Source organism: Desmodus rotundus, chromosome 11 (genome assembly GCF_022682495.2).
Source record: "Desmodus rotundus isolate HL8 chromosome 11, HLdesRot8A.1, whole genome shotgun sequence".
Classification (NCBI taxonomy): Eukaryota; Metazoa; Chordata; class Mammalia; order Chiroptera; family Phyllostomidae; genus Desmodus; species Desmodus rotundus.
Window position 1 is genome coordinate 13,214,726 of NC_071397.1, and position 144,179 is coordinate 13,358,904.

The 144,179-nt window shown below is 43.3% G+C and overlaps 1 protein-coding gene and 2 pseudogenes across 1 annotated transcript; all 3 read right to left on the bottom strand.

Moving 5' to 3' along the window:
• Positions 1-41,819: 41,819 nt before the first annotated feature.
• On the bottom strand, positions 41,820-41,931 carry LOC112302496 (U2 spliceosomal RNA; annotated as a pseudogene).
• A 13,846-nt stretch (positions 41,932-55,777) lies between these two features.
• Positions 55,778-116,023, bottom strand: TNFRSF21 (TNF receptor superfamily member 21). Its single transcript, XM_024557877.4, has 6 exons — positions 115,475-116,023; positions 96,053-96,701; positions 94,038-94,532; positions 77,319-77,584; positions 58,364-58,592; positions 55,778-57,188 (listed from the first exon to the last, which is right to left on the bottom strand). The coding sequence occupies exons 1-6, from the start codon at positions 115,559-115,561 to the stop codon at positions 56,959-56,961; spliced, it is 1,956 nt and encodes a 651-aa protein (XP_024413645.2). The 5' UTR covers positions 115,562-116,023; the 3' UTR covers positions 55,778-56,958.
• Positions 116,024-137,216: 21,193 nt separating this feature from the next.
• LOC112302408 (large ribosomal subunit protein eL24-like) overlaps positions 137,217-144,179 on the bottom strand; it is a 12,227-nt pseudogene continuing 5,264 nt past the window's right edge.

Here is a 144,179-nt window from a genome sequence, read left to right on the forward strand (position 1 = left end):
CAATATTCCTCTCCCTCTTTATCTCCCTCCCTTCCCCTCTCTCTAAAATCAATAAAATCAATAAAATCAATGTCCTCAGATGAGTGTTAAAAAAAAAAAATCTGAGAAGCAAATAGAGGAGGAAGCCTCCCTTTTTCTTTTCTAAGTTGGATGGGTTCTGCCAAGGTCTCATGATTCTAGGAATGTGGAAGATGGTTCTGTTAAACAAACAAGCAAACAAAACCTTAATGCTGACTCGCTCCAGATCCAGAAATGGAACAAAGAAATCATTTACTCCTTGTGATGAAATTCAAACTAAGAGAGACTAAGAGGGAATTTTGCCACGTATGGGGTCAAAGTTTTCCCCTTTCATCTGTGGCATTTTTCTCCCCCAATGTTTTTCAATACGACAGTTACTCAGTAAATTAAAGCAAAATATGCTTTGCTATTCTGGGAATTTGAGGATATAAACTATACCCACTAACTAGGTTAAAGGTCCGCTGGTCCACATCTTCTATCAGGCATGTCCAACCTGTAGCCCTCCGGCCGCAGCGGCCCACATGCCTATGAATGCAGGCCAACCCGAAATCATAAATTACGCACGGACCTTTTTTTTGCTCATCCATTTTTGTTAGTGTTTGTGTATGTAATGTGTGGTCCAAGACAGCTCTTCTTCCAGTGTGGCCCAGAGATGCTGAAGGTTTGGACACCCCTGTCTCAGTACCATGCCAGGTGCTATGGAAAATTGAGATGTTTTAAAACTGGTCCTTCTGTTGAAAAAGCTTAGATACTGTCATGGAAAAAAGATGATCACAAATTAGAATCAGGCTCATTACATTTCTTTGCTTCAACCTGCTCCTTCCCTAAGGTCAACCACAAGCCTGGAGGCTTCTCTGCCAGGCCAGCTGCCACCAAGCTTTGTATTAACCATAAAGACTTCAGACATTCATACTACTATCTTTCAGTCCAAATAAACAGAAACATATTAATAAACTACCACGTGCAAAGTACCACATTTTTCAGACTATAAGATGCACTCCTCCCCCCAAATTTGGGAGGAAAATGGGGGTGCATCTTATAGTCAGAATGTAGAGTACCTGGCTTGCTGGGGGGTTTGGGGGGGTGGCGGAGCAGGGTTTTTTTTTTCCCCCTATTTTCCTCCTCTAAAACCAAGGTGCGTCTTATGGTCAGGTGCGTCTTATAGTCTGAAAAACACGGTACTTCCTCTGTTTTGAGGACACAGCAATCATTAAGAAACTAGTATTCTTCAAAGACTCTTTTGTGCCCTGGTTGGTGTGGCTCAGTGGATAGAGTGCCAGCCTGCAAACCAAGGAACATGGGGTCACCAGCTCAATTCCCAGTCAGGGCACATGCCTGGGTTGCAGGGCAGGTCCCCAGTGCAGGGTACGTGAGAGGCAACCACACATTGATGTTTCTCTCCCTTTCTTTCTCCTTCCCTTACTCTCTCTTCAAAAATGAATAAATAAAATCTTTTAAAACAAGACACTTTTGCCCAGTCTTGGGATGTGGGCTGCTGGAGACAGGAGGCATGTGGCCTTGGGCGAGGCAAATATTGCAAAGGGCTAACAGCTGAGTGTGTCTGCACACAGCTCTCCCAGCAGGTGGGGGGATAAGCCCTCCAGAACAGAAGAGTGATTTGGGCAGCGCATCACAACACACACTAATTTTCCATCACACCGCGTGGATCCAATACTTTATGTTCCAGAAGCATCTACTCTAGGATTCCGGGGATGCTTGTGAGGGCTCAGGAGATTCTCTTGAGGGAAACTTAGAAAAGGGAGGTTAGCCTTGGGTTAACCAGGTTAGTGCTGGTTTCAGAGTCACATCTGACTCATTATTTTCTTCCTTTTCAGCCATCATAGATTTTTACTTCCTCCTGGCTAGCATTCCTGGGGTCTTGGTAGCTTACTCAGCAGCATTACCCGTATCTTCATCCCTGAGGAATCTCACCCCTGGTCACCCTGCCTTTGTCAGGCTATGGCTGCTACACTCTTTTTTCATCAGACAAGGGAGTATCAAGAGGCACCCAAGTGAATTTCTTGGGTCACAAACATAGTTTTTTTCTGCCTCTGTTGGGCAACAGAAGTACTCCTGCTAGGATTGTGACTTGAGTTCGCATATACAGTCACCTTATCCTTGAATCAAAGTCAGGTTTTTGCCTCATCCATCAGGCAGTTGTTAGGGATCCATGGCTACAGGCATGAATTGACAGCTGTTGCAACAGTGATGATGGAACGGGATTCTGGCCTATTTGCTCAGATACCTTGCTTTTGTCCTCTGGCCCTGCTCATGCTCAGTCCTTCCTGTGCTACTTCCATCTTGCAGTAGGTTGTCGCTGGGCCTGTCCAACCTTATGTCTTGGTAGGTCTGACAGAATTCTGTACAGGAGGGACAGCTTTGACTCCATGATCATTTGGTATCCCATAACCAGTCACTCCATCTCTACCATGGTTCAGTAGCATGCCAGAAGCTGTTCTTCAAAAGGTGTATTGTTATTTGTTAGAGTTGGCATGGTCTGGAGAGGGGAACTCAAGAATTAAACATTTTAGCTTCAGTCCTGGTTGAGAGGCTTAAGTGATTAATGGACATGGAAAGCTGTATTCCAGCAACTGGAATGCATGGCCACATGACTCCAGGAGGTCGACGAGCAATTCAACCTTATGCCCCAGGGGGTCTGCAAGCCTTGGAGATAATATGTGAGCCACTGTGTTCTAGGGAGGGAATGTCCGGGACACATACAAAGAATTGTTGATCAGCAAATGAAGTACTAGGAAAATTGCTGCAAGACTGCAACTATTATCCAACTAAACCTTCTTCCAAACCCCTTATATACTCTTTCTTCTCTTTACAAAAATGTTGGCTTGAGATGAATTGTTAAGATGGTTTCTGAGGGTACACAACCTGCCATCTTCTCAGATCGCAGGCATCTGAATGAAGTGTTCACAAAATTCAATCCTTGTCTCTACTTATTGGTTCTGGTAGTGACAGGCAGCATGAACACCAACTCTTTCCAGTTTCATTCTTGCTCCAGAATCCTAGGCCTCGTGTTGTGATTCTTCTTTGGTGCTCAGCACTGCTAACTTGTGCCAGGTGCTATTTGATGGTTGGTGGAGGTCTTCATTCCCAGCTGAGAAGCAAGGATCCAGCTACGAAATCTCATCTTAGAATCTAGTTTCTCAGACTACTCCTGGTAGCAACTGTCATGGCTGAGTTCCCAGGAAGTGGACTCTGAAACACTGTAGCATGCAGGAAATGTATTACAGGTTCCTCTTGAAAGTAATACCTATGGAAGAAAAGAGAAGGCAGCAAGATTGCGCAGTGAAAGAAAAGGCAATCTTGACAAAGCTTCGGTTGACTCCTTGCACAGTTATGAGTCTGGGATAACCTATAGAGCTGTGCAGAGTTGGGGGGAAGGGCCAGGTATTTTTATCTCCACATTAACTAGTTATTGGATGCAGCCTGGCTCAGGAAGCAGTCTTCAGTTTGAGTAAGGTGACCCTTATTAAATCATATTGAAGAGAATTGACAGCTGAAGGTTCTATGGACACTACTCCCTGCAGCTGGTGGAACAGAGTCCTTCGTTGTTGCAAGGGACCTAGGTGACACATTGCAGCATCCACTACAGACGCTCTCTTCGTTGTATGAGGAGGTGGGGTAACTAACACAGGCTAAGAAGCCTGAGAAGACCAGGTCTGGACAGCTCACGCTGGATGGTTATGTTCTCAGAAAAGCACTGTTTTGTTCAGAAAAACTGTGTGGACTAAATCGAAGATAGTCTGCTGAGTTTGGGAGACTTCGAAGTGAGCTGTGTTAAAGGCAGTGCATGGAGACTCAGGACACGAAGACTTGGGCCTTTTCTTCCTCAGCTGTGAAGTGACTGGGGAATCACTTTACTTCTCTGTCCCTCAGTTTCCTCATCTGAAAATAAAAGAGGTGCCTAGAGGATCACATAGGGGAAAATGTGGTAATAGATAACCTTTGGTATGGCGATGACTTTTTAGGTATAACGCCAAAGACATGATCCATGAAAGAAATCATTGATAAGCTGGACTTCTTTAAAATTAAAAACTTCTGCTCTGTGAATAACAATGTCAAGAGAATAAGCAGACAAGTCATAGGCTGGGAGAAACTGTTTCCAAAAGACACATCTGATAAAGGACCATTATCCAAAGTATACAAAAGACTCTTAAAACTCTACAATAAGAAAATAAAAAACCTGCTTTAAAAATAGGCCAAAGATCTTAACAGTCACCTTACCAAAGAAGATACACAGATGGCAAATAAGCACATGAAAAGATGCTCCACATCGAAGGTCACCAAGGAAAAATGCAAATTAAAACAATAGTGAGATAACACTGCACGTCTATTAGAATGGTTTCAATTCAGGACACTGACAGCATCAAATACTGAGCTGGAGGATGTGGAGCAACAAGAACTCTCCTTCATTGCTGGCGGGAATGCAAAATGGTATAGCCACTTTGAAAAACAAAAAACTAAACATACCGTGTGATGCAGCGATCACGCGCCTCGGTAATTACCAAAATGAGACCACATAAGAACAGGGATTACTTATAAGTACAGGAAGTGATAGTTGCAGGAGGAGCCTTTAGAGTGAGGGGTCCAGAGCAGGAGTAGTATAGTACAAGGACCCAAAATGAGGCTGGAGAGGCAGAGAGAAGCTGAATCATGCAGGGTTTCCAAGGCCATGTCAAGGACCTTAGACTTTAGCTCAAGAGCAATGGGAAGACAGGGAAGGGCTTTAGGCAGAGTGAGAGGTGATTGCAGCTGCGTGGGAAATCTAAAGTATTTTAGGAACTTTGTGATTACAATAATAAATCAGCACTGCAACCGATTATCAACAGAGCTTGGAGGAGCATTCTCCAGAGTGAATTCAGTTGGCTGTTAAGGAAGATAAATAACCTCACACGGGAAAGTTGCAGAAGAGAGCTCCAGAGACTTGCAAATTAGGCCAGAGGTGGGGGGTTGGACAAAACAGAGACCTCAGACTCTTGTACCTGAGATAGGAACCTTGGAAGTGAGAAAGGAGAGGTAGGCATTCGGTTCCTTCTGTCACAACCTCGAAGTCTATTTTGAAGGAATATAGGAGCATTTTCCTGTTGCATCTTAGACTTACTATTGATAATTTGCAATATTTCAAAAAGGGAAGGATGATGAGGACAACCAGAAGACCTGCTCCCCACATCAGTGCAAGACTATTTTCCTGGTGCGTCACCTGTCCCCAGTAGGTGGACACCTTGTAAGGAGAGAAATGGGCAAACAGATGGTCTTAGTTTGCAACATCATTAGTTAACCAGACCACTGCCAATTGAACTTAGACAAATAGATCAATGAGGGAGTGAGTACAAGGGAGTCCTTTTAAGTTTAAAAAAGAAAATGTGTACATTTATCAGAAAATAAGTTTGGCTGAAGAAAAAATGAGCAATAATCCTCTAATTACCTATATTGAGAGATCTCTAAATTGGCTTGAAACCCTGCAAAGCTCCAGTAAACCTGGCTTTAGCCAGTTACTAATTGATTCGATGGGATTATGCAAGAGAAGCCAAACAAATCAGCATAGACACCCAAGGACGCTTAGATCTCCTGTCAAAGAACTGTGGATCATTTTGACTGCATTTGATGGGAACCACCAGTTAAGAAGCCTTTTACTGAGTATGACCAGAGCTAGAAATTCTAAATAAACCATGGAAACTAATGCATAGAACAGGGTGTGTGCATTTGTGTATAGCTGTTGGAAATTAAAAAATCCATATCTAGTAACATTCAACATAAGTATTTGACTCTAATGTTTTATTTGGTATTGCATTTGGTATCTCATAACTGCCCCTTCTCAACTCCTTCCCTCTCCCCCCCATTTATTGAATCCAGGGCTAGAACTTAAGGAGAAGCTGAGAATCTTTTGAATGGTAAAGAGATCAAAACATATGATAATCACCAACATTCAGGATGCTGGCTGTTCTATCACCCCAGGTCCCTGAGTGAAGATGTTCTGTTGGCCCACAGGTGAGTGAGAAACAGACCTTTGTGCCCTGGCCAAGTGCTCGGTGGGTTGGAGCATTTTCCTGATGTGGCAGGATTGTGGGTTTGATCCCTGGTTAGGGCACATATAAGAAGCAACCAATGAAGGCAGAAACAAGTGGAACAACAAATTGATGTCTCTGTCTCTCTACAAAAATAAATAAATAAATAAAATAAAAATTTAGAAAAGAAACAGACCTTTGTGACTGTAACTCACTGAGAGCTTACAGTTGCTTGTTATTGCAGAATAAATCTAGAGCACAGGTGTAGTTCCCACTAGGAGCTCAACAATGTTTTATTTTGTCTTCCTGAGTCATGCCACAGAATTGAAGCATTTGTAATTTCTAGTTCATGAAACAGTATCAATAGTCATCCATGCATGTCCCTCTTACGTTTTATTTATTCTCTTGAATTTGATTATTTTTATAATGAACATCCATGAACCTACCACCCAGGCCAAGAAGGAGATTGTCAACAACCCCCTCTAAGTATGCCCTTTTTTTACCCCCTTCTCCTACCTCCTTGCACTGGGATAACCTTTATCTTGAATTTCCTGTTTCTCATTTCCTTGCATTAAAAAAATTAATCTGTTTTATCGTGTGTCTGTAGGCCTAGGCAATATATCGTTTTGGCTTTTGAACTTTATAAAAAATGTAGGTATACATCTCCTGGAACTTGCATTGTTTTTTCAATCTAATTCATCCATATTCCTATTCATAGCAGTAATTCTTTCATTTTTTCTGCTGTATGGTAATATGGCATTGCATGAGTATCCCAATAGTTTATTCATCCTCCTATCAACAGGCATCTGAGTTATCTCATTTTCTTACTATTACAATGTGCTGCTATAACTTTCTCGTACACGTCTAGGAGCAAACATCTGCAAGAACGATGACAGAAATAAAAATGGGGACACGGTAAGATATCCTTAGGTTTAACATTATTTGAAATGTCAAAATTGAAAAGTCTATCAAGATCACATGTTGGAGTGACGAGAATCAGTGGGATCTTGTGTACATTTCTGATGGAGCATTGACACAAACAGCATTTGAAATACCTTGGCATTTTTCTTAAAGCTGAACATTGGCATAACCTACAACGAATCTCAGTAAATGTTGAATGAGTACATGAATAAGTACGACCTCCCAGAATTGGTTAAGATACGTTCTAACTCTTTCTGGTTTTGCCCCTTACAAGGCCCCTAGTGACTTCTCCATCTGCGTGGATTTTGATCCCTGGCTCACCTGTTCCTGTCCACGTTGTGCCCTGACGTCATTCAGGTGACCTTCGATTCCCAGGTGGATGAGTCATTCTATATGTAGTCTTCTCTTTATATGATACCAGTATGAGGACTAAAGAAGCTAATAAATCCAAAGGGCTTAGAACAGTGTCAGTGCTATATAAATTTTATTATTATTATTGTATTTCCTTCAGTGCTCTTATAGAAAAATTGCACTCTGGTCTAGTACATAATTCAAGTGTTCTTGGCTCCTTGGCTAAATATATTTGTACACTCTTTCCATTTCATTTTAATGTGGGGCCCAAATATTTGTTTTTCTAATATATTTTTCCCAATTTCCCCCTGGGAGGTCCCCATAGTGAACAACCAAACTTCAGTCGAGTTCTAGGTATGCCCACAGTGTCCATTACTCAAGGGTCACACTTCCCCTTCCTTCCCTTTGAAAGGATGGTTCCACTCTGACTTCGCCTGCTCATGGTCGTTACGACACCTAATGAGGATTTTGACTCCCCCCGCCACTGGAGCCATGCCTTCCCTTACAGTTCTGACTTGTCCAGGGCATGAGTCATTTCTACTTTTTCCCCCGTCAATCACACTGCCACCTTGGAACTTACTAACCAATGCTCAAAATAGCTTATGCTGATCTTATTGCTTTTCTCCTCAAACTATTCAAAATTTCTCGACCACCTTGTATAGCTGTTCCAGTCATCAAAGTCAGGTTCCCCTATTGAATTTATTATTGATTCCCTTTCGATAGCTTTATGAGAACTGCTGGAATTTCTCTCCTATATCAGGACAAAACATGCATTCAGCATTGCTGTTTGGGGATTTAAAGCATGTGCAACTCGCTCTGCAGTTCACCAAGTAGAATTCGCTCTCAGCCAGGAGGGACTTGAAGAGCACAGCTGAGATTTAGATGAAGCAGGTACAATGTTGATCATGGATCCATCAGGCAGTCCTTCGTTTTTACCTCCGTCAGGCAGAGATCATCTACACAAGTCAACTTCACAGTCTGTGAGAGAATTATGTCCTGGGCATCCCAGATATATTGTTTACAGCCTCTGGGCAAGGGCTTGGAATGAGACATGGGGCCTTGTGGAGTGTCAGGAGAAAACTGCTCCTGGCCCACGCTAATAGCGACTCCTGCCGCCTGCCCACCCTCCCACCGCCAGAGATGAGCGGAGTGCCTGGATGCTTTTTTTTCTTCTTCTTCTTCACAAATCCCCCAAAGGTACTTAGGCTATAAACCATTCCATCAGTTCTACTGGTCCACTTAATTGTACCACCATCTGAGAAACTGCATAGTATTTTAAGGAGTTTTGCTGCTTATACAACCTGAATTCTCAGAGTAAGGAGCATTAGGTGATTACTAACTGCAGTAAGCTTTTAATATCCTACATAATATTTTCTTCCCTAAGGGAATTCCAATAGACTGTTGAGGAAAGTGATTGTGATGTTACCACTTTTAAGGAAATTGGGTCAAGAAGGTCTAGGCCCTCCAAAATGGTATTTACTCTCACATCAATAGGTGTCTTTGATCACAACAATATAACTTGACCCGGAAGAACACAAGTTTTTTCAAAAGTTTAGGGTTATATCCTAGGTAGCTCCCAGGATAAAAATAGTGTTGTATACTCAGAAGGATGGGAAGGAAAGCAGTCTGGGGACCCTGGTAACCAGGACTAACCAACAGGCTGTTCAGGAGACTACCATTGGGATGACATTGTGCTAGGGGCATCATTAGTACCAAACAGACCACAGAGAATGGGGACAGAAAAATCCCCTCCCTGCAAAAGAGGAGCTCTTTCAAAAAGAAAGGAAAGAATCCTGAGTATGCTAGGGCATGTACGTGTACATATGTGTGTGTACATGTGTGTACATGTGTGTGTATGTGTGTGCACATGTGTGTGCACGTGTGTGCGCGCGTATGTGTGTGTTGCAAATGGGGAGAAGAAAAATCTGTTGACAAAACCATCCACGGTGCAGGCCATGAGAAATTACAGGAGCAGTATTTGCATCTAAATAAAGCCAGCAAGGGGACTGTTGACAGGTGTCATTTTCCAGGCTCTACTAGCCAATGGCTTGCACCAACCACCTAAAACACTGCAAATTGGGAAGTTTTGTCCCTGGAGAGTGTTGGACTTCCTGCAGAAAGGGGGATAGGGTTACATAAGTTGCAATATGCTTAGAATACTGACCCTAATATGCTTGAAACTGTCCCGCAAGGAAGCCCGTGAGCTCTTGTAAGTTTCTCTAGATCTGGTACTGACATGCACAATTTGGCCAAGCCCAGTCTTAGAGCTATAAATGTCACCTCAGCACAGACTCGCCAGCTCAGTCAGCTGTGATGATCCTTTCCAGCAGAAATGCGTTTGACTCACTGTCATGCCTTGGGGAGTTCATCCACTATAGGTGCACATTGTCTCTGTGGGAAGGAAGGCCTTGCCACAATATTCACATTACTTAACTTCTTAGTCAGCCCTGGAGAGAAGGGTTTATGTTACAAAGGGTAATGAAATTTAGCCTGAGGGCCTAGAATGAGACAGATACTGTTTTCAGTGGCCAGCTTCTTCAGCTCTGTGCAATCAGCACTTTCCTCATTTCCTCTACATAACTGCTTAAAGCCAAACTCTGAGTCCCTGGCTTCTAAGGTCAGTCATGGGAGAAGAAGATTGGGGGAGTTTGGGGGATATTATCTGGGTTTCTAAGTCACAATAACCATCGCTGTTATTTCTCACTCCAACAGTGTTTCTCCAAAGGACACAACTTTATTTATTCAGCACTGGTCATATAATTTGTGGGGACCAGTGCAAAATGAAAATGTGGGGCCCTATGTTTACAACTTACTAAGAATTTTAAGGCTGCAGCAGCAGAGCATAGACGGAGCGCACACCTTCCCGAGCGCAGGGCCCTCGGGCACGGGTTGCAGGCCCATGAGGCTGATCCCACGTCTGTTTCTTCCAGCCCATTTGTCATTTTACTGCCCATGTTTAACTGGCTTGTTGGTGCTCCTTTCTTCCTGGTCTTTCCCTGGCCTGTCTCTGTTCACAACTGCATACACACGGTCCTGTACCACGTAACGATTCGGATACGAGAAAGGCATCATTAGGCGGTTTTGTCATTGTGCAAACGTCATGGGGTGCACTCACGCAAATATACACGGTATAGAGCCTGCTACACACCTTGGCTATGTGGCGTAACCTGTTGGTCCTGGGCTGTAAGCCTGGGCAGCAAAACTAAATCAAGCACAAGAGAAAATGATGCATTCAAAAGATGCAGTAATTACAGTATTATTGACTATATTTCCTATGCTGAACTTTCCCTCCCTATGACAATTTTGTATGTACCAATTTGTATTTCTTAATCCCTTCACCTTTTCTACACATCCCCCCCAAATCCCCTCCCATCTGGCAGCTTTCAGTTTGTTCTCTGTGTCTATGAGTCTTTTCTGTTTTGTTTGTTCATTTATTTTGCTGGTTATGTGCTAGGTGGGTACTTGAAATATTAGAGGGGATCACTTTCTAAATCATAATTGTCTAACCACTATGCTGTACACCTGAAACTAATATAAAATAATATTAAATGTCAACTGTAATTTTTAAAAACTATGTTTTTAAAGATGTAGAGAATGCATGAGGCTGCTGCCTACATAACACAGTATACTGTTTTACACCAAACTTTGGGGGGTTTTATTAGTAAAAAGACTACACTTTAAAATAAACCTAAGTAGTATAGTAAAGTAAGATGGCGGCGTAGGCAGACATGGCCTACCTCCTCGCATGACAACATCAAAATTTCAAATAAAATATAGAATAACCATTACTCAGAACCATCAGAAATCGAGTTGAATGGAAGTCTGACCACGATGGAATTAAAGAAACCACATCAGTCCAGACTGGTACGAGGGGTGCAGATGCAGATTGGGCTGGTCCCTTACACATGAGTGGTGGGTAAAAATTCGGGAAGGATATCTCGGGAGCGAGGACTACCAGCCCCACATCAGGACCCCTATCCCAGGGTTCCAGTGCCAGAAAGATAAGTCCCTACAACTTCTGGCTGCAAAAACTAGTGGGGATTGTGTTGGTGGAAGAAACTTCTGGAGTCCCAAGCAGTTCCTATTAAACAACTCACACACAGACTCACCTACTCAGACTTACTCCCTCTGAGTTCCAGCACCAGGGTAGCAGCTTGAAAAGCACCAGTGGCATACAGAGAGAAACCAAAGTATCTGGCATCAAGGCAAACAGAGGCCATTGTCCCTTTCCTAAACACTGCGCCCACAGAGTGATCAAGCTGGTGCCACATCTGAGACACCATCAGCCTGACTAACACTATTTGACCTGCCTTGCAGATCCCCAGAGACTCTGCCCCCCCACCAATTTACTGGCCCACCCAAGATGCTTTTCCATATGAATGGCTGGTGTTAGCTCATGCTTCACAACTTCCTAAATCCTATCAAATAAGCAACAGCTGTCCTCAGTGAGCTGCAGGCCCAGCACTAGTAGCAGGCAGCCTAGATTCACAGTTTGACTTTTCCTGGAAATCTCCAAGCCCAGCATAAGTAGCAGCCATCTCAGATTGCTTGATAGCTCATGAACCATGGCCCCAGGCAGAACAAAGGTCGGGGCTGATCTTGGCCTGCACCACCCAGGAAACGCCAGAGCCTGTGCACCCAGTGGACAGCTACAGACCATGTCAGAGCACCACCCACCTGCTCATGCACAGTTGATCTTCCGTGGAGGGTGGAGGTTGGTGGTCAGTGGTCACAGCAAATCCTTGCAGCTCACTGGCCTGGTAAATCCCTCCCACTGACCTGCCAATGGCAACCAACACTGAACTATAAGAGGAGGGTGTACTCAGCCCCAAATGAAGGGTGTACCTCAAGTACCCAGCTTGGGTGATAGGCGAGGCTGTGCCACTGGACCCTACAGAACACCTACTACATTAGGCCACACTACCAAGACAGGGAGTTATAGCAATTCTACCTAATACATAGAAACAAACACAGGGAAGCTGCCAAAATAAGGAGACAAAGAAACACAGCCCAAATGAAAAAATAGATTAAAACTCCAGAAAAAGAGATAAACAAAATGGAGATAAGTTATCTATCAGATCCAGAGTTCAAAACACTGGTTATAAGGATGCTCAAGGAAGTTGGTGAAGACTTCAGCAGCATAAAAAAGATCCAGTCAGAAAGGAAGGATACACTAATTGAAATAAAGAACAATTTACAGGGAAACAACAGGAGGGTGGATGAAGCGGAGAATCAACTCAATGATATGGAACATAAGGGGGAAAAAAACAACCAATCAGAACAACAAGAAGAAAAAGAAACCAAAAACATGAGGATAGGATAAGCAGCCTCTGGGACAACTAAAAATGGTCCAACATTCACTTTATAGGGATGCCAGAAGGAGAAGAGAAAGAGCAAGAAATTGGGAATCTATTTGAAAAAATAATGAAAGAATACTTCCTTAATTTGGTGAAGGAAATGGACATGCAAAAGCAGGAAGCACAAAGAGTCCCAAACAAATTGGATATAAAGAAGCCCACTCTAAGATACATCATAATTAAAAGGCAAAAGGTTAAAGGTAAAGAGAGAATCTTAAAAGCAGCGACAGGAAAGAAGTTAGAAGTTAGTTACCTTCAGGGGAGTTCCCATAAGACCATTAGCTGATTTCTCAAAAGAATCTTTGCAGGCTAGAAGGGATTGGCAAGAAATATTTAAAGTGATGAAAAGCAGGGACCTATAGCCAAGGTTGCTCTACCCAGCAAAGCTAGCATATAGAATCAAAGGGCAGATAAAGACCTTCTAAGGCAAGAAAAAACTAAAGGAGTTCATCATCACCAAGCCATTATTATATGAAATATTAAAGGGACTTATTTAAGAAAAAGAATATCAAAACTATGAACAAAAAATGGCTACAAATACAAATCTATCAACAATTGAATCTAAAAAACAAACTAAGCAAACAAGAACAGAGACAGAATCATGGATACAGAGAATGTTTTGATGGCTGCCAGATGGAAGGAGGATGTAGGGAAATGGATGAAGAGGGGAAGGGATTACAAATCGGTACAAATAGGTAGTTACAGAATAGCCATGGGGATTTAAGGTACAATATTGGAAATGGGGTCACCTAAGAACTTATATGCATGACCCATAGAAATGAACAATGGTGGAGAGATTGCCTGTGGGAATGAGGGGTGCTGTGTGGAAGGGGAAAAGTGGGAAAAATTAGGACAACTGTAACAGCATAATCAATAAAATATAATTTTTTTAAAATTTTTAAAGGAAGTATAGTATAGTTAATACTATCATAAACTATATATAACTACAGTTATGTACAGTAAATACATAAACCAGCAACGCAATCATTTATTATCATCAGGTATTAAGTCCCATACATCATTGCACATGCTATACTTTCCTATGACTGGCAGCGCAGTAATTTTGTTAATACCAGCATCACCACAAACAAGTGAGTAATGCATTATGCTAGGATGTTAGAATGGCTACTGTTGGGGGCTGGGATAAGCCTGAAACAGGCTGATACAATCAGACTTGAAGGTTGCACCGGAATAACAGGATGCTGCGGTCAGGAGCCATGGAATCCCTCCCCCCTGAACATGCAGCTGGCACACCAATCAGTGCCTTGATCACGCGCCCGCCATGCACCCCCTGGCCAATCGCAGGCTAGAGCACGCTTTGAAGCCACCTATCCACTGCACTTCCTCTACTGCCCTCCTCTATATAACTCCCTCCGTTTTGAAATAAATTTGCAGCTTGATCAGAATCCTTTGTCTTGCTGCCGTTCTTTCGCGCCTCCTGTCCCATCCCTTTTCATCCGTTGCAGGTATATCGGCGGACCCCGTTGACTGCCTCGCAGGCCGAGGCAACTGGCGCCCAACGTGGGGCTCGACTGTTCGCCTGTGCGGACTGCTGTCCCCTTCGATCGCAGCGTTTCGCCCGGCTCGCCGCCAGCGTTTCGCCCGGCTCACCGCGACTACCCGACCGCGCGCCGGCATTCCCTGACGACCCCCGTTCCCCGACAGCGGCATTTCAAAGGTAAGACCCAACCATGGGACAGGCATGCTCACAACATGATTTGTTCGTTGCTCAATTAGAAGAATCTCTCAAGGTGCGCAAGATAAGGGTTCGTAAAAAAGATTTGAATTCCTTTTTCACTTTCGTTTTTAAAATCTGCCCATGGTTTCCTCAGGAGGGTAGCATTGACTCCCGCCTCTGGCACCGTGTAGGCGACTGCCTAAATGACTATTATAAGGTTTTTGGCCCCGAGACTGTCCCTATAACTGCCTTTAACTATTATAACCTCATAGCAGACATTCTTAAAAACCACAATAATTCCCCTGACATACAGCGCCTTTGCAAAGAAGGGCAAGAAATTCTCCGTAGTCACTCCCCGGCCCCTTCAAAAGCCCCCTCAGTTCACGGCCTCCCCGACGCTCATGCTGACTCGCTTTCGCGACCCCCCTCACGAGCGCCTTCAAATTGCCCTTCTGTCTCCATCCAAATAGATACAGACCCTCAGGCCCCTTCTCTGCACCCTCCCCTTCAGGAGTTCTATTCCTCTGCTCCACCCCCCGTTTCTCAGGACTCCGGCGACCAGTTAGATCCCTCTGAACAGGCAGAATTAGAGGACGAGGCCGCTCGCTACAATAATCCTGGCTGGCCACCACTCGTGGCGGCAGTCCTTCCGCCATTCAAACCGCCTCCTTATAGTACCTCTCACGCACCCGCCGCCGCCATTTTGCCTTCAGCGCATGGCGCGTCCGCCATTTCACCCGCGGCGTGCAAGGCACCCATTACCTTGCCCCTGGCGGCCACCGCCGCATTCACTCCGCTTCCAAAGCCTTTCCTTCAAGAGACCCTCACTTTCATCCGAGATATTAAAACCATTGCCAAAGAATTCTCCGCTTTTACGATCAGTCCCCCTCCCCACGAGACTTTAGCATTCCCAGTTACTAGATCCCAGACTCGCCCAGATAGGACCGAGAATGTAAATAGTTCAGCTGCGGCTGCAGCTACCCCCCTTCCTGACAGTGACAACCCCGAGGACTCTGACAGCTCCCCTTCTGATAGCCCCAGTAACGTTGCTATAACTCAAATGCTAAACCAAGGATTCTTACCCGGCCAAGGGCTAGAGAAAAACCATCAAGGCATCACTCAACCCATTTCTATTAATCCAAAGTTTAATAAGACAGGTCTAGGATATACCCAAACGACAGACATTTTGACAGCCACCCATCGGGCGCTAAATATTTCCAACCCTACACTAGCCCAAGATTGCTGGTTATGCTTAAGCCAAGGCACCCCCATGCCTCTAGCTGTCCCCACCAACATATCAGCCCTGAATATCACCGAACAAAATTGCACCCTCAGCATACCCTTTAGAGTTCAGCCTATGCTTTTTTACTCCTCCCCCTGCATCTATAAGAAATTACAAAATAATTCTTTTGATATTTCTGTTGGTTTTGCTAGTTTTACCAATTGTAGCCACACGCTTAATTATAGCACATCCCTCTGCCCTGGTCCAGGATGAGCATTCATTTGTGGTAATAATTTAGCTTTCACTGCCTTACCTGCCAACTGGACAGGGCTATGCGTCCTAGCTGCCTTATTACCTGACATAGATAGCATCCCAGGAGATAAGCCTGTCCCTAATTCCTGCTTTTGACCACTTCGCAGGACGACACAAGAGAGCCTTAGCTATTATTCCCCTGCTTGTTGGTCTAGGAGTCTCTGGAGCAGTAGGTACCGGAACTGCAGGATTAGGAGTTGCAGTTCACTCCTATACAAAACTTTCCAAACAACTTGTCGATGATGTCCAAGCCTTATCAAGTACTATTACTGACATTCAAGACCAGTTAGATTCCCTAGCAGAAGTAGTCCTACAGAATAGACGAGGTCTAGACTTACTCACAGCAGAGCAGGGAGGCATTTGTTTAGCTTTACAGGAACGATGCTGCTTTTATGCCAACAAGTCAGGCATCGTCCGGGACAAGATCAAGATCCTTCAAGAAGATCTGGAAAGACGACGGAAAGCTCTGACTGAGAGCCCTTTCCTTACAGCCTTCAACGGACTACTCCCCTTTCTTCTCCCTCTCCTCGGGTCTTTAATAGCTATCATTCTCTTCCTGACCTTTGCTCCCTGGGTTCTCAGGCGCACCACAAACCTCATCCGAGACCAACTTAACTCCCTTCTTGGCAAACCTATCCAGATACATTATCACCAGCTAGAAATGAATGAACCTGGCACTGACTCGCAGCGTCTTCTCCGAGAATGTCCTCGCGCATAAGCTCCTTTTTGCACCCCCACCTCCTACGAGGACAGTATAACTCTTGGCATTATACTTTACATATAAATTGTAATGGATACCGCTAGGTGCAGAGCAAAGCATCGCAAGGAGAAGCTACCCCGAAGGTGGCCCTGCCATGTCTCCTGAGAGGCAAGTCGGCTTGCATAGAGGTCAGCGCCCCAACCCTCTCCTCCGAAAAGGGTGCTTCAGAGCTCGGGACGAGCTCAGGAGGAGCCAGACCACTGCCTCCCCTAGCCGGTTAATGTCCACTCCTCACCTTAAAAATGAAAATAAGGGAGGAGATGTTGGGGGCTGGGATAAGCCTGAAACAGGCTGATACAATCAGACTTGAAGGTTGCACCGGAATAACAGGATGCTGCGGTCAGGAGCCATGGAATCCCTCCCCCCTGAACATGCAGCTGGCACACCAATCAGTGCCTTGATCACGCGCCCGCCATGCACCCCCTGGCCAATCGCAGGCTAGAGCACGCTTTGAAGCCACCTATCCACTGCACTTCCTCTACTGCCCTCCTCTATATAACTCCCTCCGTTTTGAAATAAATTTGCAGCTTGATCAGAATCCTTTGTCTTGCTGCCGTTCTTTCGCGCCTCCTGTCCCATCCCTTTTCATCCGTTGCAGGTATATCGGCGGACCCCGTTGACTGCCTCGCAGGCCGAGGCAGGCTACTGTCACTAGGCAACAGGAATTTTTCAGCCCCATTATAATGTTATGAGACCATCACTTGTGGTCCATCATTGATCAAAATGTCATTATGTACAGCATGTCTGTATAATGTATATAATAAATATATAAACTATAATACCTATAACATAATACATAATGCTTGTATATAATAAAGTGTGTAATAATAACTACATGTATTATATATTTTTTTCCAATGTTATTGAATATAATTGACATGTAACCTTGTATTAGATGAAGATATACAACACAGTGATTTGATACGTAATATACTGCAAAATGATTACCACAATACGTTAATGAACATCCATCACTCCACACAGTTACAACTTTGTTTGTGTGTGATGAGGACTTTTAAGACCCACTGTCTTCAGAACTTTCAAATGTACACTACAGTACTGTCAACTGTAGTTCCGACGCTGTGCATCACAGCCCTGGGATGTATTTATGTTGTAACTGAGAGTCTGCACTTTTTGACCACCTTCACACATTTTGCTCTGCCAGCCACCAACCTGTCCTGTTTCTATACTTTCTATTTTTTTTGGTTTCACGTACAAGCGACATCACGTGGTATTCGTTTTGCTCTGTGGGACTTATTTCACTGATCATGGCCTTCAGGATGTTACCTGTCACAGTGCACTTCCTCTCCCTTCCCTCTGCCCTTCGCTAGAATTCTCACCGTAGTCCTGCGGGCGAAGAAGGAACTTCCCTCTGCCCCTCAATGTTCTTTTTGCTAGCCTAATAATTCAGTTGACATGAGACCAATTCACAACCACATTTAACTACATACCTTTGCACAGGAACCCCACATGCATGAGAGAGTCCTCACATGCATGAAAGGTTCTGGGACAGAATGTTAAGCTGAGGTAGCTGACATTCTGAACTAAAGATGTGGTAAGACATGTTGGGACTTCAGGGCAGAGGGAAAGTCACTGAGGGACAATAAGAAGAGCAGATGTCCATTAGTTAAAAGTTTGCCCTGCCCTATCGATACGTCATAAAGTTATTTCTGGTAATAACTCATTATGGGCAAGGCCCCTAATTTATATTCTTTAAGGGAGAGGTACAAGTTCCTCGTGAGCCTGCAGGGTCTTGATTGCCTTTAGCACAAAGAATTCCCATACCACACGTTGGGGTGACTTGTTCCGAACCCCCACGGTACCCTCCAGTAGAAAGTGTGACCTAGGCCAGGAGTTCAAGATAACCATGAAGCCTGTGAAGGAAGTCCGTCTGCACACAGCAGCCTCCTTACTCAGGAGTGGTCATGTTGATCCACTCTCTCTGCCCTTCTAGAGCCTTCCCCCTACTCTGCGCTGGCCATCAAGCCCTCCAGCAGCAGGGTGGGGCTCTCTGGGCTATCCCAGAGCCTACTTGGTACATCTATCCCTGCAGGAAATCTCGGCAGACCGTTTTTCATCTCTCCACTCCCAACATGTAACTCTTTGCATAGCAACTGCCTGATAACACAACTTTTTTACTTTCTTTTTTGTTTTTTATTTTAGTTTAGTTTTTTCATTTTACCCATTTTTTACCCTGCAGATAGAGTTAATATGTCAGACAAAAAGAGCCCTATAGGTCAAGAAAGATGTTTGAGGCCAATTACTCTATTTAGTAGTGTGACCATGGACGTGAGACAGGGCATGTGGGGATTCAGGACAGCAGGGCTTACCTTCCTGGTTTTTTTCCTATTCTTGCCAGAGGAGTGGGGGTGATCCCTCCATGTGGCTCTTGACTACACTCACTTGGTAAGAAAGAAAGAGCTGAAATTTGGAGTAAGACCTACCTATGGGAGTGAGACCTGAATTCATGGTTAACTCACTTTGTGGCCCTGGACACTGTTCCTAATGCTTCTATCTGGGCCTCAGTTTCCCCAACCACAAAAAGGGGAGGATGATATCTACTTTATGAGATTGGTGCATAAAGCACCAGGCACGTAATAGATGCTCAGAAAATGGTTGTTCTCTGACTGCATCTTGGCCGACTCATTCCGGAGAACAAGGGAGAGACGAACACACGCCCAGGGGCCCTGGGGCAGACTGGGTGTGGTGTGTATTCTCAGAGGAGGTCCCTGGGGCGTGGTGAGCCTCTTGCTTTCCCTTCCCCAAATCGCTTCCCCTACTGGCTTCCTGCAGCCCATACCACCCTCAAATCACCTCAGAACTTCCTACCAGCACCCTTGCCCCTCCCTTAATCCTGCCAGAGCAAATATGTTAGTACCTGCTGTTCAAAAACAGAGTTTAGAGGCCTATTTGGGCATAGCCAATGGCATGAAAAAAGCACTTGGCCTTGATCTGCACTTGGCAATCAGAGAGCACCTGAGGATATGCAGCTGAAGCATGTGATTCAAGCAAAGAAATCCCTTTTTCCCCTTTCCTTCTTAACTTGTTCTATTTGCAGAAGGCCATCCATAATTGCTTAATAATTTCATTCATGGACTAACATCTTTTTGCACCAGCTTCCCCACGCTCATGCATTAAACTCTTCAGGTTCCAAGGTAACTAAGATTTATTTCCCTCACCCCGTACATAAAAGTTAAGAAGGCAAGGCTTCTGGGTTCTAACATTCCCCTGGGGTCATTCAAGGGGTCCACCCAACTATATTTTACTTACGGACACATAACACCAGCCTCCCTCCTGCATCCAACCGAGCCTTGCCTGGCCTTCCTCATTCAACCCCTTCATGCCTCCCACTCCACAGCGTCAGCCCCGCCTGTGTGGCTACTTCCTGCGTCTTCACCTGAGGCTGACCAAGGGTCTCCTGTGTAAGCGAGTGTCTCTATAGTGGAAATCTGTAAGGGTTTCCTATGAAAGGCCAGATAGTGAATAGTTTAGATTTTCTGGGCCAAGAGACAAAATTAAAGATATCCCATAGGTATTTACCTAACCTTTTAAAATGAAATATTTTTTTAATTGTATTAATTTTGATTTTCAATTCTTGTCAAATAGGCCTAGTCATTTTTGATAGTCTTATTTTTTATGCATCCATTTGATAACATTTTTCTTTGTCAAGCATATTAAATACACTTACATTTATTCCATTGTCAATAACTGAATATTTGAAGTGTTGGTCAGCCTGTCTGTTGTCCGTTGTTTTTGTCAGTTCTCTCTCATGATGCCTGTTTCCTCCTGTGGACTGGGATTCTTCTTTTAATTGTGAAATCCAGTTTAACGGAACTTTCTACCTGAGAATCTTTGAGGCTCGTGATAAAGTTGATTCCTTTAGCAAAGACATGATTTATTTCTAGACTAAGAGTGCTACCAACTCCAGCCACATTAAAACAAATTATCCACTGGGGTTTTACAACCCACACTGAGAATGTCAACTTGGCTGCAAGCCTCCATAAAGGTTAACCTGTGGTTATAAATTCTCGGACTTTTCCTCCTGCTATTTAGAGCCAAGGATAAGACAGGCAAGTTTCCTCCTGATCCTCTACAGTGGGGAAGCGAAGTTGCAGAATTTCTAGTTTAAACTGTCACTGGAGAGCTATCCTTTGGGGTCCAAAGTCATTGACAGGAGTGTCTCAGGTCTGACTTTTCACCGTCCCCGAGGCTTTATCTCACATTTGCCGTGCAAATGTTAAAACCAGTTCTCTGAGTCACTTGGAGGTAGACAGATATCCCAGGGGAGCCTTCGGCTTAAACACTCACCTCTCTGAATTTATGCTTCCTTAACTGTTTATTTATTCTGCCTCTTACTTTCCAGTCAGCATAGCGATGTACTTAAAAATATTTTTCAATATATTTAATTCAGGGTTTTTAGGTGTCTTCAAGAAGAAAACTTTTAAGGATATCCAGGGCACATGTTACCTCTGGTATGCGTTTTAAAAGCTCTAGTCTCCTGAAAATAAGAATTCAGTGGTACCAGCATTTGAGATGGGCCGCAGTGTTTGGCGCCTACTGGGATTCTCTTTCACGTTGCATCAAGGAGGGTCTGAGTGACCGATACAATACAGCAGAGAGGTGCTACTTTGTCAGAGACCTCATCGATAAAGGCACTGAGGAGGTTCCTGTGCGCGCTTTCCCTCCTCAATCCTGGGGTACGTTCTGGGGTAAGCCAGCAGCCACGCCGTGAAAACGCTCACTTAGCGGGAGACCCATGAAACTGGGCCTGCTGCCCACAGCCACGCACGTGAGCTTAGAAGCAGATCCTTCGGCCCCAGTCAAGGCTTCAGATGACACAGACATGGCCAATAACTTGATTATAACCTCAGAGACCCCAGGCCGGACCTGCCCAGCCACGCAGCTCCAGAGTTCCTGACCCTGAGAAACTGCTCGATGTTTATTATTTAAAAGCTGCTAAGCTTGGGAGAATTTATTACGTAGTAATAGATACTAAATATAAACTCTTCCTGATCTACCTGTAATTCTAAAAGTATTAGAAATATTTTATGGCGACATGCCCAGAAATTCCCCATCTGTATCTCTGTTATGTTGGTGAGTTAACATTAATACTTAACCCAAGATTCTCTTCTATAACTGGTTACCACCCCTCAGAAAGCAGTGCTGGGGTGCCCAGGATGCAGGATGGGCAAGTTCTATTGTAGAGAGTGCTATGGTCTGCAGCCGAGACAGCTCTGAAGAGGGGCCGTAGTGAATGGCGAGCCCAAGCGGGCGCCTGGGGGCATGAAGTGACTGGGGCCACTGAGCTGAGGCTGTCTCTACACCATTGCTCACACTGTTTTCTCCCCATTGCAGTCCTGCTGGGCCTTCCCTGGTTTTCTAAGACCTACTCACTCCGCATTCAACTCAAGACGTACATTCTCAGTGCAGCCTTCTCTACCCGAACCAGAGTGAGTGATTGTTCATTCCCTCTCATCCGCTATAGTGCTCAGGCAGCGCAGAGAAAGCTCTGCCTACCTCCAAAATTAGATTTGAAACATCTAGGCATCTTTGTCGTCCACACCACACCCTAGAGCCTGCCCTGCACAATGATGCTGACAAAGGCCCACTTTGGGAATACTGCATTTTGCCATGTATAATGCATACTTTTTTGCCCAAATTTTTGAGGGAAAAATAAAGATGCGCATTATACAAGGGTAGTACCTGAAATACTTGGTATCTCTCTGTTCTTGTGTTTTAATTATTCATTCCATAAAATTTCTTGTATCATAATACATTAAAAAATACATGCTAAAATTCCTTTATAATACAAAAAACAAGTATATAAATATAGATAATAAAAAGTTGAATTAAAAAATTAAAATGAATGTGTGGGCCAAAAACATGGGTGCTCATTATACAGAGCAAAATATGGTAGTTTGCCTCCCAAGAAAGGGCTATTTTGATTTAAATAGCCCTTAAATAAGATGTTTTAGTCTTCTAGGACTCAGCTTCCTCTTGGGTGAAAGGGGGGCACCCCTGCAGTGGGAGGTCCCCAGGGCTGCCAGGTGCAGTTACAGTGTGTGCTCTCCACAAAGGGTCCCAGCTGAGGGTGATGGGGGTTGAGATCCCGTCGCCACTCCCCTTCCCAAATCTGGTGCCAGCCCAGAGGAGGGGGCACATTTTTTAATTAACCCACCCAGAGGGGACCTGCACACTTCACAGTGCAAAGTGACAAGGTCCTGCGGGCTGCACCCCGCCCTCAAGTACAGGCCCCTGGGCTCTGCTGCTAGGAGTCCTGAGATCATCAAATAACCCCGGGCGAAAGCGGGTTCTGTTTCTTGAACAAATGGTGAGGAAGGGAGTGTCGTTTGCTCTCTTCCTTCTGCGACGGATGGTATCTGGCTATATAGCCTTGATTCGGATACTTTTTTTCTGGGTAGGATTCCTGCAGGTTGCTGCATAACTCTCTGCCTGACTCCTGGTCCTTCTCTCCTTTTGGTGCGTTTTAATGTCCCTTGTTTCGTGGTTAAACAAGTTTTCAGTGTTGGTATTTAACATCTGCTTTTAATAAACCCTGCAGGGTGTTTCCATTTGTGCAAAGGGAAGCATTAGTCAAATCAATGGGCCTCGACACAGCCACTTGAATGAGCTCCTGATGAGGTCATGGCCCTTTTGTCCAAATGCACAGCAGTGCGGGTGCTCCCTTCCGTCTTCTTTATAAAGCCTACAATACCCCTAGCCGACCTCCTACGACGGAGAGAAGATACTCACGTTTCCTTTGAGTAATTACCAGACCACGTTCTTGATTGTTTATATGTATACCAACCTCAAACCTATGCTTACTTTGTAACCAAATTTCCAAACCATTCTAACTTGCTGGAAATGACACATATTCTCAAACTTATGGATGGTATCATTTCTTACTATGACTTTCCACAACAAGAAAAAAAACTGCCATTCCAAAAACCCAGTTTAAATACCTTTAAGAAGCAATGACTGACCCATAGTTTTGTTCGTAACTCTCTACCAAGTGGTCAGTTATTCACGAGATGTTTCGTCCACATGGCCCATAACAGGTATGATACAAGGTCTAAAAGCCAAGGACCAGAATCTCACGTTGGCCTGGATGCCTGGGGTCCCCAAAGGGCCTAGGGACAGCCTGCTTCTGTCTTCCAGTGTCTGTGTGTTCACTGTCCACCTCAGACCTGGGTTGTTGTTTTTTTTATCTGCATCCACATTCTACAGGGGTAGTGTTGGGGGTTTCCTATGGGCTATGGCTGAAAGGAAATCAGGGAAGTCTTCCAAAACTATAGATACTAACAAGTACCACATGCTTGAAATCCAACATGAATGAGTCCTCCTTGCTTTTAGGTGTTAACTTTCCCTAGGGTCCTCCAATTTCTTTCCCCCCAACATTTTATTATGAAAAATAATTATTATATTATGTTTGGAGACCAAAATAATAATTTCTATATGTCAAACATACAGAAATATTGACAAAACTGCACAGTAAACAACTCTAAACCCTAGATTGTACAATGAGCATTTTTGCTGTATTTGCTTTATCACATATCTAAGCATCTAACCACCCATCAAGGCATCTTCTCTTTTTAAGATTTTATTTATTTACTTTTAGAGAGAGGGGAAGGGAGGGAGAAAGAGAGGGAGAGAAATATCGATGCAAGAGAGAAACATCTATCGGTTACTTCTCACATCCCTCCAGCCAGACACCTGGCCCACAACCCAGGCCTGTGCTCTGACTCGGAGTCCAACTGACGACCTTTCAGTTTACAGGATGACACTCCACCCACTGAACTTCGCCAGCCAGGGCGGCATCGTCTAGCTCCACGTATGTCGGAGTACACTGCAGACATCAGTGCGCTTCACCCCCGAGTTCTGCAGCACGCTCGCCATTAATTAGAGCTCAATATTGGTTTGCAGTTCCTTTTTTGATGGATTACGTACATAAAATGAAATGCACAGATCTTGAATGTGTCAATGAGTCTTACTTTGGACTCTTTTAAAATGCAATTAATTCTCCCCTCCTCCCCATCCCCCGCCTTAGAATAACCCTTCAAGTCACTCACGCCTGCGCATGAATTGAATTAACTTGTTTCTTTTCTTCTTCATAAGGAGAAACCCACAACTGGAAAAAATAAATAGATAGAAACTGAAAATATAGAGAGGTAAAAATCTTCTACTCCATTAATTTGCCTATTTGGAGATAAATAGCTATTATTTTTTGAAGTAGCTTTTTTTAAAAAAAAAAGATCTGAGAACACTTCTTCATTGCTTTTGGAGAGGGGGCAAGGGAGAGAGAGAAACATTGGTGTGAAAGAGGAACACCGATCCGGTGCCTCCCGTAAGGACCCAGACCGGGGATCATACACACCCAGACCAGAGATCGTCTGTGCTGGGACCAGGGATCAAACCCACAGCCCAGCACATGCCCTGAGCGGGAATCCAACCCACAGCACTTTGGTTATGGGCCAATGCTCCAACCAACTGAGCCAAACCAGCCAGGGCTGTAGTAAGTAGCTCTTAATTTTGGAATATATTTTTGATTCCCAACAACATTATTGTGCAAATCAATATTCCTAGGTAACATCACCATCTTTAGTAGCACTTGTGAAAACTTTCCACGTGTCAGACACTGAACTGATTCTTTACATGCACACATTTAATCTTCACAACAATCATATGATGGTCACAATGATTTTTGTTAGTACTATCACTTTACAAATGTAGGAACGAGGGGCCAGAGAAGTTCAAAAACTTGCTCAAGGTCACAAACACAGAGCTTGTAAGTGGTGCACGGGAGCTGAGAACTGGCACGTCTGACTCCCGAACCCACTCAACAGTCAACATTCCAGCAACACATACTTACTAAGCACCCGCTAACTCCCCCCGCAACCCAGGCACCAGACACACAGTAGTAATCAAGACGGACTTGGTGCCCAGAGGAGCTTACAGTTTCACTAGAGGAAGACATGTGAAACACACACACACCAATTTTGTACAGTAAATGAATTTCCATGGAAGTTATGAGTGGCAGATTTTATTATGCCTCATTTAACAATGAAAAAACCTGAAATTCCCTAGAATAAGATTGGTCAGAGATCACAATTCTAGTAAGTAGGTCAGCAGTATTGAAACAAAGCCCAACCGCAAATGTCAATCATTAACAGCATGTGAAAACTTTCTTTGTGGGGACGACTGTCTCAGGTACAGTGAAGACAAAGAAGTGAATACAGTCCTCAAAATTCCTAGACCGAAATGGAAACAAACAACAAAACAAATTCAATTGAGCAAAGACGACAAATTGCTTAGCCTTACCTTGTGTCCATCCTGGCTAGAGAAAGGTGAAGTCATCCACTGAGTAAAGTTTATCAAAGAAGAAACACGTGTCTGAAAACTAGGTAACACGCAGCAAAAAGTTCCCAAAGAAAGCAAACTTGGGGGCAGGGGTTGGGGGAAGGGATCCCTGAGACACTCCCTTTAAAGAACTCGTTTCAGACAGCAGGAGAGCAGGACCTGCTGCTGTCTCTGCTTTGGAACTTCTGAGCAGCTGTACCCACACTTCCGCAGCTGTTCAGAGCCCACCTATACCTAGGACCTATCGCAGCAATTGGGACAAACCCTCCTGGGTAGCACGGTAGGAAAGCGTAGGGCACAAGTTCCGTGAGTAGGGACTATGGGAAATCAAATTAGATTGCGTTGGATTCTTTTGTTTTATGTCCTGGTGAGTGGGAGAGCAACACAACCGCGATGATTGTAAAAAATAATTAAATCAGACTGTCTGGGGATGGGATCCAGACATCAGTACACTGGAAGGGCTCCCTGGGTTGATGCTAATGGGCAGCCAGGGTGAAGAACCACGGGCACCGGAGGAAGAGCCTGGGGACTGACGTCAGGAAACTGGGTTTGGATTGCAGCTGTAAATCACCAGTCTTGTGGCCTTAGAGCAATTTACCAATCTCCTCATTCTGTTCCCTCATCCGCAAAATTGAAATGAGAACATGTACCAGTACTTCACAGAGCTCCTGTGGTTTTCAATGAGGCCATGTAAGCCAGGTATCTAGCACAGTGCCTGATACAGCACTGAGGCCCAATTACAGTGAGTGAGGGCATTCTTTGCATATTGCCTGGTAACGAGAAGTACATGTCTGATTTGGGTGATTTTTCTGATGGCCACCCATCCGACTGTGCCTGCATAATTAGGAGATGCCAAAATGACTTACTTATTCCCCTGTTACACACAGACACACACATAATACAGAGGGCTCAGTTAAATTTGAATTTCAGAAAAATGATAGAAAAAATGTAGTCTAAGTATTTCTTATACAATATTTGGACCATAGTTATACCAAATAAATTTACATACTGGTTATCTGAAATCAAACTTAACTGGGTGTCCTGTATTTTATCTGGCAACCCTATTGCGTAATAGGTTTTATGACAGAGATTCTAGATAGAAATGCAGAAGACAGAGAGTTAGAAATAATTAAAATCAAGATATGAAAAATGGCAGGCAGATGGACTGCTGAGATAACTCATAAGAAAAGATCATACCTAATTGCGTAGTTAGGAAGGGCTGAAAGGTGATGTTTGTACTTGACCTTAGGAGGTACATAGAATTTGCCGACATGTGAAGGAGGCCATGGTAGTGCTGTGAGCAAGGGCGCAGACGCGGGGGAAAGTTAGAGCTAATCTAGCTAAGAATGATTTGAGCTGTACTAGAACCCAGCGTTCTCTGTATCCAGAGTCCATGCCTATCAAACTCTACTAATTGCAGAACAATGAGGTTGACACAGCTCAGCAGCCAGTGGCAACAGTTGTTTGAGAACAAACTCTCCAGAGACCAGAAGGCCAGGCCGTGTCCTATGGGCTTAATTAAGTTAAAAATAATGAGGAAAAGTACAACCTTCTGAGGACACTACATGCCCAAGCCATAACCAACAGAGGGACTCCAGAAACATTTAGGACTGAAGGTAAAGAGAGCGGCAGGGGTCACAAAACTGGTCAGTTGGCCAGATGCTGTCCCCACCAGCCCAAGCCCACACTCTGTGTGGACATCCCCAGCACATGCAACTTAGTGTGACTGGGAACCAAAGAGGCCCAAGGCAGTTCACTGGCCAAAGATGCATTCGGCTTCAGTTAGCTATCAGAGTTCCTGACTCCGCAAATGCTTTCCTGGTGAGTAGCTGGGTCAGGGCAACAGCCATTCTAACCTTATCTTGTTTACAAAAATGTGTCTTCTCGACCAGTTGTTCCTCTTGTGGAGGGCGAGGTCGGTCAAGACTTTGGAGTGGGAACGGGCAGTAAAAGTGGGTAAACACGCATCGTGCACTGTGCGTTACCACTGACTCACTGGAGAGTACCTGGTCTCTCCGGGCTGCGTGTCCCCAAAGGACCTCATCCTGAAGAGCAAACCGCTCCCCACCCAGGCACTCGCCCAGCTTACGCACCCATCTGCAGCTCTGGAGAGAGGTAGGGCCCATTTACGATCACGCCCGTGCTCTCAACATTGAAGAGCTTTGTGAGTGATGCGCACTCAGGGAGCAGAGTCCTGTAGGCAGGGCATAGAGGGAGGCCTTTTCTGGCCAAAGAAAGGGCAGCCCCGGCCGCCAACACAACAAAAGCAACTGCTGTTCTTGTCTGTACCTGTCGTTTGGCAGGTGCTGCATATCTGTAAAAAGTGGGCAAATTTCTTCTGTAATTATGAGTAAGCTCACTTAAAAATGTTTTACTTTGTCTACACTGAATGTGACTCAAAGATACCATAAAACTAATTTATGGGGATCAAAATGAGAATAATAGTTTTCCCCCAGGGTAGAGGAATGGTTGGCTAGAAAGGGGCCCAAAGTAATTACCCAGGGTGATGGGAAGAGTCATGTTTTCATTGGGATGCTGGTTTCAGAGGGAATACATTTGTTACAACTCATCAGTCAGTACGCTTAAGATCTTTGCATTTCATTGTATATTATACCTCAATTTGAAAATTTTTTCAGTGCCTGCTCCCCAGATTCTACAGCCCAGAGTCCTTGGAAATCATCTCTCACTGGAGCCTGAATAAGCCCTAAGAAGGGAGTTCAGCAAATTCTACATCCCCACAAAGCACCCCAGAAAACTGGGGTCATCACAGTCCTGTTTCAAAAGTTCGGTATTTAAATCCTTTATAGATCTGCGTTTGTGTTTTAATGTTTGTTCTACATTGAACATGCATCCCCCAACTGGCCTAATAGGTATGTCATTGTAGACATATTTCTTTTTTTTAAATATATTTTATTGATTATGCTATTACAGTTGTCCCATTTTTTTCTCACCTTTATTCCCCTCCACCCCACAGCCCCCTCCCACCAGTATTCCACCCCTCCCACCTTAGTTCATGTCCATGGGTTGTACATATAAGTTCTTTGGCTTCTCCATTTCCTATACTATTCTTAACTTCCCCCTCTCTTTTTTGTACCTACCATTTATGCTTCTTATTCCCTGTACCTTTTCCCTCATTCTCCCCCCTCCTCCTCACTGCTGATAATCCTTCATGTGATCTCCATTTCTGTGATTCCATTCCTGTTCTAGTTGTTTGCTTAGTTTGTTTTTGGTTTTGCTTTTGTTTTTAGGTTCAGTTGTTGATAGTTGTGAGTGTGTTGTCATTTTACTGTTCATATTTTCCATCATCTTCTTTTTCTTAGATAAGTACCTTTAACATTTCTTATAGTAAGGGCTTAGTGATGATGAACTCCTTTAACTTAACCTTATCTGGGAAGCACTTTATCTGCCCCTCCATTCTAAATGATAGCTTTGCTGGATAGAGTCATCTTGGATGTGGTCCTTGCCTTTCATGACTTTGAATACTTCTTTCCAGCCCCTTCTTGCCTGTAAGGTTTCTTTTGAGAAATCAGCTGATAGTCTTATGGGCACTCCTTGGTAGGTAACTATCTCCTTTTGTCTTGCTGCTTTTAACATTCTCTCCTTATCTTTTTTGCAGATAATTTTTTTTATTTTTTAATATATTTCTCCTTGTCTTTAATTTTGGGTAATGTAATTATGACATGCCTTGGTGTGTGCTTCCTTGGGTCCAACTTCTTTGTGACTCTCTGAGTTTCCTGGACTTTCTGGAGGTCTGTTTCCTTTTCCAGATTAGGGAAGTTCTCCTACATTATTTTTTTCAAATAAGTTTTCTAATTGTAGACATATTTCTTAAGTCAGACTGAGTAGATAGTTGCTGTGATAGATTTTTGCTAGTTGCCTAGATTATCTCATCCTCTTACTTTACTCACAGAATCCAAGTTTTATTCAGGTAGCCCTGTTCCCAGTTAAAAATATTTATCTCCTCTGACTCACAGCTATGGATGGCATGTGGCCAAATTCTGGGCAATGAAATGTAAGTGAAAGAGGATAGAAATTGGAGGGAAACTGTTATCCTGATAAAAAGGGTCAGACTGCTGGGCGGTGTCTTTTTCCCTTCAGTTTTTCTCGATTTCCCCTCTCCACCACCACAGTCCCTCTTCTGCTTGGAAACTAACTGAAATGGCTGGACAAGGGAAAGACACTTTGGGCCATGAAGATGCTAAGGGTGGTAGAGAAGGAAGAGAGAGGCTGTTTTCCTGAGCAGCTGCCCTTGTGCTGCATTTCTTAACTGCAGCCTCTTTATTACGTGAAAAACAATTCCCAGGACTGGTTAGGCCACTGTGTGTGGGCTTCTTGCATAACCAGCCAAATTCAATCCTAGCACTTCATATTTAAAATGTTCAACTTGAGCCCTGGCCAGGTGTCTCAGGTGGTTGGAGCATCATCCTGTACACCAAAAGGTTGTTGGTTCTATCCCCAGTCAGGGCACATACTTGGGTTGCGGGTTCGATCCTCATAGGGGAGCATCCAGGAGGCAACCAGTCCATGTTTCTCTCTCACATTGATGTTTCTCTCTCTCTCTCACCCATAAATATGTCCTGGGGTGAGGACTGGAAAAAAAAAAGAGCATTTAAAATTTTCAAGTTGAAAAGTGGCAGTGAAAGACAAATACCACATGAACTTACCCATAAGTGGAACCTAATCGACAAAACAAACAAGCAAGCAAAACATAATCAGAGGCTTTGAAATAAGAGCAAACTGACAGTAACCAGAAGGGAGGCTGGAGGGGATAATGGGGGGAAAGGGCAAGGATCGTCAAGGAACGTGTATAAGGGACACTTGGACAAAGCCTAAGGGGGGTAGGATTGAGGGTGGGAGGTGGGGTTGGGTGGGGCAGTAGGGAGTGGTGGGGGGGAAATGGAGACAACTGTACTTGAACAACAATAAAAAAAGTATGTTAAGTATAAGTATAGGTGAAATATTACACAGAAGACATGAGTATGAGACACACATCACTGATGTCTAAGAAATACTGGACTATGCCGTCAGCTCTTCGAGGACAGGGACCATGTCTACTTGTTACGACACCTGTTCACGAGCCCGGCACTGGCACACAGCGTGTGTTCGATCCATTCCTGCTGGGTGGGGCCTCCCTGCCTCCCCAAGCAAGGAGCCAGATTTCAAGAGAATCTATTTCCCAGGTCCCCAGATTGGTTTCCGCTGTAGAAACCTGCCCTGAGAGGGACAGTCCTTTTATTTAGGGGACTTTTCTTCAATCACACTTGAATTCTTCCTGCGTCTAGGTGAGGATTCCATTCACTCCTTTTTTCCTTGGATTTTACTGAGATATAACTGACATATAACATCGTATTAGTCCAAAGCATAAAATATAATAATTTGGCAAATGTACATATTGTGAAATGACCACAGTATGTTTGGTTGACATCTGTTACCTCACACGATTACAATTATTTTCTTAGTATGATAATTTTAAAGATCTCCCTTAGTAATTTTTGAATGTGCAATACAGCACCACTAACTATAGTCACCCTGCTGTACCTAACACCCCCAGAACTTACAGCTAGAAGTGCTTACCTTTTGGCCACCTCCTTGACCTGTCTTTATTCAAGGCACGGAATAACTATACCCTCGTTCTGGAAATTACAAACTTCAGTGCAGGTTCTGAAAGAAGACTTCTTTCCCCATATTATTTCTGGGCTTACAGTAGTGTTCTGGCCTTCCTGTGAGGGTTATGTTGAGCGTCGGAATGAACACACTCCACACGTTGTTTGTTTTGCGGTGAGGCTGGGTTTCAGCTTCTTGCAATGGGGTGTTGGAGCTGCCTCACAGTGGAGACCCGATGTGTGTATCTTTTCCCAACTTCTGGTTCCGTGATTTCACATGGTAGCCTGACGTGGGTCATGGGGGCCGTATTTATACCATGGGAATAGGTACATGCTACAAATCAGGGTCCTTCCCACCCCATCTGGTCCCAAGAACAGGTTATTAAATATTTGCCAGCACACCACTGTGCTTATCTGTCCATGCTTCTTGTCTCAGGTGATAATGGTGGCCTTATATTTGGATAGTAGGTTATAACTGGAAGTGGAACCACATGGCCCTGGCTGGTGTGGCTTAGTGGGTTGGGCGCAGGCCTATGAACCAAATGGTCACTGGTTCCATTCCCAGTCAGGGCACATGCCTGGGCTGTAGGCCTGGCCCCTGGGGTTGGGGGTGTGCAAGAGGCAGCCAATTGATGTTTCTCTCCCTCTCCTTCTCCCTCCCACCCCCTCTCTCTAGAAATGAATAAATAAAATCTTAAAAGAAAGAAAGAAAGTGGAACCACATAAATGATCTCACTGGACTCACAGCTGCCCTAAAAGGTAGACAGGGCAGTTATTCTTTGCCTCCTACATTCGTTTCCTACTGCTACTATAACAAGTTATCACACACTTAGTGTCTTAAAACAATACAAATCTATCTTACATTTCTGGCAGTCCAAAATGGTCTTAGGGGCTAAAATCAAGGTGTTGGCTGGGCTATGCTCCTTCTGGGAGCTCTAGGGGAGACTCAGCTCCCTGCCTTCTCCAGTTTATAGATTGCACCTGCATTCCTAGGCTGGCGACCCCATTGCATCTTCAGAGACAGCAATCATGTCACTCTGGCCTCTGCTTCAGTGGTCTTAGCTCCTTCTCTAGCTCTGACTCTCCTGCCTCTTTCACTTACAAGGACTCTTAAGATCACATTAGACCCATCTGATTAATGTAAGATAACCTACCCAACTCCAGACCCTTAATCACATCTGCAAATCCCTTTTGCCATTTTAGGTAACATATTCACAGGTTCTAAGGATCAGGATTATTTGGGGGAGGACATTATCCTGCTTACTACACTCCCTTTTTGTAGATGAGGAAGCCAGCGCTGGAAGATAATAGTTCTGCTCAAGTGCATGAAGCTGTCAGTGCACTTGGGCCAAGAACAGTGTTCTGTCCGTGGCAGTGCACAGCCTCTCCTTGCAAACACTTGCCCAATAGCTGGCTCAGGAGAGGACACGCTCTGGGGCAATGGGTACGGCGCATCTAAGGACAGAGCCTCTGGGAAACTGAATTTTGGATATTATGAGCCCTCCCAGGCCCATTCTTCTGCTAACCAAACATTCTTAATTTCCTTCCCAGCATCCCTGGGAGACTTGGGAGGTCAAGGTCTAATGACCTAAAGTCCCCAAGAACTGGACTTTCTAAGTGTCAATAGAAACCTAACTGAGGACTTGCCAAGACACATGGACACATTCCTTTCCACCCACTCTTTAGCCACCCATCCGCCTGATTAACCCCTTCCTTTGTTTTCTGGGGCTTAGCCTCCAGCCTCGTGGCTCATCCAACACCCCTCCTCTGTCCTCCATGGTAACCACCACCCGCCTTAATCAGATGAAATAGTGGGTAAATAGGGGGACTTAAAATATCAGTGCATGGTGTGGACATCTGCTCCACTCAAACCAATGAGAAGGCGATAGCCTTAGGAGTCCAAACTGGAAGAGGCACTAGAGCACTTGCCCACCCCTAGCGCTCTATGTCCAGAGAAGGCAAACTAAAAGTTGCTTACTTAGGAAGCTTGTGTCCACATCCGCTCCTTCCGATTCACTGCACGGCCTTCAGTGAGTCACTTCTCGTGAACCTTCATTTCCTCACCTGGATTGCTGCAAGGGGCTGTTCACCCCGTGAGGTCCTATAACAGTGAGAGAGTCCTGCATCTAGCGTCAGACTGCCTGAGTTCATAACCCTGCTCCCGCCCGCTGGTAGATAGGGGGAGTGGGGCAAGATACCTAGTTTCTCCATCTCTCAATTTTCTTGTAAATAAAATAGGGATGATAATGTCACCATCCTTAGGCTTATTATAACAATTAAATGACATAATATAAGTAATGCACTTAATACAGTGCCTGGCACATAGTAAGCTGTTAATGTTCATTGTTGTTGCTGTCAATCACTGGTTTTCAGAGTGCAGTCCCTGGATCAGCAACAGGAGCCTCACCTGGGAACTTGTTAGATGTGCAAATGTTCAGGCCCATCCCAGGGCTTGTGAACCAGAAGCTCTGGAAGGCAGGGGCACAGAGGATCCTGATGCTGCAGGTTCAAGTGTGAGAACCGCTGCTGTGGGTGGTTCTAAGATCCCTTCCAGTTCTGGAATTCTATTTCCTGCACATGTTTACACTTGTCCAAGGCCCAAGGAAATCATTATTATTTGTCCATGTTGTTCCACAAATATCTATTAAATCTCTATTCATGTTGGGACTGAGGGGGAAAAAGAAAAATAAGACAGAGCTTAAGGCCTCAACGAGTTTACAGTTCATCTCACCACCCTTAACTTACAATTTTCAAAATACATTGTTTATAAAGTTTTCTGCATTTGTTCATGAACAGGAGAGTTTCATTCTGTGAAAATAATATTTTCAAAGTGTTTTCTTATGGTTACAGTTTGAGTAAGGCATTAGTAAGTGACCTTCAAGTTTCTTCATTTTAGAACAGGATTAAATAATACCAGTCTCACTAATTTGTTATGAAGACGAATATGATTAAATGTGATGACATGTATGAAATGACATCGTTTCTTACAGATATCCAGTAATGGTCACTTAGATCTTGATTTGAATCTACTGTGTAATTAAATATTGTTGATTAGTATTGATTTAACCTTGTGGTGTATGTTATTAACATACAAAATAAGAGGAAAATATGTCAACTCATTATATGTTGAAATCCAGCTCCTGAATTCCAAAAAGAGCCTACACCACATTCTCTTTTATGGAAGTCAGGCAATGGGGACCCTCAGCAGGCGCTTTGGACTTCAGAGATACGTCATGGAAGTAGCTGGAGTTTGTCCTAAAGGCCACGCGGAGGCCAGGAGTCAAAGGAAAGTTCACACTCAAGTACAGGCTTCTCAGCTGTTTAGGGTAAAAACTTCAAAATCTCCTCAGAAAATTCCCTTTTGATTCTTATCTGATTAACCAGGCAGTCCACAGATTCCAGAGAGTTTCACCCCTTTTTCTTTGAAATCCAGGACCTGCCCTGAGCTTGAACTGGAAATGGGGCTCCTTATAATTCACCAAATTCCATTCAACAAACATCAAAGACCTCGATGCACTGCTTTTGCCTCACTCAGAGCTTGAGAACTTTGTAGACATGGGAGAAACTTTCCACACGTGGAGAGAAGGACAGCAACCATCCGATCCACTGATAGGAAGCATTCTGTCTGCTTTTCCTCTACTTACCAGAGCTAAGGAGAGACTGCTTCTCTTGAAACTCTTTGGGCTGAAATTTGAAATGTGAACCAAGATCTTGCTTCCCTGATAAGTCCCAGCCAGGGAAGAAAGGCACCTTGAGTCTGAGCTACAGATAGGGACATTCCTTCTATTTACTGAACCATCGCTCCTTGGGGCACTAGGGGTGTTCCTCACCCTTCTCCAGTCACCACCTACCCAAATCTCAGTGGCTTCTTTCTCGCCAATGAATCCAGGTAAGCTTTGGAGCTTAGGCAAGGCAATAATAGTCCCAGGTCCTATGACGTGAGCTAGCAAATCAAAATAAGGATGCCCTGAGAGTTTCTGTGTTAAGAGTATAGCTCTTGATAATTGCCATTAGGGACACAGTCCAGGATGCCTTTGTCTGTTTGGGCAGATGCTTTGTCCACAAGGATGTTCTTCAGGGATCTGGGACTTAGCACATTCAAACCCCAAACCATCATCATCACCCTGTTTCACTGAGTGCTTGGTCTGTCTGTGTCAGGGGTTGTGTGGGGCCCATTTCTTACTTGACCCCATTTCAACCCTCGACACTCTACAAGGTTGATTTTATCAACCCCATTTCCTAAGGGAAGACATCAAGCCTCAGCCTGGTCAGATAACGCAGCTGAAGTTTCATGATTAACTCAGTAAAAGTGAGATTGGTCCGCAGGTCCACCTGAACGCCAAAACCCATACTTTTCCCTGTTTTGGTTAGTGGCACAAAGAGAAATCCAAGTGTTCACATCAGAACACTGAGCACTGAGTCCTCCTCCTCCTCCACCCCTAAACCTCCCATTAGAAGTCTTACGATGCCTTCTTCCTAATTTACGTATACCTGCCCCTCTTCCATCTACCTCTCCAACACTCTTCGCTCTGCACTGTCAAGTTATTACAGTTTCATCCTATCATTTTCCTGACTCCATGGCTTTCCAATTCATCCTCTATGTTCCTCTCAGTTATCTTTCTTTTTTTTAATTATATTTTATTGATTTGGCTATTACGGTTGTCTCAATTTTTTCCCTTTTGCCCCAACTACCCAGCATGCCTGCCCCCCTCGCCCCCCCACACACACTCCTTCAGGCAATACCCCCACCATTGTTTATGGCTGTGGGTGATGAGTATAAGTTCTTTGGCTACCCCATTTCCTCAACTGTACTTTATACCCCCATGGCTACCCTGTAACTACCTATTTGTACTTCTTAATCCCCTCACCTCTTCATCCATCCTCCCACACCCTGTCCCATCTGGCAACCGTCAAAACAGTCTCCCTATCCATGATTTTGTCTCTGCTCTTGTTTGCTTAGTTTGTTTTTTAGATTCAATGGTTGACAGATATGTATGTATTGACATTTTATTGTTCCTAGTTTTGATTTTCTTTTTCTTAAATAAGTCCCTTTAAAATTTCATATTATAATGGCTTGGTGGTGATGAATTCCTTTAGTTTGTTCTCATCTGGGAAGCTCTTTATCTGCCTTTTGATTCTAAATGATAGCTTTACAGGATAAAGCAATCTGGCTGCAGGTCCCTGCTTCTCATCACTTTGAATATTTCTTGCCAATCCCTTCTAGCCTGCAAAGTTTCTTTTGAGAAATCAGCTGACAGTCTTAGGGGAACATGGGAACTCCACTGTAGGTAACTAATTTCTTTTCTTTTGCTGCTTTTAATATTCTCTCTTTATCTTTACCTTTGGCATTTTAACTATGATGTGTCTTGGACTGGGCCTCTTTGCATCGATCTCATTTGGGACTCTCTCTGCTTCCTGGGTTTGCATGTCTATTTTCTTCACCAAATTAAGGAAGTATTCTTTCATTATTTTTTCAAATAGATTTCCAATTTCTTGCTCTTTCTCTTCTCCTTCTGGTACCCCTATAATGAGAATGTTGGACCTGTTAAAGTTGTCTCAGAGAGTGTTTATCCTATCCTCATTTTTTTGGATTCTTTTTTCTTCTTGTTGTTCTAATTGGTTGTTTTTTTCCCCCTTATGTTCCAAATCATTGATTTGATTCTCAGCTTTATCCACTGTACTGTTGTTTCCCTGTAAATTGTTCTTTATTTCAATTAGTGTATCCTTCATTTCTGACTGGATCTTTTTTATGCTGTTGAAGTGCTCATTAAGTTCCTTGAGCATCCTTATAACCAATGTTTTGAACTCTGGATCTGATAGATTACTTATCTCCATTTCGTTAGCTCTTTTTCTGGAGTTTTGATCTGTTCATTCATTTGGGCCATATTTCTTTGTCTCCTCATTTTGGCAGCCTCCCTGTGTTTGTTTCTGTGTATTAAATAGAACTGCTTTGACTCCATGTCTTGGTGGTGTGGCCTACTGTAGTGGATATCCTGTAGGGTCCAGTGTCACCACCTCCCCTATCACCCAAGCTGGGTACTTGAGGTTCACCCTTTGTGTGGGCTGATTCTACCCTCCTCTTGTAGTTGAGACTTGATTGCTGATGAATAGAGGTATTTACCCAGGTCAGTTAGCTCCAAGGACTGGCTGTGACCACTGACTACAAACCTCCACACTCCTTGGAGGATCAGCTGTGCAGGGGTGCTTGGACTCTGGGATTTCCCAGGCGGTGCAAGCCAAAGTCAGTCCCAACCTGTGTTATGCCGGGAGCCACGCAGCATGAGCTACAAAGCAATCTGAGATGGCTGCTACTTGTGCTGGACTTGGAGACTCCCAGGTGAAGCCAAGCTGTGAACCTAGGCAGGCTGCTAGTGCAGGGCCAGGGCCACTTAGCAAGAGGTACAGGGGCTGCTGTCTCACTGAAGTCAGCTGTTGCTTGTTTAAGAGAATCTAAGAAATTGTGAAGCATGAGCCAAGAGCAGCCATTCATATGGAAAAACCACTGTTAACAGCTTGGGTGGGCCTATAAATTGGGTGAGGCAAAGCCTCAGGGGATCTCCAGGGTGGGGCAAACAGTGTGAGCAAGGTGGATGGAGTCTCAGATGTAGCACCTGCCTGCCAGCTCTGTGGCTGTGTGATGGAATGATTCAGAAAAGGAACAATGGCCTCTGCCTGCCTTTCTGTGTGGGAGAAAGGTGTTCCCCAGCTCTCGCCTTGATGCCAAACACTTCAGTTTCTTCCTGTATGCCACTAATGTCTTTCAAGCTGCTACCCTGGTGCAGAGGGAGTTAATCTGAGTAAGTCCACATGTGGGTTCTTTAAGGGGAACTGCTTGGGACTCCAGGAGTTTCTTCCACTGACTCAATCCCCACTGTTTTTTGCAGACAGAATTTATGGGGACTTTTCTTCCTGACATTGGAACTTTGAGCTAGGGGGCCTGGTGTGGAGCTGGGACTCCTTGCTCCTGAATTATCCCTCTCAAATTTTTATCCACCACTCATGGGTGTGGGACCAGCCTGATCAGCATCTGCACATCTGTACCCCTCCTACCTGTCTGGGTGGATGCAGTTTCTTTAATTCCATAGTTGTCATACTTCCATTCAACTTGTTTTCTGATGGTTCTGAGTGAGGGTTGTTCTGTATTTTAGTTGTAATTTTGATGTGGTTGTGGGAGGAGGCAAGCCATGTTTACCTACACCTCCGTCATTACAGGAAGTGATCTGGTTTCATGTCTCTAAAATGAGAGGAAAAATATCCATGCACTGCAAAAATCACTGGAGAACTAAATAACTGAAAGAATTTTCTGTACTGATTCTGAATTATCCAATTTCTCTACTTGTGCCATAAGCATTTAGGACAGAGCCCTTTCTTTGATTTCCAAAGGAAGAAATAAAAAGAGTTAAGAGAAACCAAGTGATTCAGGAGCAAGGGCATGTCCAATCTCAAGTCAGAGTTAGAATTCCAAATACTGAACATCATAATAGATGTTCAATTGGTATTTATTTGATTAACTGGCCGCTTGTTTAACAGGAGTGAAAGCTCAGCTCCTTGAGGAAGATGGGATGTGTCACCTTCCACTCATCCCTGACCACAGCAGTGCTGGCTCAATCTCAGGAGACCTTTGTGTGACTTTAGTGGTGGTGACAGTTTAATATGGAACCAATCATATTCTCTAGGGTCCCTGCTTATAGGCTGGCAGACCCAGGGTTACAGGTATTTTTTATAGCCTCGGTGTGAAGCAAAGTTAATAAATCCATGACTAGGAAGAAGAGCTGAATCTAAGGACAAGAAAGAGCAGAACTATCCCCAAAGAAATTGTCTTCCAAACTGCTCCCTCTTTTTGCCATCATTTCAGTTGCGCCTTCTCTCTCTCTCTCTCTCTCTCTCTCTCTCTCTCTCTCTCTCTCTCTCTCATGTGCGCACACACAAAACCTGCCCTGCCTTTCCAGGTGCCAGCTCTTCCACTCATTCCCAGTGTCCTTGACTCATGCCTCCTTCTCTCTCTCCAACACCACTGCCCATGAAACCTTGCCTCAAACCAGCAAGTCCAGACTTGGGGACCTCCTCTTTCTTACATGCATATTGGCCGATTTCCTCCTAAGAAATCTCATGTCTACCCCACTCACCCAAATCCTCCCAGTCCTTTATATCTCCACTGAAGACACACCCCCTGGAAACCTTCCCTGAACCTATCAGCCCTTCAGCTCCCTGAAGAGTCTGGGGCACTGAAAACCTCTCTTCTCATGGGTAGTTTCCACATAAACCTCTCTATAGGGTTGGTTACTGAACCCCTTAACCAGACTGAAATCATCCTTCCAGCTGAAACCCTAGCCCATGCTGCTCTGGGACAGCGCCGAGGACCTCAAGCACCCTGCTTGTCCATCTCTGGCGGACTGTTGCTGTTATACGGCAAGCATAGCAGACAAGGGGGTCTGGAAGGTGAAGGAAACGGGGCAGAACAGAGGAAGCAGGACATTGTGTGACTTAAAAAATCACACAAATACATTAAACATGTATAAATTCCTTTAGCTTTTTCCCAACCAAGGGCCTTAACACAGTGCAGGAGCATTTTAGTGACAAGGACACAAGTAATACATTCACTGAAGCTCCTCGGGGGAAATGTAATTCAACTTCATTCTCTCTGGAGAGAGAGGGATGAGAGTCACAGGAAGAGAAGTTGTGTGTGTGTGTATGTGAGTTGTGTGTGTATGTGTGTCTGCCTGTGTGAGCATGTGTATGACTGTTGTTTGCAGGAGTGGTTCCTACTTGGCCATTGCTTTCACATGCCCGCAGTGGGCAGCCACAGTCCCGGTTAGAGCCAGGATTCCACCCCATGCAACATATCGAGAAGGGGGTGGCCCACGGGGACTCCTGAAGGCTGGAGCTGGAGAAAGCAAGAAGCCACTGCCCCCACGGCGCCAGTGGAGAGGTGAGGCCTGGAGGTGGTGCAGAGCTTGGACCAGGCTATGGCTGAGCAGAAACCACAACTCAAGCCCTGCTCCTGACCTGTCATGAGGTGGGGCACCAGTGCCCGCCGGGAGCCTTCTTTGGTGCCTATAAAACAGTGCCAGTGAGAGAGCAGCAGCAACAAGCCTCACCCTCTCATTAAGTTGCCATCCAACGCTTGGCTGTACATACTGTCTTTCCAACTTTTGCCGCTGGGGCTGGCAGTGGAATTTCTCCTCAGAGGCTCCATGTAAAGAAGCCAGAGAGGGATGGAGAAGGTCTAAGTAGTGCAATGAATGAACAGGTGGGAGAAAAGGCCCCACAAGAAGGGCAGATGAGGTGAGCCAAAGAGAAACAAAGGTGAGCCAAAGCGTCAGCCACGGAGTATGACAGCAAAGGCCCCTGGCCAAGTTTAACAAAGCATTTCTCCTCTCGGCAGGAGAGGAAAGCCAGACCAGGCAGGTTCTGGAAGTTACCTCAGAAAACTCCAGCCTCCTGAGTCCTTCAGTTTACATTACTACAGCATAGAAGCAAAGCTGCGTTAGGAAGAGTCCCAGACGCAGACAGGGCCCCTAGACAATTCCAGTTTTCCTAAGAGGCTGCTGTAACTGCAACCTGGAAACAAAGCTGGGCCCAGCCTCATGATGTGAGAGTTCCTTTGAGACTTCTTGTCTATCGTTGGTCCAAACCTGTCTAAAACCAAGGCATCTTGTGCCTCAGCCAGACTAATCCTCCTGAAAAATGCTTTCATCTCACCCCTCCCTGGATCAGATCGCTCTCCTGGCTCCACATGGTCTCCCGCTTCAAGTCTAAACTACTGTTCCCCATTCTAGGCACCCCAGTCCAGTCCTGCCTCACTTCCCATCCTTAGATCCTTTCGCTCGACTACACACCTGATTCAATCAGGTCTGCCTCCTCACTCTTTCCTGTACCCTCTATGCTCATTCCTAACTCTGGCGCCTTTTTTCCCTCCTCTCTTGCCCAAGAAATCCTGTCTTCTTCCTCTGCCTAAAATAATCTGCCTACTCACCAAGGTGTGGCTCAGGTTTACTTCTTCCATGAACTGTTTATCTTTACCAGTCTACACTGATCTCTCAAAATGACATTGTAGCAACCCTATGCACATCAGGGAGCGAAGACTGTGTGTGTTGTAGAAAGCCCAGGCTTACCCCTAGCCACATAGCTCAGCTGGTTAGAGTGTTGGCCCAATACGCCAAGGTTGTGGGTTTGATCCCCAGCAGGGGCGCACACAAGAAGCAACCAATGAACACATAAGTAAGTGGAACAACAAATCCTCTCTCTCTTTCTAAAATCAGTAAGTAAAATTTTTAAAACTGGTAGGAACAGATACTACACTTGATCTTAGCCAAAAGGCCACAAAGCGATCAATAAGTACATTTTTTTTTTAAAAAAAAGAGGAAAGAAAACAAAAGAAAATAGAAAAGAGAAAGCAAGCCCTGGCTTACACCTAGACAGCACTATCCAAGTTCAACGCCCTGACTCTGGAGTCAGCTGGGCCTGGGTTCACACTGGGCCACCGCTAGTCCATACGGCACATTTGTGCCCGTTAGAAAGAGGCGCTGCCAACCTGCACAGCTGTCCACCGCAGCCCTGGTGCAAATGTCTCCTCTGCTGCCCACCAGCTGCATGGCTTGAAGCAAGTCCTTAACCCCATCATCATAGATGCTCATCTGCATAATGGAGATAACGGTGCCACCCCACTGGGTTGTTCTAAAAGTTAACAGAACTAATATGAAGTACTCAGCATTAGAATCCATTGGGTGCTCCCCAAATGTTAGTTATTACCGTCCCTGGCCTTCTCTCCTTCTTTGATGAGCTGTCTCCAGAAAGAGGAAGAGGCATCAGTAATTTCTTAAGAGAGCAACTGACTCGTCCACTTCCTTCTCCTCTTTTCCCTGTGGCATTTTGTCACCACATCTCCTAATGGGCGATTTCAAAGACTCCAAAACCAAAAATAATATAGCTTTATGGGGGGCAAAACATGTATCTGGGGACTAAGGATAATCATATTTAGCCTGAGGCAACTCAGCATCAGGTATACAATAGAGAGAGAAAGAAAAATTAACCTCTAAATGGGAGGAGAGTAAGAAAGTTGTCCCTAAAGCCAGTATTTGAGAGTGGAAAGATAGGAGAACAAATGAGTAGATGCAGAAACCGAGGCAGTATAGGGCTGACTTGGGTGTTCTTAGTAATTCACTGGATTGGCCTTGGGGTCTGACACCCTAAGTTTCTTTTATTTTTTTAAAGATTTTATTTATTTACTTTCAGAGAAAGAGGAAGGGAGGAAGATAAAGAGGGAGAGAAACATCGATGTGAGAGAGAAACATCCATGTGTGAGACAAACATTGTTTGGTTACATCCTGCGTGCCCCCAACCGGGAACCTGGCCTGCAATCCAGGCATGCGCCTTGACCAGGAATCAAACCGGGACCTTTCTGTTTGCAGGAACAACACCCAACCCACTGAGCCACACCAGTCAGGACTGATGCCCTAAGGTTCTATCTTCAGTCTATCCCTAACTTGCTGTGTGAATTGGACAAGTTATTTAACCTCTCTGTGCCCTAATTTACTTATCTAAAGATAATAGACGAGTGTAACCCTATAAGGGATACAGCTTGACAGTGTAAGTGTCCCCATGTCTGGTGGATATTTAACATGTAAATGGCCCTCACTGGCAACCAGTGAGAGAAGAAGCTAAGCCCAGGGAATAATGACAGGATTAATAAAGCAAATTAGTAAATTGAGAGAGTGGCTAGGGAGGAAGGCAGGGCATTAAGAAGGGAGGTAGGAAGGTAAGCCAGATGTTACATGGAGCACTGCAGCATACAGCATTCAATTCAGTTAGATGCCCCTTGCTAGCCAGGTGGGGGGCCATTGGTTATGTTCACCATCTCTCCCCAGATAAATCAGGGTCAGGGTCCAGGACAGCTGATTCAGCCTGAGGAAGAAGCAGAAAATACAGAGAGAGTTGCATTCATCACAGTAAATATCTTATACTTTGTCAAGTATCTGACACATTTCATGTGTGCATTAAATTTTGATGAGGGCATCTACAAGCCTTCAGTTAGTATTTAATCTATCCTGGTAAATTATTTAACCAGAGCAGAACTCATGATTCCAAGAGTATTTATTTTGCATTTTTTATCAGAAATAATTTATACGAAAGTAGAATAGATCAATAAACCCCACTGTTTATTCATCACCCAGAATTCATCACCCAGAATCAACAATAATCAACTCACAGCCAAGCTTATTTCATGTATATTCCACTCACCTCCTGCCCAAACCCAAACTCAAACTATTGTAAAACAAATCCAAAGCACTGTATCATCTCATGATGTGGATACTTCAAAGAGAAAGAAAAGGGAGAAGGGACACACATAGTTTACATAAATTTTACTTTTCCTAAAACAAGGGATGGGGCATGGCAGAAAGGAAAGCAGGAAGCCCAGTTCCCAGGATGAGCAGAGAGTGACCAGTTCGACTCCGTTTTAATTGCTTCTCCACTTTACATTTACACAGTTTATCCGTTATCATTGCTGTTGAATATGTTGCCCTGTAATTTTAGCTTTAATGGTCTCGCGTGGGTTTGCCTCATCACCTCCTATTAAATTGGAAACACCTGGCTAGCAAGAGCCGTTTTACGAATTCAGTGCTGTATGTTGCGGTGTTCCGTGTGACATCTGGCTTACCTTCCTACCTCCCTTTCTTCTTAATGCCCCGGCTTCCTCCCAAGCCAATCTCCTAATAACTTCCTAACTTCCTTTTATTAATCCCATCAACGTTTACTGGGCCCAGCTCCTAGCATATAAATAGATAAGATGAAAATGAGATGAGAACACCTAGCAGACACTGGAGACTGAGAGTTGGCAGAAAGGTGGTGAGTGCAGCTGAGAAGAGTAAGAATGAATTTGCCAACAAAGGAGGAGGGAAGTAGTTAAAGGTGCAACACGGCATTCTAGGTGGAGGAAGCAGCCCTGGCAAGGTCTGGGAAGGAAACTTGGGGGCTATATGGGGAACTCCAAAATGTACTATGTGGCTGGATCAACGCATGTGATGAATGAAGGACGGAGAATAACGAACACTGAAATACACAGAATCAAGCATAGTTCAAGTCTCGGAGAACAGTACTGTTGAACTGAGGGCGTGTGGTGGGAGGAGTCCCAATATGAGAGAGATACATGATGCCCCCTCCGAGCGCCTGGATTCACTGCAACACTCTCAACTTCGACAGCGTCTCCTATGAGAACATATCCTCCGAAAACAAGCTTATCTGTTCGATAGTTTACTAAGAACTGGTGCCTCCACCAAACACTGCTCCATGATATAGATCAGCAACATTATGAAAGGCATGCACATCTATTTAGTTTGCAAACATGGGTTTTTCCAGAAAATGTTTTCAAAACAGATACTAGACCAGACTTCATTATTTTTATATATTTGTTTCTCTTGGTGCAATAAAACAAATGCTAATAGGGGTGGAAGGATGGTAATGCAGAGAAATCATTTTATTCTGGTTATTGTTTTTATTAGGGTGAGTGAGGCTGCAATGCATCCGTGGAAATACATTTGGAAACGTTCATTTCATGGCACAGGAGCTGTTTAATCATGGCTTTGACCTAGATTTGTAGAACTCAAAACGAAACCCAGGATTGCCGGTTGGCTGCTGAGTCGGAGTGCCGCAGACAATCATTGCCATGGAATTATTGAGTATCTGTTCTGGCTATCACCCCTACCCCAATTTGTTTGGCAGTTGAAAATGCTGCTCTTTGCACTTGACTGGGTTCAGAGCTCCAGGGCTGGAGGGATGGATGTTGTTGTAAGTTCCAGGGGTCAAGAATCTGAATTGCGATGAAGTATGCAAAAGTGAGCTCTGGAGTGAGGAGTGTGATTAAGTGACCTCTAATGTTCCTTATATTTACATAATAATACCCTGGTCCTTGGACCACAGATATCTGGAGCTACTACATTTATAACTTTTTTTCTAAAATAGAAGTTAACCAGACTTCAGCAAGATGACTCAGGGATGACGACGTAGGGAACAGTTTGACATTGAGATCAAATTTTATGCTTACGAGATTTGGCTTTAGATTCCACCAAGAACCTTGTTCCAGGACAATGCCAGCTCCCCTGCATCCAGACGCAGCTTCGTTTCCACCCATATGTTCTCCATTTGAGTCAGGGGCTCACTCACCTGTTTTTCACATTTGTAGCCCATGGTTTTCTATGCCCTGATTGTACTGTCTTGCTTGGCTGCTATCCATCCACTCTCACCTTCATCTGCAAGCCCAGTTGTGCCTCCAACTTTGGAGATAGGCCTGCTCTTGGAGAAGACAGGCTGTTTCTTGGACACTTACAGTCTAAAATACCTGTCCTGAATCCCTCCACTCTCAGACCATCACTAGTAGGGTCTAGTTCCAATCTTTCAGAGGCTGCTTGCCCAACATGTGCTGCTAGTTACCTTCATGCTAACATCCAGCTCTGATCTCCTACCCTGGCTGATCTCCTACCCTGCTCCTTCTTGGAGCTACCACTGGATTTTAAACCGTAAGGCCTTGAAAATTATCCTTGTGACCTACAACTTCTAGATCCCTGGGACACATACCCTCTGGGACCAACATATATCTCCCAGCTGGGCTCCCATGTGGATTTTCAGTCTCTGTCTTGACAGCCCAACCTGGGCTCATAATCCCACAGTTCCCTAGTCTGTCCCAGCCCTGCCAGGCCTGAAGCCTCCCTAATGACCCTGGATTTGATTTCTGACCAAGGAGAAAGTGAAGGTGAATGCATGCCTGGCTCTGCCAAAGCCTTGCCTCAGTTATCAGCACCACCTTATCACGTTCTAATTGCTTTTCTCTGGTATCAGTTTTCTTTCTTATATGACCAGATGCTGGACTCTGACCCAGAATTTGACCTGACCATAGTAACAGTGTCCATCTTACACTTCTTCCTTCCCTGGAATTCTCAGGGCCTCTTGAGCCACTGGGATATTAGCGTATTCTGATAGTTGGCTCGAATGTACTCAGACCTTCCTAGCCTTAACCAGCAGTAGCTGTGGTCCCAGCACTTCTGAACCAACCCAGGGTCCTTTCTAGGATGCCGTAATATTATGATTTACCTCAGTGTCCTCTAGACTAACTTCTGTAGAAAATTACTATTCTATGAGACAATAGGAATTTGTAGAAACGAACAAACAAAAGTGCTGTATATACATGTTTATTTCATGATCACGTGAATTTAGGAAATACTTCATTATAGGACTTTCCAACTCCTTTAATATTCTACTGGTGAGCCTTGTAATATTAAAGGGATGGTGGGAGGTGGGCATAGTGTATAGCTTTTTAAAAATGTGGTAGCCTAGCCCTGGTTGGTGTGGCTCAGTGGATTGAGTGCTGGCCTGCAAACGAAAAGGTGGTCTGTTCAATTCCCAGTTAGGGCACGTGCCTGGGTTGTAGCCACATCAATGTTTCTCTCCCTCTCTCCTGCCCCTCTCTCTAAAAGTAAGTAAAATCTTTAAAAATAAAATTAAATTAAAAAGTGTTGGCCTACAGAAGTTTTTTGTGAAATATTCTACATGTCAATAGAAGCTCCCCAGAACACCTCATGGGAAATGCGGAGTGATTTAAGCTCTATTCTTTGATGCGGACTTGAAGACATTTGAACACATTTTTCTCTGACAGAACCAAAACGGAGCAGGGCATCAAGACTTCTCTCAAAATCACAATGAAATTGGACCCTTATCTTACACCATACATAAAAACTAACTCAGAATGGATTAAACATGTAATCATAAGACCTGAAAGTATAAACCCCCTGGAATAAATCATAGGAGGAAATCTTGACATTGGTTTTAGCAATGATCTCATGGATATGCCACCAAAAGCGCAGACAACAGAAGCAAAAACAGGTAAGCGGTGTGCACCAAACTAAAGAGCTTCTGCTCAGCGAGGAAAGCGATCAACAGAGTGAATGGAGTGGGAGAAAATGTTGAAAATCATATATCTGATGAGGGGATAATTTTCAAAATATGTAAGGAACTCCTACAACTCAGTAGTAAAAACCAAACCAAACAAAAAACTAATAACCAATTTAAAAATGAGCTAAAGAGTTGAATAGACATTTCAGAAGATATGCAAATGGCCAACAAGTATATAAAAAGATGTCAAACATCACTAATCATCAGAGAAATGCAAATCAAAGCCACAGTGAGATATTACCACACACCTGTTTATATGGCTAATACCCAAAAGTCAAAACATAACAGTGTTGCTGAGAATGTGGGGAAAAAGAGAACCCTTATATAGCATTGGTGGAAATGGAAATGGGTGTAACCACTATGGAAAACATGGAGGGTCTGCAAAATATTAAAAATCGAACTACCGTATGTCCCAGCAATTCCACTTCTGGGTTTATATTCAAAATAATTAAAATCAGGATTCCCACATTCATTGAAGCATTATCCTCGACAGACAAGATTTAGAAACAACCTAAACGTCAGTTGGCAGATAAGTGGATAAGGAAAATCTGATACCTACATACAAAGGAATACTGTTCACACTTAAGGAAAAAAGAAGGAAATTCTGCAGTGCGGGACAACACGAAGAATCTTCAGGATTATGCTAAGTGAAGCAAGCCAGTCCTTGAAAGATAAATATCGCATAATTCCATTTATGTGAGGTATTTAAAATAGTCAAATTTACAGAATCAAAAAGTAGAATAATGGTTGCTGGAGGTTAGAGAGGGAGAGAAAATGGAGAATTACTAATCAAGGGGCATAAATTTCAGTTATGTAAGGTGAATGAGTTGTAGAAATACGCTGTATAGCATTGTATTTATAGTCACATATAGGAGTGTACACTTAAAAAGTTGTTAGATGGTAGATGTCATGTTAAGTATTCTTACCACCACAAAATAAAATTTAAAAAAAGAAAAAGAATAAAATCATAGTAATTAAATAAAAATATCAGAGATAGGATTTTTAATTTTAAATTCTTACATGCATTTGTTCAAAAGTTTATAAACTCAAGTTTATATTATTACACACATATTAGAATGACTAAAATAAAAATACAAAATACTTTAATAAAATTATAATTAATATATTTTAAATAAAAATATAAAATAGTATACAGCAATACTAGGAACTGGCAACGATGCTCTGGGAACATGGAATGGTACTGCCACTGTGAAAGCAGTTTGATAGATCCCTGAAGTTAAACATATATTCACATACTACCGAGCAATCATACACCTGGGTATTTACCCTAAAGAAGTGAAAACACGCACACACACAAACCAGTACACACGTGGTCATCACAGAAGCTTTACCTAAACCAGTCCAAATGTCCTTCAGCGTGTGAATGGTTGAACTGCGGTACATCCCTATTGTGGAAATACCATTCAGCATTAAAAAAGAACAAACTGTTGATATATACAACAATTTGGTTAGATCTCAAGGTAATTACGCTAAGTGAAAAAAAGCCAATCTGAGCAAGTTACATACTTTACGATTCCATTCATAGAACAGCCTCTAAATGGTGAATGACTAAACTGTCCATCACTGTGGTGATGGAGAACAGTTCCCAGGGTGGAGGGGAAGGCACGCAAAGGGTAGCAGGAGGGAGTTTCTTCGTGGTGCTGAAACAGTTCTGTATTCTGTGATGGTGGTTACGTGAATTTACACGTGATAAAATTTCACAGTGCTATACACCGAAAAATAAAATAAAAGTGCATGTAAAAATTGGTGTAAACTGAGTAGAGTCTGAGGTTGAATTAATCACATTGTCAGTTTCCTGATTTGGGTAATGTTTCTTGGCTACCCAAGAAGTTATCCACGGGACAATCTTGGTGAAGAGTAAACAGAAACTCTGCGCTACTTTGGAAACTTCTTGTGTCTTAATCTATTTCAAAGTAAAGTCGCTTTTTTTGTTTAATAAGGAGAAAGCCAAAACAAAAACAATTCAGCTTTGGTGGAGTCCAGATGAAAGGCTCTGGGAAGGCAGGAATTTAGTCCACCTTAGTTATCATTCAGAACCATGCCTGGCTGACTCAGTTCTACAACGAGATTTCGTGGCTCCACCATTGACTAGCAGTGTGACTTGGGGAAAGTCACCACCTGCCTGTGCCTTAGTTTCTTCACGAGTAGAATGGAAATAGTAATAGTTCCTACATCATAAGATTCAGATTAAGATTAAAGAGTGATTAATGTCAGGTGCTTTGAATACTTTGTAGGAGGAAGAAGAGTTCCATGAAGGGATATACGAGGTCCATCCAGAAAAAGTCCAGCCACTGTTAATTAATATAACAAGAATGGTTTGCAAGACATCAGTGTAACCTGGCAGGCAAAGAGAGTGGACTGGAATGGGCATGCATGAATAATGATGACTCCACTGTATACTAGTCAGTGGGGAGAGTAGACACCAGTGAGTGAGCATGTGTACTGTGTGGCCATCACACTCAAAATGACTGAGCGAGTAGAGCAACAAGTCTGTATCAAATTTTACATTAAGCTTGAACATTCCTCTGCAGAACCTAATTGGATGACTTGGAAGGCCACAGCTAGGGGCAACTGGTGACTGGCAGCTTCATCACAACAACATGCCCCCTCATGCATCACAGTTCATGCAGTTTGGGGGAGAAACATCAAATCACCCAGGTGACTGAGACCCCTAAGCCCAGATTTGGTGCCCTGTGACTTTTGACTTTTCCCAAAACTAAAATCAACTTTAAAAGGGAAGAGATTTCAGACTGTTGATGAGACTCAGGAAAATCCAATGGGGCAGCTGATGGTGATTGGGAGAACTGTGTGAGGTCCCAAGGTGCCTACTTTGAAGGGGACTGAGGCATCATTGTCCTATGTACAGTGTTTCTTGTATCTTCTTCAATAAATGTCTCTATTTTTCATATAACATGGCTGAATACTTTCTGGACAGACCTCAATCTTTTAGAAATATGTTATGTACAAGCAGTCGCATGATTTGCCTAATGTCTGGGCAACATGGTTAACAATACACCTGCGAAACTGTGGAGCAACCAATGTACTCCTCACTTATGAAATGATACGAGCTCCCTGCTTACATAGGACAACTATTTTCCTTCTGTTTCTTTTTACCTTTTTCAACCTATCTCACTTCCCAAAGCTTTGAAATATGTGGAACGTCAACTACCAGCTCTTTGTTTTTGACACAATTTCTTTGAAATTGTGAAAAGGAGGGCTTACGCTACAGAACTTTGAAATATTTTTCCTTGATTCATATTTGGTTTGATTCTCTTAAGACCCTCTTTGTATTTCCATCACTTCAAGTAGACACATTTGAGTACAACACCCGTATGTCTGTTTCTCTTAAGGAGCTGTGAACCCAAGGCCAGGGATCTGCATGCGTTCATTTATTCAACATAGAGGGACTGAGCACCTGTCGTGTTCCAGACCCTACTCCAGACACTGAGGATACAGCAGTGTAAGAAAAATGCCCTGTTCCCATTGGTAGTTACAACTTTGGATGGAATTCTTCATTGTATTTCCAGCTCCTAGCATGGTGCTTAGCCCATGGTAGGTGGTCAAATGTTTCACGGATGGATGGGTGGAGTGATAAAATCAATGTTTCTGTTGCTGGGTACACTATATTTAAACAAAATGGACCAAAACTTGGTATGAAATTGGCTGTTCTAAGCTTCCTGAGAAAAGGAGAAACAATTGTCATGACTACTGCAAATGACCTACCGTTTGCCTCTTCCTCCTTCCCCATGGGACTTTTATTTAGCATTTTGCTGTGTATAAAGCAGTAGGTGAGCAAAACGAGACAATGAAGTGCAGGAGCATCTCTTTTGGAGAGAGGGAGGACTACGAAAAGACTCTTAACCAGGGCTGTCAAACTCATTTTCCCCGGGGGCCACATCAGCCTCACGGTTGCCTTCAAAGGGCCAAATGTAACTTTAGGACTGTATAAATGTACCTACTCCTTAACTAGGGGAAAGGAGCTCAGCGCTGCTTCCAGGTAGAAACAAGGTGCCGGGCCAGATAAAACAAGGTGGAGGGCCCGCGGGCCTTGTTTGCCACCTGTGCTCTTTGAACTTTTTCCTCATGAAGATATTAATTATAAGCAATTTCTCTGTTGAGAAATGTAAAAAGATTGGCCAGAAAATAGCTGGTATGCTCCTCTCTAAACTTCAAAATTTAAATTCTCTTGCAATTTGCATTACACTAATGTTTGTATCGGAGCCAAGTCCAGGGAAAGGATCTAAAATCACAAAGAGGTTGGGAGTGGTGGTGCCACTTCTTCTGGAGAGCCAGATAACAGGCTGATTCTCTTTGCAGATTGTACTAAGATGTTTCTCACAAAGCTATTACTAACATTTACGTCTCGTCCATGTAACTCTTATCTTGGTTTTCTGGGATGTAAAACCATTCACTGGGTGCCATGGAAATACTCTAAAATGATTTTATTTTTCAAATTCAACAGTACGTACACTTGGTGCAAAACTTAGAAGGCTCCAAAGAACAAATCATGACAATAACATGCCCTTCCTCTCCTCTTCCTCTCTCCTGGCCACCCTGTTCCCCTCCACAGAAGTATCCATTGACATGTTTCTTGTATCCTATATATTTTATGAATATCCACATTTTGGAAATAACAAGACTCCAGCATCCAAGTGTGTTTCCCATAAGGAGCTACTTGGAAGTCAAATAGACTATGTAAAAACTTTTTTAGATCTGTAATTCTAATTAATTCCTGCTCAGATGATTAACTTTATTTTCTATTTAGTTTCAAGAAAAGAGCCCAAAACAGATACCCTAGAATTATGAAGGAGCTCTGGCAGGGAATGATGGCAACCAGGCTGTGTGCCACTCACAAGCAGGTATGGTCCGACTTCCCACCTAAAAATGACAGGCTCTCCACATGACGTCCAAGGTGCCTTCCAAAGGTAAGGACCTCAATTCTGCCAAACAAGAGGTCACACTTTCCTCAAGTCAAAGTTCAAGATGGGTACTTTTTGCATCTACAGAACCGTACGATGAGACTGATGTGCCAGTGGCCCAGGAGCTACAAAACTCTGAGATTCTTTGATATAGTCAGTGCAGTTTTATGACTCATTATGTTACTTCACTTCTTTGAAAATCGAGAAAACTTCAATCATATACATATAAATACATATCAGAGTAATATCACTTCCAAATGTTCTTGACCAATCACACCTTATACATTCTGCTCAAAGCCACAAACTGATTAATTGCAGGTGGTTTCAGCAATGCTATTTAAGCTTTAAGATGTTGCCCCATATCGGCTTCATAGTGCATCAACTCCTAACAGTTCTATGAGTCTTACCGTACAATCCTAAAGCAAGTCTGCAGAGTTCAGTGGGACTGGCTATAAGACAATCACAATGGCAGATTTCCAGGTTGACTCCCCGTAAGATTTATTCATCAGATCTGGGACGAGGCTTGGGAAGCACTCCCTTGGCCAGTTCTTTTTCAATCAGTGGTTCTCTAACTGACTCCACTTTGGAACCTCCTGGGGAGCTTTAAAAAAAAAACCCAGAATCACTCTTGCCAGGTGGCTCAGTTGGTTGAAGCATCGTCCCTACACAAAAAAGGTTGCAAGGTCAGCGCGCATACAGGAGAGGCAATTGATCGATGTTTCTCTTACATCGATGATCTCTCTCTCTCTGAAATCAATATATATCCTTGGGTGAGAATTTTTAAAAATGCAGATGCCTAGGTTCCACCCCATGAGATTCGGATGTAATTGGCCTGGAATACAACCTAAACATTGGATTTCCAAAGCTCCCCTGCTCATTCCAGTGTGCAGTCAGGATTGAAAATTACCGCTGTAGATTTTGACCAAGATTGCTTGATTCTGGAAATCTCTTTGGATTATTAGAAATTGTTTATTTCTCTCATGTGGAACTGGTGTAATCTCCATATTAGTGCTACTCTTGGTGTGAAACCGAGGCCTAATCTCAGGCTGCTCAATGGGGAGACCAGCCACATCCCCATCACCCAGGTACCCCCAAGTATAGAAACAGAATCTGCATTTTTACAAGACCCCCAGGTGTTTCACGTGCTCATTAAATTTTAAAGAGCTCAGCAAAGTGGCCTCCTTTATGCATTTCTAACAAGCTCCCTGGTGTGGTTCTACTGGTCTTGAGGCCCCCAGGGGCAAGAATCTAAAGCACTTTTTCTCAAAGTGTGACCCAACAAGGGTTTCCAGAAAAAAGTGTGGAAAGCTCGTTCTGGACTTCACCACAAACCTTCCTGAATCCTCTGGGTATTGTAATAACTATATATGGTGGGTACTTGAAATATTGGGAGAATCAGTCTGTAAAGTATATGATTGTCTAATCACTATGCTGTATACCTGAAACTAAAAATAATATTGAATGTAAACCGTAATTGAAAAATAAAATTTCAAAGAGTAAATAAAAGTGTTTGAAATGGTGGGGGTACAAAACCTCTCCAGGACTCTGCCCTCACAGCTGACTGCTCATTCGCAGGTGGCTCATGTTTCCGGGAAGGGTGGAGAAGCCTGAGGCAAGTCCGCCTAGTCCCCAGCGCAGGAGTCCTTTGAAAAGCAGCCCAGTCTAATTGTCTAAAAGCTCCTCTGCATTTAACCTGCAGTATTACTCTCTAAAGAAAAAGTCTCTCCTCCTTAGCCCTTCAAAAAACTGACGACAGTCTTTCCCTCGCCTATCTGGTCTTCCGCATCAGGCTTAGATTCCCCAACAATTGCTCCTCATTGTGTTTCTTGCTCTTCTGGTTACCCCCCCACATTGGAAACCTTCCAGTTCAGCACACCCCTCAAATTAAGCAGATCAAACTGGAGAAAACCTTCTCAATGAGCAATATAGTATATAAATGAGACTCTCATCAACTCAGATCAGAACATTATATTTTAAATCAAGCAGCAGGAGGTTGCATTTTTTTGTTTTGTTTTTAGAAAAGCTCTGTATCATGTTAATTTAATATTAAGCTTCTATTTAACCACAACCTCTACGTCCCTTCCCCTGGGTCTTGAAGACCACCCCATTCCTGTACTTTCACAATTATGTAATGAATGTAAGTATACGGCTTTACTTATAACCCAGATAAATTTCATCACTGTGATCTTTGCCCACTGTTTCGCACCAAGAAGTTCTGGTTACTAGTCCTGAACAGAGTAAACAGTCTTGGATTCAGGCTCAAGTCTGGCTTCTACAACTCTGCTATAGAGCCTTAAGCAAGTTCCTTAGCCTTTACAAGACTACTTTTCATATTGGTAAGGGCACAACAATAGTACCTATCGTAAGGTAGTTGTAGATGTTCAATAGGATACTGTAAACGCACTTCGTAAAGCGTAAAGCTGTGTAAATGGTTAAGGGCATCCCCAATCTTTGAATAACTTACACTTAATAACCATAACATTTTCGCATCCATCCATCATGTTTTCCACCCCAATAAATGTGGCAGTCCTAAAATCTTCTGAAACACAAAATCTGTCTCCTCCACTACCATATACGACCCATTCTAATTTGCTTTTTTTTCTTGTGTGAAGAATTCCTGACCTCCGTCCACAAAAGGAAGGGAAACCCAACACCATGATGGTTCTCCAGAAACCACCCATGTGGGAGTGGGTGAAATCAAAAAAGCCTGTAATGACCCTGATCTGGGTTTGAAGTGCTCAGACAGGGCACCTACTTCCAGTTTCTTATTGAAAGAAGAACTCGAAATTGCCGAGGTCTGGCCGTTGGAGTTCTGTTGAGCCAGGGTTCCCAAGCTAAGCGATGTGATGAAATAGAAAGTATAATAAATATAATGTAATGTAATATGTCCTATCATCAGATTTCACCTTGCCTTACTGCCAAGAAAGAAGTTACTCAGGGGCAATGAGGTTACATACAGAAGCCCATGAACTTGCATAGACTTTCCCATGAGTGGTAAATTTCCTAGATGGAAATCAGTAAAAGGAATGTACTCCAAGTCCTCACCATGTGCACCTCTGCACCCCCAAAATCTCGTTTCTTAAAATAGAGACAACCTCAAAAACAGGAGACCTAGAAAATTCGTGGCCATTTAGTGTGAGGTCATCCTTTTCTGCTAATCTGCAGGTACTCTTCTCGACGCAAACCTTTGCTAATTTGCTGAGGTGTTGAGAATATACATATTTTCCCAAGAGATGAATCGAAGAGTTACAACCTGAGCACGTGTACAAGGCAAGAATTAAATATACTCAAACTACTCAAGTAACAAACACCTAATATTTATTAATAAATTAGTACACTTGAAGGCATTTTTCCGATGTCAGTCCCTCACCATTATCCACAGACCCCACCCACACAAAAGGAGTCCACACCACCTTTTTGCATTAGGATCTGGCAACTGAGCATTAGAGAGTATGTTTATAAATGGGAGCATAGTTGCAAATATTAGACAAGAGTTCTTACAGCTGCAGCCGTTTGTAATTGAAGTGACTGAATGATGTAGGAAACCCACCAAGACCGAGGCCTTGAGGACAGACTGGACCTATCAACTATGTGTGGATAAAAAACAAGACATCTTTAAAGCAAAGCTGGGGCAATTCCCTATGGAAAAAGTGCCACTGGCACTCCGTTGTGACTTTCCAAAGTGCAGCAATATGTTCGAGAACAGCTCAACCCCGAAAAGGTGAAGTTCAAGTTCTTTGGTGGCCCAGGTGGCAAGCCACTTACATAGCAAGTCCTGGTGGCTTGAGGATTTCTGTCTCCAGCCCAGAGTATATTAGTGTAAGAGGAGCACAAGTAATCAAGCATTCTACATGGTGTCCGGGTGAAAACCATACAATCAGCAACAGTGTGGTCAAGTTTCAGCCATGAATATGAACTACACAACAAGGCATATTAAAAAGGTAACACAAGATCTAACTGAATTACAGTGACTCAATGGGGTCTTACATGTCCTTAACCCTTAAGGAAACTCATAAATGTAAAATAATAATAAGAAGAGACGGTAAGGATAAAAAAGTAGATGTGGATGTTGAGACGGGAAGAGCGCTTACGGAGCTCACAAGATGCCATCACACTCTGAAAGAGGCTCACAGTCCAGTGCGCTGGAGCGGTCACAGCGCATTTGCGGTGCATGAAGTGAGTTGAAAGTGCACAGGACAACTTGGGCGATACGTAAGAAGGCAAAACAGAGAAAATATGGAACCTAAAAAACTTTAGTAGCGGGTATTTTGCCAACAGTTACATCCTGAAAAGGTTTATAAACTAACTTCACAGAAGGGTTTAAAAAAAAAACAGGAAAAAAAAAAAGAACTCCAAACACTGGCCATATACTCTGTTAAACAACCCCCCCTAAAAAAAAAAAACAAAATAAAAAATGAAAAACAAACCACCCTGCAACTAAAATGAGCGATTTTCAGAGCGCAGTGTCCCTTGTGCTCTATAACAGGTCAGGAAGATGGCCATAAACAGAATCAAGGAGGGTCTGGCTGGCCTCCTGGCTCTTGACTCCAATGATCTCAAAAAGCCGGTCCAGCTTGTCCTCAGCCTGAGGAATCTCTTCAATCACCCGCAGCTCCTCAGGATTCAGAATGTGGAGCATGTCATCAAAAATAGGCTGCAAGTCACAGGGGTCCAGGCGTACCTGCCGCAACACCGTGTCCTTCTTTTCTGCACAGGGGAGAGAAGGGAAGGGACAGCTGTAAAGGGATTGTATTGGAGGGACATGTCAGAGAGCTAAGTGACAGCTGCTCTCTCCCCAGGCTGTCCCCACCTCACCACCCCAAGGTGAGTGAGTGAACCTCTGGCACATTTTAATCAACACAGGAATTTTTACTTGCATTGCACATAAGATACCAAACAAGATTTGCCTAATAAAGATTAGAAAAAGATCTGCTTGAATGGGTTGTTGATGCGTCTGCCGTTTAATGTGACATTTGCCTAACCCCAAACGACTTTTTCTAAATTATTCTAAAACTCAGAAGGAGAATGCTGTAATACTTAAAAAAGAAAACCGAAAAAACTACCCCCCAGAAAAAGTTTACTCTTTTCCCCCATCAGTACTTCATTTATTAAACAGAGACCTCAGCCCACCCTTTCCCTTCAAAAATCCCAAGTCAATGTAATCTGCTTATGACTTTCTAATTATGTTGCCCTATTTTAACACTGACCTGCTAAGAGCAAAAACACATAAAGAAAAATATTTTACATAAATAAATGTTAAATATTTAAGATATATGTAAAATAGAACATTATTCTATAGAGAAATAAAATATAAAATATAACCTTTCACTAAAATATAAGTGGAATTAAACAAACTAGAGAAATTTCTAACAAAAATCTGTCATCAATATAGTGCTCATGTTAATTCCCTACCCTGCTATTAAAAACTGAAAGTGGCAAATTATTTACCAAAAGTACCAATCATACTGTTTAAAACACTGCTGTTTACAACCCAGCTTAAGAGTGAATTTTAATTCAAGTCACTAAAACCTATACTTGAGAAACTCAAGACAGGTTAGCGCTTTAAATCCTTGGATTCTACAAGCCTTGTAAATAATTTTCAAAAACCTGCCAGACTGCATTTTATCAGACCTTTCCTGAAACTCCTCTGATAGCATCATGAGGATAAAGGGTGATGGACAAAGGGCTCTCAGCCAGGCAGTCGGAGCTGAAAGATTTTCTAGATGGATCCCCACTGGCTAAAGACATGATTTCTCTGAGGCCATCTTTATCTTGTTGTCTAGGACACGTCATTCGAATGATTCAACTACTTCTGAACTGTGGAAGTGGCAAGACAAAAATCCTGAGGGCTCTTTTGAGAAAGGCTTAAAGAACGTCTGTACCTTTGGTAATAAAGGAGCCCGTCCTGCTCAGCGCAGAGGAGCCGCTGGATGTGGAGTCACAGCGAAGGAGGGGCTCGGACTCATCCACGAAGAAGCCTTTGCTCTTCTCCAGCGGGGAGGGCTCCACGGTCAGGAGAGTGGAATTCTCAAGTTTCGTGTTGGGGCTGGGGATGGGGCTGGGGCTAAGTGGGCTGGGACTCATCGGAAGAGCAAGTTTGTCGGTCTCCAGCTGTGGCAGGGAACAACAACAACAAAATTTTTTTAATTATATACCTAAAAATTATAGAGAAAAAATATAATATTTTCTTAGTGCTTTCTTTCATTCCACCTAATAAAATTTTACAGATAAATTCTCCCATTTTGACAATCCCTATTAACTCACCATATTCCTGTGATACACAAACATACACACAGACACATCACTCCGGGAGTGAGTTCGCATGCTGCTACTTTGGCCAGCGGAGGTATAATCATGGCTGTACCAGGTGCATAGTGGAGACAGGGGGAATGATAGGTGTTATCACCCCTTTTTACAGGTGAAATGACTGAGGCCCAGAGGTTGGCACACAGCTCCTGGGAGAAAGCCAGTGTTCATCAGGTCAGCCTGATATCCCTCCTCAGCCCTGTCATTTGACACTATACTTTAGAACTCTGGCAGGTACTTGTGGCATTTTCAAGTCCATTAACTTTATCTTTTTATTGGCTCTTCTGGCCAATAAAACCTGGGAGCCGGGTCACACAGGGCAGGGTTCAGGAAGTAACGCGCACTCTTCCCAGAGCGGTTCATCACCGTTCACTAGAATCCTCAGGACTTCATTCCCGCAAGCCAAACAAAATTTCAAGTTCCCAACAAGAAGACAGCGACCCTCATTTCAAAGCATTACGTTAATAGTTGTAAAGTTGTAAAACGCACAAGGCAAACACGACTGCCTCTTTTTCAACCTTTAAGGCCCAAGAAATTCTTCCGACTGACGGCAGATTCTGAAGACCACTGATTACTGCATGTCGAATGTTCCAGCGACATTTTTCCTCTGTACAGCCCCCCACACCCCGCCTCTGCTTCCAGTGCAAGAGTAAGACTTGGACAATGCACCCTGCCAGCGGCCCCTTCTGATCCTCAGACAAGTTTTACGTATATGCTTTTAAATGTTTAATTCAATAGGCCCTGGCATGTGCCCTTCCTCCCTGAAAAGGCACATGACCCATTCATGCCAATGCCCAGTTTTTATTCTCTCAGACAAAGAGCGCCTGTCTCCACGCTGGTTCTCAGGGACACTGCATTGGACGACATGGCCCGTCAATATAGTGCACTGTTCTTGTTGAAAAGAGAAATTCCGCCCACAAATCACATGCCAACAGGCTAAGAAGTCCACCCACCTATTTCCTAACTCAGTTCAAAACTTGAAGTTTTTAAGGTTCCCCCCACTTTTGCCGAAGGATCCTATCAGTGGAAATTAAGCACGTGATTTCCAACATGACTTGGAAAGACAGAATGTTGAAGTGATGCTCTCTTGTAATTAATTAAGAAGGAGTCAGGTGAATATGCAAATGGCCCTAGGAATTGTTTTAGCATCACCAGACTGGAGCTAACAACTACCATTAGAGCCAGAGACCGTGACAATCACCTTTCTAGGAAATCTGTTCGGCTACTAAGGATACACAATAGATGAGTGCATTCTGGATTTCTCTACAGTTGTTTGCATTTTTTCCTATAAGAAAAAGTTGATCCCAGACACTTCCTTCCTCCCTTTACCTTAATGTTTACAATATCCATCAGAATTGGTTTGCGACACTGCATGCAACTCAAGCACTGTGTTAACCATGGTATCTCTAATCAGAAACTTGAGTCATCAGGATATTTGGAATAAATAAATTCTGTATTTTGTTTTTTTAACGATTTTATTTATTTACTTTTGGAGAGAAGGGAAGGGAGAGAGAAACAGAGGGAGAGAAATAGCAATGTGCAAGAGATACATGAATCCGTTGTCTCTCGCCTGCTCCCAACCGGGGACCTGACGGGCAACCTGACGGGCATATGCCCTAACCAGGAATCGAACCAGCAACCTTTTGGTTTACTCCACTTATTGAGCCACACCAGCCAGGGCAAATTCTTTACTTTGTTAATTCAGAAAGTTCATGGTTCAGTTATTGAGTTTATAGCAAATGACGAACTCTTTTAATAAGATTCAGGTACTAAAAGAGAAGACATTTGAAACAAGAAAGTCAGATTTTTACAGAAGAGTCTTCTCTTCTTACAAACGCTTTGAGCATAAACTTTTCAAAACATTCACAAAATGAGTGACTTAATTTATTCCTTATACTTCTTTGAACTTTCCAAATTCTCTACAGGGACATATTAAGTTTATAATTAGAAAAACAATAAATGTTATTTTTGAAAGCAGTCACCCCTGGTAAGTATATTTTCCTTCTGTTAACTTGAAAATGTTGTGGCCACAGCCTCTTTTATTTATATTGGCAGCCAAGAAATAGGAGAGCTGGAAGGTCATCTGCTTGGCTGAGCTCCTCTCTATACTGTTGTTAAATGTTCACGGGCACAAACGGGCAACACTCCCCCCAACTTACTGCAATGAGGCAGATATTAACATGTCAAAGAAAGGCCTATGGGAAAACTTGGCCAACGAAAGAAATGTATCCACCAGATATTGGAAGCCCCTTTGGAGAAACTTGAAAAGTACGGTTCTTTTCACTTTATGGCTATGAGGTAATCATGCTAGCTTGGAAGACTCAATTAAGAAATGAGGTAGAGACAGTAAGACAGACCAAAAGGGGAGGCGGCAGGGATAACAAGGAAAAAAAACAGCCAAAACCAGATGGTTGTATTGTGGAAATTTCAAGAGCATGTAATATATTTTGGCCGAATGAGCCCCAAGTGTCTTCCTGATGAGTTTCCATGCAAGTACACGGAGTCCTTGCAGACACCGTCGTTATTAGTCCAAACTGACAGGGGAAGAGGTAGATGGTCCCCCTGACTCAGCAGCTGAGTCACACCTACAGGAGTTCCGCTGCTGACCTGACTATTTCCTTTCTGATTGCCAGAACCACTGAGTATGAAGAACGATCCAAATAGATTTAAACAGGGTACTGACTGAAAGGTGTGAGTTTCTACATCTCTGGGCTACAGAGGTTTGTAACCATGTTTATGAGAGCAAGGATTTAACTTGTATTCCTTGTTAAAGAAATGCAGTTGTACTGGAGTGAGCCATTCCAGCTGTGTCCTTACAATCCTCACTCCTCCCTCAACCAGAGCCCCAAACCTGAGTGCTCACTCTGGGCGCTCCACCAAATCATAACTGTAAGCTGAAGCTCTATAGTAAGTCTCCTCTTTGATATCAAACCACTTCCCTGTTGCCTGGCCCTTCCTAAGATGATATGGTGGGGAAGGTTGAAGTGTCTCTAGGTCCTAGGATCAGGGCGGGGGGGGGGGGGGGGGGGTCGGGGAGGGGGGGTGGGGGGCATGGAACAGCTGTGAACAGTACAGGAAAATCCTTTCAAATTTTATTCAAGACAAGGGTGGTACACACTTGAAACAAGATTTCGAGACCACCTGTCTTGTCTCCTATGATCGGCCGCATTCCTGAATACGCTCTGCACGCAGAGGTGCGCCCCGAACTCTGGCCTCAGAAGCCATCTTTTCAGCACGCATTCTGTGCTTCCCACAGTCAACTCCTAACAATCATGCTCATGGAAACCTTGGAATGTCCTTCTAGGGAAGAAAGGCAACACACCACGGACTAGCTGTGTGGTCTCAGAAAAACCACTTCCCTCCTCAGACCTGTTTCCTTATTTCTAAACGAAAAAGGTTGGACTGGGTCGTCTCTGTTCAAACTATGTCTTATTGTTTCTCTTCCTATTGCTATTTTATTCTCCATCCCCACCCTGGCCCCCACCCCAAATCCCTTTCTCCTTCCAAGTTACCCCCAACTGGTTCACACAGCTACGGTTTACCCCTGAGTTATTTTCAATTACTACCCAATTACAATCTCCCTGTGATTGCAACAATCTGTTTTCATAAAACTAATTAACAACTTTGAAGCCTCAGTGACCCCCTGAAATGAAGCACTAACTACCCAGTCCGGATGCTCCTTACCAATCTGCTAAAATGATTCAACTTAACCCCTTGGCTCCTGGCACTACCCAGTTAGATTCCAAGAGGGCCCCCTTTCTCCCTCTGCAGCCAAATATGCTTGACGGACTCAAGAAGAAATCTTCTTACAGTCAACAGTCACCCTTTCAACTAAACTGTCCCTCCAGATCTCGTCTAACACTTAGAAACAAGAGTTCTATGTTATACTTGTGAAAATTTCCATCACTGTAATAATGGTTTTTAAAAACCTATTTGCTAAATTCAATGAAAACTAATTGCTATTCCATCTGAGTTGACCAGCTCATTACTCAGATCCAGTAAACAAAAAGGAGCTTTTTTAAAAAGCCATTATTATACTGTGCAAAATAATCCAGCATCAAATATATGTGATCCATTAGCTGTTAAGGTAGCTCTTTATTAAGCTCCGTTTTACAGATGAGAAAACTGAGGTTTCAGTAACCTGACCAAGGTCACAAAACCAGGATTCAAGATTGGGTCTGTCTCGTTTCAAATAATCCTCTTTGCTGAGCCCTGTCACTTCCTTGTCTGGACGCAATGCATTTAGAGAAATCAACAAACCCTATAAGCACAATAAGCCATCACAGGAGCATAAGGAGCTGCCCTGGCCCCCAAGCCCGAGTGAAGGCGCCAGAGACAGCGTCTACAAGGACCTGTAACTCAGCGGCAGAGCTCACACTCCACAGGATGACTGTGCTCTGAGGGAGAGATGAGAGATTCTGTAAATAACAGTCACTTCAACTGTAATCAAAACTATGCATTCTATTTGAAAATATTTCAGATCCCAACAGACCAGTGACTGTTCAGAAAAACAAATTCCGCTTCCACTAAAGGTTTGTCTCAAAGGAATTAGAACACAAATAAATACATAACTACAACTATTTAATAATTATGATGCCTCAAGCTTCTTTCCCCTGTTTTCCCAGCTGCTCATGTAATCACCCGAATGAGATTTCATGACCTCCTATAGGCCTATGTGGGCAGGTGCAATTGAGCTGTGATTTAAAAAAAAAAAAGGAGCACAATCCTCCTTGCCTTATAAATAAGCACCTCTGGAAATCTGCATCTATTCAGTCCCTATGTTTACAGGAATCCAGACAATAAGGAATGCTTTGTTACCCAAATCAATGGGGTCCCAGGATTTCAGATAATCAGGGTCACCAGCCCCATCTCAAAAAGTTACTCTGAATCTATTCAAATTCTAAGTTTAGGTATCTATGAAGGAGAATATCTATAAACAATTAGTTCTCCCTTAAAAAAATACATATATATACAGCCCCAATGAAAAAGAAAAAAGTAGTAGGCTTCTTTAAAATCCTAAATAACAGTGTTACCAAGAGGGCTGGCAAAATTGGACCTCAGTCCTTGAGTTCGGCAAAGAAAGACTTCAGAGCCAGCAGAAGGGCCCTTAAGGCTTAGGAGAGAGAAAGGCAGAGGTGACCTGCTTTGGGGGCAGAAGTGGAAGGGAAAAGTCCAGAAGAAGAGTATGCACGAGTCTTCGGGAAGGATCTCATAAGAATGTTCAACAGCTTGATGCTATGGCGCCAAAATGAGATTTATTCCCCTGACTTGATCAATCATTGGGTATGGTTGGCGTAAATGACACTAATTGGATTTCTGCTGTCTGTCTCCCGAAGAGGGTGATTTAGGCTATTTACACTCTAGTTGGGGAGAAGTGTAAAGCTTTACTCTTAAGTGTCCTTGGTTAGGGAAGATAGGATTTTGAGATTTACTACATGGCTATAAACTGCTGTTTAACGTCTCAGTTTCCCTATCCCATTTGTCCTAGCTTACTAGCCTGTCTCAGTAGGAGACAATGATTTAAGATTATTTTTCTGAGTGTGACTTCTTGTTAAATCCAACCCAGAATAGGGGTCTGGGCAAGAGTGATCCAAATTTACTTAGTGAAACTTTTTGCAAGCAAGTAGAAAAAAATCAAGAGGAAAATAAGACAGTTCTGATTCTTAAACTTTTAAAAGAAGGGTTACCAGTTATCAGAAATTTGGAAGTCTTAGAAATGAAAATATGGACTAGAAACACATACACTCACATAAATAAAGCAAAATGATAAAATGTAAATAATTATTGAGTCTAGCTGGTAAGTTTATAGGTGGTGGTTGTACTGTGCTTTCAACTTATTTTTTAAGTCTTTTCTTTTAAACTTAGAAAAATAAATTTAAAAATGGGCTAAGAGCCAAATATTACAACAAAAATTCCCCAAACTTTTCCTAGTTTTCTAATTGTTTAGTCTTTTGTTTTCTTTGCTTCTTTTTGCTTCTGTGCAGCCCAGATCACAGGAAAGGGAGCAAGGAGGTGCTTCCATTGCATAACTCGTCAATTGGCAAGAAGACACTGTCGGCCTTATGGTATCTAGATCTTCCTGGGGTCATCGGAGGTCATGGGATGGAAGCTGGAACAGGAGTGAATGCCAAGACGCCTTGCTCAGCCTCCCTGGGAACCCCTGCGCTAGACCGTAGAGGTTGTAGAACTCACCGAACCCGATGCACTGCCCAGGTGAGTGGGGGCCAGCAGCAGAGCCTGAAGATGAATTCACCACCCTCAGGAGGCTCACAGGATTACCTTGGCTGAAAAATGCCAAAACCACTGGGGAATTACTTTTAAAAAACACCCCTCACCCACCCGACATTTGTCCCAGCATAGGATAATGAAAAGGATTGCATTTAAACTTTAGCCCAGGTTAGCTGGCCATGGTGTCTTTCTCCCTTCAGGAGCCCAAGCCCAAATCAAGGGATATGCTGTAGTTTTGTGTATATATGTCAGCTGCTAATTCTGATCATTTCTAAGAGTTAATTTCAAAACTGAACCCTAAAGGCTATAAAATCCACACACATTTAAGTCAAGGCGTGTGAGGCCACTCCTTGCCCTAAGCAAGACAATTGTTCCTCTTCTGGATGCACAGGGGAAAAACCGCAGGAAGTCACACAAGCAGTGCTGTACAAAGCTGCCAAAGCTGGTAAGAACCAGCTGGCTCTGGAGGGAGGGAGGAGGGAGGAAGGGCGTGTCCGGCCCAGCTGCTGGCACACGTGTCTGCAGGCTGTCCGGACCGCCGACTTCAATGGCAATACTGCAGCCCCGAGCTGACTGACTCACTGGCTTACTCAACCAAGGAAGTGAGGGTTGTTGGTGGGCTCCCTTGGTTCAGAGGTGGAGTCCACTCACATTCAAATATACTGCCGAGCCTTATAAGAGCTCAGCCCATGGACATGTGAGGAGATCACACTGCTGGAAATGACTTGAGTTTCCCTAAACTCTACTGAATGGGACAATAGGAAGCCTTTCCACTAAAAGCCTTTGAACAATTTAACCATGCAAAAAAGCTGCTTGAGTCTTATAAGGATGCCATAAGGCACCGAGGAGGATAGAAGGTTAAGTTCATAGGAAACGCACAACCCTGATTTAAGAAGGATCAAGCTCATCTTTGACTCAAGTTTTTTGAACTTGCTAAATTTGATTAAATTAGCATTACTTAATAAAACCATCAGATGGATTCATGCCATCAGAATTACGATATATGTGGTACACAATTCCAACGGTTTCAAAAGAAGTAACAGAAAAATATACTTTTCCCTCACTAACCTCTGGCTTCCAAGTCCCAGCTCCTCAGTTCCCCTCCCAGGTGATAACCACTGTTATCAATTCCCTGTGTACTTCCAGAAAGAGTCTATGCTTGCACTAATAAATAGGTTCATATATTCTACACCCCACTCCAGCTCTCTTTATTTTTTACATTCTTCTTTGCAAATGGTAGCACCCTGCATGCACTGTTCTACACGTTGCCTTTTTCCACTCAAAAACAGTTCTCGAGGTTAGCACAGAAAGATCTGAGTCCCTCTTTTTGACAAGTTTATATTGTCCCCATGCATGGATATCCCATGGCCAGTTCTCTATTGCGGGGCACTTTGATGCTTCCGCTCTTGTTATTCCAGATGCTACAAGGGATACTTGCACTTTCATTATGCAGCACACAGGTGGGACATATATAGAAATGCATGGAGGACGTACTGATAGAAGTGGAATGTCAGTGGTCAGCTGACAGTTACTCTGGCAGCTAGTGCCCGATGGCCCTCCACGGGCACTGGGCTACCACACACACCCACTAGCAGGGCAGTGTTCTTTCTCTCTGTTCCCTCACGACACAAGAGTCATCAAGGTCACACCTTTCCCTCTGCCAGTCTCAGAGGTTAAAGTTGTGTCTCAGTGCAGGTTTCAACTTGAATTTTTCTGATTCGAATGAGGTTAAAAATCTGTATACCTTTCAGAGCCTTTGGTATTTTCTTTTCTGTGAACTGTCTTGTTCACGGACTGCCCCTTTTTCTTTGGGGTTGTTGGTGTCTTAATTCATTGGTAACAGCTCATTTTTAAAGAAAACTAACCCTATGTTGCAAACAACCTCTCCCAGTTATTTTATCTTCAGATCTGCATATGTTTTCTGTCTTGTATAGTTATTGTTAAGTAGTTAAATTTTCTTGTGTCATTTCTGTGTTTTGTCTCATTCTCAGAAGAGCCTTACCTACTGTTGTAATTATAGAAACAAAACATTTACCCTATTTTTTTTTCTAGAGTTTTTTGGGTGTGAAGCCACTCTAATGATTGGTCATTCCATCCTACCCCTGACTCAGCTCCATTGTGGAGAAATCAAAAATCCCTCTGTGATCATTTTTTTCATGGGAAAATCATGAGCGACACAGCTGTCTCTCTCACGGCAATAGTGAGGAATAAGAAATTTAAATGTTGAGATTAACTGGTACATAATAAAACCTACTGCTAACTGCGATGCAATTCCTCCCCAACAAGTGTACCCATCATTGGGTTATAACAGATCTAGAGACGGTCCCACAAACACAGGGTGAGCAGCTGGGCCAATACTGGAAGCTACTAAGCTTTTTCCAGATATGTGTTTTGGCTTTACAAAAAATGAAAATATGATCTGCATCACTGGTAAATGATGAAGAAAATAAGCTTCTTTTCACACTATTGATTCTGATTTCCTCCCAATGCACTTTCTGAGAAAGCCAGTAAGGGTGTGGGTCAACGGGCTGGATAACATCATCAACTAATAGACTCGGCCTTTTCTGAACATTGAGAAACACGTCTAGGGAAAAAAATAAAAGCCCACCTCAAATCCTCTATACAACAGTTTCACATAACATTCATTCAGGATCTTCAGTACAGAGCTCAAAAACCCAATGGGTGTGCGGCCCTGGCCAGGTACTCCAGTTGGTTAGAGCATCATCCCCACACACAAGGTTGCGGGTTCAATTCCCAGTCAGGTCACATACAAGCAGCAACCAATGAACGCATATAATAAGTGGAACAACAAATCCATGTTTCTCTCTCTCTCTCTAAAAATCAATCAATAAAAATTTTTTCAAAATAGATGTTCCATTAATGTTTACTAAATAGTGTTAAACTGTCTCATCCTTAAAGACTACTTTAAAAAAGACATGTGTATATGTGTGTGTTGGCAGAGTATATTGATATCAATACCCCAAGAATCATTTCCCAAACTTTTTTCTTCTTATAACTTCTATACTTCAAGTTTAAACTACTGTATGTCATTTATTCAATACATATTTTTTCCTCATTTTAGCATCTCTGAAATAGAGATTTATCTTCCAACCACAATTGGCAGTATCTTTATTTATTTTTTAAAATTGTTTTTAAAGAGAAAGGGAGGGAGAAAGAGAAGGAGAGAAACGTCCTTTGGCCTCCTTCCCTAGGGTACGTGCCCTGACCTGGGACCAAACCCACAGCCCAGGCGTGTGCCCTAACCGAGAATCTAACAGACAATCTTGACCACGAGTCACACCATCTAGGGCTTTCTTAGTGGTACATACGATAATGGTACGTTTTACAACTGACATGTCATTCAACACAATACAGAAGTATGTCTTAAATTCTACTGCCTGCCTATACCCCACAGGACCAGGAATCTTGCTAGATAAGCACGGATGTTAAAGCCCCCTGATGGTGTCTGGGACACAATAGGCAACTCAGCAAACTCTGCTTCCCTTTCTCCTTAATGTGTATTAAAAGTAGAGTGGTATTATTTGTTCTTGGGTCTAAAAAAAAGAACGTGAATTCAAATTGTAGCAGAAAACTCACTAGAGTGCAAGATGAGGCATTTACACTCAATAAATCTAGTTTATACACACACTATCTCTGTATATAAACTCACTACCTCTAGTCCTCACCAGATACTTACAAAGCAACTGTGAAAAAACTGAGGCTTGAAGACGTAATGGGACTTCTCAAGGTCACGAGACCGGGTAGTAAGCAGCTATGAAACTCCTTGACAAGTTGAATAGGGAAACTGAGACAGCTGAGCACAGTGGCTGAGCAATTTACAGCCAGGTACAGAAGGTCACCTCCCTAGAGATAACATCTAGGCCTCAGTTGTAGTTCAGCTCCAGGCCCAGAAAAGCAGCAAAAGCAGGATCAGCTGCAATGATTAAGGTCCCCCTGCCTGGGCAATAATCAGTGGAGACCACCACCCTGAGACAGTGCACCTGGAAAAGTGATGAATATTCTGTTGAAACCCTCCCCTGAGGCCTCCCCAAAGATTTCAGCTGCATGAAAGAGATAAAATCTTAAGACAAAGGACCCAGCACTCAGAGCTCTCCCTCTGGGGAGCAGCCCACACCATTTCCTTCCCTCTCCTCTTCCCCCTTAAGCACACATCTCCTAAACTCTAATGGACCCCAAGACTTGCAGTAAGGGAAGAAATGGGCAGCTGCAGCTTGTCCCAGGCTGATCCCCTGAACCAGACCCCAAGGCCCACTTTCTCTGACTTCTCAGGGAGCTAAGGCAGCCCAGCCCAGGCTCTCCTGTCGCTTCTTCTATGCCAATGCCAAGCCCTTCCTTGATTCACTGTCCCCAGCTTTACCAAACGTATCCCCACAATGACCTGCACTCATGTGGTGAAGTCTTTCCTGCACAAAGTCAAGAACCCACACACTGCAGCTGGCTCCAGGCAGGCCCCCTCTGGGCCAGGCGCCCTGTGCACTACCAGCCACTCAGTGAGTGGCAAACGCAAGATTCAAACTGAATCCAGAGGACCAAACCCAAATTGTTTAGTTTGTCAGTCCCTTCTATTAGTTCTTAGAGACCCAGTTCAAATTCCAGCACGTGATATGAAGTGGCACCTTATTTCTACACTTTTAATACTGCAGAACAGTGAAAGATTTCTGAAAAGCTTGCTACTGAGCAAAACAAAACTTGGTTCTAAGTAAATGAGACATTCTTTGCAGAATCCAAGGTTTCAGAAGCCCTTATTGTGAAAAAGTACGTGATACTCCCCAGGCAGAAACCAGATGGGAAAGTCCAGGGGAAGAAGATCAAAATATAGTCTTAATAGAAACGGCAGTTCATTTTTTAAAAATGACTTTCAAGTCAGCAAATACATACCTGCTCTTGTTTTTCTATGTATATTTTGGTGGACAGGGTACCCCTGCCTTCAGAGACTATCTTATGATGTTTCCTCATGCAGACACCCACCGTAACATCTGCTTACGCCCCTGAATTGTAATTATTTGCACACGTGTCTCCATCTCAGCTCGTGAACTATCCAAGTCAGGGGCCACCTTTCTTCTTTACATAGTAGTACCAGGCCTGAGGCTGGTGCTCCGCAAAAGGTTGTTGACTAACTGAATGACCCTTCTAATATGATAATGAGTAGAAGACCCTGAGTGAAAGAAAAACCCCGAAGCCTTATTCAGAGACATCGCTTCTTTATGCAATGACCACCTGACTGACACAGAAGCGCCATGAAATGTGCCTGGGCCTACTGTGGGTGGGCAATCCTTTTACAATGTCTCCTTCCCAGCTCCCCAGAAGTTCCCCAGAGCCTGAAGTCACACTCTACAAACTAAGTAAGCTGACCTTAAACGACCCCATATGCTGTGGTAATGCACCAGGGGGCACGGGGTAAATACCTGCACGTTTAGCCAACATCTTAAGGCCTTAGGACAATAATCTTTATTTTCTAAGAGATGACCAACTAGCAAAGTGAAGACAAGGACAAAATTTGAATAGCCAAAACGCCAACAATAAAATGTACAGCTGGTATTTGCCTCAACTCATCCTCGCTATGTTAAATTTCCGAAAATAGCTGGTCTCAGTCAGACCTTCGATAAGGACAGCTGCATCCTGCAGCTGGTAAGCAAAAAAAGCAGTGACTGTAGTTCCCTCCGTGGCAGAAGCAGTGGCTCTGCGCTCGCCAAGAGAATGCCCAGTGCTCTTCTCACTGTTCAGAAGCTCCCAGTTGATTATATAGCGTGAAGCCACCCAACCTGCAACACAAGAGTCTACTGTAGTGGAGAGAGCGAGAGGAGAGGGAGGGGAGAGAGAGAAAACGAACTGGTCCCCTGGGACGTCGTTCCATGTGGTTTCTGGAAAGGATAAGACGCCCTAACCAAGAATCAAATCATTCTACTACATACAAGTCAGCAACAACAGCACTGGCTTCAGGTGCATTTGCTGTTAACTGCAGTGCGGTTTTAATCCACTCGATCCTACAGAAGGACGAGAGGAGGGAAAAAACAACCAACGCCGTGTCTGAGCACATCAGTTCTTTACACTTGTGAGTTTGTGGTCAAAGCAGACAGCTAAACAACATTTTATATTGTTTTAAACTACTGTGATTTTTAAAAATATTATCATTTTTTAAAATGTACATTAAATTCCTTTTTCTTCCCTTTTTCAAAATGAAATAAAGAAATACTGGCACTGAAATCCCACTAAGCATCACTTTAGCACCTCCCTGTTTTACATCCCAGGTTAACAAGCCATCACCTCATTTACTTCTGATAACCACTTGAACTCCCATTTTAAACAGAAAATCCAAAATCAATAAAAACACAAACAAGTCCACCCCCTTCAAGGGAGTGGGGGGGGGTGGGGGACGACTGTACCAATTAAGCCTATCTAAATACACAAAGTTTCTAAAAGAAAAGAAAAAAAAGCATAAAAGGAACCCTAGAAACGCAGTTGCTCGATTTTGTTGCTCTTTTTCTGACAGCATTGAAAGGACAGACCGTTATCTTTACACATACCACCACCTCTGGTTCTCCACCAGGGAAGACAACCCTTCCGGCTAGGAACATTCCCAGGGCAATAAGGGATAAATATTTACAATTAGCTGGAATTTCCAGTTCTTGGGCACCGAATCCAGAGAGCAACCCTTGGTGCAGAACAGGCCATGCAGCGTTGGAAGTGGGAGTCCCTCCCCGCAACCCACACTAAGTAACCCTTCGTGTTCCGGATTTAAAGGATCTATTACGTGTAGGAGTTGGAGCTAGTCAGAAACATTCTTCCATCTCTCTTACCTCTAGAGCCTGGGAATGACTGCAGCTATTAATAGCACAGAGTCACTAAGTGCTGACTGTGGGTCACACCGACTCTCACCACAGCTCCCAGGACAAGCACTTAATGGGGTTCCCAATTTCTCTGGAAAAAACTGAGGCAGAGAGGCCAAGTAATTTACCTTAGCAGCCCCAGAGTGAGACACTGCCAGGACAGGAATCTCACTTGGCACATACAGCCACACTGATGTTCCATTTGTGGCCTTAATGGCTGGTTGGTTAGTTGTACACCTAGTGCTCCCCTCCTCCCACTCCGGTGCTTTTACCCACCTTAAGTCCGATGTGTGAGTTTCTTCCATTCAGCTGTGAACTACCGTGATGGTAACTCACCTTGTCTTACTCATTCATCTTTGCATCGTCCAAAGTGCCGTTTTAATATGGCACACATCATTTGTCATGTAATATAAATTTAAAAATAAAATCACATCATCTCCTTTGCTGTTCAGCAGGGGGAATGTAAACCCAGGCCTGAAGGAAAATAACCGTCAAGCTTAAATCCTATTTTCCTTCTATCCTTCAAAGTCAAAGGGCAAATGTACTGAAGGAAATAACTGTCATGCTTAAATCCTATTTTCCTTCTATCCTTCAAAGTCAAAGGGCAAATAATGCAATGTATTGATTTAGTGGGCATTTTCCAGACGAAGAAAAACAGTTTATTGCTGGAAACCTACAGGAAATATTCTCTACACCAAAGAAAAATGATCTCAGATAGAAGCTGAAGTTGCAGGAAGAAATGAAGAACACCAGAAAATGTTTATCTACAGGTATATCAACGGGAATCCTGATTATGTGAAACCACAGTAATTACGCCTCTGGGGGGTCAAGAAAAGTGAAGTGTTAAAATTCATGACAACAAAAAACAATGCAAGAGAAGGCTAAACAGGACTAAAGTCTTCTGAGGCTGTTGTGTTGTTTGAAAACAGTAAAAAGTGCAGATTTATAAAATGTCTCTCTTAATTGAAGTGTGTATATTGTAATTTCCATGCTATTCACTAAATGAAGGGTTAAAAACGTGTAACTAACAAGCTAACAGAAGAGAAAAAGTCACATAATAAAAAAATACTTGATTAAGCCAAAACAAGGCAAGAAATGAGATAGCCCTGACCGGTGTAGCTCAGCTCAGTGGGCTGGGTGTCACCCCACAAAGCAAAAGGTCGCGGGTTCGATTCCCAGTCAGAGCATATGCCTGCTTGTGGGTTCAGTCCCAGTGAGGGCACATACAAGAGGTAACCCATAGGTATTTCTCACATCCATGTTTCTCTCTTTCTCCCTGCCTTCCCTTCTCTCTAAAAATAAATACATAAAATCTTTCTTAAAAAGGAAAGAGGGAAAAGGACAAATACAAAACAAATAATAAGAAAGCAGATTTAAACCCAAATATATGAGTAATTACATTAAAAATGTAACCACACTGAAATTCCCTAATTAAATGACAAAAACTGTCAGATTAGATTTTTTTAAACCTTAAATATATGCTACTTACAAAAGGCTTTCTTTAAATAAATCTACAGGAAAAAATCAGAGTAAAAGGATAGAGAAAGAGATAATGTTATATTAGGTTTTTGTTTCATTTTGATTTTTAAGTAGCTTGGGCCAAGTCCCAGTAACCTCCAACTACAGTCCCCTCTGCTTTGCTGCTTTTTCCAAATGCTCATGCCCTGGAAGGAGAGAACAGATATAATTCTGGAAGGCCGGGTTCAGTTTAGATGTCGAAAGAAGAAGAGTACTGAAAAATACAGCCCATACCGAAGATAAAGTGGATGAATGGATAAGCATGGTACATCCAGACAATGAAATAATATTCAGTGCTAAAAACAAATGAGCTATCAAGTCATGAAAAGACAAGGCGGAACCATAAGTACAAGAGGCCAGATTCCAGCTACAGGTCATTCTGAAAAAGGCAAAACTATGGAGACAATAAAATGAGCCGTGGTTGCCAGGGGTGCAGCAGGGGGACTGACATAGACAGAGCATAGAAGGTTTCTAGGGCAGTAAAAATACTCTGTATGATTATAATGATGAATAGCTGTCATTGTACATTTGTCCAAACCCACAGAATATACAACACCAAGAGTAAACCCCGCGGTAAACTATGGACTTTGGATGATTACGATGTGCCACTGTAGTTTCATCCTTGGTAAAAGATATGCCGCTCTGGTGAGTGAAATTGATAATGGAGGAGGGTGTGCATGTGCGGGAGCTGGGGTACATGCGAAATCTCTGCACCTCCTCTTAATTTTCTTTTAAACCTAAAACTGCTCCAAAAAAAAGTCTTTAAAAAGAAGAACTCAAAGAACAGTACACCAAAAAAAGTGAATTTTACTATGTAATGTTTTAAAGTAAAAAAATAATTTTTTTAAAGAAAAGGTAAGACTCTGAATGTGTTTAGTTTAAAAATGGCTAATAGGCTACCATGGTTAATAATGGACCAGCTGTTCCTGACCGAGGTCACTGAAAAGCACACTGGGGCTAATCCTTCGAATGGAACATAACATAGGTACACTCGAGCTCATGAACAGGAGGAAGCATTAACCATTTTTGAACACGCACAGTCATTTTTACACATTAAGAGTCCATTAGCTCCTGGGGCAGTACCACAATACCCAAAGAATACAAATCCATCATAAGATGGGAAAAATCAGTCTCAATTATGCCCCCTGCGTTCTGATTCTCTCGTTTGACTGGACAAATCTCAGGGATAAACTATGAACATACAGTCACATACTGTGAGGTTGGTAAGACCTGGCAGCCAGGAATCCATGCTCGTTGGCTCTTAACATAGAGTTCAAGTTGGGTCCAGAATGTTGCTAGACAATGATGGGCATTATTAAAACATGGAATAGGGATCTTAATATTGCCTTCTCAGCATCCATCATAACATGTAGGCTATACTAGCACCAAAGAGAAAGCTGTAAGATGCTTTCATGCCACTGTTTTGTAGAAAATAAATAGTGAAAAATAGATATTACTTTTTTTTTATTAGAGGAGATACAGCACAGAAAGAACTTCAAAGTACGAGTCTGGCACTTGGAACTAAGTGTGTTTCTTATTCATTGACTCAGTGGTTTTCATTATGAATCAGTCTCCTCCATGGAGACTTTGGGCCCACTGTACTCAGCACCTATGACGAGTTGAAATAAAGTACCGTATTTTTCAGACTATAAGACACACCTAGGTTTTAGAGGAGGATAATAGGGGGGAAAAACCTGCTCCACTGAAACCCCCCAGCCCCCTCAGTAAGCCAGGCATTCTACATTTGGACTATAAGACACACCCCCATTTTCCTCCCAAATTTGGGGGCGGTGCATCTTATAGTCCAAAAAATACAGTAGTTGCTCAATAAACTTTTATGGAATCAATGGAACCATCAGAGAAACATAAAAAGGCATATGTTATAGTCAATACAAAAAAAAAAAAAACCTACCCCAAACACTAGGTCCAAATTCTAAGTGATTCTGAGTGTACACGAAGAAATGAAATGGATTCACAGAAACCAAAAATGAAGTAAGTTTTAGTAAATTTTTGGCAAATCTGACCTCACATAAGTAGTATTTTTATTATAGAAAATGATTTAAAGAAAATCACTTCTACGTCCACAACCTAGATTTAATAACATAACATGTACGCATTTTCATTTTCCTATGCTTATATTTTCCCATGCCTACATTTGCTTTTCTAACAAGAAATACAAACTGCAGTTCAGTAACCCTCTTTTCCCTTAACAATATATCATAGTTGTCTTCCCACGTTTTTAAATATTGCACTTAACCAATCCTAACACGGCATCCATCGTGTTTTATTCATTCCTGCAGGCATCATTAAGGAGGTCTCGTGACTTACTCTCGTGCCTAAAAATTCGTCTTCATGTCTGCTGCTTGCCCTGCCAGTCCTTTCCTTAAAGCCAGCCAGCGCTCCAAGGAAGCACAGGAATATCTGCCTCTGGACTCCCTCCATGTGAGCCTCAGCTATTTAGTTTAATTGCGCATTAAACATCTTCCTCTCCTTTCACCGAATCCAGCTACTACAAGCCTCGGTTTACTTGTGAGCCACACACACTGAGATTGCTCCTCAGAAAGTCACAAGACACCATTGTGTGCCTTTGCATGTTTACTACTACATCTATTAGGAAATGTTTTTCTCTGAAATTCCTTATTTCAGAGAAGTTAAAAATGTGCCAGGTGAGCTTTAAAGACTACCTTAAGAGTCAATTAGCACCTATAAATTTTTATTTAGTCCCTTAGATAAAAGATCCACCTGAACTATTTGCTTTAATAGGTGAAGACACATTACACCGTCGGTATGAAAAGTTAAAGCATTTGGAGTTCTTAAATATTTAACACATAAAATCAAGTCCCTTGAGATACAAAATTTGGTGCAGAAAAATAGTGACCTCGAGTTAATTCACCAGCTCTTTCAGGTAAAGAGTTTGGGCCATGAGAAAATAACACAGGCAGAATGGCTTTTTACATTTTAAGTGGGTTTTATCAAAACTCAGTGGCAGAATCTTTTTTTTTTTTAAACTTTGGGAATATATTCCACAACTGTAATCAAAGTCTTTGAGAAATATAAATCAATATCCAAATTTATACTTAATTCATGGCCTTTCAGGGAAGCACATTATGATTAGGAAAGGCTAAGTAAAATGAGTTACATCATGATTATAACTACCATTTGCAGAACACCTGCAATGCGTTAGGTATTTTATGTGTTTCATTTCTAGTCGTAATTCACTCTACAAAGTCAGCTTACAAATGAGATAACAGAAGCAGAGAAAGCTAAAGTCACTTACCTTTGGTCACCCAGCTAGTAAGTGGCAGAGCCAGGATTCAAATCCAATGCTTTTTGGCTCCAAAGCCAGGGCTCACTGACCACAGACTACATATAAATCACACTCCCAGGACCCCTCCATTCCCATCTGATGTGGGTGTTGGACAAGCCCAAGGCGGAGGCTGCATCCTGTTCTAACTTCTGCCAGAACCACCGGCATGCTCAGGAGGTAAGATGGAGCCCGCCTGAAGCCACATCACAGAAAACAGCCTTTGGAAGGGAGAGGGTCGAGGAAAAAGTCTTCCTTCTTATTCAGGAGGACAGATCAGGCTGCACCATCTGAGGTTAGAATCTCTCCCCAAAACAATGGCTCTTACCACACAGCAGAATCACTTGGAGAGCTTTGAAAAACACTGATTCCTAGTCCCCCAGGAGAGATTCCGACCTGACTGGTCTTCAGTGGGGCCAAGTACCAGAATTTTTAAAAGATATCTAGATGATTCTCATGAACGCCCACTGAGAACGAATGCCTTTGATGGTGTGTGTGCGCGTGTGCACGTACACGTGTGTATACCTAAACACCTAACATCAGTTATGTTTCCTTATTACATATACCCGGCAAAATCTGAAGCACAGGAACCAAAACATCAGTAGGAAAGACAGAAGACCCGGACTACCTTACCTGGGCCGTATCCTCCATCAGTCCACGAATCTTCTCCACTACATCGTTGCGCCGGTGCTGGCGAAGGGCGCTAATTAACTGTGCGAGACTGGCCTCGGGGCCCCGGATGGTCCAGTGCTGCAGAGCTGCGTAGGCCCGCTCGTGGTCCGCGGTGTACCCGTTGGAGAAAGCAGCCACCTCCCTCTCGCTGGCATTGCACAGAAACTGATAGATATCCTTCCACTGGCTTCCCACTTGGGCTGCCACAAGCTTCAGGATGTCAATACCTGTTTGAGAAACAAAATAAAAATAATAATAAATACGGAAGGAAAGAAGGAAGGAAGGAAATACATACATACATGTAGGGAAGGTCTTTATATAAGGCCACTCTGTTATAACAAACTAAAAGACGCATACTAATTATTTCACCTCAAAGGAATGCATTGCCTCCTACAAGCACTTGGCACATCCTGGGGACTAGTTAGGCCCCCTCCTGCAAATTTCAATTCCTGAATGTGAAACCAGAAGTAGGAGCAATCTTGAAAGTGTAAAATAAGTAAGTCATGGGGACGTACCGTATAATGAATCGCCCCTAAAAGATGTTTTGAAAGCCAAACTCAAACAAAGTAATCCAAGTGATTCCTTTGTTGCTGCCAGAAAAGCTAGAGCCAAATAAAATCAGAGGCTCCCAGACTAAGAAAAGTGGTGACTTCAAGAAATGTAGAAAGAGATGTGGCACAGATTTAAACTGCAGTGGAGTTTATCCAAGCACTGTCTGGGGAAAGGGTGTTCAGACTCTGGCAAGGGCATCCGTGCTGTCAGCTGAGATGCACCCAGCTGTTCAGCCCAATGGAGGCTTCCTTAAGAACTTCTGACTTCTTGTGCTCTAATTTATGCTCAAGAAGCAATTTTCTGATCTAAGTTGACTTGCAGTTATAATGAAGACAACAGCCAAAATGACATTATAATAACAACAGCTATTATCTACCAGGCATTAAGGCACTAGCTCACTGAACATCTTGATAAAGCATTAACATTCCATTTGCACAGGTGAGGGAAAAAAAACCTCTTAGAAAAGTTTTACAATTTGCTCAATGTTACAAAAGGTAGGTAGGTTGAGTACTGAGACCAATTTCCAAATAATGTTATATACTGTCATTCTGGTTTCTCAGTCACTTAGAAACTCAGTCAGTGTGAATCTACAGTCCCTAAATTACATGAATACAGGTGAAATGGCAAAATTGAATCTTGGAATCTGCAAACTCAGGGTAGGCATGTGGCACCAACCCTCTGTGAGCTACGGCTTTCCCTCGGTAGCATGCTCTGGTATCTTCATCTTTGCAGAATCTTCTCCCCTCAATTACATTATGGCTTTGCCTAAACTTATACATAGAGTGTGCTGTAACCGCACAATGGGACTCTGGTGGTTTACGTAACAGGTAGGTGAGTTCTCTGAGTCAATACCATGTCTTCCAATGGGGCCATACTTCCATGCCCTGATACGAGAGTTATTGCAGTTAACAATGCCTTAAAAAACCCTTGCTACTCAATAAACAAAATGGGGTCACATTCCCAAATGAAGCTTAGTGAAGAAAGGAAAACAGGAGAATAAGGAGGAGCTTCCTGTTGTGGTTAATTGACTTTTTCAACTAATTAGAGGTTAACCAAGGAAAAAACAACTTTCTGCTCCTATCAGTTTTTTTTTGGGGGGGTGGAATATTTATAAATAGAGCTATCAATTTTTGCTTAAGAGCAATATAAGTTCCAGAAATTTCTTTGAAAACATAGGACTTTGTGATTCGTCAATATAAATCCTTACTCTGCCCATGCAGTGCCATTGAGGCAGATGATTTGAAAGGCTGCATACACACCCTGAAACAACTGTCTGAAAATGGTTTCGAAACAGAAGTTCTTAGTAGAGGCTGCTTGCTTGTCAACTGTAAAAGCAGAATGCCACACATTGAGACATCACTGTCCTCACGCTGTTTTCTTTGGCAGTGTAAAATGTACTCGAACCAGTTGCTTTTCGGTTTTCAGAGCAATCTTTAGCCAGATACAGAGCTTTTCATTTCAAGCAAGCAGACTCCTCCAAAAGCCCCGCAGGTAACTTTAGGAGTAAGGCAGCTCTTGAGGTTGATGTGGTAGATTGTGCCAAGCACCAAAAGGTTTATGACTCCCTGAATCTTAATTTAGGTCAACTTGACTAAGGTCCACAGTGTTTTACATGAAAATATGGCTGTGTTTTCTTGTGTGTGGGTCCACTGCTTAAATCTTCATAATGCCAATGACAGTGTGGCTTTGGGCAAACCACTAACTGTCATGTTCGTTTCCTCATTTGTACAATGGAGATACTCACTATGCTCCCTGGGGACAAGCTGATTAACATTTTCTATAGAGCTGATTTATTTTTGGAAGTACCCCATGACGATAAATGCTCCATATACTGGGCACTATAACTTAAGACTAAATGCATTTCTGATGCAAATACACAGCCTTTATAGAGTAATTACAGAGCTGAAAAGGCTTAAGCTTAATAACAGCTCCTTCTTCCAAAACCCAGTATTTATACTTTTTCTTTCAGCCACAAAATAAAGGAAAAAAAGGAAAAAAGAAACACAGAAAAACACAAAGACTAGATACAATGAGATTTCCCTTCAAACTAAAATTGACTAGAAGCTAAATTTAAGGCCTGCAGATCAGGTTTTATCTTATTCTTTTCCTGTGAAAACATGTGAGCCGACTCTGGCGGGCTGGCCTGGGGCAGCAACGTTCTACACCAGAGCCCCCTCCCATCGAAGGAGCTGATAAAACTAAGGGTGGCAGAGACAATGGCTCCCTCTGGAGATACCAGCCTGTTATCCCAGCACTCAGTCACAGAACCTCAGCTGGAGGAAGGAGACGGGTCTGAGCTAGCCCATGAGTTGGATGCACCCTGTCCTCCCCTTACCACCAAGGGCAAAAGAAAAACCTGCGGAATATTTCAGGAGTATTTATTGAGTGGCCACTGTGTGTTGCTGTGCTTGCTGGACAGATAGTCTGTATGAACTTTTAAGACAAAAAGAGTTTATCACCTAGAAAATGTAGTGAAAACCATGGTAACACCAATGAAGCAAAAGTGGATGGGCTTTGAAAGTGTTCTTTCTTTAGAAAGAGAGTTTTAGGCAAAACTAACTACAAGTAGAGAAGAAAGCACTAGGATGATTAGACCAAATTGAGATAGTTACCTCTGGGGGGAGGGAGAAGGGCTTATCAGGTAGGCGCACAGAAGGAACTTCAAAGCTGTTCACAAGGTTCTCTTCCTAAGCTGGATGGTGACAAAATGGGTCTCCTTTTTATTACTTTATTTGATGTTTATTATTCCTTTTAAAGCTGTATGTAAAACATACATGCATATTTATAGCATATATTTTTATATACTTTACATGTGGACATACTATTATGTGGGATATGTCATTTTTGAGTGTTGAATTTTATATGAGGAACCTCATGGAGAAAGGTTGGCGTCCAGTTCAAAGTCACCCAGCCAGTTAGTGGTACCTCTACTGTGGCTAACAGAGAATGCAGTGTTGCCGAGGAGCACCGCTGTTCACTGTTCCTGGGTTCCTGGGACGTGGCCATTCAGTGTATGTATGAGTGTGTTCAGGGCTGGCCATGGTGGGTGTGGCTGTGTTCTAATTAAAACTTCATTTACAAGGAGGTAGCAGTGGGCTGGAAATGGTAAGTGCTGTAATTCACTAACACCGGAAACTATAGCAATTCAAATGGCCAAGCAGTTTACAGCCATCTAGTAAATCGCAAAATCGCATCTTCTGTAACCCAGACACTTGGGTAAATGGTTTACACTTCTCCCCACCCAGAGGGTAAATAGCTTAAATCGCCCTACTGCGAGATAGATCGCAGAAATCCAATTAGTGCCATTGGGCAACCACACCCAAGGACAGATGAAGTTAAGGGAATGAATCTCATAAAGCTGATGAATATTCTATTGAGATCCACCCCCACAACCTCCCTTAAAGAGATGTAGACTGTCAAATGGCATATGATTTAGAAAAGCAGTTTGTTAAAGGAAAACATACACACAAACAAACACACACCCCATGAAAGTTTCCACCCCAATTATTAACCTCAATTTGAAATGACAGTAAGTGAAATAGACACCATCTCTGCCCCATCAGAGTCCTAAGAGTTTTCCTCTAGACGGGAGACAGGCAGTGTGTTGCATTGACCTGAATTGTTTAGCTGCATGTGATACCAAGTCTTTTTTTTTCTTAGACTGAACAGAAACAACCTTCAACCCACTGAAGTGCTGACAGACAGAGGCGTGGAGCTTAACTTTCCTTTTTCTATGATGTCAGGTCTTAGAGCTCTGGGAATGGCTAAAGTCTCTAAACAAGTTATTGAAGGGGTCTGCACTTGGCCAGGAGTGACGTGCACTCAGGGGGCCCTGGCCCCAGGCTTGTGAAGTTTAAAGTGCAAGTAGTGAAAAAAATCATGACCTTTGCATTCACAAGATATGACTCCATGACCTTTAGGCAAATGACAGACTCTTAAGATTTCAATGTCCACATAAATAACATACCACCTCTTCTATCTCATGGGGTGGGCATTATACCTGAAAGGTAGGAGGAGCCCTACATAGATGAAGGTTTTAACACCAGGATTATAGGTGCTGAACAATGAAGCCAAGCACCAGAATCCTGGCTTCCTGTGCTTTCCACAGCCTCACCAGTATGTGTTAGGAGGGGCACCATCCACAAAAAGGCAAATGTAAAAACAAAAACTCTGCTGCTGCCGTCCCTGCCACGCGCAGGACAACACAACGGCAGGCACCGCTGACACCGCTGCCACCGCCCAGGTCCACCGTGAGGGAGAGGGGCATGAAGTGACCAGCTGGGTGACTGTGGAAGAAACGGCATTTTCCAGTGCATTCTAAAACCCTGAGTTATATACTATCTGGGTGGCATCCCTAATGTGAGGCTCTTTCCTTTTTAAGCTCAACGTGAGCTGCAGTATGCAAAAAAGGGTTTCTCCTCTTCTTACAAAAGCCTGAATTGACCTTTATAATCACAAGGCATTAAGCTCTTTGCTTTTGGCGGTAAACTATCTGAAATGACTGCCATCATTAAGAGCCCATATGAAAGCCTTCCCTGGACGAGGTACGGAGGACAGCGGTGACAGCCAGAGCAAGGAAACAAAGGCCAGCTGCAACCTGCGATGCAGCGCTCGGGGTTTCGTGCTGTACGACCCGGCTCTGCACAGGAAGGGTGCATGGAAAAGAAATTTTTTAATTAAAAAAAAGCTTTTTCGTGGTACCAAATGCTCATCGTTTAAAAGATCAAAACACCCACCGCATCCCCCATACTTGTTCAATGTAATGTCGGTTCTCATTATTCTTCTAGAAAGAGAGGTAGAGAGACAAATGATGAGAAAATTCCCACGGAGATGATTAATGTACAACCTCCGCCCAGGACAGACGACTGCCCAGTTCTCCCTGTGCCGGTTTCTCCACACACACAGCAGTCTTTTGAGACACACGCTGGGGATCAGGAGACATGAGCTCAAGACCACTTCCTTTTTACCACCACCCTGACCCCAGCCACCCGCCACAGGCACGTAAGCATGTGCTGTGACCTCAGGCTTACAAATGACAGATCATGGGTAAAGATGGGCACAATGTATGTACAGAACAATGTAGGTCAAGTTTGGAAATTTGAATTAAAGCCTGGCTTTAGCATGCCTAGAATCGATGTTCTTCCCCCTATACAATGGTAATTTTCTGACCACCTTCTGCCCAAGTCCCTTGTCTGCTTTGATTTACTGTTGTCCCCAGGACCTCCCAGAGCCTAGCACAGGGTAGAAGTAAAATGAGTATTTTTGAATGAATGAATGAATCAATCAATCAATCAATCAATGGAAGCCTTTTTTTGTCATCTCTCCCCTCTTGCTTGAATGCCCCCGCCATTTACCATCTCATTAGCCTCAGTAACAAGTCACTAACTACCTGAGCAGCCACATACTGTCACACCTTTGTGTGGGGCCCTGCCAGATCTCCAGTCTCTATAATAACAACAAGGAAGACCCACAGAGTGGTCACAGGGACCCACTTCCTGTGCAACAACCTCTCTCTCTGCTGGTGCCTTTCCCACTGAGAGTGGTCCACCATGTCCACATTAGGGACCAGAGCTCAGCAGGAGCAAAATTCTCCTAGGTTCTCCCACTGCAGCAAAATCATCCTGCAGAAATGAGCCATCCAGGCAATAGTGTGTCTGGCCTGGTAACAGAGTACGTGCTCCTAAAAGCAACAGTCTCTCATGCAGATGTGGTACTGCAGTAACCTGCATATCATAAGATGGTTAAAAAATGGTTATCAACAGGGACCACTCCCAAGGTATCACACAGGAAACTGCTTTATCAGCACTAGGAACTTGACTTGCCCTGGGTTAAGATACTGCTTCCGCCCTGGCCAGGTGGCTCAGTTAGTTGGAACATCATCCCATACACCAAAAGTTTGCGAGTTCAATTCCCAGTCAGGGCACATACTTAGGTTGCAGGTTTGGTCCCCCAGTTGAGGAGCATACAGGAGGCAACCGATGTGTCTCACTCACATCTGTTTCTTTCCCTCTTTCCCTCTCCCTCTCCTCCAAAATCAGTTTAAGTATATCCTCAGGTGAAGATTAAAAAAAAAAGCAATTGCTATCTTGTTGAAGGTTCAATGGACAATCATTGTAAGCTTAGATGAATCTCAAGAGATACTACAACGCACTATGCAAAGGTTTCATGAGGTTAATGGACAGAATGTTTACCAATGACAAACGCTATCAAAAAGCAGACAATTTTCCAGGTGGAAGGAATAGATATCGCTGAGGCTACGAGAAAAATTAATAATCCTTTCTTTCACTCCACAGAGGAAAACAAAATCCACAAAACTAAAAATGCCTCCCTCTTCCTGTCTTAATTAGTGTTTGAAGCTGTTCATTTATTCATTCAACCAAAGTATAGTGAGCACTTCCTCTCTTCCAAACACCGTTCTAGGCACTGGGGACATGGCAGTGAGCAAAGCAAAACCAAACCCTTTCCTCATGAAACCTGCATTCTCCCGGGGGAAGCAGGCAGAATAATGGAAAGAGTAATAAAATATTCAGTGTGTTAGATAGTGAGGTGTGCTAAGATGAAAATTAGAGTGGGAAAATAGAGAGGAGGGGGCAGGGCTCAGGTTGTTGATACAGGGTCTTCTCCCCCATGTCTAAGAGGCCTCACTGACATTGAGCTTTCCAATCAAGAGCTAAAGGAGGTAAGGGAGGAAGCCCTCCAGATATCCGGGGGAAGGCATACCCAGGAAGAGGGAACAGCTGGCGCAAAGGACAGAACGATGTTGGCACAAACAAGGAGGAACAGGAGGCTGGTGCCAGTGAGCGGGGGGAAAGAAGTGGGAGTCAGGCTGAGAGAACCGTGGAGCGGGGAGTGCGGTCACACTGGGCCGTCAAGGCTGCTACTCTGAGTGTAGAGAAAGTCACTGGAGATTTTGACCAGAGAATGACATAGTCTGACTTACTTTTGTACAGGATCGTTCTGGCTGTTGTGGCTCAGGGGATTGAGTGCCAGTCTGTGAACCAAAGGGTCTGTGGTTTGATTCCCAGACAGGGCCCATGCCTGGGTTGCAGGTCAGGTCCCCAGCTGGGGGCACGCAGGAGGCTGCTGCACATTTCTCTCCTTCTCTTTCTCCCTCCCTGCCCTTTCTCTGAAAGTAAATAAATAAAAATCTTAAAAAAAATAAAAAAGAAAAGAATAAACTAAAGTGGAGCAAGCAGTTGGAGGCCAAGGCCAGGATACAGGAGTGAGGTAACTGTGGCTTGGGCCAGAGTGGTAGAAATGGAAATGATAGGAAATGGCCAACATCTGTATATATTTTGAAGGTAGAGCTGATTAGACTTACTAATGGATCTGACATGAGGTGAGAAAGGAGGAGCTGAGGATAACTCTAAGGGTTTGGCCTGAACAAGCAGACAACTGGAGTAGTGGCCACGTTCTGCAATGGGAAACGGACATGGAGCTATGGTTTAGGATTCAGCATTGGATGTCTTAAGAGTGAGGTGCTTGTTAGACACCTGGGTCTGTCAAGCAGGCAGAAGGATATCTGCATGTTGAGTTCAGGTATAAGACCCAGGCTGAATATATGCATTTGGGACTTACCAACAGGTAGAGGGTATTTTAAAGCCAGGGGCCATCAAGGGAAGAAGAGTGTGCAAGTAGAAAAGAGTTGCATGTCCTGAGCCCAGGACTCTCCACTGCTTAGATGGTGGGTTGAAGAAGAACCAGCCAGGAGCCGAAGAGGGAAGAGGAGGTGAAGAAGGAACAGCCAGAGAGGGGAGAACCAGGAGGATTCAGTGTCCTGGAGGCCAATGGAAGGAAGTGTCTCAAAGAAAAGGGAATGAAGGTACCAAATGCTGCCCATGAGCCAAGGAGAAGAAACCTGAGAACTGAACAACGCAGTTGACATCACAGTTGAAATCTTGTCGTCACACTCTATGGAAAAGAGGCAAGTCTGTAGCTAAGAAAAACGTTGCCGTCTTTCACCGACTCTAAGACGTCCGAACGCGTATTTGAATCAATGCCTTTTCACTCTTGGCGGCAGTGAGGGTCTCCTCAGTGCTGTATCGGTAACAGTGTGCCTCACAATCAATGGCAACTTAGACTTTATGAAATGCAGTAAGAGGTTTTCTTTAATTTATAAACTTGAGCCCACGTATTTTTTAAAAATTCAACATGTCATCAACACACCTAATAAATATGTGGAATTTTGTACATGCACTGCAATGTTTACAACCAATTGGTCGTGACATATGATCACAAGAATTCTAGAAATTCCTCATCCCCTGCAAAATCTACATGCGGAATACCTGACCAGGTTGACTCAAGGACACTAATTTTTAAGGATTTTATTTGCATTGTGGCCCTAGGTGGGGAAAACACTGATTTGTTTTTTAATATCCCAAATAGCTTAAATTCAAAGGCTGCTGGATAAATTATAAAATAAAATATACATCCAAAAAATAAATACCTTCCTTCTAAAGCCTAGAGGAAGGTGTCATTGGTGGGTGGGCCTGGGGAAAAGAGCAGCCTCAACTCCCCAGAGCAAAGGCCACACATCAGCTGCTTTCTCTCTGGCCAGCCACACTGCATGAGAACGCTTTCAAAAAAAAAAAAATTTATCCTCACCCGAGGACATTTTCATTGCTTTTAGAGAGAGAAGAAGGGAGAGAAACATTGATGCGAGAGAGAAGCATTGATTGGTTGCCTCCCATACATGCCTGGGGATTCAACCCACAAGCTAGGTATATACCTTGACTGGGAATCGAACCCACAACCCTTCTTTTAGAGGCGGGTGCTCCAACCAACTGAGCCACACCAGCCAGGGTGAGATAACGCTTCTTAAGCTACAACAATAAGGTTTTTTTCTCCTGCAACAGTTCTGTGTACTTCACAATCCTTAAACATCCGAAGAGGTAAAACAGAGAGGTGCTGTCTGCTGGTAATGGCTTTACTGGAAGCAAAGTTGGAAAAGGCAGAGGTGGGGTGTGGGTAAAAACAGCCCCCTTCTTTCTTCTGCTGTGAAGTGCCTGTGGCTGGGACAGACCCGGGGGCAAGTGCTGGGACACAGCAGCCTCTTAGAGGGAATAATTTGCTCCCTTCAGCCCGGCTTCCTGGTGTTTACACTTCAAGTCTACTTCCCATAGGAAATTTGGGCTGACAGACAGGATGACTGTCTGGAACTTTTAGTCAAGGAGTCTTCTGGCCAAGGGGGATGGCTTCTTTGGTTCTAGCTGCTGCTGCTGCCTGGTGCTGAGAAAACCAAGTTCATCAGACATGAGTTCAGTTAGCAGGGCTCCACCAGCTCCGAGTTATTTGAAAGAGCCCTTATTTAAAAAAAAAATAGCTCTCACAGCCTTCAGCCATTGGATATCTGGCTTTTCCATCTCAAGCAATCCCAGAAAAAGAGTAGGGAATCAGAGCGACCTCTACAGAAGAAAACTTCTTATTGATGACAATTTTGGAGCTGTTTCATTTCAGAACAAGCTGGGTTTTGTTACAGAGGGAAATAATTTTTCCTTGATTGAATGTGGTAAAAAATAATAATAATAAACCACAGAAACCTGGAAATTTCTAACCTGGAAATATAAAAATCCGGATTTTTATAAATCCAGATTCTAAGAATTAAGGGTTAGTGTCCAGAGTCAGACTGGTGCCCAAGTTTAAAGCCTGTACAGCCCCTTTCTAGCTGCATGAACTTGGGCAAATTACTCTCTGTGCCTGTCTCCTCCATTTATAAAATGGGGAAAGTGATGATAGTGGCCTACCTCATAGGTTAAGAAAATTAAGTTAATCTTTAGAAAATGCTTAGAACCAGATATGGCACTTGTTAAGCATGATAAAAAGTCTTTGTTAAAGAAAACTAAACAATGAAAATTTCATGGTAGCAGAAATCTTTCTTATGCGGTTAGAAAAATATATTAATAGTCACGATTTATGTCGGCGTGGCACCCCAGATCACCTTGTGCTCTATGTTGGTAGCAGCAAATACCCCATCACCTCACTTTAGAAAAAATAACGAAGGGGGGAAGTACTTATTATTGAATTGCTAACACACTTCATTTGTTCTTCATTTCTAAACACTGCATATGGCAGTTTTAGTAAGTCAGATGAGATGTTTTTTTTAAGTCATTCCTGAAGCCAGACTGAAGAGTCTGTTCATACTATTCAAATATATTCAGGGCATAGCCTCCAGGGACTCAAAATCTATCACCTAAGCAACCACTGCAACCTCGGGTTGTTTTTTTAAATACAATTTTTTTGTTATTTATACACAAAAAAATCATACTCCACTCCCACAACTGGACTGCATCTTACTGCTTAGTCTGGGAAGAGGACTAAGTCTGCAGAGTTGATAATCTAGAAGATGCATTTCCTTCACAGCCTCCCCAAAAAAACAGTTCTCCCACTCTTGGCCAATCCTAAAGGAGGAACCACAGGTCAAAAGGAAGAGGGAAAGGAAACATGTTTCCTGAGCCTGTTTTGGGGGATCCATAAGGTTGATATGGAATGAGGCTGATACCAGGTAAAACCTAAAGACAACACATGAGAAGCGGCTTGTTTGTTTGTGAGCTAGGTAAGGTGACATGATGTCATATTTTGCTTTGACTGAGCAGGGAGTTGTGGATAGGGGACAGGAGGGAAGAAATAAAACATCTCTCACCAGGATCTAAAATGTCGCTCAGTTCAAGGACAGTGTCTGAACCTTTTAGATAAGTGCTCTAAGCAAACTGTGTCCCGGTTCTTCATCTGTATTGTTTCCCCTAAGAACAGCCCTTACATTCAGATTAGGACATCAAAGTTATGCAAATGAGAGGTTCAACCACCAAACCAACTGCTCTGGACTTTAAATTGGTCTTTGGGTTTCCAGCCTGAGATATGGAAAGCGTTTGGTTGTGAGTTGTTTTTAGCTTCACGTTTCAATTTTTGCATCATGGAAGGATAAGATTTTAGCATGGACTGAGACTTTAGACATACTTGAATCCAAGAGCTTCATCATAGCGGTGAGCAAAAGGAGGCCACCAGGTCCTTCCCTTTGCACACCTTCCCTCTCCCAGCCAATACTGCCCCACTCCACCTGTCTCCTACTGAGGTTTCTATTCCCCGTCCCCCACCCCGTGCTTCCCTCCTCCCCTTTGGCTGCTGCAGGTACAAAGCAGTCTGCTTGAGAAAGTGCACAGGCTGCTTCCACAATCCCTTTTGCAGTCAATTTAAAGGAGATGTTGTCCTTACGTTTTATGTACTTGAAGTAACTACACAAGAAGGGATTACTGTCCCTGTCAAATGCTTACTGTCTCCCTCCTGGTTCAGGACTAAGAATGTGCTAATTAGGAACTAAGCCACTTTAAACAAAATAAACCCAATTCCTTTGTCTCTCAGCCTACTTTTCTTCATAGCCTGAAGTCTGAAAAGAAAAGGAAATATGACTGAGCAGAGATACTGTGCGTTTTTTGCTCCCTTTATCACCTTGCAGAACCTTCTCCACAAGGCACTTTCGACTCCTAATCTGTTTCTCCAGTGTCTCTTCAGACTCCCTGGGGCAACAGGTTGCTGGGGACCCAATTTCATGGTTTTTCCAAATAGTCCCGGGTAAGGGCGAATAGAGGAGGGGGCAGGGGAAGAGAGAGGACTGGGGAAGGAGAGAGGAGGAGAGGAAGAAAGGAAGGAAAGGTCACGAGGAAGGACCCGTATTAGAAAGAGCAATGAGAGAACAGCAGTTGGTTCTGTTCTCAGCTGGGACTGGACCACAGTTCTGTGTCTCCCATAGCTCTAAGAAAGTGACCAAAGTGACAATTTTGAGCTGTATGTGGACTGAGTTTCACTGCCTTTACTTCTGTGCTTTACATGACAAAACAGATCAGATAAAATATACTGTTTTCCATGTAACCTTCAATTAACATGAACTTGCATTAATCTTCATTTTAAGTAAAAGTCAACATGTTGGAACCCCACTTACCCTGTAACGTTGGGGTTATACTGAAAAAAGAAATAGTTTTATTTAAACAACAAAAACATAAATTGAGAATGAGCGTACATCTTAATGACACTTGAATCCAGCAATAAAAATCTCTTAAAAAGATTTGTGTGTGTGAAAATCCCGAAGGGACTTCCAATGCCTTTTGCTGAAACAGACACATTGTGAGAAACCACGCTCCAATCCCAGTCTACTAAACGTAATGTGGTTCTGGTTTCGCAAAGGAAGGAACAGACAGAACAGCACAGCACCCTCAGTCTCCCCTCCTCCTGGACACATAGGGCCTCATCTCAGACTTCCAATACTAGGATTCCGTGACAGTGGGATCGCAGTTTTGTGGAATTCAACTTTAGAAACCATTAAGTCCATGGTAGGCAGAGAGGGGTGAACAGAGCCAAAGAAAGAGGTGTTTGTTGTCCAGAAAGACAGGAATCAATGGCCTGGCTTCAGAGCGCTGAAGGTCTGCGGTGTTCAGGGCCCGGCACGCCCCGCATAAGGTGGGCAGGTGTCAATGCGGTCCTACACCACCTCTTAGAGACAACACCCAGGGCTTGGCAATTTTATCCCCACTCTCATCCTCATAAATGGACAAGGACCAGAAAAAGATCTTATTGTACCGATTATCTGCTGCCCAGAACTCAATGCAGTCAGAGCAAGACATTGTTTCTACAGGCCTCCGTGAGCACCTGGAATGGTTTTTACTAAACAGAACCTCTCTTTGTAATGGGATTTTACTTGGTTGAAACTTTGAGAGCAGAAATTTAGGAGGGGGAAACAGACCTTCTTTAGAAAAATACTTAAAATATAAACATTCCAATGAAAAAACCTGGGAGGAGGGGCTTTAAACTTTTGGAAAAGACAGAGAGACCTGAATGAGACTACATTAGTCCCTCCTTCCCCTCGGAGAATACATTCCAAGACCCCCAGTGGGTGCCTGAAGCTGCAGACAGTACCAAGCCTACATATACTTACTATGTTTTTTCCTATACATACCTACAATAAAGTTTAATTTACAAATTAGGCACAATAAGAGATTACCAACGATAATGATAAAATAGAACAATTGTAACGATATCCTGTAATAAAAGTTATGCGAATGTGGTCTCTCTCTCAGAAAATTAGCACAAACTTCTTTTTTCCTTCTTTACAATTTCACAATAGAAGTTTTACTCTTACCATAGATCTCAGCAACCTCAGCATAGGATTTTTTTGATTTCCTCATTAAGTCGAGGGCTTTCACCTTTTCACTTAAACTAAGCACTTTATAACTACTCTTTGGCATGTCCAAATCGCCAGCATCACTGCTCTTGCTGTTTGGGGACATTCTTGAGAAGAATGAGTGTTACTTGAACCCCAGCCCTGTGGTACCCGACAGTCAATTTGATGACTAAGGTGGCTCCTGCACGGCTACAGAGCGGGTAGATCGACAGTGCAGAGACCTGGGACAAAGGGATGATTCACATCTGGACCAGAGGGAGCAAAACTGCACGAGATTTCACCATGCTACTCAAAATGGCATACAACTTAGAACTTCTGGATTGTTTATTTCTGGAATTCTCCATCTGGTATTTTCAGACCCCGGTTGATCATGGGTAACTGAAACAAATAAGGGGGTACTACTGCATTTGGATTTAGCTAGAAAAGCATTTTGCTGAGATACCGCTTTCACAGAAAGTATGGTCGGGCTTTGTTCAATTTGGCACTTCCATTCTTTTTACAAAACTAGATACTGTTTGAACAACACAAGCATAGTAGCTTACAGCATTACCATGGTCATAAGCATCTGTAAGCATTGTATACTTTGATAACTCACTGGGTCCTCAAAAATTCTGAAAACTACACTGCAAAAGAGAGTTTAGAAATATAGCGGACCATAATCTAATCCATAAATTCAACTACTAAAGGAATAGAGTCATTCGTGTCCTGGCTGGTGTGGCTCAGTGGACTGAGCGCTGGCCTGAGAACCAAAGGGTCACTGGTTCAATTCCCAGGCAGAGCACATGCCTGGGTTGTGGGCCAGATGCCCAGGAGGGGGTACGCGGGAGGCAACCACACATTGATATTTCTCTTCCTCCCTTCCCCTATGTCTATAAATAAACAAAAAATCTTAAAGAAAAAAAAAAGGAATAGAGTAATTTATTTAATAAAGTGAATAATGAGAGAAGAGTTTCAAATATTTACATAATCCAGCAAGATGTTCTCTACTGCTCTTCCACTAATTAGATATATCAGAACAAGAATTCTAACGGTCACTTTAAGGGCAATTTAAAGAAATATTTGACCCTAGACCAGATCTTATACCAGAGATAAAAATAAGGGGTCAGGGAACAGATCAGAAAAATTATTTTATGGATATACATGTGTGTATATAGACAATATATATTGTATACTATACAATAAACTTCTGTATTATACATATTTTATCATTTATAAGATCTATTTTTATATAAAGAGAGCACATAAAGCAAAAGGACAAAATGTTAACCAAAGGCCCATCTGGGCACAGGTATACAGGTATTCTTTGTACTACTCTTGCAATTTTTCCACTAAGTTTGAAATGATGTCCAAATAAAAAAACCCTTTTATTAAAAAGAAGGAGAGGACTGATGCCGTCCTTGCCCAGCTAGGCTGCCACCACGGGGCAGTCCTGTCGAGTCTGGGCACGCTCCATCCCCAGGAGCTCGTCTGTCTCGGTCGAATTTTCACTTGGTTTATCATTACACAATCAGCTAAAGGAAGCTGAATGAGCTGCTGCTGTTGTTTTTTTCACTTTTTCTAAATTTTTGACTATAAAAGTAGCATGTGCGTATTTTAGAAAAGTTGGGGAAAGAAAACTAACAAAGAAGAAAAAAAACGCACACATAAATCTCACCTATTCCCACCAAACCTGAAGAAACAACACTGTCATTTCAGCCTATTTTCTCTCGGTCTTTGTTCCAAAGTTTTAAGAGGACTGGAGTTATATTATATGACTTGTAATCCGGGCTGTTTTTTCTTTTCTCTAACCTAGTGTAAACAATTTCCTATGAGATCAGTCAAAAAAATTCATAGAATCTTCAATGTCAATATAATATTCCATATGATAGACAGGCCATAATTTACTTAGTCATTTCCTTAAAACTATCCTTTTGACTATTTCCAGCATCAATTTATTATACATAATGCTGAGTTAAAAGTTTAAGATCTTTGTGCTTAAATTTTTTTTTTGTATTTCTAGTTTATACCTTTATAATAGATCCCCCCCAAAATTGCTGGGCCAAAGGGTATAAACACTTTTAAAACTTAATACAAAAAGCCAAACCACTTTTTTTCAGAAAGTTAGGCTAACACCTTTACCGTTAAGGGGCAAGAGGGTACCTAACTAGAATTACCAAAATTTCAGGCTCAAATCTCACTCTAGGATTTAAGGAAAGGGAAGTTACTGCCACAGTCTGAAAAGAGCCATCCTCACACCGAACAGCTCTTGGGCAACTTCCGGAGGTTATTTTTGGCCTTCAAAAAAGGAAAAATAAATATTCCGACCCTATCAACACGCCGCATACTGACTACTATATAGATGTGGGGCCCAGCCTCCAACGGTCACCATCGTATCAGGCTCTGGGTGGCTGTAATCTAGAAGACCTTCCTATCCTGATAGAAATGGGATCCTAAAAATGTAAGACAGGGGTGGGGGAAGTACTTGGGCAAAAAGATAGGGCTCTAAAAACAAGGTTCAGGTTCAAAAAGGCAAACTGAATACCAGTGGTTTTTTATTCTCTTAGCAGCCTAGCCATGTAAAAGGGGGGGCTCCATCAGTGAGGGGATGTGGAGCCAGTCCCATCTGTCCTGAACCAACAGCCAGCCTGGCTCAAGGCTGCAGCCACACTTCTCGGAACGCGGTCTCCTCGCGTGTTGAGTGACAAGGCTGAACAAAGTCCCTAAAGGTCCCTCTCAGGTCTCTCATTTTGCAACACGCTCCTTTAAATGTGCCAGGGGAGAAAAGGGCAGAGTGGTTACTCTCTCTGAACGCACTGCATCAAATGCTGACCACCTCATTTCTCGTAACACAACTAGATCGAATAGCACTTAGTGTACAAAACAGACTCCAGGAACTTTGCATTTCCCACTCCTCCAATACCAGGGACGAGGGGAAGAAGAAGAGGCAGGGGATCTGTAAGCAAGGAGAACAGAAGGCTCACCGTGGCCATTGCAGTAGTAGATCCACTTCTCCCGGGTCTGGGTTGGGGCAATCGATTTCTTCAGCCCTGCCTTTTCCACAATGGCGCTGGGATCCTGCCGGGGCCCCTTTTTTAGAGTCCGTGAGCTTTTCCGAATACTGCACACCACAATCACCACAAGCACCAGCAGCAGAAAAAGCACAATCATCCAGGGCAGATGTTCATTGATATCAAAATGCTTGTGTAGGTTCTGTCTGGGGTGGCCCCTCTTGGCGCCTTTGATGGGCGTGCTGGACTTCTCGCCCCCAGTGGCCTCCATGGATGGCAGCAGCTTCAGGATGTGTCTGTGGTGGGAACCTTGCTGGTGGTTGACTACCTGGAGGTTTGGGAGGGTCTTGTTCACACCTTCCTCCCACGTTACTGAGCTTGTGTTGTCAGGGACTGTCCCTTCCTGGGTGCCACTCAGTACCTTTGGTCTAACAGAGGCAGAAGAGTTGGATTCTGTTGAGTTCATGCCTAGAAAAAAAGAGTAAGGATGGGGGGGAAGAGCTTTTCTATATTTGGGGATCTAGATATTCCCTCCTCTTCCTGCTCATCTCCAAACCAGGCCAGATAATTAAAGAAGAGATGACCTTTGGAGTTTAAGAATAAATTATATTGCACATTTTCATAAAGATCTTAAAAGCACCTCTATGTGGAAGGTAAAAACTAAGCTTAACAGCTGAACTGATTCACTTCCTCATGCCCAAACCTAGGGCATTCTCACAGCAGCTTCTCCTGTGCCTCACACCCTGAGCAGACGCATGTGTGTTAAGAACTTCAGTCGACTCTTAATTGACTAGTTCAAATTTAATTCCTTTATACCTCTCCTCTCCCACCTTTTGACTATTTCATAACGCAATGGTGAAATTGAGAATATGACTGAGATAAAGAAAAGAGCTCAAACTCAAATCCAAGTTTGACCAGTGAAAGAAAGGTTTGGTGAGACGGGGCAGGGAATAAAATAAGGCAGGACACTTCCTCAGCATAGATCAAATAAGATTTGGCCTGGCAGTTTAGTGGACTTCTTTCAGAGAAGCTTCCACAAGTCATCTTCATTAACAAGTTGGGAGAGCCAGAGATTTTGAGTCCTAAGAAATAGGACCTGGCCTGTATCAGCCCCTGAGAAAACTGGTCAGGTCACCTGAGCTCTCTGAGACTGTTTCATCCCTTCAAAACAGCAGTTGTAAGAAGGCCCTTCTTACAGGGTCATCATAAAGGTCAAATACAATCGCACGTGATATCACGCTAGAAAGTACAACTCAAGCTGGCTATCATCTCATGAAAGTTATCAAGTTCAACCAAAAGGGATTTGAAAATAAAGACTAAATTTTACATTCTGCCTGATATTCTGAATGAATTCTGAGGAAAACTGAGATACCTGATGAAGGGCACCAAGTTAGAATCATTTGGAAAAAAACAAAACAAAACATGTTATTTCCCAGATGTGAATGCTAGTTATCTTCAATGTGATATAAATTTGCTTCTTTCCTGAAGGTTCTAACTTATTTTCCCCTCTTTGTCTAACCTTGGATCCAAAATTCATCCCTCCCTTCCACATGTTTTGTTATCTTCTCCATTTCTCCCTCCTTTTTGACCTTTTGCCTGCAACTACCCAGGGCTAACTCCATGTTGGAAAACTTTTAATCTGGAAGTGACCTTAAACATCTAAATCATTCATTTATTTGACAACTTTGAAACCAAGGCCAGAAGTTCAGAGACTTACATAAGGCCATACACTGTCCTTGTTTTACTGGGTTCTTATTTTCTAGCTCAATGTGACCCAGTTTTTAGATATCTGATACCTCTAGCTACTTGAAAACTTCTGAGTCTAAATGTTTCTAAAACGTCCCAAGAAGCCAGATTTAATTGGCCACAAAATGCAAGTCCTTTCATCAAGGGGTGACTTTGGAATATACAAAATGGAGAAAACATCCTTGGTACAAGCCCACTGTACCAAGCCCTCCTCAAATAAAGAACTCATGAGGTTAAGTTACCTTTGGGAACATCAGTGGAGGAAGGGACTTCATGAGATTCCACGTGCTCAGGGAGTGAAAAGATGGCTGTGCCAGGGGAAGGTGGGGGGGTGCCGGAGGACTGGAGTGCGCCACAGACGTTGTCTGCCTCCTTGGTCCCTGGCTTGATCACCGCCAGGTTCTGACTCAGACAGTCTGTGTATGCTTTGCATTTCATCACACTAGAAGGCACATCAGAGAAGGTACCCCGAGCACACTGCTTACACCGCACGTCCTCGGTCTCTGTCCCTTTCTTCCGCACTCCCCAACCCACAGGACACACCGTATGGGGAATGCAGGTACCATTAGACTGGAACATGCCAGGCGGGCACGTGCATTCTCGGTCAGTCAAGGCAGCACAAGGTAATTTCTCAACCATTGGCCATGGGCATGGCTGACTACAGTCATGGCACTTCTCTATGCCATTCTCGTGCCGGGTGAAGGTCCCCACAGGGCAACTGCTGCAGACTCGCAGGCTTGTGTTGGTACAGTGCTCAGATACGTAGGTTCCTGCCGGACACTTGTCACAGGTTAGCACCTGGCCAGTGGCACGGTCAACGTGGTGATATTTGCCAATGAGATTTGGGGCCTTCTGTTCTGGCTGAGCAGAGGTGGTGCTAAGGAATCCAAGCTGAAAGAAATAAAAAGGGAGGGGGAGGAACAATATCCAAGAAGGCGTTACATGGGAACAGAGAATAAAAGATGGAGCAATCCCACCACAGCCATTATCGTTCCTAGTGAAAATCTGGCCATGTCTTCCTAACACCAGACTACTACACAATAGAGAGAGAAACAAGACCCCAGGCCTTGACCTCCTAGCTGGGAAGCTTTGGTTTCCTTGCCTGACCTTTGCCTCAGCTTCCTTTTCTTCCATCTGTAACAGGAAGCTGACAATACATCTCAATTACAAAAATCAGTTGTGAATATGAACATGAAGACACCGTGTAGCTTGTATTAGAAATGCTGTGTAGAAGTCAAGCATCCTAATGCAAGAAGAAAACAACTTGCTGACTAGTTATCTTCCTTTCCATGACCCAATGTGAAGTTACCAGGTTCTGATACCAGGGCAAAACAACGGAAAAGCAGGTTGGCATCTATCGATTCGAGCTGCTACTTTCACAGCACCCGGCTGGAGTTAACCTAGAGACAAGCTGTGGTTTTTTTCAAATGTTTCATCTATGCAAAGCTGTACTTTGTGTTTGCTTGGGTTTGGGTTGTTCATTTGTTTTGCAAAACAGAGTTAGGCCCTTGGCATTCTTAATGTGTTTTAATCAACAGAGCTGATGCTTTTAGACGCACATCCTACTTGTCCAGCCTCTAAAGGCCATGGTCCATAGAACAGGGACCTGAAGCCTGCTAGGAGCCCAAGCACAAAGCTGGGCTCAGCCAGGACCCAATGGGCACTAAATTTAACTCGTGCAACAGAAACTTCACCCAGCTGGACAGAATTTTATACTACCTTCCAGAATGAAAACTTGGAAAAAAGGAAATTATATTTGTGGCACTAACTCCCAAGGTCCTTGAGGATGGGGGGGTTAAGAATGCATATTAAAAGAGTTTTCCGCATTAATGAAGATTGAGAAGGCCCAGCAAGAAAGTTTTCACTGTCTTCTACAAAACGGAGAGAGGCATGTGTCAAGAAAATAATGGCTACCTCAATACCAGCTACCCAACAGCGCAAATTCCTTCTCCATGTGCGTCCATACCAGTAACTGAGAGAATAAGGCAAGATTTTTTTTCAAAATGATCAGAGTTCCTGTCTCCTTAGCACCTTGAAACAACCCAAGATTCAATTCTCCTCTACCTCAAATTTAACTATTTGAACCAAAAGTATCACCCTTAAAGTCCTTTGCCCTGTCCCAGAGCCGCCTCCAGTTAAATGACAATACTGAAAAGTTTTCAGTTTATGAGAATATATTCACCTTTTCTTTAATCTAAGACCAAAAAAAAAAGGATAGTAGTGGATTTTCTTGCTAAGAGAATTAAGTTCATCTTGGACTCAAGAAAAATAATCTGCTCGGTAACTAATTCTGTAGTAACATCCCTTTTCGCTTCTGGCTCTTTTTGCACCTTGTCTTTGCAACATCAGCCCCAGCCACGCCTTCTAAGCATAGCAGATGCATCTGCTTGAGGAAAGAAAACTCACAACCATCTCCTGGAACCCAACTGCCATTCGCAAGTATATGAAGACACACCTTCTCCCAACCTACCCAGTGATAAGCAACCCAAGAGGTTGCAAAAGAGGCTCTGCTCTGTACTTCCCCAAGTTGCCAAGGGCAAAAGCGAGCTAAGGTGTTCTGAAGTTTGAAAGATGTATGAGTAACCCCGAGGCAGGTTATTACACTCGTGCAAATTAAATGAAATCAGAGAGCAAAACAGGCAATCTAGCCAGAGAGCAGGGCTCAGAGACGAACATCACTCTGACGTGCTACAGGACTTGAGTCGGGCCCCCTGCCCATGCAGGGAGGCTAGACCGGCAGCGAGACACACCCCAGGGTTGGCTCTGCAGAACGAACGCAGGAGGTCATGTGTTCACTGTTTGCGTGTCTGGGTGTGGGGTTAAGCATTGGCTTCCTACAGTTTCCTTTTTCTCCCTCGAGCACACACTTCTAAATCTAATGGTGAGGGATGCTCCTCCATTCTGCACTGAGTCCCGTGATTACTGAGCTACTGGAGGGGCCCCCAGCAAGATACAAGACCCACCTCCAAACCTCATTGTGCCCACACGCTTCCCCACTAAGTGGATTCTCCAGTTCTTTGTTCAGTTAGAATAACTGAGCAAGTTTCTCATCAAAGCAAAACTCGGGGCTCTTTAAACTGCACCATACCAGGTAACCCACCGAAGACGAAGTGGCTCTGTAAAATGGATCATTAAATTACCTCACGCTACAAGAGGCAACTCCAGCTCCTACAAACAGGGCTACCACACAGCGTGCCTCGGCCATCTCCCCTGAGCTGAGCACTAGACGTGTGACTGTGCACAAACTAGACGCCATGAAAGCACCAGACAATATTTATTGAAGACCTGCTATGTGTGTACAAGAGCCTTGAGAACTCTATCCAGCCATTATGGTGTTTACCTCCTAAAGGAAGACAGACAGAAACAACTACTTATGTTAGTAATTGCTTAATTAGAATTGAGATTACTGCGGAGGAGAAAGACAGTCCTGTGAGAAAGGGTTTAGCAGGTACTCCCCAGCTCAGGGACACTAGAGAAAAGTTTTGGAGTACTTCTGAAGGATGGAGGAACGGAACTTAAGTGTGGACAGGGTTAGTGGAGGGGGACGGGGCAGAGGGAGCCCCAGAACAAAAGTCTGAAGCAGAGGAAGCTCAGCTCAGCAACTAAGAAACTTGTGTGTCTTTACGTCCAGATGCAACACAGTGGCCACAGTTACACTTGGAGAGGCTGCACCATTCGATCCCAATCCAAAATGCAATGAGAAATCACTGTACATTTATATTGGAGGTTGGGGATAGAGGCATCCAATCACATGTATGAATGAAAAAGGTTATCTGGTTGCAGAGTGGACAGTGAAAGTGGTAGGGGAACACAGCAGATGTGTAAACCTTCTTAAAGGTGAAGTTAGGTGATGTAGACGAGGGTGGAGGCCATGGAAGGAGAAGGCAACAGATATGAGAGGCCAGATCAGCTGGGTTAGGGGAATAATTATGAATGGGAGTAGAAAGAGGAAAAAACCAATGGTTTTCAAATTGGACTCAAGAGGGCATAGTACCGACCACATTTCTCAGGGCTGTCCTGTGGGCCGGGAGGATGGATACACGTCAGGGCAGGAACAGGAGGTAGGACTCCAAGCTCCCCATCTCTGCCTCAAACACAGTAGCTCTGCTTTGCAAATTTGCTAGGGGGCTTCCAAGTAAGAATCCATTTGAAGCAAGGTTTACTCCCCCTGCTACAAAGCTGAAGGGACTGTGTCCCCTGGGCTATTCATCCCCACTGACACCCTGCCCAGAGAAAGAAGTGCCAATGTCCTTTTCCCTTAACAGAGACAGGGGTGACACCTGAGAACAGTTATTTTCTTAAGGCCTTTTAGTCAGCTGAAGACTCATGATCTAAAACTATAGTTTTTTTCTGCTAGTTTGGTGGCAAACCTCTGGTTTCTAAGAAAATTAAAATCATATGAAAATTATTCCCAAAGACAATTCAAAGGGTGAAGGGTAGTATGGAGGACAAGGATCAAGTTCAAAACCAATATTTAAGAATGTTCCCTAAACAATTTAGATGACACCTAAAAGCTACTGTTAGGGAAAACACCTGAATCAGGAGACACAGTCATTAAAAAGTGAACACCCAAGGCTGCACCCTACCTGATGAAGAGCCTCCACTCTCTCGCTTCTACAGAGGTGGGGAGACTACCTCGGAGGTTCACCAAAGCCTCAGGCCTCAGGTGCAGCAACAAAATTACCTGGGAAGCTTTTTAAAAAATTCACAGCCTCAGTCCCATCACCTAAGGTCACGTGGTTCTGCGATGGAGCAGGTATGTGTTTTGTTTTCAAGCTTTCCAAATGATTCTGAAGCCCCACCAACTTTTGGACCCCCTGAACTAAGGCCAGACCCCTCTGGCTTGAATCTTTTCTGATCCTGAGAGACACATTGGAAACAGCCCAGTTCAACTGTCAGAGCCCTTCCCTGCCTCTTTTCCAACCTGGCACTTATTGTTGAAATACTGTTCTTGTTTCATTATTTTTTTTAAATAATAAGCATTCTTGTAATAGTTCCAACAACCACAAAATAGAATAAAATGTTTAAGTATCTGGTCAAATCCACCATCCCCTGGACAGACTCGCTGTTCATTTTGGTGCGCATCTTTCCAGACCTGCCCCAAGCACTCTTCAACAGTATGGCTATATATGCCTTATTGCGGATACTTCCCTCTGAGGACATGTAGATTGCCTCCTTGTCCCTCTGTGAGTGTAGCACCCATTTCTCTATATTCCATGTTTCCCTCCCTTGCTTCCCACTCCCCACCTGTTTCTCTTTTCTTTCTTTCTCGTCCCAAATGACAGCTACTAACACGTTGCTCTCCGTCTTTTAAGAAGGGCTTTCTTCAAGAACAAAGGAAGTCTCCGTACAACCCGTAGAAAGAATAGCTGGACAACGATTTAGAAACCAGAATGTTTGTGTTCTTGTCCAGACACTGACTTAAGATCAGTTGGACCCGGTTTTACCTGCTTGTAAAATTAACAGGTTGGACTAAGTTGTGGTCAATTCTAGCCTCTGCGATTGTCAGGTTCCCACCTTCTCCATGAAGCCTGTACAACATTTCCTGGACAACCAGGTTCCAATCAGATGAGCAACCACCTCATCGCATTTCCTGTTTCTGTTCATCATTTAGGTGTCTAATTACATACTATCTTGTAATGTTGATGGCCTCCTAAGTGTATATATTTATCTTCCCGTAATGATTATAAGCAGCTCAAGGCCAGGGACAACCCTGAAGATTGCCATTTCCTTGCTTGCTCAACCACTTCAAAATGAAGGTTAGGTGAATAACAGATAAAGCATCGGCTGAGCCAGAAATCAGCAAACTAAATCTCGCATGCCACTCGTTCTTATAAGTAAGTTCTATTGTATCTCTGTCACTCATTTAGCTATTGCTTTCTTGCTGCAATGGCAGGGCTGAGGAGTTACAAAAGAGACCATATGGCCCACAGACTTACATATTTACTATCTGGTGCTTTAAAAAAAAAAATGTCTGCCAATACTTCACTGATCAGTCCAAAGAAAGGCCTGAAAACGCTTCTAGAGCTTAGCAATGAGTACTGAATTCTGGGCTTCCTTTCTGACATGCTCTCTCCTTCACACACCAAGTCTGAGACTTTCGCTTCCTGCTTCAAACTCTCAGTAGCGGTCCACATGACTTAGAAGAAGATGCAAAATCTTTCACAGAGATAGGGCATCCTCTGAAATGCCATCCCTGCTCTCTTCTCCCACAACTTAAATTAGGATTCACCATCTCCCATCATTCCTTTTATTTTCCCTATGACTTCCATAATTTTATACTGACAAATTTTTCCACTTAGTGTATCCTCCTTCCCCTCTGAACCACAAGCTCCAGGAAGTCAAGGATAGAGTCTGTTTTACATACTGATGCTGTTCAAGCCCTCAAGGCCAGCACCCAATTCAGGGCGTACCTGACAAGCACCTGTGGACTAAATGAATGAATGGATTTGCAGACCTGACCTAACTAGAAGCAGCCAATTAAAGTGTGGTGGTAGGGGAGGCTGGTGGACATGAGCACAGGTATAAAAGCAACTGTGAGAAAACCAAAAAGCCCACTGCCCACCCACAATAACTCAAGAGATGAAATAGTCTGGCACCCTTTGGATAAGAGCAAATAGCTTCACCTCCAAAAGCCCCGAGGGTATCATTCTGTTTTAACAGAACCATAACTGGCTCACAAGTAGGATGCTGAGCATGGTACTTGAAATGACAAGCAAATGTAATGGTGAGTTTACAACATCCCCTTTTGTTTTAATAAAAAAGACTACACTAATTTGATGCTCAGAATTATAAGCAGTATCATGATATTATTCTCTAGAGGTTATTGGTGATCCACCCTAGTTTAAACTTTAGTTACTCAGAAATTTTTATTTCCCCAGGACACATACTTCACCAATAGTGGATAAATAAGCAAATATCAGTGAAGCAGCCCAAACTGCACAGGATATGGAAACACTATAAATACTTGCTGAGGAGATTAAAAGGTAAAGCCCAAGACAAAGCAAATATCAAAGCCAGGAAAAGGGAGCTCTAAAATGACCAGCGATGACTGCTTCCAGGGCCCCCGCGCTCACTGTGGTGACTGACATACATCACACCTGTCCTGTGTCACTTCTACTTTAGGGCACAGAGACGGACCTGACTGAAGACAAGACACATGAAATATGCTAATACACATCAGAACATTGATGCCAATGAAACTTGAACAATTCTTATCCCATGACCTCATCCTTCCAACAAGTGGGGAAAAATTTCCTTGTAGTTTACAAGTATAACGTAATTTATGTCATTCTTGTTCCCTATCAAATTGCAATCATTTTTTAGATTTGTTTACTTTTAGAGAGAGGGGAAGGGAGGGAGAAAGAGAGGGAGGAAAACATCGATGTGAGAGAGACATCAGTGGGCTGCCTCCCGCATGCACCCTGACTAGGAATCGAACTCTCAACCTAGGCAGGTGCCCTGAAGGGGAATGGAACTGCTTCGAGGGACGACACCCAATCAACTGAGCCACACTTGTCAGGGAAAATTGCCATCATTTTTAACGAAATTAATTGCGAGCAGTGATAAATTTTTGTGAATTCATAATGGGCAAACAGGAATACTTTATGAGTTTAATATAGCAAAAATGTTCATACTGCTCATAAAACTAGTATTCTAAGAAAAACCTCAGTTACTGTCAATATTGTAACAAAGATGAGGCAACCAAGATTTATTTCTGAGACGGTGACTATAAAACATAACAGACCATCAAAAGCCAGGCAGAGTTAGACACCCCCAGAATCTCTGACCATTTTATTTTGAGCAGCACATTAAATCGGTAATAGCAAGGCACTGACTGCTGGGAATTCTCTAGATTTGAAGGGAAAAAAGAACGGATGAAGGGAAGAGCTGCAAGGGGAAAGCTCCCACAAAGCACAGACAGATTTGTTCCCGGTAATGTTATATAAATTTGGTTAGTTCTTGCATTTATCTCCTGCTATCCTCTCTGATTTAAAAAAAGTCTTCTGTTGCTAGGGCAAAAGTAGGGACTGTTGTTAAAACTGCAAATATAGACAATGCCAAAGCTAGAATGTGCTGACTATAGGACTGGAAGGAGGCAAGCTTAGGGGACACTGGGAAAAGGGAAAAAACAGGCGAGACTTGACCCAAATGCTGTCTTGCCTGGAACCTGCAATGCAGAAGAGCGTGCACTCAGCATTCAGTCCGTGAACCACAGACCCTCATCGCCTTCCATCCGCAGCAATGACATTGCTATAGGCTAATAAGACCCTCAGCTACGTGCAGAAGCCACTTTAGTGGCTAAGTTAAGGTGGTAAAGGTGGTAAAGGTTTAGGGGAAATATTACTCTTCTTCCGTGCTCACTAAGAATCCTGATACAAACTGAGGTGACAGTAAGGACACCAGCCAGTGCAGCAATTCCAGCAAGAATATAAACAAAACCTATTTTAGCCTGGAGTGTGCTGAGCAGGCGCACTCAGGCCCACTCAAGCAGGTCCCAGCTAGGGATCTGGGCAGCCCTGTGGCTCCGCTTCCTCATTAGTATATATAATGGAGATAATGGTAACACCTACTCTCTCTCTTTTTTAGAGAGAGAGAGAGAGGGGAAGGGAAGGAGAAAGACAGGGAGAGAAACATCAATGTGTGGTTGCCTCTCACATGTCCCCCCACTGGGGACCTGGCCCGCAGCCCTGATTGCAGCCCTGTCTTGGAGAGGCATATGTGCCCTGACTGGGAATTGAACCAGCTACCCTTTGGTTCGAAGGCCCGCGCTCCATCCACTGAGTCACACCAGCCAGGGTGTAACACCTACTCTCTTAACATGGTTTTCAGCATTGTCACTGCAGGTAAAGCAGATAGGACAAGCGTGACACAAGTTGTGCTCCATGAATGTTAGTTATTTTAATTATCACTCCTCCTACTTTAACATTTTACTATAGTTTAGCTTTATTCCCTTGGGATTAGATGATCTTTTTAAATTGTCCCCATTTAAATGCGAAGAGTCCAGATTTAAAAAGCTATAATCTGAAAATATACCTTACTAGATTTGTAGCATTCTAGAGAACAAAAATGCAGACTACAAAATGAGGTAAAAGACAAAAACAAGGGGGCATTTCAAAACAGACTGAGAATGTAAACTTAGTATACAGTAAGGGAGAAAACACAACCGAGGAGAGAGGCCCCACTATTAAGAAGCACACTGTAGGCAAGTGGGGCGCCATCCGCGTCAGCATTTCCAGGGTGTCTCTGATCTAGTCCACCAGATGTTCGTGATTCTAGGGTCGAAAACATGGGCAAACAAATTCCAGCCCGTGGCCTACTTTTTTACAGCCCGGAAGCTAAGAATGCTGTTTACATTTTAAATAGTCTGGGGAGGGGGGGGTCAGAAGAAGAACAATACTTTTGTGACACATGAAAATTATTTGAAATTCAAATTTCAGTGTCCACAAATCAAGTTTTATTGGAACATGGCCACGCCCACTCCTTTAGGTACGGCTTAGGGCTGCTTCAAAGTACTACAAAGGCAGCGCTGAGTCGTCTCCCCCGAGACTACGTGGACCACAAAGGCAAAAATACTCACTGGGTAGCTCTTTACAGATAAAGGCTACCAATCCTTGGTCTCAAGGCTTAGGAAACGCTCCTGATTGCAGCCCTGTCTTGCAGAGGCACAGTTAACATTAGCCTGTCGATGGCTCCAATACACCCTGGCAGGAGGGCTACAGACGACCCTGACCTAGCTGAGCACAGCACTTCCGAAACACTCTTGACCATGTAATGCTTTACTCACTGCCAGGTGCACGGACGTCCCGCAGGACACACTGATGTAGTTCTCACCACCGACAGGACACTAAAGTCCACTGAAGTCAACAAGCCCGACATTAAAATGATCAAATATACAGTTCCAAGTAATCACGTAAGTGTATTCAGCCCATCTGTAAAGAGATCATTTCTGACTATTAAAACCAACAATAACGAAGAAGATACTCTCAGGCACAAATAAAATGGATTTAAGAATATTAACCTAAATTTTTGTTACTAAATATAATAATATTAAAAGTAGAATGTAAAAATATATGTTATACACAGCTAATAAAAACTTACAACTCGCCCTGACCAGGTGGCTCACTTGGTTGGAGCATTACCCCACTCACCAAAATGTTGCGGGTTTGACTCCTGGTTTGTGGGCCTGGGCGCATATGCCCAATCGATGTTTCTCTCTCATATCAATGGTCCTCTCTCAGTCTCCCTCCCTCCCTCTCTCCCTTCCTCTCTCTCTAAAATCAATAAATATATCCTCAGGTGAAGATATTTTAAAAACTTATAACTGAAAATATAAAGAATTAGTGCAAATGAGGCCAACACAAATTCCACTCAACAGTTGGGACACAGGGCGCTATCAGTACAGGGAGTCATCACATGGATAAATTTATGACATCCCCAACTACTGGAATGCAAACTTGTACAAGCAAGGATATTTCCCTATCTCTATTAAAGCAGCATAAATAAGTTAAAATGACAAACTCCGATGCTGGCAGGCTCGTGGGGTAAACGGCACATTTATAGGTTGCTGGTGGCACTTTAAATTAATCTAGTCTTTCTCAGGGCAATCTGGAAATATGCAGCAAGAGCCATAAAACTGTTCATTCGTTTCCTGTGTCCCAGTGATTCCACCTTGGGGAATATACCTCAAATATACCCCTCTCTGTTGGGAACAACCCAGAAAGAAAAAGAGCATCTGGTTTGTGCAGAGACAACTCCATCAGTGCTGCTTGCTCGCAGTGGGAGAACAATGCCAACCAGCCAGGTGCCCCACAAAAGTTGGATGGCTCGACACACTGCTACCCGGGGGAAAGTGGCCGTTAGAAATGGTAGGCATGAAGACGTAAACTGACATGAATCGTGGGTACCTTACACTTACTAATGCCCACCCAAACTTTGGGTTCCCCAATGCACTCCAATCCTCCCCCAGCCTTCCCCTTCAAAGTAATCAGACCACCAGACTCAACTCAAGAACTGGGGAGTCAGCCTAAATGAGTGCCTTCCTCCAACCCTGCCCACCCCCATCTTTCGCCATCAGTAAACTCTCCAAAATCGTTGAAATCTGTTAATCCCCATCTTCAGTAACACCACCCCAGAAACATCATCTCTCCCCTGCACTACAGCAGATTTCAACTGGTCTCTTGCTTCTATGCTTCCCTCTCTAACCCATCCTCCGCAGAGCTGCCAGTGCAATCTCCTAAAAAATCTAGTTCAAGCCATATTATAACCCTGCTGCCCACTGTACTCTGAGTGCCATCCTGACACTTTCGCACCTTTAAAAAGGTTTATATGATCTGGCCCCTGCTGCTTCTTTACCCTCAATCCACATGCCCTTTGCCCTTATTTGCTGAGCGCCAACCACATGACCTTTCTAGTCTTTGAACAAGCAGGAGCTTTCTTACCTCTGTGCCATTCCACATGCTGTTCCCTCTTTCCAGCACACTCTTCCTTCTGTTCTTAAAGGCCCATCCTTCTTACCCATCACCCCTTTTGTCTTCCCTGATAAGCTATGATCTCCAAGAGAGAGGAACCATAAATAACCTTTTACTATCATACATACACCCAGAGTCTAGCAATGCCTGACATTTAAGAGATGCACCGTATTTCTTAAATGAAAAATAAAAATAATCTCTGTAAGATAACAGAAAATAGCTACATGAAAAAGGCAGACCACAAGCAAGTACATTAGTTGTAACTACACATAAATGTTCATACACTGTCAGAGAATAGAAATGAATCGGGAAGACTCACAAGGAGAATTCCATACCCTAGGTCTTCTAGTCTGCCAACTTGCTTAAGTTTTAAATGTTCTGTTAGTAACTCAAATACCCTTGAATTATAGATCTCAGGAGTGAGACATAGCTCATGCTCCAGCTGCCCTCTAACTTGTCTAGAACGAACAGTTAGTTTAGAGCAACATCCTTCTGGAATTCCTTCAACAATCATTTATTGCTTGACTACGAGGTGTCACGGCATTGAGCCAGAAACACAAAGATGAATAGCACATTGTCTGTCGACTTCGAGAAGCTGAAATGGAGTAACAGCCCTGGCCCTGAGCATTCCAAACAAGAAGCACACCCAAAACTTGTCTGATTTTGTACTTTTTCCTGGACCAGGTTTTAACAACAGATTCAACCCCAAAACAGAGCAAGAGATGAGGCCTGGATTCTAAATGCAAAGGAAGAAGAGCAAGGGGTGAATAATAACTAAGTAACTTATTCTGGAAACCTGTCGCCATTTGCCTGTGAAGCTTTTCCCCCTTCCCAACCCTCAGGCTTCTCCTAATCCTTACTAAGCAGACCTGTCCATACTGAGAATGAAATCAGATAATGGTCTGGTCTCAAAGGTTCTTTGGGAGACCAGAATTCCAACGTCTTTCCCAGAATCAGTGATTAAAGTTCCTCTTGCCCTTTGCCTCTCTTAAGTCTACTCAGTGTCTACAGTCTATGAAGATACTTGTTTAAAAGCTTGCTTACAGGAATACTACAAGGGAGTCTGATAAACCTCAATAATCATGGAGTTAAAACCAGTTTCTAAGAGACCTGAAGTGACAAGTTAACAAAGGAAATACTAACAACCAGTGATGCAGACTCATGCCCTAATCCTACACAAATAATCAGGCTGGCAGCAAAGCAAACCCTAAAAGGTCCTCAATTTCTCAGGATGAATGAGTTGAAACTATTGCTAAGTAGACTCCATGCCACACTGTTACTCACTAAGCAAATATTTTTCAAAAGCAGTCCAAGTAGCAGGAAAGTAAAGCAACCATTCCCTATTTATAACATTTCAATTTGCTAGCATCTCTTTCCATCTCAACCATGGATGGCACCATGGCCCGTCAGAGTCACACCATAGGAAAATGCTTGCCAACGACTCCACGCCCTCCCCTTTGAAGCCACACACACAGGTTGCTCATACTTCGGCTGTTTGGTCTAAAAGTCCAAGCGCCATCACAGAGCAGAAGTACTCATCGGATGGAAAGAGAATGTTCAACTCTCGGGTAATATCGTTCCGATAACAGAAAACAAATTTCCAGTAAGTTAAGGTTACTTGTCCCTTACCCACAACTTGGCAGAACCGCGGTGGGTATAAAGCCACAGTGGCCTAGACCTGAATCCTCTTGTCTAGCAGTTGCCAATTGCTTTACCATAATCTCTTTTACACCTCATTCTTTCTGTACAAAATGGGGCGAATGCTGTAACTCATGGACTTGTAAGATTAACTGAGACCATTTTTAAAAGGTATTCAATGGTAAAGTAGCCAATGGTAAGTACTCAATAAAAATATCAATATCAGTGATTAACATGAACAGCCACTAATATTCCTCCTTCTCAGTTGCCAGTGTTCAAGTCCTCCGGAACCCACGGCTGCTCTCATTTGATTCCAGGACTGAAAGACTCACTCCGCTCCTCCCTCCTAAGCCCATCAACGTCGTGTTCCTCCTCCTCAAACAGATCTGCAAACGGCTCCAAGTGACTGAGACACCAGGCACTTCTGGCGGCAGAAGAGCAAATGGAAAATTATATAAAGATCAGATAATGAGCCTTGGTAGGTCTTAGCTTCCTAAGTCCCTGCTCTTGTTTTTGTTTTTAGGACAAACCCTTACAGATAATTTTCAAATATTCTAAAGAGAAGATGGGGCTATATAGCTTAGTGCCCTCAGTACCCACCCACAACCTGCCCAGGCCCACCCTCTCCGAGGTCCCCCTGAGCACAACTGTCCCACCACTGCGAACAGCAGTCATCTCCAAGACCAGGGAGAAAGAACCATTCCCGGCAGCCTTTAACATCCCTCAAGGAGAGTGAGATCCCTACTGCTTTGAATCAATAGCCTAACACCAGTGAGCCCCATCTCCCTGCAGTGCCAAGTCCAGCAACACTCACTGACACCTCCCAGGTTCCTCCCAGATCATGACCTCGGCCCAGCTCCTCTCCTCTTGGACCCAGGCTGGAAATGCGAGGTGGTAGAAAAGCCAGGTGGCAGCATTCAAGCCAATTTAGGATTCCTGTTTATTTTTGCTATTTGACAAATACAAACACTGGGGCAAGGCCAGTATTTACTCACGATCTCAGCCCTATTTCTAAAGAAGCAAAGCTCAGCAGCTGCTACTCTGGCAGCAACAAAGCCCAGTGTCCAGCTAACGCCAAATACAGATTTAATTTTAGGGACCAAGATGACTGCTATGATGGCTTCAGTTTTCATTCTGTCAAGCAGACGTATCAGTGCCTGTCAGTCCAGACTAGGCCTGCTCCAAATGGTCGTCGGGCACATGCCCAGGAGCAATGAGGTAACCTGGGCTCTTCTTGCCATAGAAGAGAAGCACCTGAGTTTGCCAGGAAGTTGCCAGTGACCTGGCACCACCAGAATTTGCCAGGCGTGCTTTAGGGGAAGAAGGCCAGCCAAGTATTAGTGCTTACTGGAATATAAGCATCGGAGCCACCACAATGAAAAGTCATTTAATTCATACTGGCCCCCCAAAAGTCCGATATGACCATTTCCCATCACCAAAAAATAATTTCATAAAGTTAACTTAAGCCAATTAATTATAGTTTACATGCTTTATAAAGTGCCAACTGAGTACAAAACCAATTTGCAACTTGCCTACAGAGTCTCCAAAGAGGCTTTACCTCTCATCTTCAGGGACTGAGTCAAGTGTAAAGTTCAAGTGTGATGTCTCTGCCTTCTGATTTATGATGCAGAAAGTACAGGGACCACTTGCTAGGTCAAGTCAGCCCAGCAGTTCACACCCACTTGCCCTGATCCAGTAAAGACATGCCCAGGGAACGGGGCCTTCTGCAAACTGTCCTGGAAGATACGGCATTAACTGTGCGTACCAAATCCAAAGAGCCCACTTACCAGTCTGGACTTTGTCCAAACTGAACCACGCTAACACGTAATTTAGTCAATTGGTAGATCTCTGCCTAGTTAGCCTCAGGGTTTTTTTTTTCCTCAGTCTAAGTTGCTAGTACGCGTTCCATTACAAGAAAATTTTTTTCTTCTTGTTTCAGTTTGCTTGTGTATTTTATTTACACTGCGGTTCTGTTTGTTTGTTTCTTCCATGTGGACTGGACCTGAGGTAGATTCATCCATATGCCTTTAGAAACAGTCCAGATAAAAAAGAAAGCTCGATCACATTCTATACATTTTGACAGCAGGGATGGGAGTGAGATTCCTGGGCCAAGTCAGAAATCCCGCATTCCAGTACAGGCCTGCGCGGCCCATGCTGCTGACTACGAGTCACTTTCCTCACTGAAGCTAATGTGTATCATTACGAAACTTGGCAGATTTTTCTTCCTCTGGCTTTCACACACTAATGGCAAATTTACTTCAAGTTTTTAAAGATTTTCACACCAATCACATTTTGTGTATTGCTTTTAGGACATCTGTCTGGTGATTCCATATGAGAGAGTGAAACCCAACCAGGAGGACTGAGGGCCACCTACGTTTTTTTTTATCCCCACCCAAAGACATTGTTTTCATTGCTTTTTTAAAGAGAGAGGAAGGGAGAAAGAGATACATCGATGCGAGAGAGAAGCATCAATTGGCTGCCTCCCAAATGCACCCAGACTGGGGATCCTACGCGCCGGACCACAGACAGAATGCACAACTTAGGCAGGCATATGCCCTGCCTGACCGGGAATCGAACTGACAACCTTCTGATTAATGGGTCGACACTCCAACCAACTGAGCCACACTGGCCAAGGCAAACACTACATGCCGTACAAATTGTACCTGCGGGCAAGATCCAAATCCTAATCCATCCTTGGATTCCACTGCCTCTCTCAGAACTTGTTCAATGTAGGTTTATTAACGTGAAAAATAATCCAGGCTGAGTTTTTTCCCCTCCAGGTTTCCCTTCCAGCTTTTACGCTCTAGAATTCTGGAGTTAAGGCATACAAAAAGGAGAAAACCTTTTGTATATGATATCAGCTCTCATTCAAAGTTCTACCTGAACTTGCCATCAAGTCCATTCAGGACTTCAGCCCCTATAAGACCACTCCGTGCCTGCCTAGTCAAAGAGCCAAAGTCAAGTACCAAGATACTGATCATTAACTTTGATAAGTGAAGGCCAGGAGGTGGCACTAAGCTAGACACCTAGTCACCATCACAGAGAAAATCCCTAATGTTGGTGCCTTCCAGGCTACCACACAGCTGAACAGGCTCTTACAGCAGATGTGCCTCTATCCGGAATTCATAATGCATGCAGAATAGTTTTCAAACTTTCAGACCTCATTTCCTGGTCAGCTCCGGCTCCCTGCTCTGCTAACTGCCCCACTGCCAATCTGTCCAGTCAAAGCAGGTTCCCTGAGGGCAAAAGACACCTGGGAGCCTCGCATCACACCAGGCAGGCCCTTCTAGGCATTCCTTAAAAGTGGCACGAACCTAAAGGTCTCATTTATCTTCTCTCCAGACTTCTGGCCTGGAGCACATAGTTTGTCTTTCAGTTTATGGTTTACCTTCCAATACCATGCAGACACAACTCATCAGAGACAGAAGTGCAAGCAGCAAGAACACCTCTTTCCCAAGGCACTCATGTAATTTTCATTAATGTTTTGCAACAAATCAAGCCACCAGTCTCAACTTTCCCCCAGTGAAACTTCTCTGCTGTTACATTTCATCATCTAGCAGTTTGGCTTGTGAAACAGTCAGTGTGGCACAGGAGTGGGGAAAGCATGAGCTGAGGGGTCAGGCAGTCCTGGGGTCCAGCCCCAGCGCCGTCACTTGGGAGCGGTGTGGTCCAGGGCACACCAGTGAAGACTCTGCAGCCTCCATTTTCTCATCTGTAACATGGAGAGAATAGCACCTGCTCCACAGAAATGTTAACAGTAAATAAGATACTGCACATAAAGCAGCTGACACATAGTAATTTGCATAGATATAATCATACTATGTGTTATGTAGATTATACATAAGTGTACTATGTTGTACATATTATATAGTATATACATTTATTTGGTTTTTTAAAGCTTATAGTAAGTTCTCTTCCATACAGTTAAGTCTGTCAAGACAAGAATACGCATCAAACCTGTGACAATAACAAAAGCTGCCACGCAGTACAGGAGATACCTGAAATAAGAGGGGTAACTGAAAGGCATAATAAACAGGACATTTTATTGGGTTATTTTCTCATCTAACTACAATGTATGGGTAAGGTCACTAACCTCCCCACCTCTCCCTGGAGTGCTCTGAGCACCTGACAGACAGTTTTACCTGGGTTCTGGGACCTGGTGTTTGTCGTTTTTACACGGTCAAGAATCCAGTGGGATAAATAATCCTTAGGACGATGTCACGAGATCATCATTTTACAGCTAATGACACCTGTCTCGAGAACTGGAACTGAAGAGTGGGCACAGAAAAAACACAAGACATTGCCTCTGCACCCTGCTTGGAGGTTCCAGCAGAGCCAGCCCCAGGAACTGGTGACACACCCTCTCAATCACTCTTCGGGACAAAGGCATCAACCCTAGGCCATTCCATGAATTCAATTAGAGCCTTTACATTATAGTTAGCAGGAGACTAAGGACGCTTATTTTAGTTAACACCTTGAGATGGCTTCTAACCTCCACTATAAATTTCATTTTTTAAAGAGATAGCCCAAATTTGCCCCGGCTGGTGTGACTCAGTGGCTTGAGCACCAGCCTACAAACCAAAAGATCACTGGTTCGATTCCTGGTCAGGGCACACGCTTGGGTTGCGGGCTAGGTCCCTGGATGGTGTCCCTGTGAGACAGATGTAGAACTCTCCCAAATCACTGTTTGTCTTCCTCTCTTTCTCCTCCTTCCCCATCTCTCCGAAAACAAATAAATCTTAAAGAGATAGCCAAATTTAATTCTCAGTTGTTCAGTTACAAGTCCAGTGCACAATTTTTACATACTGAGTTTAATAATTTAGGAAAAGGAGCTGAGGTCTTTCTCAGTTGGTTAAAGCAACCTATACCCTTGGATTACATCAAGACCTTACTTTAAACACCTATCTCATACTAAAAGGTAAAATAAATGAAATGTGTTGACTTAAGAGTTAAAGTAGGAGTGGACTCAATGGGAAGCATAATAATCAGTTGTGTTGGTGGGACCCTATAGAGTAGATCTAAGGTGGAGAAGGAGAAAACTCAAGAATAGACTTAATTCCACTGATACTATTACTGATATGAATTTAGCAGGGTTTCTTTCCACAGCAAGACTATCAATCCAGGTTTACTGTTTGAAAGGACCCCCTAGCGGCCCCCACCCACCACACTTGTTCCACGGATACCCATCTTGATTTTGCCGTTACTCTAAATGGGCAGAAAAGAGTCTGTAAAGGCAGACTGGGACTTGCTTCATTATAAATGCTAACAGCACCGAACTTTTCTTTAGTCTCTCTCTTCCCCTTAAAACACTCGCTCCCACGGGGAACCAGAGTGTCTGTAGGATGAATTCCCAGGCCATAGCAACTGCACTGCGCTGGGATCTAAGCAGATCTTGGCTGGCCAGGCACTGAACCCTTTCCCGGAAGGAGACAGCAAGCCCGCCTTTAGGCTCTTGTTTTTTTTATTTTTGTTTTTTAATTTCTGTTGGTTTTTTAGCTAAGAACCTTCACCTTCCCTGCAGAGACAAAAATACAGCGATGGCAAGCTTACGATGGCTCCAGTGTCTGATCTCAAAGGAATTTTCTTCCACCTAACTTGCCCCCTCCCCTCTAACATTTGGAAAAAAGGGAGAAGGGATCTGGATAAGTTAGGGATAAGTTCTGGGTCAAGAGTGGTTTCAGGCTTTGACCAGGTAGGTGATGGAGGACTAGGTATAGGACATGCCTTAGAGCTGAACGCAGTTTGTGTGAAGAAGAGTGCTCCACCCTGCAGGTTTACCTGCCCGGCCACAGGTAAAGGATGGTTAGAGAAGACTGGAGAAAATTCATCTTCCTTTATGTAGCTCTCTCTCCCCCTTCCCCCACTCAAGTGCAAGCTCTCTGGCTGGCTGAGAGCCGGCGTTCAGAAGGCGCCTGAGATTGGGTCTAAGGGTTCTTTTTTTTTTGGCGAGCAAAACAGGGACCCACCCGAGCCAAGGAGCAGAAGTGGGGGAGGGGCGGCTTGCGCTCTGCTGGGGAATGCCAGGCGCGGCGCACCGCGGTCTCCAGAGTCCGGCGCGCACCGGCACCGGTCTCCCACTGCGGTAGCATCCCGACATGACACTGCAGCTGCAACAAAGCGCCGGCCGCGGCCAACCCTCGGCGCCCCGCACCACAGCCCCGGGCCCACACCACCCGGAGAGAGCATCTGCGGGTGGCTGGGGAGGGGGAGGAAGGTGGGGGTTACAAGGGGACCGGGTAGGGTAAAAGCCCTGAAACGCTAAGGAAGCCCGGCTGCCACCTCTAGCGCCTCCTCCAGGGAAGCCCGATTGCAAAGAAAACAATTCGCCGTCATTCCCAAGTCCCAGCTGAGCCCTGCGACTCCCCCCAAATAACCCGTCAAGAGTCATCCAGAGTGTTGCCTTCCATTACAAGCCCCCTAACCCAGCCCGCCCGACCCCGCGACCCCGCAGCTCGACAACGCGCACCGCCCCCAACGCCAGCCCTAGCCCGGGCACCCGCCCCTCCCCGGGAGAGCGACTCCTGCTGCTCCCGTGCGGCCCCCCCGAGCGCTCACCAGGAGGAGGGACCCCGCGATCATCGTGGCTCCGGCGATGTGGCTGCAGGAGGCGAGGGCTGAGCTGCCACTCGCAGAGGTCCCCATGGCTGAGCCCCGGGCTCGAAGGGGCGCGGGGAGCGCGTGGCTCTCCAGCAGCTGGAATCGGCGGCTGCTTCTGCCCAGCGCCGCATCCACCGCCGCCTCCCCGGCCGGGAGCCCATCTACCTCCAACACCCCATATGCACTGCGGCAGCCGGGCAGCCGGGCAGCCGGGCAACCGGACAGAGGAGGGAGGCGGCGACGGAGGCTCTCGGGGTGTTCAGCACCTGCCCAGCGGCGCGGCCACCCGGGCGGGGTGAGACAGCCGCGGCTGCAACCGGCGCCTCCCGGTGCTTTCCTCCAACAGCGGCTGCGGAGAACCAGGGAAGAGGGCTGGGCGCGAGAATGCAAAGGAACAACTTCCCATAGCGAAGCCTCCAGCCACTGCCAGCCACCCTCCTCCGCAGCCGAGACCCGCCGGCGAGGGACTAAGTCGGTGGCCGCCGGGCGTGGGGACACACGTGGTGGCGCCGAAGGGGCGGAGGATCGGCCTTTTGTGATGTCACCCGGGAAGAGGCAGGGCTCTTTGTGCGAGCCGGTCTGGGACGGCGTTCCAGGTGGAGCGAGGAGGAAGAGGGTGCCCCTTGGCGTTCGCTGAAAGCATTGCAGCTGCTTACTGACCTAAGGAAAGCACTGTGAAGGCTTGCACACCCCGACCCAAATGTACTTCTTTTTGCCACGATGATTCTGAGTAAATTATACCTGCGACCGACGCCTTTCTATTGTTTCTGACTCAGGATTAAAAAACAGCCAACGACCATAGAGCACTTAGATCAACTGCGTGCCAAACAGAGACCAGTGAGGTTGTTCTCAAACTCGGCTGAGCTTCAGAATCACCCGGATAATTTAAAACGTATATTATACTGTCCATTGATGACTGGTCCTACCAGAGATTCTGATTTAATCGGACCTGGGGGTGGTGTAGCCATTTGGATTTTTAAAAGTTCTCCAGGTGATTTTAACGTGGGGTGAAGTTTGAAAACCTTCGGGCTAATGAATGCAGCTAAGGGAATCCAGACTAAGGATTCCAAACCCAGAGGCCAGTGCAGTTAGCTCCGTGAATGGTCCTCCAGAGGCCTTGGAAACCCTCAAATGTGTGGGCAGGTACGTTTTCCTAATAAGGTATCCAGAGTTTTTTAATCAGATTATCATAGAATTTTAAAAAAATAACCACTCTTTCTCCGAAAAAAGTGTTAAAATGTTTTAGTTGAGTTCCAAATGCCTTTGTTAGATGTGGATGGGTGGAAAGAAAGGTAGAAACCTGCTTCAGAAGTAAGAAAAGCCAGAGCATCCTCACGGATGATTGACATCTCCCACATTTCTGAATGTGAGAGAGGACCTGGTGTCCCTTCCTTTGATTCCCCTGGGGAGAGGCAGAATGCCCTAACTGTGGGCTCCATCACCCACATACTTGACAGCACACGGCACACTTTATTGAAATTAAGTCTCTGGCCATCTGGGCCACACTGTTCACTTGTGAGCCCTGTGTGGTCCTGGGTTTATTCTTGCTTCAAGAGAAACACATTTTCTCAGTTTTTGTTTCAAGACTCAATACCCAGTACTCTTGAAGGTATCCAGAGGTGTCAACTGTTTCTTTTCTGATTAATATATTGTGCTTTGGCCTTTGTGCACACTTTGAAAGATGCTAAAAAAGTTAATATGAGGATTATTTCCAATCTATTCTTTCAAACTTTCACAAGTAAAGAGAAGAATTGACCTTAAATGTTGTGGGGGAGAAAAGCCATAAAATATATCTGGTAGAATTCAAAGACATTCTAGAAAACATTACCGCTGTCTATAGAACTTTGGGGAGAGAGTAATGTTTATACCTGAATCTCTCTAGCTATTTCCAGAAGTTCAAAAGAGTGAGGTATATGCTTTGTGTCTCCATATATAACAGTTTCAATTATTTCTTCAAAAATTCAAGTGCCTGGTCAATACCATCATAAGTTGTTTTATTTTAAGAAGTTACATAGGAATTAAACAGTGGGGGAGAGACAAAGACATAGTTTGTTACATTAAATTAAAATATGTAGCCCTGGCCAGTGGGACTCAGTTAGTTGGAGCATCGCTGTAACCGAAAGGCTGCAGGTTCGATTCCCAATCAGGGCACATGCCTGGTTGCAGATTCAATTCCCAGTCAGTATGATCTTTGGTCCAGGTGCCTCCAGAAGGCAACCAATCAATGCTTTTCTCCCACATCAATGTTTCTCTCTCTCCTTTCATCTCCCTTTGAAAGCAAAGAACTCGAAATCTGCCCAGGGATGCAGAGAGGAAAACTAACTCTAGTATAATATTATGCATGCTATAACACAGCCACATGGGAAAAGAACTAGAGAAAGGAACAACTAAGCCTGTAAATGCCTTTTATTTCACTTTTAAAAATTCATCAACTATTGATTAACTCATTGCCACATTTTCAGTGTGGTCACATGTTTATTTTCAGAGCCATGTTTATTTTCTGAAAAAGGATAGAAATTTAATATGCATAAGGATTAGTTTTGCCACATCTTTGCCATAAAATTGCTCTCCAACACTCCCATCTCCTCATACACACCCCAACTATGGCTTTTTTCTATTTCTGCCAGTTATGCACAATTGTCCTAGTTCCCAGACTCAAAATCATTGTTAATTCCTTGCCCTTCCTTAGTACTTTTCCAGCCAATATGCTTTTTCTATCCTTCTCTGTCTTTCTAGTTAAAACCTGATTATATATCTTGGCACTAGAGAAATCACCAAAACTACCATATTGCCTTGAATTTTGCTTCATTTTTTGGTATTTATGCTGCCCACTTCTGGCAGTTCCAGTAAAATTTTAATTTTTATAAAATGTAAATACCGACTTTCTATAGTGAATATAACAGTTGTCCTCATTCTGAGCAGTGACTGCTCTATGGCCAGTCTCCTGCTGACCCGTGAAGGAAGGGTAGGAGTTTGGTGGGACTAGATACGAGCACGCAGAAGGTGCAGGAGTCAGCTGAAATCAACCTCAGAGGGAAAAGGAGGATGGAACTTATTTCATTTCAACATGTACTGAGTATCTACTACGTACCAGACACACTCTGGCACTTCAGAAACAATAATAAGGACATGAGGAGCTCACAGTCTCAGAGAGGAGAAAGGTAGAAAGATAAATAACACAGCAGGTACAAGTGGTAGAGATTGCTATTCCCCCCCCAGGATAGCACCACACTTATTGTCAACTGACTGTGTGGCTGCCCAGAATGAAAAAGACTGTATTTCCCAGCATCCAATGCTCTTAGGTATGACTATGTGACTAAAGTTCTGGCCAAGCAGAATGGTGGTGTATGCCTCCAGGGAAACATTCCCATTGGCTAGGACTTGGTTATTCATCACCCATCTCATTTGATCTGTCACTAACACCTGCTAATTCTACCTTAATCAATTCTAATCTATATCAATTTTTCCCCCTTGCTCCTCCCCTATGTGCCTTCTGTTCCAGCCTAGGCTGCTTACCTATTTGATCACACAAACCTCATGATTAGCATGCCAGCCTCTCCTTTTGCCTGGACCTCTCAAAGGCAATTGGAGGCACTATTATTCCACAATAACTCTCCTTCACACCCTAAGGAAAAATGAACTTTTTAGAACCCAGAGGTGATCACGTCCTTCCCTCGCCAACAGCCAAAAAAGTTTCATTATTCCTAATTTGAAGTCCAAAGTCCTAATAGAACTGCTTATAATTAAACCCTCCCACTGCCTCCAGGTTGAGTAAACATGTACAGGTGTGGCACCCAGAGCCTTGACTTCCTTTATCCGCAGTTTAGTTTTCCATCTCCACCACCCGCCAGTCCCTGCAAACCTTAGGCTCTCTGCTAATCCATTAGATCATTGTTTCTTAACTACCTGGTCCCCGTTATCCTCCCAAGGCTTTGTTAGGTGTTGTTTTCTTTTCACTTCCCCCCTCCGCTAAATGAATTCCCATGAATCCAACCTTTAAGGCCAAACTCAAATGGTGCCTCATCTGAGAAGCTTTTTCTTTCTTTCTTTTTTTTTTTTTTTTAGTTTATTTTTAGAGACAGGGGAAGGGAGGGAGAAAGAGAGGGAGAGAAACATCAATGTGTGTTTGTCCCTCACGTGCCCCCTACTGGGGACCTGGCCCGCAACCCGGGCACCCGTCCTGACCGGGAATCAAACCAGCAACCCCTTGGTTCACAGGCGGGCACTCAATCCACTGAGCCACACCAGCCAGGGCAGAAGCCTTTTCTTTTTTGTTTTGTTTTTTCTTAATCCTCACCCAAGGATATGTCTTTAGGATATTGATTTTAGGGAGAAAGAGAGAAACATCGATGTGAGAAATATCAATCAGTGGCTTCCCATAGGTGCCCCAGACGGCGATGGAACCAGCAACCTGGTTCAGGTGTCCTGACTGGGAGCCCAACCCACAACCTTTTGGCGTACAGAAATGACACGCCGACAAACTGAACCACCTGGCCGGGACTGAGAAGCCTTTTCTAACGTCTAAAGCCCTCTCTTCACTTTCTTTACCCTCATTTGAAAAGGCTTAGTTGTTCCTTCCTCTAGTTGTTTCCCCCACGTGGCTGTGTTATAGCGTGTATGACATTATAGTAGAGTTAGTTGACCTCTCTGTGTCCCTGGGCAGATTTTGAGTTCTTTGAGGCCCGAAGTCCGTGTGTTAATCATCTTCATAGCTCCCTAGTCCAGAGTCAAGATATTTACCTGGCTCAGTAAATATTTGCTGAGTGAAACAAACTCAGAAAAGTTTGACAAGCAATGGAATAGTTAACAAACCTGGTGAACTTTTTCTTTTTTCAAGTCTTACATCAGACATCCCAAGTTGTGTTGTATAAACAGTAACAGATATAATCTTGTTTGTTACCGAAGCGCCATGTCCCGAACTGGGGTTGAACAACTCGTCTGCAGCTCTGTTTCCTTAGAGGAATTCATTTAAAAACTTGCTGTTCTTTGGCCTAAGCAGGAAATCAGCCATTCAGTAAGAGATTGCAAGATTAAGTGCATGAGCACGAGTTTGATCACGTCTCCATGGTAACAAAGAAGGCACTTTTGGGTAAGATCAAATGGGAACAGAATTGCAAAACAGGTGGGGTTTCAGAAGCTTCCTTTTCTCTTGGATGATAAGAGAGGGATAATTTGAAAACTAAAATAGCCAGTCCTTTGAAGGTATGACACCTTTGTCTCATTCCCAAGAACAGTGAGGTGATGAAATTGTTTTCCTTCTTTGAAGGAGAGAACCTGCTATACTGTGAAAAGTGGAACTCACCTTGAATTCCCTATTATCCATGCATTTAGAAGTCCACACCTCCAATGTTTTCATTGTACCACAAGCTTTTCACTCAGAGCCCTGAATCGTTTCTCACTTGCTGGGAGAGTTGATGAGAAAATAGACTCATTTAACAGTTGAAGTGAAAGATAATGGGCTTGGGGAGCTACCAGACGCAGAGCAGATCTTTCCCGTACCCCTTAATTGGGTAGGTTTATGAAGGACCTTAGTATATGTGCTTATTTATTTTTTTTTAGTTTTTTTCATTTGTGAGAGAGTAAGAACTAGTGGTGGTATGAGGAATGAGATAAAATATGTAAAATTCCCAGCACAGTGCTTGTCCCTTAGTATGTACTCAATAAATTAACTCCCCTTCTCCAATCCCCTTTTGAGATAATCTTTCATTAGCTACTTTAATTAAAGAAGAAACATTACATTGAATTTTTTTTTAATTTCTTCAAAAATGCATTAGAGTTTGGCATTAAAATGGACAGAAAAATTGCTTACTCTGATATCATGCAATATAGTGCCAAGGAAATGTTAGGGTGCTCGGTGATGCCGGCTGTGAAAGAATTCACAAAGATAGAGTAGAGAATAAAGTTTTTATTCACTCTCCAAGAAAGGAGAAGGGGTGGTGTGGAGACATACACCAGCCTTGAGGGGTGGGGGCTTTAGGCTTTTACTGCATTACAGTTGGATTAAAAAGGTGGGGGGTTGCTGTTGTGTGGCCCCCGGGCTGTTGAGTTCCAATCCAGGAACTGTAACCAGAGGCTGCAGTTCGTACCAATGTTATCTTCTGCCTGTGGCTGTAGGGAGAGGTTAGTCCTGTGCTTGCCTTCCAGTAATCTCCAGTCCCGGGGACAAGCTCAGAAGAGTCAAGTGGCAGTCGTGTTTAACAAGGTCACAGGCCTGCTAGGCAAATGGTGCCACCATAGCAAATGGGGCCGGCTTTGTCCTTTCAGAAAAGCGTAATATTTGAAAGATCTTATTTCTGATCTTGGCTTTGGCATTAGCCAGCAGTGTGAATTCGAACAAGTCAATGCAATTCTGTGCGTTTGTGTGGGTTATCTTTTAAGGTTCCCAATGTACAAAATGATGAATGTAGACCAAGGGATCTTCTATGATCCTTTCTATGACTGAAGTTCTAGGATCATCATTGCCTCATGTGGAATACTTTCTCCACCTGGGAGGCATTCAAATTATTTGAAGTAGGAAGGCGGAGAGGATTGAAGACGGGAGAATTTGGGGAGGAGGACAACCAAGCAGATGCTGGGAGATGTGGAAGGAAGCGTGGAGTACAATTGGCCTCTTTTAGGAGTCGTTTGTCCAGTTTGGGGATTATCAAGTCATTGGCTTCTCCGTTTTTCCATCTTGCTCTGACTGATCTCCTTTCATCCACTCAATCACCAGGTAGTGATGGAGAGCAGGCTTCGGCTGAGCTCTGTGCTAAGAGGCAGGGTTGCAGACAGAATATCAAGTAAGTTCCCTGCTTTCCAGAAGCTTTCAATAAAATCAGATAGGTGAGATGAACACACACGAAAGTTTGGCTCAGACTAATTTAGTGCCAAGAGGTGTGGCCCGAACTGTATCTGTATAGAAGAAAGACTGTTGAAGGTTTGAGTACTTGGAGAAGGTTGGATGGGATATTTTCTGAATGGGGAAATTTGTGTTGGAACTAACGTTTTGTGTTTCTGAACCAGTGAAGCTACACAAACAAAGGCACAGAGACAAAGAGATGTCACTTTGCATTTCAAGCTCTAAAACCAAACACATTGTCCTTTTCTCTCCTTCAGCCCTGCTGAGCCTGCCCTGTGTTCTCCTCATGCTTCCTGATCTACCTTCCCTCCCCTCCTCTGCTCTCCCAGTCTGGCATCCCTCCTTCCATTGTCACTTCATTTGTCCCAGAGTCATCCCCAAAGTCCTCACCCTGTGGCTTACCATCTTCACCTTACAACATTTATCTGTTTGGGCAGAAGCCCTGTCTCCGTTTTCCCACATCAGTTTTCCCACAACAGAACTCCATGCCATGCTGCCTCAGCTTGGGCCTCACTCAGTGGCAATCCTGCTTTTTTCTTGTGTTTCCTCAAAGCACCTGTCCCCATCTCGGCCCCTTCACACTCATCACATAACCTTGGCATTGTTTTTCTGCAATGAAATCTTCCTCCACTTCCTTCTTCAGAGGTCTGAGTCATTTTCTATCTTTCCTCACCTTTTCCTTCTTTACTTCTATTTCTCGCCAGGACTGATGCTTTCTCTTATGATCTTGAGTTCCCTGCTCCTCTCTTCTCTAAGGCTGCAGCTCCTTTTCTCCCTGCATCTTAAAAAATCTCTTTTCTTTTCCTCCATCTATAAGATACCCAAATATCTTCATCCTTAAATGCATAAATAATTGCTTAAGTGAAAGAAACCCTTATGCTTTACCATTCTCCACTTCTTTTCTAAATGAACCAACACCTCTTTGTGCTATCACTGATTTGATTTTTTTTTACAGCACCGCAGTTTTCCCATCCACGGGCCTGATTCCCAAAATGACTCACCCTCATTTTTTGCCTTCTCACACCCCCTACCTTCCAAGCCCAGCATCTACTTTGCTGCTAAGACCTGTATTTTAGCAAAGTCTCTTGTGTCTTTGTGTGTCTTTCCATTTCTTTTGATGGGGTACTCAAATGTTGGAAAAATTTTAGTTTCAGGTAATAGCCAATAAGCTTAGCAATCAATGTTTGTAAAAATCTAGTGTTTTAGGAACTGAAGGTATGACCCACCTTGACTGCAGGAGACCATAAGCAGTTCCATATTTGTGCCTCAGGAGGACTGCAAGCAATCAGGATGGTATCTGAGCCATTGTGCTCCAGGGGGAGACCACCACCGCCCAAGACACAGATAAAGACACCCCCTCAACCTACCTCCCAGGACACAAATGAAAGAATGCTGCAGCTTTTTATCTGATTAATTTTTTCCCTGAATTCCAATCCCCTTACCTACACTTTGCTTCTCCTTATAAAAAGAGTCGCTTGAAAATGGAATTTCAGACAGTCTGTCAGGGTACAAACCCACTGTCTTCTCAGATCACTGGCCATCTGAATACAGCATCCATAAATATCCAATCCCTGTCTCTGCTTGTTGGTTCTTGTAGTGACAGGCAGCAGAGTGAGGCTTTTACGGTTTCACTTTCTACAAACAATCTCACTGAAGTTTTTACCAACTTTCCTTTGCTGAATTGGCTTGACTGTTGTGCTACTTCTCTCTCATCCATCTCCTTTAACGCACCTACATAGCATGGCCAGACGATGCTTCCTGTATCCCAACTTTGATTATTTCTCAGAGCTGCTGGAGAACCCTCAATGGCTCCCCACTGATTGAACAATAAAGTATAACATTTTCATTTTGACATTCAAGGCTTTCCACAATATGGTCTCAACATCCCTTTTATGCATCATCATCATCCACCACTCCCTTAGCTATGGAGAGCATGAGTTTTTCACCGTTCCTAGAGCATGCCATGTGTGTTCTTACTAAGAGATTTATGTTTAGTCCATTTTCTCTGCCTGGAATCTCTACCAGTTGAAATCAGTTGAGACTTATCTTCATATTTTACTTCTATTAGTTTTATTCAATTTGATAGGGGAACTCAAGATTTAAAGATTTTAGCTTCAGTCATAGTTGATAGGCTTAAGTGATTAATGCATGTGGAAAGCTGTTATTCCAAGAACTGGAATGCATGACCATGTGAATCCAGGAGGCCTGACAAGCAATTCAACCTTGTGCCCCAGGGGGTCTTCAAGTGATGGAGATGAAACCTGAGCCCTTGTATTCCAGGAAAGAAAGTCCATGACTCAGATACGGTCCATGCCCCAGGACTGCAACTCTTATCTGATTAACCTTTTTCCCAAACCCCTTACCTACCCTTTCCTTCTCCCTATAAAAAAGCTTGCCTTGAGTTGAGATGTTAAGATGGTTGTTGACAATACAAAACACATTGTCTTCTCAGATCACAGGCATCTGAATAAAGTACCCAAAGATTCCATCCTTGTCTCTGCTTATTGGTTCTGGTAGTGACAGGCAGCATACACACCACTTCCGGTTTCAAACTCAGCAAATATTTTCTGAGGACTATGTTGAATGTATTATGCTAGGTAGTGTGAGTATACAGTGGTGAATAAAGGTGACTTCTGCCTTCAAGAGGCTGGTAATATTATTGAAAAGACCTATTATTAGGAACACATAAGTATGTTCAGATTTTTTTTTAAGATTTTATGTTTTTTTTAGACAGAGGGGAAGGGAAGGAGAAAGAGAGGAAGAGAAACATCAGTGTGTGGTTGCTTCTCACGCACCCACTACTGGGGACCCGGACTGCAACCCAGGCCTATATCCTGACCAGGAATTGAACTGGTGACCATTTGGTTTGCAGGCTAACGCTCAATCCACTGAGCCACACCAACCAGGGCAATATGTTCAGATTTTGACACTCCATACTAAATGCCTAACTAAAGCTTGGCAACAGATCATGCAATGCATGTTTGTTGAATGACTGAATAATTGTTGTGTGAGATGCAAACATAGTGCATGCTATGCATAGTACACAGAAAATGGGGAGTGAAGATTCACTTCAACTGAGGGCCCATCTGGGAAGGCCTGAAGAAGAAGTTGAATTTCCATCAGAGAGACACACTGCAGTGTAAGTGAAACCAGAAAAGCCAGGGTTCAATGCCGCCTGTCACCTACCAGACCCAGTAAGCAGAGACAGGGACTGAATCTTTGTGGGCGCTTTATTCAGATGGCCAGTGATCTGAGAAGACAATGGATTTGCACCCTAACAGACTGTCTTAAATTCCACTTTCAACCAACCCTTCTTAAAAGGAAAAGAAAAGTGTAGGTAAGGGGATTAGAATTCAGGGAAAATTTTAATCAGATAAAAAGCTGCAGCGTTCTTTCATCTGTGCCCTGAGTGGTGGTCTTTATCTGTGCCCTGGGCAGTGGTCTTTATCTATGTCCTGAGCAGTGGTCTTTACCTGTGCCCTGGGCAGTGGTCTATATCTGTACCTTGGGCAGTGGTCTATATCTGTGCCCTGGGCAGTGGTCTTTACCTGTGCCCTGGGCAGTGGTCTATATCTGTACCTTGGGCAGTGGTCTATATCTGTGCCCTGGGCAGTGGTCTTTATCTGTGTCCTGGCCGTGGGCATCTCACCATGGACTACTATGGCTCAGATACCGTCTGGATTGCTTGAGACCTCCTGAAGCACAAAGGTGGAACTGCTTAAGGTCTCCTGGAGTCAAGGTGAGTCATATCTTCAGTTACTGGAACAATAGCTTTTTACATACATTGATTACTAAGCTTATTAGCTATTACCTGAAACTAAATTATTTCCAACATTTGAGCCCCACATCGTAAGTGGTTAAGATTCTAGGTACAACAGGAAGCTAGACTTGATACGGTTGTTCTGAAAGTCCAGCTGCCAGTTAAAGGGTGTGCGGGACAAACAGGCTTCTCTCTCCTGAAAATTCCCACCTTGTTTCTCAGGCCAGCTCTCTCTGCACAGTCCTTTCTTGCATCTTTCCTCTTCCCAGCATCCCTACACTTCTCCAAATCTTCCTGGGGACTGTCCCTAGGAAATCCCAAACTATTTTACATAGAAGAAACTTCTTATCCTGGAGAAGGTACGTTTTACTTTGTTATGTAGAGCTCTGTTGATACCAGTGGACCTTGCCTTTTAATTAGGCATTTGGCAAAACAAAGGACTCATTTTCACCTTTTGCTAACTTCACATGAAGAAACCAGATTCCATTTATAATGATAGCAAGGGGCGGAGGGTTGAGGTGCTGTAGTCAGAGTGTCCCTAACAACAACACATATTGAACATTTACTCTGTACTAGTCACCATATAAGCCCTTTACATACATTGTCACATTTGATCCACCCAATACACTTTTGGATTACGTATTGTTGGAATCTTCCCCAGCATTGTACAGATGGGCAGACTGAGGCTCATAGAGGTTTTCTAAGTTACCTATCATCACATACCTAGCCACTGTCTTCCTAGCTCACCGCTTAGCCAATACACAGGAGATAACTTCACAATACTAGGTTGTTGATTGTATGTTTTTTTGCATGAATAGATACACCAGCAGGTCTCTTGAGCCATTCTTTTGCTTTTGGAAATGATAAAAGCAGCAAAGCTTCTGACAAATGGACAGAGGAAAACTGGATCCAGAGTCACTGACTTACACAATGGAAATTTAGGCAAGGTTATCACACAGTCCCCTGTTTACCATCCCGCACACCCCACCTGCCTCATCCCTTCGAGGGCCTTTAAGACTCTTTGGATGACTGGCCTGTAGCAACTAATCTGAGAAACAAAAGGATCTTTTTCTCCAGAGGAAAGTTTCCCTTCTGATTAAATCTTTTCACTTTTATTCCCCACCGCACTTACTATTATATAGTGTTTTACAAGGGGTAACCCAAAGGTCTTACTGTAGCTTGAAACTTTAGTACTTTTGGAAGAATATTTTTTTAACTTGTTTGTACAGTTGCTACTTTTTTTTATTTCTTGGAATAACACATTTAATTTTATTTTTTGTCTTTCTAAATGAAGATAGCAAACATTGACCAAAACAAAAAAATTAAAATAAAATGTTATTCAAAATGCACCAAAATGAATAAAAGAGAGAAATTGAAATAATACACTTTCAAAAGATTTGCTGGTGGTGGTGGTGGTGTTTGTAACACATACACTTTTGAAGAAATTAAAGCTTAACGCTGCATTAAGATTTTAGCATGTCCTGCTCACAGTATGCCTTAGAATAAATTAAAGTAACTTGCTTATATCTGAAGTCACTTCTCAAAGAACATAGACACTCAAAGTTGGCTCAAAAATAATCATTTCACCAAAATATCTAAAATATTTAAAAGCCTTGGATTAATCAACAACGTGGTATCACTTTGCAAGGTTCTTCGCCATCTATCTCTCTTCACAGCACTAAAACTAATGCTAAATAAATAATTCAAGACAACAAGCACGATGGATCTTTTAACTGATTTATGAACAGGGTTGTTTGAAAATCCATTCTACTTATATGTCTTCTCGAATCAGTTTAACTCTGTCTTTAATATAAAGCTGTTTACTGTTTTTAAAATTTTTTTAAAGATTTTATTTATTTATTTGGAGAGAGAGGGGAAGGGAGCAAGAAAGAGAGGGAGAGAAACATCAATGTGGGAGAGATGCATCTATCGGTTGCCTTTCATACGCCCCAAGAAGGGGAGCTGGCCTGCAACCCAGGCATGTACGCTGACTGGGAATCAAACCAGCAACCTTTTGGTTTGTAGGCCAGGGCTCTATCCACTGAGCCACACCAGCCAGGGCGAGCTGTTTACTACTTTTAAAAGTAAGGGTTGAAAAGGCCTTTAATGCCTTTATTGCCTTGGCCAGGTAGCTCAGTTTGTTAGAGCAACATCCAGATGTGCCAAGGTTGTGGCGGGTTTGATCCCCGGTCAGGTCAGGGCACGTCCGAGAATCAACCAATGAATGCATCAGTAAGTGGAACAACAAATCGATGTTCTCTCCCTCTCTCTTTCTCTCTCTCCTCTCTCTCTCTCAAATCAATAAGCAAACAATTAAAAAAGGAGAAGGAGGAGGAAGAGGAAAAGAAAATGCCTTTATTGGTTGGTAAATTGGTGTTTTCTGCAATTTTTCTCTTAGAAGCAATTGTAAAATATGAGTTTCATTTTATGGCATTATATTACTGTCTCCCTAACAAAGTAATTATATCTGCTTACTAGCAATGGAAGAAAAATGTTCTTTTGCTTCTTTTTCAGATCCTCCTGTCCCTTGGGCTGAGACAGAGGGATTTACAAAGCGGAGAACAGAAGCCAGGGCTAGGGAGTGGAGTGTTATCGCTGCAAAGCTCAGAGAAGTATATAACTTAAAATTTCAGTTGGGAAACTTTTATATGAGCAATTAAGAACTTTTCACAAGTATATTACATTAATTCTGTGATGCACAAAAACTTAACCATATTTTACAGATGAAGAAACAACGTTTCAGAGAGACAAGCAACTGATCCAAGATCACACAACCAAGTGATAAAGCTAAAGTCCCCCTCAGCTGCTTGCGGATGACACCTGTGGGTGGCAGGAACAAAGACACAGTTTGAGAAATGCAGCTTTCTCCAGCTAAGATCAGAGAGGAATCTTTACTACCTATTAATTTCCAATATTGATTAAAGTACCCACTATGTGCTAGCCATGGTTCTGAGAACATGGCAATAGACAAAACAGACAATAACTCCTACCATTATGAAACTTACTAAGAGAGAGGTAAAAATAAACACTTCAGTTATTTTTAATGGGCTGAATTGTGTAGCCCCCCGCAATTCATATGTTAAGGTCCTGTGCCCAGCACCCCATAACATGATTGTGTTTGGAGCAGGGCCTTTAAAGAGGTACTCGATGGAAAATGAGGCCATTAGGGTAGGCCCCAATCCATATAACTGGCACCCTTTTTTTTTAGTTTGATACTATTTTATTTTATTTCTTTTTAAATATTTTGTTTTATTTTTAACTATTATCATTTGGAACATTTTTTCCTGTTTTACTAAGGCATAATTGACAAAAATGTAATATATTTAAAGTGTATAACATGATGATTTGATACATGCACAGATAAACTCAACATATCCAAAGGGTTCCCACAAAAAACTGGTATCCTTACAAGAGGAAATGAGGACAGACTTACACAGGAGGAAGACCACGTGGAGACACAGGGAGAGGGCAGCCACCTAAAGCCGAGGAGAGGAGCCTCAGAAGAAACCAAGTCTGCTGACAACTTGACCTCAGACTTCTAATCTCCAAGACTGAAAAAAAATAATTTTTGTTGTTTGAGCAGCCCAGACTGTGGTACTTTGTTATGGCAGCCCCAGCAAAGTAATGCAATTATATGGTATCATAGTGACAAGTCAAAGCAGAAAAAGAGCGGTTGCAATTTTAAACAGTGTGATCAAGGGAAATGTTATTTGCATAAAGATCTGAGGAAACTGAGGGAGGGAGCCACGCCTGTGTCTGAGAGATGCAGCACCTGCAGAAGCCCTGGGCAGGAGTGCCTGTTGTCTTTGAGCAACCTCAAGAAACCTGAGTGCTGGTGAGTGGTGGGAGGTAAGATCAGAGAGATACCAGGCTCGGATCCTGGAGGGCCTCCGGAGCCATGGCTAAGACAACTTTTCCCAGTGGGTCAGGCAGCTGCTGATCGGAGTTTCCTGATCCGATGTGTGTTTATCTGGATCAGTCTGGCTGTTGTGTTGAGAACAGACTGTAGGGAAAGGGGGATACCACTAGGATAGGAGGTTACTGAGAAACCCAGACTAGGGAGGATGGTGGATTAGACGAGGGTTGGAGACAAGGTACCAGCCTTGCCCCACATCCTCCTATCTTAACCCTTAAATACACAAATCCCACGTACCCATAGAAAGCACAGTTAGGTTATATGGTTCTAAACACACTCTCTTTTTATGCATGAATGGCTGTTTTGCATTATAGTTATTATAGTCATTTTCATAAGATTATATGTGCTCCAGCTAGAGCGCAAGCCACTTGAAAGAGAGCTTTCTTACTCATGTTTGTAATCCCCACTCTGGGGGTGATACAAACCTGGAACAATGCTCTCCATACCCAGGCTTGATACATATTTGCCCATTTAATGCAAGATTAGCAGTATCCAACCTTTTTTTCTAGGATATGTTGCCTTAAGTTGACATAAAAGTAAAAGTGTATTTGGGAAACTTTCCCTTCAACAATTTGCATTCTAAGAGAAAGAGAGGGACAGACAAAAGGGAGAGAAGAGAGAATATCATGTAGACTTTTTCTTCCTTTTTTATTTTTATAAGATTTTATTTATTTATTTTTAGAGAGAATGGAAGGGAGAAAGAAAAAGAGGTAGGGAAACATCAATATGTGAGAGAAACATCAATGGGTTGCCTCTTGTCCCACAACCCAGGCATGTGCCCTGACTAGGAATCAAACCAACAACCATTTGGTTCACAGGCCAGCACTCAATCCACTGAGCCACACCAGCCAGGGCCCTTCTTTTCTTTCTTAATTCCTTCCTACCTTTTCTTCTTCTTCTCCTTCTTTTCATTGTTTTTGGTTTGGTATCACACCTGCTATGAACACTGAAACATTTTCTTAGAAAAATGTCAACATTTAATTAAAATCCTTTTGGTGTATTTGTATTCTCTAAGTATCTTTAGAATATCATAGAGCTCTTTTTTAAAAAAGTGAAAGGAAGAAAGGGGAGAGGGAGGGAAGGAGGAAGGGAGAGTTCAAAAGGAGGGAGATTGGGTGTTCACCTTACTAGACACATCCCCATTAATTAATTCGTACACTTGTGAGCTGAATATTTTTGTATTTATTTTTACATGCAAGAAAAAACTCAGATTTAAAGAAATACAATTATATACTAAAGTTATACAGCTATTAAGTTTCAAAGTCAAAACTTGAACTCAGGCCTGCCTAATTGGCCTACTCTTTTTTTCTTAAGATTTTGTTTTATTTATTTATTTACATTTTTAAAATTTTTTATATTTATTTTAAGCATATTTTATTGATTATACTATTACAATTGTTCCATTGTTCCTCCTTTGCTTCCCTCTGCCCAGTACCCCCATTCTCTCCAGCAATCCCCCCATTAATTTGTGTCCATGGGTCATACTTATGAGTTCTTTGAATTCTCCATTTCCCATACTATTCTCAATACCCCCCTGTCTATTCTGTACCCATCAACTATGCTTCTTTTTCCCTGCTCCTTCTCCCCGATTCTCCCCCTGCCCTCCCCCGACAACTGACAACCCTCCATGTGATCTTCATCCCTATGACTGGGCTTCCGTTCTAGTTGCTTGCCAAGTTTGTTTTTGTTTTTTTTAGATTCTGTTGTTGATAGTTGTGGGTTTGTTGTCATTTTACTATTCACAGTTTTGATCTTTTTCTTATATAAGTCCCTTCAACATTCCATACAACAAGGGCATGGTGATGATGAACTCCTTTAGCTTTACCTTGTCTGGGAAACACTTTATTTGTCCTTCCATTCTAAATGATAACTTTTTGATAGAGTAATCTTGGATGTAGGTCCTTGCTTTTCATCTCTTTGAAAACTTCTTGCCAGTCCCTTCTTGCTTGCAATGTTCCTTTTGAAAAATCAGCCCATAGTTTTTTGGGAACTCTTATAGGTAACTCTCTTTTCTCTTGCTGTTTTTAAGATTCTTTTTTATCTTTAATCTTTGGCATTTTATTATGGTGTGTTTTGGTGTGGCCCTCCTTGGGTCCAACTTGTTTGGGGCTCTCTGAGCTTCCTGGATTTGTATGTCTATTTCCTTCACCAAGTTGGAAAAATTTTCTTTCATTATTATTTCAAACAAGTTTTCCATTTTTTATTCTTTCTCTTCTCTTTCTGGCACACTTATGATTCAGATGTTGGTACATTTAAAATTGTCCCAAAGGTTCCTAATCCTCTCCTCGTTGTTGTTGTTGTTTTTTTAATTCTTTTTTTCTTCTTCCTGTTCCAGCTGTTTGTTTCTCCCTTTTGTTCCTAATTATTGATTTGAATCATGGCTTCCCTCCCTTCCCTGTTGGTTCCATATATATTTCTCTTTATTTCTCTTTGTATAGCCTTCACTTCTTCCTTAATTTTGCAGCTATACTGAGTCATTTCTCTGAGCATCCTTATCACCAGTGTTTTGAACTCTGCATTTGATAAGTTGACTATCTCCATGTCACTTAGTTCTTTTTCTAGAGTTTTGATCTGTTCTTTAATTTGGACCATCTTTCTCAATCTGGCAACCTCCCTTTCTGTGTATTAGGTAGATCTGCTTTGCCTTCCCTTGTTGGTGCACCTGTTACATTGTAAAAGGAGGAGCCTTAGGTATTCACCAGGGTGGTTTGTGGTGCTATATGTGGGGGAGGGGTCAGAGAGGAAATAATGCTGCTTGCTTGGCTCTCTCTTCATTTCCAGTCACTTCCCCCACTTTCCATAAGTGCCTGGTGCCCTTCTAGCTGTTGTCTTGATGATGATTCCCAGAGTGGGTGGGTTTGCATATGTTCTAGGACCCTGTGGGCCCTTTAAATGGACTCTCGTGAGAAACCCACAGTTTCTTTCACCATGCCAACCCCCACTGTTTTTTACAGCCAGAGGTTATGGCTGTAAAACCTTTGGTTTACAGCCAAAGCCTCATAAGGCTTTATTCTCCTGGTGCTGGAACACTGGGCTGCCCAGTGTGGCCTGGGGCTGGGATCGCTTGCTCCCCAGTTGTCCCTCCCAGTTTTTATCTGCCATATGTGAATGTGGGGCTGCCCATTCCACTAGCCATTGCCACACCTGCCTCTCGCTGCCTCTGCCTGTCTCCACCCTGCAGCACCATACCATGTCCTCTGCCCTTCCTGCCTGTATGGATGAATGTTTCTTCTTTAAATCCTTGGTCTTTGGACTCCTATACAGTTCAGTTTTTCTGGCAGTTCTGGTTGTTTTTTGTTTTTAGATTGGTTGTTATCCTTATGGTTGTGGAAGGAGACAAAGCAAGTCTACCTATGCCTCCATCTTTGTCAGAAGTCTGGTCTACTCTTTGTACTCCTTGTAAAAATATGCCAGAATGATTAAATTTGTCAAAAAGTAACATCTTTAAAATTTTATTTTTCAATTACAGTTTATATTCAATATTATTTTGTATTAGTTTCAGGTGTATAGCATATGGTTAGAAAATCATATACTTTACAAAGTGTAAAGTATTCCCCCAATATTTCTAGTACCCACCTGGCACCATACATAGTTATTACATATTAACCATACATAGTTATTACAATATTATTGACTATATTCCCTATACTATGCTTCACTGTGACTATTTTTATCTACCAAATTTCTACTTAGTCCCTTCACCTTTTTCTCCCAGTTGTCCTCCCCTCTGGCAAACATCAGTCTGGTCTTTAATCTATAAGTCTATTTCTATTTTGTTTCTTTTGTTCTTTAGATTCCACATGTCAGTGAAATTATATGGTATGTCTTTCCTTGTCTGGCTTATTTCACCTAGCATAATACCCACTAGGTCCATCCAAACTGTCGCAAATAGCAAGATTTCATTCTTTTTTATGGTCCAGCAATGTTCCATTGTATTCATGTACCACTACTTTTTAATCCACTCATCTATTGACAGGCACCTGTGTTGCTTCTATATCTTGGCTATTGTACAATAAATAACTCTGCAATGACGATAGGGGTGCCTATATTGTTTTGAATTAGTGTTTTGGTTTTCTTTGGATATATACTCAGAAGTGGATTTGCTGGGTCATAAAGCAGTTTCATTTTTAATTTTTGTTGTTGTTATTAATACTGAGTTTTGCATTTTCATTTCTCTTTTTTAAAAAAGATTTTATTTATTTATAGAGAGACAAGAAGGGAGGAAGAAAAAGGAGAGAAACGTCAATGCACAAGAGGAACATCAATGATTGGTTGCTTCCTGCAAACCCCCAACTGGGGGCCCAGACCACAACCCAAGCATGTGTCCTGACCGGGAATCAAACTGGCGACCTTTCAGTTTGCAGGCCCACGCTCAATCCACTGAGCCACACCAGCCAGGGCACCTTTTTAGTTCTCAATTTTGACCAGTGTAATGACTGAATTTCACACTCAAGGCCCACATTTAATCTTCGATATTCTCAAAAAATAAACACCCCAACTCTCTGGCATTTCAACTACAGGACACAGGCAAGGCTGAGCCACCCCTGGTGGGGACAGGTAAGGACTGGGTTTTTTTTTCAAAAATGATGGAGTTAAATTTCACTAGATAGTCTCTAATTTCCCATCCAAGCAGGGGTGTTTGACTTTCTGGTGTCTCTGGGGCACAATGGAAAAAGAAGAGTCCTCTTGGGCCACACACTAAATACATAAACACTAACAAAAACTGATGATCAAAAAAAGGTTTTAAGTAAATTTATAATTTTGTGTTGGGCCACATTCAGAGCCATCCTGGGCTGCATGCAGCCTGCGGGCCACAGGTCGGACACCCCTGCAAGTCATGAATCTATACAGGTGTGAGGACATGAAGATTGAAGCACCTTTTTTATTACAGTAGCGGCCCCCACATTAAGGAAGATAGGTTATAAGAATGTACCCCGTCCTCACTGTGGAAATTTAATGAATGTTGTGACTTGTCACAACAAGAATCATGACAACAGGAGAGAGACCAAAGTGGAACAGGGCAGGGGTGAGAAGTGGGGTGATGGGAAAATAGAATACCCAAAAATATAACCTGAGAAGCAGACTGGGCCGAAGCAGTCAGGACTGAATCAGGAGGGCCTGAGGTTTGCTGCATTCACACTAGTCCTAATCACGTTATTTGAGTGTATGTAATGGGCCTGGTGCCTTTTCTCCAGATGATGTTGACACATGTCTCCTCAAATGAATTAATGCTCCCATCTTCACTGACTCCTTTGGGGAGAATGAGAAGCACACGTGCTGACTAGGATAGAAAGAAGGAGAGGGCACAGCAGCAGGAAAAAAGGAGGCAGACACCCAGTACAATTTAGCTAACCTTCCCCTCACCATAGGATAATAGCAAACCTCCCAGCTATGTACGGGACTGGCCCTGCCTCAGGTCTCTCTGTCTTTGCCTTCTCACTGCACATCCTATGTGCCAACCATATGTAGTTCTTAGGAGTTTAGTTAGATTGCCTGCTATTCCTCGCCTTTGTGCCTTTGTGTATTTTCTTCTCTCTGCTGGAAAAGTCTTGATCCCCTCACTGATGCAGTGAACTTCTTTTCTCCCTGCAAGACAGGAGTCAAAATTCATATCCCCCACTAGAATATAAACACTGATGGGACAGAGACCTTGCAGTCTTGTACACGACTATACACCCAATGGCTAGAACAGTGTCTGACACTTAGCAGCTCTTAGTCAATGTTAGACGTATGGAAGGACAGGTGGATGGGTGGATGGATGGGTGGAGGGATGGACGCATGGGTGGATGGACACTCATAAAGCGTTCCCTTAATCACCACAAGTGCTTTTGGGTGCAGGTCTCTCCTTTCCTGATGTCTTTTCAGTACCTTGTACACATCTTTATTAGGCCTTATTCCCAAGCGGCTAAAATCTCCTAAAGAGAAGATATCTGTAATGGGAGAGGAAGCAAGTGATGGGAGTGGATAGAGGAGGTGACCCGCTTGTTACAACCACAGATTTCCATCTAAGAAGGCTGGACTCTGTTAAATAAAGAAACTTATTGTGCTGTTAAATTCTTGAATATCCAATGGGCCTCAGAGTATGGACTTCTGGGACCTGGTTATTTTTCTCAGAAAGCAAGGAGGAGAATTTTGAGGGGCAGGAGGAAGAAGAGGAAGTTTCTATGACTGGGAATCTGGGCAGGGATGGTGGAAAGTTGCTGTTAGTGTTAAGGCTGGAGGACTTTGTAGATTTTGTTCAGAATAAGTCACTCCAAGAACTGCCTCTGTGGTATACAGATTATTTTCAGTGTAAGGCAATCAAGTTCCTGTGGGATCAAGATAAACTTCTGTCCTCCCACCCCCCACCAACTACCTAGAAAAATTTGAATTAGGGGCTTTGCTTACAATAAGAGATAATAGGAGATAACCTTTTTTTAACCTAACTCTGGGGCAGGACAAACTTCTGATTACTAAACATCTGCTCTTCTTATAGTCCTGTGGTGACCTTTCCCCCTCTGAAGCCCTAAGGCGATCCTTAGCTCAAAATGTCACATACACCTCATTTTCCCTCTCTCTCTTTCAACCTTTCATGCACGTGAGGTCTCTGACTCTCCCATGTATGCAGAATTCCTATACACGTGTAAATAATTATTAAATTTGGTCATTTTTCACTTACTAGCCCATCTCATGTCTATGTAATTATTAGACCAGCTGAAAGAACCTTGAGGGTAGAAGAAAGTTTCCTCTTCCTGCATAATTTGAAGACATTTGCCCTTCTGCAGTGTAAACCTTCCTTCTTTCTCCCTAAGTTTTCAGTGAATTCTATATCACATGCTTGGAGTGAATATTTCTCCAGGAAGGAAGGATGGCACCCAGAACTTTGCCAGGTGATTCATGAGAAAGCTAAGAAACTCAGGAAAAATGGGACCTTGGATCAGAACACTCTGTAAGCCTCCTGGAAGTACAGTTACCTTAAGGTGGGCTTTGAATGCCCATCGGGCATGGAACTGGGTGCGAGATAATTATATCTAGATACTTGGAGCCAGCGGAGGTCCAGCTGATGGCTAGCTTAAAGATGCTGCTCAATGAATTTGTTGAAAAACAAAAAACCAAAAAAATCAAAATACAGGGGAGGGAGAAATGAGAATAAAGAAAAATGTCAATATTTGTACCTGATTTTAAGAACTGAGTCCTTTTTTAATATTCAGGTTTTTATTTTAAAATCTGATCTGCCAGTTTGGTGTTTTCCACCAACTCAAGGGAGAGCAACCTTCACAGGCTTTAAAATATTTTGCTTATGACGAGCTGCCTTTCTGGGAAACACAGCCACGGCCAGTGCTGTCTTTTTTAGATGATTTCTTAGTCTTTTTTGCTTCCTTGTCAGCCCTTTTAGATTGTTGTAGTTGAGCCTGTCGAACACATTCAAAAAGTCTGGAGGCTTTCCTACAAATAAAATTTATCCAAGGGTCTTAGAAACACAGATAAGCAAATACCTAGAAGTATTCCAAAGAAGAAAGAAACATTAAAAGTTCTTACAGCAAAAAGTACATTTTGAGAATTATATTAGTCCTGTATGCTTAGCCCTAGGATTGGCCCAGGATGGTTACCAGTCAGAAGTCAGGCAGTCAATGACAATGGATTCAGGTGGACGTATAAGCGAGTCCTTCAGGGAGTGATCAGAGGGTTATCTGGAGGTCCAGATGCATATACATCCAGGCAGTGACACGGGACCAGCAAGTTCAGAAAAGTTTAAGTTTCCAGGCTAGTTCGAACAAGAAAGGAGTCTTTCCTCCTATCATGATGCTAGTAATTTCGGCAGCTTGAAAGAGACTCCATTAAAGAGACTCCATTTTATAGATATCTTCCCTTTTCCTCAAGCCTTTCTGATTCCTCTTGGCCACTGTATCAGCAAGAGATGCTCCAGTGATGGCCTTTCGGAATTTGACTACATGGTGGGTTCTTTTCTTTGGAAAGTATTTGGGCCGCCCCTTTTCTGTGCATCGTTCTGTGGAGGACAGTCCAGTTTATCTGCTGAGGATTCCTCTAGGAAAGGAATGCTGATTTGCATTTGGCATTAAGGTATTGGGAAGTCTTTATGTCTGTGCTGGCATAGAGCCTCCCTTGTCCAGGGTAGACTTTGCATCCACCAGGACTGCAGAGCTTAACCTTCAAGGCTGTGGCTGTAGGGGAAGAGGAAGGATGGTGAAGAAAAGAACTGAGTCCTGATTCTTTAGTGCAAACATGGAAATGAAAATAACATCCTTGTAATAATAAGAACTGCTCAGAGTCAGAATTTTCACTCACAAAGTGTCTGCAGGGGTTTTGGCAAAATTAAAAATTTGGGAAAACTTGACCTCTCATTCATTCCTTCCCCTGATGTCACATGCTCTCCTGTAAGCATTTGCATTGCCAAAGGACAAATTTCTAACCACAAAATACCTCTAAATGAAGGAATTTTATCCTCTTCTCTGGGTCCATGAAGCTCCCCACTGGATAAGGGAGTAACCACTGAGATTCGGCATTGCACCCTCATGCTCTTCCACTCTGTAAGTCTTCCTGCCCAGCACCGAGCACATAAAAGGACTTAACAACCAACTGCATGTTCACTGGGTACATACTCTCCACCGTCTCTCCTTCCCTTCCCTTCCCCATGTTCATGGCCCTAATTCAGGACTCCAGCATCTCCTACTTTAGCCCCAGGCTCCCAGTATAGCTTCCTGCCTGGACCAACAATTTATCTGCTCTCAATCGATTTCCGTCCTACTTTCAACTAATCTTAAAATGCCATTTGATTCTGTTCTTACCTGTGCCCTATTGTGAAGAATTAAGTATAGACTCTGCCCCAGCATGTTTCCTGGACTTATTCATCAACTTCCTACTCCCTTGGGAAGAATTTACTTCATCCTATTTTCTAGACAGAGTGCTTTTCACACTCTCCCACTGTCAGAAATAATTGTGCATGTGTCTGTATCCACACAAGATTGGGATGTTCTGGGACACAACTATACCTTAGTTCTCTGTAGCTCTGGGGCTCTGGCCCAATGCACACACTCCATGACTGTTTTGCATAAACGATGGGCATAAAGTAAATGATTTTGAAATAATTAGGAAGCTACAGCCCTGGCTGGTGTGGCACAGTGGATTGAGTGCTGGCCTGTGTACCAGAGGGTTGATGGTTTGATTCCCAGTCAGGGCACATGCCTGGGCTGCGGGCCAGGTCCCCAGTAGGGGGCATGCAAGAGGCAACCACACATTGATGCTTCTCTCCCTCTCTTTCTCCCTCCCTGCCCCTCACTCTAAAAATAAATTTAAAAATTTTTTAAATAAAATAAAATAATTAGGCAGCTACAGTATTTAAATCACCCCACAATTTGGAGTGAGACAATTGTGTTGTAGTAGAAAAATAAAGGTTTGGGAATAAACTAATCCCTGTGACTGAGGAGCTGTGTTGGACCAGTTCCATATACTTCCTGAGTCCTGGGCACTTCAGTCAGATTGTTATGAGGACGGGATGTAAGCTGCCTGGTGTCAAATCCTGGCTGGATCGCTTGCCAGCAATGAGATCTTACGCAAGTTACTTCACCTCTTTACACTACAGTTTCTTCATCTGTAAATGAGAAAATCATGGTACCTACCTCACAAAGTTGTTTGTGAAGATTAAATAAGATGACATATGAAATATGCCTAGGACAGTGCTTGTTCCCCCTAAGTGCAAAATAAACGTTACGCTTTGTTACTAAAACACCTAAGCAACCCCCAATCATTTAAGCCTCCTAACTTTGCGCATGCTATTCTCTCCTTATTATTCCTATCAAAATCTCACACATGTCCCCAGTTTTCCAAACTAGAATTTTTGGCTAGCTTAATCTTTCATGTAACATCTGTTCAGTATCTATGAGAAGCACCATAGCAATTATCCCCCAAATTGGCTGATCATAGGAATCATTTGCAGTATTTGCAGAAAATACCAAGTCACTCGCCTGTCCCAGAACTTCTAAATCCTGAGATGGGCATTTTTAACTATGCACCAGGTGGCCCTTATGAGGAGCAACTTTAAGAAGCATTGTCACATAGCACGGTTGTCAAACTCCCTGGCTTTCAAGTCAGACCGATCCGCCTTTTGAATTCCCCTCTTTATCAAGCTGCAAAACCTGGTTAAGTTTCTTAACTTCTCTAAGTCTCAGCTTTGAGACCTATCCTCATCTATAACATGGGAATAATAATTGTACCTATTTGTTAGGATTGCAGTGAGGATGAAATGAGACATTACATAATACATTTACCCCAATGCCTGGCAGAGTAAACGCTCAGTCAATGTAAGGCTATATCAAGTGCCTACTATGTTCTACTTAATACTTGCATACCGCCTCTACTCCCTCTGCCAAGATACCAATATTTTTTCTATTGTAGATAATACTAAATTATATAACTTACATGTACTGAATGGTTACTACGAGAAAACAAGTTCATATAATTTAGCTTCCTTATCCAAAATCATAAAGCCACCCAGCAGCAGAGCCAAGATACCAGTCCAAACATTTATTGCTTCAAAGCCCACCATCTTGCCACTGTATCACTCTGAGACACAGATAAGGTCTCCTTCTTTAAACTGCTATACATTATATTTGTATCTCTGTTCATTATTTGTCAAAATTTGTCAGACATTATTTTTGGTGTCACTGTGGCTCTGCCAAGTTATCAACTTATTTTAATCATATCTTATCACCTCTATAAACCAGGAGTTTCTCTTTTTAAGATATTATTTGTTTATTTTTAGAGAGAGGGGCCTGGCCCACAACCTGGGCTTGTGCCCTACCAAGGAATCGAACCGTCAACCTTTTGGTTCGCAGGCTGGTGGCCAGTCCACTGAGCCACACCAGCCAGGGCAACCAGTAGTTTTCAACTGGGAGCAATTTCCCCCCAGAGGTCATCTAACAATATCTGGAGATATTTTGGGTCATTACAGTTTGGGGAGGATGGTGCTTCCAGCATCTAGTGGGTAGAGGCCAAGGATGCTGCCAAACATCCTACAATACACAGGACAGTCAGCCTTTCCCAAGAAGGAATTATCCAGGTCAAACTGTCAGCAGTGCGGTGGATGAGACAGCCATAGGCTGCAAGTTCCCTAAGAGCTAGAACCGGGTACCACCCGCGTTCACATCCTGTCCAACAGTCCTTCTCAACACACTGCATTTCACAACCGAAATCACCCCAAAAGGCCTGACTAAGTTGGTCAGGGTCAGGCCTGTACGGCAGTATGTTTAAAGCTCCTGAGGGGATGGAAATGTTCCAAAATTGCATTGTGACAATATCCACACAATTCTGCAAATTTACTGTAAATCATTGAAGTCTATGCTTAAAATTTTTACAGATATGTAAATTAAACTGGAACAAAGATGTTACAAAAGAGAAAAGAAAAGGCCTCAGAACTTATTTTCCTTCTGTGAGGGAGAAAGGCTATTGTTAAGCATGTATATAGTGCTTTGTTCATAGCAGCCACTCCACAAATATTAACTGTGTAAATTGAAACGTAACTGAATTGATTCAAATGTCCTCTGTGTCAAAGCCAGAATGTAATTACTTTAAGTTCCTTTAAAGATTAGAAGCACTTCATAGAAAATTGCATTACATTAAAAAGCGGGTCAAGTTCTTTGGCCCAGGAGCTCTGGCAGCTGGTCACCCTGAAGCCGGCTGAGGGATTGGCTCCCTGGGGACCTCTGTGACATAGCACCTGAGGGGACATTCCACGTACATCCTACCAAGCAGGGCACTCGGCTTCCTGCACCCAGGAAAAAGGAAACATTTCTTTTCCCAGTGAATGTTGGGGAAATGAGTTGGCTATAGAGCCATGAAATCATCCACATGCTTAAGGACCTGATATGAAATCTAGCGGTCAATGCCTTCATTTTCCAATTAAACTGTTTTTTTTTTTTTTCTGATTTGGAAGCTGTAGGATGAAAATGGCCTATTTCTGTGGTTTGGAATATTATTACAGGTCTATGTGAAATTCTGAGTTTGAAAGAACTAGAAGAAGAGAGTCTTTTTGGACTGTGAGTGTTGCCTTTTATCTGGAGAAAAAATGATTATCTACTTTGGATTTGTTATAGGAAAAATAAATCGTCCACCTCCCTTTGCTCCTTATGCAGCAGCAGAAGGAGAAGTTAGTTGAGTCACTCCTGTATTTGTGGAGGCTGAGACACAGAATCTGCCTTCCACTCACTAAAGCTCCCTTAAAAACATAGAGACAAATGAGTGTAGCCTCTCTGTGGCTGAAAATATTTCTTTTAATTTTGTTTTACCTAAAGCACCCCTTTCTGATGAGGATTTTCAGACTTTTTTTTCCCTATCACTGACCATCAGTGGGGTATTTTAAGTGAAATGCAGGGCTCCCTCAGTTCTTATCTATCCATGGTGCTTTGGTAAATGCAGTCAGGCTCCTGTGCTAATGTACTCTTGGATTTGCTCCCAGGAACGCACGCAGGCTAGATTCACAATAACTACTCCTTCGTTCCTCTTTCTTCTGACCAGGTGGGGTTTTCTCAGCATTTCTTGTAGTTCTGTGATGCTGCCTTCTCAGGTTGATAATATCCAGGTCCCTGGTTATGAAGAAGCTTCCTGAGAATGCCCTTAGGAAAAGGTTCACCTCCCCTGCTAAGATTCCTGGGCTCCCCACTGACCACATAAGGCCAGGAGAGGCCTGGAGAAGTGTCCCTGTGTCCTAACACTGTCAAAGCCTCTTCAGGGGTTTGGGTGAAGAATGAGACTCCCCTCTTACCCACTGAGTTGCTGGGAACACAGGAACTTCTGGGGAAGCATACATTAAGACTTAGGAGGCATGGTGGGCATTTCTTTTTCTCCCACCTTATTTAACTGGGGTAATTATGATGAAATAGAGTAGATCAGGCAATAGATAGTAGAGACATTGTGTAAGGTATTCAAACTCTGTATGCCTCAATTTTCTCATTTGTAAACAGAGGTAATAAGAGTTTATACCTTATAGAGTTGAGTAGTCAATAAATGGGTGGTATTTTTGTTATAAGGCAATATAGAAATAGAGGCTTTGTCAGCAGAGTGGGGCAATGAAGTTATTCTCTGACAAAATTTTCCATTGACAAAAGAAATATTTTTTGCTTATGGCTCTAAAGTTCCCCTAACAGAGAATCTGAAGGACTTCAAGCTTTTATCAGCAACACCCAGGGAAGGCAGAGATACTTCTGGATAGAGCCAGTAGTGACTCTCGGGGCACAGAGGCCCAAAAAGTGCCCCTCTGGGTACCCTGTAGAGTGTAAAGAGGAAGACATAGTTGGCAGGGGCCACTGGGGTGAGGGTGGGGTGGAGAAAAGAGAGACCACGTTGGACAAGTCCTCAGGTGCCTATGTGAGGTTGGCTCTATGAGACCAAGAGGAGGCTCTGGGTACACGCAGAAATACCTGGCACTATCCTGTGCACTGCAATTGTTTGCCCAACGGTAACATTTTGCTTCACGTTCTGGTAATAAACCTTTTGCACACTGGTCCAGACATTTGGCACCTGACAGAGATGTCTTCCTGGAGGCTTCTAGAAAGGCTGGGAGCACTCAAGTCAGGATGTCTACATGGGTTGGTTAAATGCCAATTTTTAAATAAATTTTATTTACTGCTTTTTAGAGAGAGGAAGGGAGAGAGAGAAACATCAACTTGTTGTTTCACTTATTTATGCATTCATTGGTTGCTTCTTATATATGCCCTGACCAGGGATCGAACCCACCACCTTGGTGTATCAGGAGAACACTCCAACCTACTGACTTACCCAGCCAGGGCAGTGCCAATTCTTTAGGCACAGGAGAGAGAAAATGGGGAGAAGAAGTGAGGGCAAGGTCCGAAGAAGGAAGAGAAAGCTTGTGGCAGGCTTCTTCCAGAGCAATAAGATGCCAATCATGACAGGAAGTTTTTGAGTTGCACCTACAGGTGTTGGGGAAGTTCCAGGAAAGGAGAGATCTATAGGGACGGGGAGATAGGGATAAATATTGATCCAAGTATCTGCTCTAATTTTTCCATTCTCACAACTTGAAAGTTGGGTATTACTTTCCCTGTTTTACTCAGAAAATTGCAGTACAGTGAGATTTAGAATTATGCCCAAGCTCACGCAGCTAATAAGTAGATGAGTCTAGATCTGAACCCAACTTCTG

What these genes read in the sequence shown, in the direction of transcription:
- TNFRSF21 (XM_024557877.4), bottom strand. Translation starts at nt 115,561, where the DNA reads ATGGGGACCTCTGCGAGTGGCAGCTCAGCCCTCGCCTCCTGCAGCCAC. An exon ending in TCGCGGGGTCCCTCCTCCTG is followed by an intron (nt 96,702 to 115,474) that starts GTGAGCGCTCGG and finishes TATTTCTTTCAG; the next exon opens with CTTGGATTCCTTAGCACCAC. An exon ending in TGATGGAGGATACGGCCCAG is followed by an intron (nt 58,593 to 77,318) that starts GTAAGGTAGTCC and finishes TCCCTGCCACAG; the next exon opens with CTGGAGACCGACAAACTTGC.